At 36.7% G+C, this 121,896-nt stretch overlaps 8 protein-coding genes and 1 long non-coding RNA gene across 14 annotated transcripts; 7 read left to right on the top strand and 2 right to left on the bottom strand.

Annotated features, from left to right (window-relative positions):
* The first annotated feature begins 257 nt into the window (after positions 1 to 257).
* Positions 258 to 11,196, top strand: nr1h4 (nuclear receptor subfamily 1, group H, member 4). Of its 3 annotated transcripts, XM_059506667.1 has the most exons (10): positions 258 to 458; positions 2,414 to 2,585; positions 3,833 to 4,210; positions 6,170 to 6,310; positions 6,525 to 6,661; positions 7,103 to 7,201; positions 7,440 to 7,539; positions 7,706 to 7,852; positions 10,028 to 10,141; positions 10,628 to 11,196. In XM_059506667.1, the coding sequence occupies exons 2-10, from the start codon at positions 2,489 to 2,491 to the stop codon at positions 10,864 to 10,866; spliced, it is 1,452 nt and encodes a 483-aa protein (XP_059362650.1). In that variant the 5' UTR covers positions 258 to 458; positions 2,414 to 2,488; the 3' UTR covers positions 10,867 to 11,196. The 3 variants fall into 3 exon arrangements, with proteins under 3 accessions (XP_059362650.1, XP_059362651.1, XP_059362652.1); XM_059506668.1 differs by lacking the exon at positions 258 to 458 and having other exon boundaries at positions 2,378 to 2,585; XM_059506669.1 differs by lacking the exons at positions 258 to 458; positions 2,414 to 2,585 and adding an exon at positions 2,884 to 3,059.
* A 3,405-nt stretch (positions 11,197 to 14,601) lies between these two features.
* Positions 14,602 to 15,419, top strand: LOC132101964 (uncharacterized). The gene is made up of 3 exons (XR_009423253.1): positions 14,602 to 14,648; positions 15,004 to 15,139; positions 15,255 to 15,419. It is a non-coding gene; the product is annotated as an uncharacterized LOC132101964 (long non-coding RNA).
* Positions 15,420 to 15,680: 261 nt separating this feature from the next.
* LOC132101963 (chitin synthase chs-1-like) lies at positions 15,681 to 31,931 on the top strand. The gene is made up of 16 exons (XM_059507172.1): positions 15,681 to 16,688; positions 17,524 to 17,613; positions 17,693 to 17,851; positions 17,937 to 18,111; positions 18,204 to 18,305; positions 18,398 to 18,539; positions 24,292 to 24,492; positions 24,576 to 24,860; positions 25,023 to 25,202; positions 29,984 to 30,368; positions 30,506 to 30,537; positions 30,631 to 30,695; positions 30,982 to 31,092; positions 31,222 to 31,439; positions 31,524 to 31,605; positions 31,701 to 31,931. The coding sequence occupies exons 1-16, from the start codon at positions 15,733 to 15,735 to the stop codon at positions 31,791 to 31,793; spliced, it is 3,276 nt and encodes a 1,091-aa protein (XP_059363155.1). The 5' UTR covers positions 15,681 to 15,732; the 3' UTR covers positions 31,794 to 31,931.
* Positions 31,932 to 35,341: 3,410 nt separating this feature from the next.
* c1qtnf13 (C1q and TNF related 13) lies at positions 35,342 to 38,667 on the bottom strand. Its single transcript, XM_059507171.1, has 2 exons — positions 38,503 to 38,667; positions 35,342 to 36,435 (listed from the first exon to the last, which is right to left on the bottom strand). Exons 1-2 carry the CDS (start codon positions 38,528 to 38,530, stop codon positions 35,354 to 35,356), a joined length of 1,110 nt encoding a protein of 369 aa, XP_059363154.1. The 5' UTR covers positions 38,531 to 38,667; the 3' UTR covers positions 35,342 to 35,353.
* A 480-nt stretch (positions 38,668 to 39,147) lies between these two features.
* On the top strand, positions 39,148 to 46,271 carry LOC132101600 (ubiquitin-conjugating enzyme E2 N). Its single transcript, XM_059506666.1, has 4 exons — positions 39,148 to 39,306; positions 43,386 to 43,632; positions 45,054 to 45,194; positions 46,198 to 46,271. Exons 1-4 carry the CDS (start codon positions 39,277 to 39,279, stop codon positions 46,242 to 46,244), a joined length of 465 nt encoding a protein of 154 aa, XP_059362649.1. The 5' UTR covers positions 39,148 to 39,276; the 3' UTR covers positions 46,245 to 46,271.
* Positions 46,272 to 48,275: 2,004 nt separating this feature from the next.
* nudt4a (nudix (nucleoside diphosphate linked moiety X)-type motif 4a) lies at positions 48,276 to 62,548 on the top strand. 3 transcript variants are annotated; one of them, XM_059506662.1, is made up of 5 exons: positions 48,276 to 48,803; positions 56,763 to 56,873; positions 59,760 to 59,804; positions 60,002 to 60,086; positions 62,221 to 62,548. In XM_059506662.1, the coding sequence occupies exons 1-5, from the start codon at positions 48,576 to 48,578 to the stop codon at positions 62,424 to 62,426; spliced, it is 675 nt and encodes a 224-aa protein (XP_059362645.1). In that variant the 5' UTR covers positions 48,276 to 48,575; the 3' UTR covers positions 62,427 to 62,548. The 3 variants fall into 3 exon arrangements, with proteins under 3 accessions (XP_059362645.1, XP_059362644.1, XP_059362648.1); XM_059506661.1 differs by having other exon boundaries at positions 48,277 to 48,803; positions 59,999 to 60,086; XM_059506665.1 differs by lacking the exon at positions 48,276 to 48,803 and adding an exon at positions 56,226 to 56,660 and having other exon boundaries at positions 59,999 to 60,086.
* A 4,159-nt stretch (positions 62,549 to 66,707) lies between these two features.
* eea1 (early endosome antigen 1) lies at positions 66,708 to 86,178 on the top strand. Its single transcript, XM_059506660.1, has 29 exons — positions 66,708 to 66,889; positions 69,377 to 69,451; positions 69,812 to 69,924; positions 70,290 to 70,344; positions 70,507 to 70,578; positions 70,725 to 70,758; positions 71,025 to 71,129; positions 71,295 to 71,416; positions 71,555 to 71,710; positions 73,569 to 73,685; positions 74,718 to 75,056; positions 76,298 to 76,447; positions 76,710 to 76,829; positions 77,156 to 77,359; positions 77,451 to 77,651; positions 78,393 to 78,506; positions 78,632 to 78,787; positions 79,059 to 79,198; positions 79,860 to 80,190; positions 80,372 to 80,473; positions 81,167 to 81,361; positions 81,868 to 82,050; positions 82,132 to 82,317; positions 82,614 to 82,745; positions 83,115 to 83,300; positions 83,462 to 83,700; positions 83,781 to 83,901; positions 84,027 to 84,125; positions 85,116 to 86,178. The coding sequence occupies exons 1-29, from the start codon at positions 66,866 to 66,868 to the stop codon at positions 85,236 to 85,238; spliced, it is 4,194 nt and encodes a 1,397-aa protein (XP_059362643.1). The 5' UTR covers positions 66,708 to 66,865; the 3' UTR covers positions 85,239 to 86,178.
* Positions 86,179 to 88,292: 2,114 nt separating this feature from the next.
* LOC132101596 (pleckstrin homology domain-containing family G member 7-like) lies at positions 88,293 to 106,020 on the bottom strand. Of its 2 annotated transcripts, none has more exons than XM_059506658.1 (17): positions 105,636 to 106,020; positions 103,507 to 104,234; positions 102,211 to 102,233; positions 98,329 to 98,447; positions 98,095 to 98,135; positions 97,680 to 97,778; positions 96,743 to 96,889; positions 96,427 to 96,522; positions 95,766 to 95,867; positions 94,141 to 94,254; positions 93,631 to 93,805; positions 91,281 to 91,396; positions 91,087 to 91,174; positions 90,914 to 90,993; positions 89,740 to 89,893; positions 89,443 to 89,540; positions 88,293 to 88,843 (listed from the first exon to the last, which is right to left on the bottom strand). In XM_059506658.1, the coding sequence occupies exons 2-17, from the start codon at positions 104,113 to 104,115 to the stop codon at positions 88,739 to 88,741; spliced, it is 2,166 nt and encodes a 721-aa protein (XP_059362641.1). In that variant the 5' UTR covers positions 104,116 to 104,234; positions 105,636 to 106,020; the 3' UTR covers positions 88,293 to 88,738. The 2 variants fall into 2 exon arrangements, with proteins under 2 accessions (XP_059362641.1, XP_059362642.1); XM_059506659.1 differs by having other exon boundaries at positions 97,680 to 97,775.
* Positions 106,021 to 115,217: 9,197 nt separating this feature from the next.
* Positions 115,218 to 117,905, top strand: LOC132101140 (uncharacterized). Its single transcript, XM_059505855.1, has 2 exons — positions 115,218 to 115,269; positions 116,953 to 117,905. The coding sequence occupies exons 1-2, from the start codon at positions 115,218 to 115,220 to the stop codon at positions 117,774 to 117,776; spliced, it is 876 nt and encodes a 291-aa protein (XP_059361838.1). The 3' UTR covers positions 117,777 to 117,905.
* The last annotated feature ends 3,991 nt before the right edge of the window (positions 117,906 to 121,896 follow it).

Below are 121,896 nucleotides of genomic sequence, written 5' to 3'. Positions count from 1 at the left end.
CAATTCCTAATTCTTGAACCAACCTATCGAAGACAAGTATCAGATTTCAAAGTTTCCAGTGATGAGCTTAAACAGGTTTATTTCTAACCAAACGCTTTAATTAACATGAGAGACTAGCATCAGAGTAATAATTGTGTTTACATGAGTGTTAGGGGATGTGTGTGTGCATCTGTGGGGAATGTGTTGGGAAGAAGGGTGTGCTTTACTGGTTATCTCTCACTATTAAGGAGGTAATGCTGTATTTGTAGGCCTGTCAGCCAAAGTTTGAAGCTGATGGGAGAGGGAGGAACTTCTAGTACTCATGAAGAGAAACAGATAGATAGTTTAATTAATAACCACTGTCCCGTTTCCCCATGACCCCATCCACTCTGTCTAGCTGCTACACTTATTCCCAAATACTGATGGCTTCAAATATCAAGACACGACCCAGGAGCATGCAGCGTCTGTTAGAGTAATAGGTAAGGAAATGATATTTGTGATGCTTGTTACTAAAATAAATCATCTATTATAGCTTACTATTACTTGATGATTGGGGTGATTGGCGTGAGTGTGGAGATTTATAGATTGGAAATGGCATTATGTTATGGAGACCCTCTGTGTGTACTAGCATGTAAGCTCATGGGAAATTATGGGCTGGATTTATTATAGTTTTATGAGGGAAACTGGTTGTTGTGACTGATGTATTAATCAATATCTCTAACAGTTGAGGCCTGGTTTCATGGTAGTTTGCGACACCTCATTCACATAACCTAAATCACACCGCTGTGACTTTTCTTAAAAGAACCAGTGTTTCCTCTTGTATTATTTATGCTGGGAATGTAATAAAATGCCACTGTTGATAGAAAATTAGCATTGCTGCTGTCGCTAGAATTGCTTTGAACATAAGCACATATGCTAATACTGATAACAATATCAACTTTAAAAAAATAAATCTTCCTTGAATGCATAAACAACTGAAAATGAATAAATTATGTTTTTGTCATGACAATGTGAAAATGATTTATGTATAGCAACCTTTGTTCACACTAGCACTTATGTAGGAAGTATGAAGGTGTTCAGTAACAGAAAAAGAGAAACAAATCTTCTGTGAATGCATAATAACTTGAACTTTGTGAAAATGATTCATATATGTGGGTGATAAAACTGTGAGTCAGTAACTATGAAACAAACGGAGGCAAATTGCTGTTTTTAGCACGAGCAAAAAGTGTTAAACTGTGAAACACCTTTAATTTTACCACTACGCATCAGCATGTTTTGTCCTATAGTCAGATAATATTTCTAAAAATAGACTGATCGTACACCTATAATGAGACTTTTCTTAAAAGAACCAGTTTCCTCTCATATTATTTACACATAAGGTGGGAACATCATAAAACTGTACTGTTGAAAGAAAAAGAGCATTGCTGCTGTTTGCTGATATTTTTCCTTCAACAGAATACGGTTTCAAATGAACTAAAGTACACATGCTAATATCAAGAATAAAGAATTTTAAGAATAAATCTTCCACAAGTGCATAATGTGAAAATTAATTAATCATACCGTTTTTGTCATAAATTGTTGAACATTTTTCATTAATACACACCATTAATGAGGCTTTGCTAAATTTAAATAAAATGTGCATGAGTATTTTAATGAGGGAAAACAAGTTCACCTGCATCATGTTTTACTTCACTGTGTTCAGTTTATGGTTTCTTAAAGTAATAGTGCTGTGAAGTAAAGTAAAGTAATTAAAATCTTGTTTCATTGTGCTAAAAGTTAAAGTAATTAAAACCTCATTTAAATTTCCAGTGTAGTAAACTGCTGAACAGTAATCTACAGTAATATTAGATTTCATTTTACCACATACACATACTGTAGGTGAACACAAAATGATGTAGACGTGCTCCCTCCATACCTGTCAGGAAGTTTTTGAAACTTAAACAAAGGAGAGACCTGGCCTTAAAGGAAAATACATCTGAGATGAAATATTGTGGAATGTTACCATGATATTTTGAATGATCCTAAAGAAAAGGGTAGGTAGTTTAGCATTAAAAAAGCATGGGAAAAGCAGATTATAAAATCCAGTGCCAGACTGTACAGTCCAGAGTTGAAACTGGAGCAAAGGCCACTGCAATCAACTGTAGCATTTCCAGTTGAAAGAACTAAAAAAATCATGATATGACTTCTGTTACGACTTCATATGATATGATGAAATGACCTTGTCCTCCTAATCTCAAGGAAATCTAAATTAAATCTGAATGATGTAGTATAAAACTTTGCATGTTAACTTTATTTTTTTTTTCTTGAGAAGCAGTATCTAAATCAATTTAAGTGACGTGTTTTACTATATTGCGTCAATGCCTTAATTTGCAATAAAAACTGCCTCCATTTGTAAGTAAAGCAACCACTTCCTCCATTTGTCTTGAAGAAACAGGATTAACCCCATCATTCACTTCCATCCTGAACCGAGGGATCTTTGGACTCCAAGACTTAACACACAGACTTCTGAATGAATGAGTGGGTGGGCCATGACGTCAATGTGGTGGGACCTTTACAGATCCCACCCAGTGATGTGTTCCCCCTATCAGAAAGCTCACATTTTTTTGGTGAGTATATTGGAAATTCACATTCATTTCTTTCCTATGTTATGCTAATGTTATCTTCACCATGGTGGGTGATGAAATAAAACTATGAGTCAGAAACTAAGAAACAAACTGAAGCAAAATTCTGTTATTAGCAGAAGACAAAAGTAAAACTGTCACCTTTAATTTTACAAACACGAGTGAGCATGTTTTGTCCTAGATGACATTTATAAATCTAGATCGATCCTGGCTGTAATGAGACAGGGAATTGTGACTTGTCAGGTTAATGAGCAACTATAGCAACCTTTGTTCACACTAGCACTTATGTATGAAGTATGAAGGTGTTCAGGAACAGTAATACTTTGTGAAAAGGGATACATAGACACATGCTGAGGAGTAAAAGAAACAATTGGATGGTTAGGAATCAATACAGCTAATAACCATCTGTACCCTTACTGGGTCGCACTGAAATGGCCATGGTTCGGGATAAGGCTTCAGGTCAGTACCGTCTCATGATATTGTCGTCATATTTTGTGTTGTTGACAAAATGTAGTGCAGATATAGTACAAAAGTTTTAGATGTCTTGTTTACTTAAAAATTATTGGATTGCCAATGAGAATTCAATGAGTCTTTCACAGTTCTGAAAAAGTTGTCATTATTAGCAAGTGGACTGCATATTTTTTTCCATGATTGTTAATAATGAACACAAACATTGAAAAAAAAGCTGATGACCTGAAGGAGTTTAGCTCGAAATATGCAAATATATAACACGTTTAGGAATTCTAACTTTATTTCTAGCACTGTGTCCTGAAATAGGTCAGACCGTATAGTTTATAACGCAATACGTAACAGAAAGTGCATGTAAAGTTCTCAGTGTTGCCACAAGGGATGCTGTGGCCGTGTGTGTGTGTAATATTGTGTAAAATCCAGAGTAAATCCACTTTGGTTAATGATTGCTTGTTATTTCTGGGTGTGTTTGATTTCTGTATTATGTACATTTCACACAATCTACTGCTACTAGTTGGATAGAGGCTGATTATGTTCCTAGATGGTTTTTAATACATACATATGAGGTAGTGGAGATCTTAATGATTCTTATGGTGTCTGCAAGGAAACAGTACCTCAGCGTGTTGTAGTTTCACTAAACGTCATGTTGGCATAAGACCTATTAGCATTCTGTGCTGGGCTAACAGTAAGGTGAACTTAAGGTATGCATCTCCATGACACATGTAAACTGACAATCTTCACTCACTCCTGCATCTTCTCCTCAGATATTCTGGCAGAGCAGAACAGTCCATTGCTACAGGACCAGGAGGTCATGTCCTTCAATAGCTATCCCAGCATGCAGTACACCTCGGTGGAGTCCTCCATTTCATCACCATCATATTACTCCAGTCAGCACTGCTACCCACAGTACACTGGGGAGGAGTGGTACTCTCCATCCACCGTGTTTGAGATGAGGAAAGGACCGTTGGAGGGAGGCTTTGATAATATACTGGACGAGTCTTGCTCTGTCGTCCCGACTGTGTGTAAAAGATCCAGACACGCAGCCCACTCCGGAAGGAGCAAAGGCGAGGAATTGTGTGTGGTCTGTGGAGATAAAGCATCAGGATATCACTACAATGCACTTACATGTGAAGGATGTAAAGGTGAAAGCCAGTATTTTTGCTGATGTTTTCAGTCACAAAACATGTATTTCTGTACAAAGTTTTCATAGTGTTGGAAACCTTATTCTTATTCCTTATTCACAATCAATGCTATTAAAAAAAATAGCAGGATTTAAAGTTTTCACACATTTCGGAACAACATACTAAAATACTATTTTCAGTGAATCCAGCACAACTTACTGAATCAACAATGTGAAGCATACAGTGTGTGCAGTCCAATTCCTGAAAGACTCAATCTTATTATCTGATTCTTCTAGTGAATCAAACCATACACCAAAAACATAGTGTGAGTGTAGTCCAATTCCTGAACAAATGAATCTTATATGATGGTTCTTTGTAGAGAATCATATCCATACAGTGCAACCAGTGTAACCCAATTCCCAAATGATTGACTCTAATGAGTCAGTTCTTTTTAGTGAATCAAACAAATTGACATATCTTTTCAAGAAATATCTGTTTTAGGCTTACAGTCAGGGTTAGGTGCTTCTACACCCTTATTAATCAGCTGTCATTTCCCACTGATTTTAGGAATAAATTATGGGTAGGGTTAGGTTTAGGGATTGAGTTAAGTCTATATTTTTGGACAATAATGTTGATCCAGGATCATCAAAAGATGTTGATCCAGGAACATGTCTTTGCAAAATCACATATGTGAGATCGGTATAGTTACTGACAGGTTGTTTATGTAACACCATGTAGTTAAAGAGATTTTTGTCAGTAATATTTCATTTCTAAAAAAATTAAATCAATTGAATGTTGAACTATGTTATTATGAGCCCTCTAATAAGGCATTAAACGTCATTTAAATATTTTTCAAGAATTGTTGTACATTTATTTTTTATTAGTATTCATTATTCTCATAATTTTGAATTTTTTTTTTTACATTGGCTCAACCGGTGGAATGTAGTTCAGGGCTAGTTGTTGATAGAGGCCAAGAAATTGCATATTTCACTTTAAATGCCAAATATAGCTTTTTATATTTATTTGATATACAGTGTAATAATGTACAGTTGCACCTTTGTTCTGTGACCTCATTGTTCACCCTTAAGCCTCCATAGTGCAAAGTTAATGTGTGTTATTGTGCTTATGGGCTCATGCTGGAATAATTACCTGTTCCAAGAACAACTGCACATGTTTGTCTCCTGCCTAGAACTGAAAATTGAGCATCCAAAAGTATCTGTATTACAGTACTGAACGTAATGTCTTGAACATTACACCATACCTACTATGGGCTGCAATGAACCTATTCCTTGATCTGTGTTTCAAAGTTGCCTTCTTGTTTCCACTGTTGCTTCTTGTTTTTTTTCATTATGGTTTTCAAAATTAGAGAATAGTTAAATTCCTATAATGCTTGTAATACTTTGGCAATACGTACAAAAGAATGTCATGCAAATAAGGCAATTTAAATTTGAAGCAATGTAATGTACTCCTGAATGCTTTTGTATGTCTATTTTCGCCATTTGATCTGTCATCCACTGTGTCGAAGTGTACAGTACAAACAACTGATAATATGATAGGGGAAAAAATGACTTATTTACCATAACAGTGGATGTCAGGGAATTAATTTATGACACAAAATTTGAATTCAGATCTATTGATAGAGGTGCAGTGTTAAATGCTAAAAAAGCTAAATGCCAATAATTAAATGCAATTTCTGTCCTTGTAAAACCATGAAAAATGGTGAAAAAAATTAATAAAATAAAAAATACAGACAAATGCAAACCAAAAATTTTCTAGCCTATTTTAGAACTGCATATCATTTGGGCTTTACAGGTCATGGTAATGTTAATACATTTCGATGTTTTGTAACATTTAGCTTTCTCTGTTTTTTCTGTGTTGAGTCACTGCATGATGGTCTATGAAAAATTTGGTTCTGATTCCCAATATTAATTTATACTATAAATGAGTGGCATATTTAACATGCTGTGCTATTTCTTCCAGGTTTCTTCAGGAGGAGTATTACAAAGAATGCTGTATATAAATGTAAGAGTGGAGGAAACTGTGAGATGGACATGTACATGCGCAGGAAATGCCAAGAGTGTCGACTCAGAAAGTGCAAAGAGATGGGCATGCTGGCAGAATGTGAGTAAGAGCACTGTAAACATTATAAAACATGTTCCTGCTCAACTAATACATGAGCACAATACATTGATTTACTTGAGATAAAATATTAGTTTGTGGAAGTTGTATTTTCTAAGCTTATTTTTAAAATATAAATATTGATGAGGAATGAAACATATATATTAAAAGTCAATCTGAACTAATCTGTATCTATTTTTTGGTTTTGCATCCTCAGGCTTATTAACTGAAATCCAGTGCAAATCCAAAAGGCTGAGGAAAAACACAAAAGCCTCATCTGACGAAAGTATAGGGGATGATGTTGGTGATAGTAGAGATGCTAAACAAATTGTATCTACCACTAAACCCTCTAAGGTAAGAACAACACAGGTGCTGTCTGATTGGGTTATTATTATAATATGTGGTGAAAACTTCCACAAAACTAGCTAAAATACTGTCCCTTTTTGATCTGTGCAACTTTAAGTATTTAAGATACAGTTTACTTGATGCCATGCTTGTTACAATGTAACTTTTCAAGTATAACTGCAAACTAAGGGTGTTCTATGGAAACTTTATTGAAGTGCTATAAAAGGTTAAAGGGCAACATCAATGATTCTCTTTACCATCATTCTGCTCAGTTTTGCTCACATATACGGTTACTTCTGAAAGATTATATTAAAATCAAGGGCTGTAAAATGGCTGTGCAGGATCAAACATTGGCTAGTTGACACCCACCTTTATTTATTGCTTCACATAGCTGGATTCTCCATGATCCAATCTTATAAACAGGAATTTTGCCACATTTTCTAATTTCAGGAGAATATAGAACTGAGCCAAGACCAACAGGCTTTAATAAGTTATATAGTCGATGCTTACAACAAACATCGCATTCCTCAGGATATGGCGAAAAAACTGGTATGTCTTCTCGAAAATCAACCCTAACATTTTATCTCTTTTTAGATCAGCTTTTTAAGTCTTTAAATCTTTTTATGATTCTTTAATGCACAAGGCAGCCAAATGCTACTGTTAAAATCAGTAAACAGCATCGCCTGTTCTTATCACTGTTATTATGTAACCAAGGTTAACACCACCCCAATGTCGTAAAACAGTGGCTTATTTGCATGCTTTTTTCCTCCTTCCAATCTGTCCATAGCTACAAGAGCAATTTAATGCAGAAGAAAACTTCCTTCTACTGACCGAAATGGCAACTAGTCACGTTCAAGTGCTGGTTGAGTTCACAAAAAATATACCAGGTACTGTTTTTCAAATTCTAGATCAGCTATTTCGCTAGCAGGATACCACTTCTATGAAAATAAAATAAATTCACATAGTTCTAGAAAACATTTTATATGACAGCAATGTCCTATGAGGAGGATGCAATAATTCCGGCAGTTCTAAGCAAACATATTTTCTGAGCAGGTTTTCAGTCTCTGGATCATGAAGATCAGATCGCTTTATTAAAAGGTTCCGCTGTAGAGGCAATGTTCCTGCGATCAGCCCAGGTTTTCTCCAAGAAACTGCCCAATGGACACACAGAGGTGCTGGAGGACAGGATCAGAAGGAGTGGTGAGCTCATTATTTGGATTGCAGTATAATTTACAGCATGACTCATGACCTTTAACTGTTTTTATGGACGTTCAAAGGAGGCATGAATGGGATTGGGTTTCAAACTAGTATGCCACGTACTTGTTGAGCCCCAGAACAAAGTCCATAAAGTTCAGTAGGCACGTTACATTAATAATGTATCTGTCCACCCTAAATAACGATAGGGAATTTGCCATCTTGATAATCCCGTGGTGTACATTTCATGTGTAAAAGGACCCTAAAGTCCGACTGGTTTCAGTTTCACAGAAGTCTAAGCACTGGATGACTGCCAGGACAGCAAAAAGAGGAAAGCCCTCATATAGATAGTCAGTATCATATGCCTTATAACATGTAATCAGATTCTGTAGAGGAGCTGTGGTTAAAGAAGGATGCATGATCAATTCATTCTCTTAAAGCATCTTAAGTCCTCCAACATTGCACATTGAATTAGCTTTATTTCAAAGATAGTTGCTTTCAGCCTCTCAATATTTGAAAAGCCGTGACGGACGTTCATTTGGTGATATTTCTAAACAGGCAGATGAATGCAGAGTGGCATCAACTGTTTGAATCCATCACTCTTTTTCCCTGCAACACAGGCTCAGGAATATTCACGCAAAAGGCCAGCGGGGGAGAAATAGACTTACTGTCTAAAGAGACTATTGTTCTCTGTCTAAACATCGAGAGGCCTATTGTCCCACTCTCTGGCTCTCAGCGCCTCTGACATTTCTCTGGCATGAAGTCTTTTTTTTGCTCCCTCGTTTTTTTTTTTGGAAAGTTATTACAAAGGTTATCCTTTCATCTTTTTGAAATTAATGAAACTGTGAAAGGAGTCTGCGTACTGCGATCATTTCATCTCTTGGGGGTGGTGACTGTTTATATATATTGAGTTTGTGAAGAGTTTGTTACACTCCAGCACTGTTTTTCTTTTTGATAAACTGAATTAAGTCAGCTGTCTTCAGTGTGGCAGCTCCCACCGAGGGTTTCCCTGATTGGTCGGTCTGTAAACCAAACCCTTATGGCTCTTCACACTGAATGCATAACATCAGAAAAGAGCGCTCGGCTCACATAGCCAGTGAAGTATGATAATTATATCAATGATAATGATGAAGACAAAGACCTCGCACAAAACAGGAAAGCCTTTCATAGACAGGCTTTAAATGAACTGCTGTTACTGAGGATCCCACTGAATGTGGAAACGCACAGCTGTGGAGATCCGAGGCCAGATTCAGATCAGCTCTGACCTAACAGACAATAGAAAGCAATAAGGTCAGGACCCCTGATGATCTCCCATTGCACACTGAGGGAGTTTCAGAAAATCTCTTCCAAAGCAGACAGTGAACACACTGCAAAAATCATCTTCTTAAGGTATAATTGGTATAATTTCTCATTTTTGTCTAGTCAGAATATATACGCTTTCCTTAAACAAGATCAACTTACTTGCACAAGATATGAATAGTTCTTTTTAATAGTTTATTTTCAAATAAATTTTCTTACTTCACTAGCAAATTCATGATACAATCCTTGGGGGGGGGGGGGGTCTGATTTTACAAAAAAAAAATTGTTGATCTAGTTTTAAACAACAGTTTCAATATTTTTTTTCGGAGAAAGAAAGACAAAAGTACATTACAAAGATCATAAGATGAAATGTAATAGGCCTACGTTTTATATTATTGATGGATGGATACTTTCTAAGAGGAAATTGTGTGATTTATTGTAGTAAATGCATAGGACACTCGCTGTTACTTTTAAATATAGCTAACACTGCCACCCTGAGGCCTCAGAATAAAACTTTTCATACACTTGTACATTCAACAAAGACAGTTTCACTACTGAATACTGAAAATGTGTCCCATTAGAAGCTCACACAAATACATATTTTATGGGGGTAAGATAACAGAGCCACGGCTGAGTGTAGTGTGTACTATTGTGATCTTAAGTCCAGTAAAGAAACCATGGCCTTTATTCAACTTTAAATCATAGCTGGTATGTAAATATGTGCCTTGGTTGATTAGCTTCAAAGAAACATGTTTTTGAGTGGTTACTGTCATTTTTACATTGTCAGTACTAGATATTCAATACTACGTAGAGTGATTTATAAAAGACAGAAAAGCCAAAGCTTGGTGTATATCTTCATAAATATCCCTATTTCCTCCATAGGCATATCTGAGGAGTTTATCACACCCATGTTTAACTTCTATAAAAGCATCGGGGAGCTGCAGATGATGCAAGAGGAACATGCTCTCCTCACTGCTATCACAATCCTCTCACCAGGTCAGCTGATATCGGTCACTTAATGTTTTAAATCAAACGTTTCAGAATGCAACGTTAGTTCAGTTAGGGTTAGGGTTGTTAAAAACAGTGTTCTTGTGTTGCCAAAGCTTAGTGCTGATTTGGTGCTCAAAACACATTTCTTATCATTACTTGAAAACAGTTAAATAAATAGGAAGTTCAAAAGAACAGCATTCATTTAATAAAGAAATCTTCTGTATCATTATAAAAATATATAAGGCTGACATGTTCCAAGTAACCATCAGTGTAAATGCATTAGCATCATATGATGGAAATGTTTTAACCCATTTAAAAGCCACGTTTGGTTCTTATGTAATCAGTTTGCACTGTTGTTCCAATAAGTTAAAAAGTTAATGATTAATAGGGTCACAATAGAAAAGGACATGTTTGCCATTGTTTTATGCTTCAGAAGTCCAAAAATGAAATAAATTAGTTTCATATGACTGAAATTGTTCTATCTATCCGTAGACAGACCATATGTTAAGGACCAGCAGGCAGTGGAGCGCCTGCAGGAGCCTATGTTGGAGGTGCTGAGGAAGGTCTGTAAACTACAGCACCCCCACGAGCCCCAGCACTTTGCACGGCTTCTCGGTCGTCTGACTGAGCTTCGCACCCTCAACCACCACCACGCAGAAATGCTGGAGTCATGGCGCATGAGCGACCACAAGTTCACCCCCCTCCTCTGTGAGATCTGGGACGTTCAGTGACTTAAGTGACTCTTCCACATTCAGAGAAAGAGAAAATTTACAAAAATTGGCACTTGAAAGAGAAATGCTATAGACTTTAACTAAGCTGCCAAAGAGAGGAGTTTACACACTTTTCAGTGAAGTGGACTGTTAAAGTATGTAATATAAATGTAATATTTTGTCAAACTTCAAGTAAAACAGGAAAAAAGAAGATTTTAAGACATTATCAGCTCTTCAAGAAAAGATTGATATTGTAATGCCTTTGTAAATGTTTACCTGGCCTTTGCAACTTGGCACCTTGGTTTGTTTTAAAATCTGATTTAATTTATCAGAGGACTTTGTGGCTTTTTACATTTTATGTCTGTTTGTGTTTTGTGTAATTCATCTAAATATTTTACTGTTCTGCTTGACCTGTGGTCGCTCTTTTCACTTTTCGAGAATTATGTAACCATTCTTTTTCTGTGCCCAAGTATATGTGTTTATCTGAAAATTGGTGTTAACCATTGTGAAGTATATAAACAGTATATTTAGAATACCTGACCAAAAATTAGCCCATATGTGTAAAGCACAAAACCATGGGCATTAAATTAATAGTTCACCCAAAACTGAAAATATGCTGAAAATGCATTCAACTTCAGGTAATGTTGATGAGTTTGTTTCATCATCTGAACAGATTTGAAGAAATTTAGCATTATATCACTTGTTCACCCCTGCAGTGATTGAATTCAGCAAATATAAAACCTAACAATAATACACAAGGAATCCACACAACTCCAGTCTGTTACAACACACACATTGGGAACACAGGAACGAGCGAGGAGAATAGAAATAAAGTAAATTTCAAAGTATCTAATAAACAAAAACTGGGATTACAAGAACATGGGAAACACTGAGGACATGAAATGACATTTGACAGTGGACAGGAAACGAGGGGCAGAACACACTTTATATAAACAGAAACTAATGGGACACACCTGCGATCAACAGAACTAAATGGGAATAGAAACAGGAAAAACCAAAAATTGGGAATAAACATAAACTTGAGCACATGGGGGAGGAAAACACAAGGCAAGGAATAAAGTCTGACACAGTCCATCAACATCCTGTCAAGTAAAAAAAAGGCATGTTTGTGAGAAATGTAAAAAGTAACGCAGTGTTAGCTGTAACACACGTGTTTTGAATATTTCCACACATGCTAGCATTACAAAATTCACAGTATTTATTAGTTACCATATCAACATTATATAGAAAAAAATGTGCGCCAAAATTCTGAAATATTTTGAAGATATCGCTGAACATTTATTTTACCATAGTAAAATTAAAATTCTGGCTTAAGTAAATTTTTCATCTCAGTTTTTTTTCATTAATTTAAAATGAGACAAATCTGCTATTATTTTAATCTCCAATCTGTCATTTATCAGTTCAGATCGTTTTTTAATGCTTTGATAACAAGCAGAAGGCACTAACCAGTTTTAAATTCAACTTGCGCAGATTGGGCACGTTTAACATTGTGTTACAATCTGCTATTCTATGACATTAGCGATGTAATTTACAGTATTTACTTTCATGAATTTTAATGAGTAACAGCGAGAAACAGGTGAATAACGACCGACAGTCAATGTGTAATGTTTAGAAATTAGTATTTAACAACATTGTTTGCTCGTTTACGTTTGTCGTCGCAAGCGGTTGCAATGTGTTCATTATCAAACTCTAAAATCAGATTATTTTTAAATCTTAAAAAACGCCATTAGACCTATTTTATTTGAAAAAAAAAAATATATATATATATATATATATATATATATTTTTTTTACAAAATATTTTAGTTTGTCATGTGTATATATGTTTTTTTCATTTGATCAGATAACATTTTAATCTGCCATGTGGTCATGTTACAACGTGCCCCTCAGATGTTACAATGTTCCCCACCTATGGGGCATGTTGTCACATTTCACTTCCATTTTTTGAGGATAAATAAAGAAAAACTTATACACTGTAATTATGAAACAAAGCAACATATTTATAATAGACAAGTATAAAATTACTGTGGATAAAAAAAAAAAATATTCTAAACCCCATACACAAACTGAGAAAATCAAAAAGTGTTACTTTGTGCCCCTCTATCCCCTACATCTATAAGATGAGATTGAATATGAGATTGAGTACATTTAAAGCAAATTTTAATTTTTCATCATAAATTCATGAACAAATGAAAAAAAGTAAGATGTAAGTGTTGATCATGAAATTATCCACTATGTGACCAAAAGTATGTGGAGACTTGAATGCACCGCATATATGCTTTTTCAACACTGCTTTCAATGCCTTGATAAAAGGGGTTAGTCTTCCATACCAATTTCATTCTTCTGGGTAGGCTTTTTAGACAATGGAACATTAAGGGATCAGCTCACCAGGATATTGTGCATCCTAAACGGTTCTCTAGAATGCCATGGCATAAGGGATTTGTCACTGGATATCACTGGAAGTTCACCCAAAACCGAAAATTATGCCACCATATACTCACCTCTCGAATAGACCAAAGTTGTTAATCACTGATTTGAGCAAATGATGAGAAGCTGATCAGTCTGAATCTGATCAAATACTATTGTTACTCACGTAACTGATTCATTCATTTGATTCGGGTATTCACAAATCTTAAAAAATAATCACTTTTTGTGTTTTACAGAAGAAAGAGTCATACAGGTTTTTCCTATATGCAAATGATTTTCCATTTACTGTATGTGCAAGATTAAAAGTTATTTTAGTATTAATTAGATTTAGCATGATTAAGCTGCAGAACATATTATTCTGTTGCCTGACTTCATCGACATAAATTGAACATTATCCAAATTTATTGCTTGTATACTGTAATGGTTTTTTTAATGTTTGTTTGTATTCAAATTAGACATTAACCTACAGTAGGATGTAAATGGATCATAGTGTATATGAGTGACTATTTTAGACTCAAATTCATGAACAAAAACACTCACAAATTTGAGTTACCCATTTTAATCATACTGATAAATTCTTCAGCAAAAAAAAAAAATGGAAAAATTTTTTTCATTGTTTTGGAACCATGGTCTAACATGCAGTTATGCAAAATGACAGAATCATAGTCGTCCTGATCTAACTGTCCAAAAAATAAATCTTTTCTTGATCTTCAAAATATCAATTTCCTTGTTGTCTAGTGAATGTTTTACTTAATGGAAACCCAAAATCATGAAGGGGTTTCTCCTTAAAAATGTATTTCCTTCTTCCTTGTATGCCTTGCATATTCAGTTACATTTATATTTTTTGCATGTACTGGGTTTAGGACTGGACTTTGTGTAGGTCAGCTTTTTTTCTCTCCATACACCATTTTATTTATGCATGTGCAAGTGCACTGCACTGTCACGCTACTACACAAAAGAGCCAAAACTACTTTTTTAAGATAAAAGAACAGAATTCCCTAGAATGTCACTTTATAGCGTATAGATTTTTTCTTCTCTGGAATTATGTCCATTATTAGTTTAATCCGTTAATTACAAGGGATTGCCCCATTTGTTTGACCACGTAGTGTATCTGGTGAGTCCATTATATTTGAGGAAACCCTTTTCATTATTACATTTCATTACATTGCTATGTAAAGATAAAGAACTGATCAGTATCACTTCACATTACATCATTTTTCAAACCATTTTGAATAATAGCGTAGTGCTCCCTCCCATCTGGTTATAAGGCTCTCGTCCATTTTACAGATGATTAATCAAACGCTTCTGCTGCTCTGCATGCATCACTATGGAACAGCAACAGAGACATGAATTCAGGTACTTAAACACTTTTTTTTTATAATAGCCAAATTTAAAGATTAATTGTTTTATTTACATAGTTGTACTTATTTCTGTTAACATTTAATAAGAATATATGTAAAATTGATGTGTTTATATGTTATTATGTTATCTTCACACATCACTTAATTGTACATATACACACACACACATATATATATATATAAAATATTTTCCCCAAATTTTATTTGTTTTTGAAAAATAATGATTGACTTTCTGCTCAAATTTATTTATCATATATATGTGTGTATGTGTATATATTTGTGTGTGCATATAATATTTTATGCTACAATAATATGTTAATGTATTTTTTTTTCCAAAACTGCAAAAATAGGCCGTCTTGGGATTTGTGCAGAGAAGTACCATACATTCAAGATGAGCAGATGCCAAAGAAACGAGTGCGGTGTTTGAAATGGTTTTCTTGTGCCATCGTTGGCATACTTGTCTTCGTCCTTGCACTTCTCAGTAAAGTGAGTTGCTTTGCTAATCATTGGCTAATCATTTTATGGATGATGGGATAACATTTAACTTATCCATTGAATATTACACAAAATGTTAGACTGAAGACCTTTTTTGTCTTTACAGACATCATTTCTGCTATTGATTACATTTGGGAACAATCACACGGAGATTATATGTTCAGATCAAAAACCGACCGCCCTACTTGGCATTGGCTTCGTTCTGGTTGTACCAAGTGTTCTCCTTCTGCTAAAAAGCACATGGAAGTTTATTTTCAAGAGTGCAACCATGCCCTCGAAAAAAACTCTTTTTTGGGTAAGAAAACAAATTTTTCTTGATTTAAAAAAAAAGTTGTAAATAAAAATTATTATAATATGTTTTTCTGCTTCTTAATTCAGTGTTACTTGCCATTTATTTAAAAATGTTTGTGTTATCTACAACAATTTTGTGAAGTTAAAAAAGTTTTTACACCCATTTTTTTCAGTCTAGTAGGCACCGGATTATGAAGGCTGTAACCATTCTGACTTTGATTTGACCTTTCTTCTAGGTTCTGTTTGTTGAGTTCCTGGTAGCACTGGGAGCAGCAGTTCTAACAATAGTAGCGATGCCACATTTTGACATTGTCACCAATGTGATGATCTTAAACAGCGTGAGCATCCTGTCCGCAGTGTTCCAGGTGGTTGCTGAGTGCCTTGCCAAAGAGAAAAAGAGGCTTATAATGCTCCCCGTATGCTCCATTTTCTTAATCGTCACAGGTTATGTGCTTTTTGCTATTAATTATTTGGTATTCGAAAGTTCCTTAGAGATAAATATATCAATTGGCCTTGCCATCGTTGGGACCATTTGTGTTTCTGTGAACTGGTGGGAGAACTACAGCACACTCTTTGCTGTATCATTTCTAGAGGGCATTTCCAGAGACATCTCTCAGTCCCGTAACGTGGTCTGCATCATCTCCAGTCTGGTGAGAATCCTGGTTACGTCAGCTGTGGTTGGAGCTTATGTTCCTCTGTCAGGTCGAGAATGGAAATCGGTCAAACTCGTCTTCGAAACAGTTGTGGTTTCATTGGTGGCCATCCAGATTGCATCCTCTGCCTTGTGCCGCTGGTTTGTGGTTGTGGCTTGTAAAATGCATGCCCTGCGCCGCAGCTTCGTCCTGCCCATGTACCTGGCCTCGATCACAGTTATGGCAGTGTTTTTGATTCCAACATCAGTCAGGCTCCCAAACTCAAATCAAACTTCCACCTGTTTTGAGACCTTTCAGCCAAAATCCAGTGACGAATGGTTGTATTTGATGTTGACTGATGCTATGATAACTCTGAACACCAGGGACATTGTGGTACACAAGAAGACAGGAGGACTTGTTTGTTTGGGCTGCTCTGCTCTGAGCTGGTGGATGGGACTCATGCTCAGTACAGTTTATATCTGGTACCTTAAGATCAATCGAATAGAAAGAACCCAAGATCTGTTTGTGAGACGCATGTATGAAGGAGCATTTCTGGAACAATCCATGTTGCTAAATACCCGTTTTGAAATTAGAAAGAGAATCAAGGAGAAGAAGCAGTAAGTGTTTTTACTTCATAATTATGGTTAAATCAAGATACACAGTAAATGTGTTCCCATGAAAAATTACAAATGAGATCTGTTTAATGTTATAGTTATTTCTCTAAGGCGTTACTAGGGCTGCACAATTATGACAAAAATCATAATTGTCGATTATTGAAATTATAATTGCGATTATTAATTAAGATTACCACGATTTACATTGAATGATGTTTATACCATTATTTGATGCAACCGCATGCCATATTTTTATATGAAAATAAACAAGCTGAACCCTCTAACTGAAATCTTTTAGTGCTTTTCTATGGTATTAAGTCTCAAATGTGAACTATTCGTTGGACTGGTTTCTTCTTTAAAATATTAGGTTTTTTTTTAAATGAATGGCATCATAATGTTATACTGAAACTAAAATTAAAATAATGGAAAAACCCTTAAGATAAAATGAAGAAAGAAAAAAAGCATCTTAAGCATGCAGAATAACATAAGTTGACTTTGAATGATTAATTGCCGCTTTGAACGATTACATAACTGTCGCGATTAGAAATTCAATTAATTGTGCAGCCCTAGGCATTAGTACAATTAGAAGGAGAGCAAAATGAGATGTTTCATCTGAGAAAGAGACCCCTGTACCTTCAAATGTATCTGCTCCAGAGTTCAAAAAGCAATATATCAAACTGTAGTCACGTTTACCAAAATACCGGTCTGTAATAAAAAAGAATTTGAACTCAAACCTATCTCATCAAATTCTTCCAAAACCAAAAACTGAGGAACATCAACTTCTCTTTTGGATTTCTTAACATGAAATGACTTCATAAATATATAATGTACTCCTCAGTGAAGAAGAACCCATCAGAGTGTTTCTGTGTGCAACGATGTGGCATGAGACCTACGATGAAATGATGAAGATAATCATCTCTATGTTCAGGTAAACTCAGACTACACTTACTCAACTTGTAAATAATTAAATTGAATTTTAATTGCAGTATTATTTCTTTTACTACCAGGCTCGATAAATACAGGCCCAAGACCAAGGAACAGGAACAGTGTGATGTTCAGTTTGAATTCCATATTTATTTTGATGATGCTTTCAAGGATGTTGATAATGGAAGACATTCAAATGAATATGCTGAAATTATTGTGGATGTAATTAAAGAAGTTTACACGTAAGAATCCTCGTTAGTTATATTGGTTTATATGTTCTGAGAACTTATGTGCAAGACTACTCTACTAATACTTTACATACCTTAGCATTTTCAGTGAAGAGGATCCATGTATTTTCAAGCAGAGGCCAGCACTACCACACCAGAAGATCATCAACACCCCTTATGGGGGTCGACTGGAATACATCCTCCCTAAAGGCAATTTGATGATGGTTCACCTCAAAGACAAGACTCTTATCCGTCACAAAAAAAGATGGTCGCAGGTAAGATTCATTAAAGATCCAGTTAAAACACAGATAGAGATTTAAGATTTTTTTTTTTTACCCAGAATTTCACCAATCATCTGTGTTCACAGATAATGTACTTGTATTACATTCTTGGCTGGAGACTTAACAGACAGTACTTCAATAAGCTTAAGGCAGGTGAAGAACTGGGTTCCCTTAAGGAGAATTTGAAGGTTAGTAGCTTATTATTAGGCTTTCTACAGATTAATAAAATATCACCCAGAATATCTGACAACATTATGATTTTTTTTTCAATGCTCCTTAGAAAGACAGGGAGAACACATACATCTTGGCCCTGGATGGGGACACTGATTTCCAGCCGTCAGCAGTTATGCTGTTAATCGACAGACTGAAGCTCTACCCAGAGGTTGGAGCTGCCTGTGGCAGGATTCATCCCACAGGCACAGGTTGGATATATTTAAGCTACATATTGTGACTTTTGGTCCTCAATCTTGCGGAATAACATTGTTTTGGTTGTACGTTGGCTCTGCCTCAAATAAATGTGGTTGCTTGTGGAAACAAAGTACACATGGAAATCTAAAAAGATGTCATGCAATTGTGTTTTGATTTATTGGAAACATTGATGTTTTTAAATCAAAACACAATGATTGTTGATTCAACAACTGATGGACCATTGTGATGTGCTCTTACTCTATGCAGAATGCGAACCACTTAGTCGGTGTTACCACTTTCCAAGGTTCAGATACAACCGCAATAAGAATATTATTCCTTTTGCTACAAGATTGTTCAACTCAAATGTGAAAGACAATTTCTGTCGTACCATAAGCTGAATAACTATTTATCATTTCAATTAATTATCTTACCTGTTAAGCAAGAAAAATACATTTCTGGGTTGATTTTGAATCCTTACAAATCTCGGAGTTCTGGCCACACCTGAAAAGTCAATCCAGTGTTGATTCAGGTTTTATTATGGACTGCACTTTTTTATATGTTCTACATTTCTACATATTCTACATTAAAAATACATTTAGAATTAACAATGATGGCTGTACAGAGAGTAAAAAAATATATATCTAATGCAGAAAAGCCATCTCTTTTTCCAAGTTAAGTAGATGACATCTGAATCTCTTCTGAAACATTTTCAACCAAATCGTTCTCTGTGTGCAGTAGAGAAAGAGCTGAGAATCTGTCCTGTGCCATTGAAGATTGTAACCTTCCTTTTAGAGGATAGAAGAAGTACATTTTGTAAATTAATTTCAGTTATATTTTAACCCCATATGCTTGTGATTCTCAATTCTCAGTTGTCCCAATATATATTTTCTTAGTTTAATTTATTATTCTCCTTATAAAAGGTCAAAAGGAAATTCTATCATTTAACATTTTCCAAGATGTCTTACTGCATCTTTAAGTCACAGCTGAAGAACGTTGTTTGGCACAATGCTAAGCCGAGTGTCTGTGTTGTGCCGTGAATTTTTCACAATAGAGAATGGGAATGTGTCATCACAGCTGCTATATGCTATAGCCCGTATCAATGTCTGCATTAAATAGGCTATCTCTGCTTTTGATTAAGGCTATGTTGATACATGAATCATTCCAATGCAATCTTAAGTTGATTCATATAAATATAAAATAATATCAAACGTGTGTATGGTGTACAACTCAAATGTGATGTGTCTCAATATAATATAATATATCTATATATAAAGTGGTTTGCATTAAACTGTAAGCCCTAACACTACAAATAGAAGAAAATCATATATGGAAACGTTATCTTGCGGCAACTCCTTGATACCCAACTACTTGTTTGTATGTAAGTTTCATTCATTCATGTTCGGCATCTCTAATTGTAAGAATCTTCAGCTTGGCTGAAGTCAAGGTATTTATTTGCATAGCATTCACAATACACATAGTTTTAAAGCAGCATTAAGCTCTGTTACATCTATAGTGGCTTACCGTTAATTCTTTAACGTACACGAAGCAGTTTTACTGGGCTATTTGACGATATACTGCATATAATAATAATAAATGTTTAAGATCTAGCTTTGTATTCTCCCCTTTAAAAAATAGCAGTGGTTTTGCTACTCTAAACAGTGTTTTAGCAGTTAGCCTATTCAGTACCTCTGTAGTGAAGGAGACTGAATAATGAATATCTGCAGCCTTTCAGACAAACCACAGAGCGATTATTTTATTTAAAGAGATTTACATATTAGTCTGTTTTATTGTAAGAATATGTAAGATGGTTTTCAAAAAATATTAATAGTAAACAGTCGGCTTTTTCTGTGGTGATTTACGTGTATTTACACTGTGTGCTCCTGAGCGTGAACGAAAACATGGCCCAATCCTACGCGCCGTTACGTAAATTCTGATTCTCTATTGAGAGTGAGGAGTCACGTGCCGATTTGGGTTGATTAGGGAAGGGTCTGAGCCGGTCGGCCATACATACAGTCGGCATCTAGCAGGCGGGAAGGAAGTAGAACGGAAGTTGAAGTCGGCCGCGTGCCGCCATCTTGTAGCAGAATTTCACCTGCGTTAGCATCCCATTGACTCCCATTCATTTTGGCGTCACTTTGACAGCGAATAACTTTACATCTGAGGCGTTTAAAGACTCAATTTTTTTGTCCATTATTTATTTCTAAAGATACACGACAATGTATTAAAGGCTCCATTACCTTCTATGTTACATTATGGCCCCGTAGAAACAGTTTTTGTAAAAATAGGCTAACGATTGCGTCATAACTACTCAACTCTCTGTCGCACAGTAGAGAAATTACCGTACAGACAGGAGGAGAAGCTCGCAGGCAATCGGGGAGACGTCAAGAGAGAAGCCCATAGATACAAGCCCCTGGCGTTACATTTTAAAATACTATACAAAATAATTTATCAGAATACTTACTCCTGCTCACTCACGTCTCTTCAAGATTAACGATGGCAGTTTGCACGCACAGCTACTAGAAGATTTACATCTGTCAGACAGGTTGCTGACGTCATCAAGCTTAGTTTGAGTCTGCGCGTCAGAAACGGAAGTGCTAAAAATCGCTAAAAATGGGCTTGACTTGTCTCAATTGAGTTCCAATGGGGTCGCTGAGTCCATTTCTTTTACTGTCTATGGCATCTAGTCATAGCTGGGGGCGTGGCGAGGGCGGAGTTGGCGTGGGGGAAAACACTGCGAACATCGTGTGTATCTGAATGACAAAAATGCACATATTGAGCGCTCATTCCCAGAGACGCGTAAAACAATTTTAGTCTCTTTTAACTTTAATATTCATATACACAAGTCCATATCGATATTTGATTCATTTTACATCCCTAATATAGATGTATTCATTCAAAAATAGCCAAATTCCGTGACGTTCTGCTTTATACAGCAGGTACTATTTTGACTGGATTCCGTGATTCATTCGTTTCGCAAACACAGACGGGGTGAATTTATGAATGTAAGTGTAAAAGTTCTGACACAAAACTAAGTTGTTGTTACGTGTCCACACGCTTTTTTAAGTGGGTAAACGGGTTTATGTTCGACACTAGGCTAACGTTACATAGTTTTGCTTAAGGTAGAATGATAAGGCTAATTATATATACATGCCACTTTCTGAAGCAACCTTACAGTTTTGATAGCGTTAATAATGAACACAATGTTAACGTAGCCTGCCTGTGATGAATGCCGACTGCACACATACTCATGCTTAGTCTTGGGATTTCCACAACTTCCCTTGATCATCCTAACAACTTATTGCTTGTAGCCATTTTGTCTTCCTTTCCGGTTTTGTATGTTTATTAGGAAGGATGTAGAACTTCATTTCATAATTTGTCAGTTTACTGGAGTTACAGAAAACGACACAACAACTCTTCGGCATGATAGTCCTGTGTCTTTCAATTGGTGCCAAAGCAATGTTTTCCCCCACGGGCTAAATTCACATCACGTGACGGGGCGTTCACGGGGGCGTTCCCAGACCAACCGTCTGTATCTATGATGGTAGGAAACGCTATCGGTTGCCAGGGGCAACGCCTTCAGAACTTCACAGAGGCGCGACTAAACATTCCAGAGCTCTTTAATTTTTGCGCATTTATTATGTCGGCGGAACCAACACGGATCAACAAATACGAGAAAGAAATGAAGAAAGTAAAGCAATGCAGAATGATAAAGCGAAAGAAAGGGGACCTTACAGGAACAAGCTCACAACAAGCGCAAAACAGCGGTGTTTGGAGAAGCTCTCAGGCATCCAAAATATCGACCCATACGAGCTCGCTGCAACGGGCCAGCGGCACAGAGACCTGGACCATTTACCCCCGTGCACACATATGGACATTGTGAATTATTTTGTTTACGATGTAAGTCACCTTGCATTCATGCTGTTAATGGCTTTAATCTAACCAGGACATTTACAAAACTGCCCTAGCTAACCCAGAACTGGTTTGTCCACTTTGCAGCCCCCAACACAAAAACCTGGTACAGTATGTGTCATTGGGCTAAAATCAAATTATAACTAAACATACACAGCTTTAGCCTACATCAAATCATGTTGGAAACGTTTGTGTACATTGAACATCTGGTTACAATCTAGTCTTTACGAAACAGTGGCAGTTATTTAAGTTACTTTGTCATTTTGGTCAAGAAGTGTCTGCTAAATGCAATGTGTAATTACAACACGCTAAAACGCATGTGAATAAACTTACTTTGGCCAGTACAACGCTGTTTTCACCACCTGGAGGCTTGTAGATGGACCCAGCCACAACAGAAAGCCTCATAACTTTCCAAAGACTTGTGGCTTTTAAACTCCTGCATTGTGTAGTAACTTACACCAAAAACAAGATAATTTATAAAATCCGTATATGTGCGTGGAGGTAAAGGGTTCAGGTCTCTGTGCCATTCCGCTGCAGGGAGCTCGTATGGGTCGATATTTTGGATGCCTTAGAGCTTCTCCAAATACTGCTGTTTTGCGCCTGGTGTAACCTAAAAAAAACGTATTCCATTGTTCCTATGTTTTCCATATCTATCGTTTGAGGTCCTGGAGCAGTTTTTAACGCAGCAGTAACTTCCAGGTATGGTAAAACAGTGCGGAATTGCAAAAACCTCCTCTACTACCGAGTTAACAACACATGTAAACAATCCTGTTTCGCTGCCGGTGTCCTGCCAACATGGCGGAGACTGTGATATCGAGGGGAGGGGCTCTGTGCTATGACGACAACTCCTCACTCTCAATAGAACATGCCTCGAGCATCTTATTGCTTTTAAGAAGCGGTTACCACAAAACACAAATATTAAAACAAAACAAAAGAATGTATTGATATGTTACTTAAGTAAATAACCTTCCGCTAACAATAATTCCTGGCAGACATGACAATATTGACTGACAATAAATGGCAAGAGAATGGTGTAACATTACAAATCTCATGGAGCTCAAATAAAAACAGTCAATAGGAGCTGTTCTTATCCACTGTGTCATTTAACATACTGTCTCACATATACACATCTGCTTATCTCTCAGCATGAGAAAACGTCTTTTTTTAGTCTTTTAAAACATTTACAATTTGCGGCACAGTGCGAGTTAGCAAGCGTCAATACAATGCAGATTGATGGACATAAAGATAAAATACCATACCTGAAACAGAAACCTACATACATGTTTTTTGGTGGGGTTCCCCAGATAAAAGTTGCACTCTAGAGGCTAAATATCACAATATAGTGGTAGCTTCAACCCGTGCACATGAAAAAAATCCCACTTAAAAAGTGATGAAGTAGCCCAATTACGTGGGAAAACCGCAGACTTGGCAACACTTAGTGGAAGGGCGTGGCCTCAGAATTAAAGATGAATCATAAAACATAATGCCAGCAGGGGGCATTCTTTACTTATTACATAAAATAAATAATAAAGTCAAATAAAAAAAGTTAAATTTAGCTGAAATACATAATACATGGAATAGTTTTGTCTCTATACTTATTGTTGTGCAGCCAGTGACACACAGGACTCTTGGTTGTTAGCGGTCACAGCAGTGCTTTATCGTGAATAAAACAAAAGTGCTGACAACATTAAGATTCAAAATTTAACAATTCACTGCTAGATGTTCATTGTAAAATCTGGTACCCACTCTTAGATGAGAAGCAGACAAAAGAACATTCCTAAAATGCACTAGAGAGTACTTGTTTATAGATTATAAGGGGGGTGAAGTCACTAATCATCTCTTCACTTGTGCTTGAAGGGCCCATGGTGTGGTATCAGAAATTTGAGTATGCGGTAGGCCACTGGCTGCAGAAGACTGCAGAGCATGTGTTCGGTTGCGTTCTGTGCAGCCCTGGATGTTTCAGTCTTTTCAGAGGAGCTGCACTAATGGACGACAACGTCATGAAGAGATACACAACCAAAGCCAGTGAAGCCAGCCACTACGTCCAGTATGATCAAGGTCTGCTTGAAGCTATCCACTAACAAATTATATCAGTTCAGCTGAGATTTAAGTAATTAGCCCTCTGTTTGGTGTAATGTCAGGTGAGGACCGCTGGTTGTGCACACTGCTGCTGCAGCAGGGCTGGAGGGTGGAGTATAACGCAGCGTCTGATGCCTACACAAATGCTCCACAGGATTTTAAGGAGTTCTACAACCAGCGCAGACGCTGGGGACCCTCTACCATGGCCAACACCATCGACCTCTTGGGCTCAGGACGACTTACCTCTCAGAGGAACAGCTCTATCTCAAAACTTTACATCTTGTACCAGATTATCAGCATGGCAGCTTCTATCCTGGGCCCTGCCACTATTTGTCTCATGATATCAGGTAAAGTAAGCAGTTAATAAATATTTATTTGAATTAAATCTTATCTATCTTTTTTATAGAATCTTATTGCATTTATTATTCTGTTTAAGCTGTATGGGATAATATGTTTTTACAGTTACATTTGTCCAAAATATCTATTAAAGTGCTTTGTTTATCTTGCAGGAAGCTTTGTGTTCATCTTGAATATGGATGAAAATTTAGCTCTAGCTTTGGCCATAGTGCCCCCTACTGTCTACCTCATCCTGTGCTTCAAACTGAAATCTGACACACAGATTAAAATTGCAGCTATCATGAGTGTACTCTATGCATTTCTCATGGCAGGAACAATTCTCTCAATCATAGGTAACTTTTTTTTTTTAAGTATCTTTTAGTTTGATCAGCAGTTTTCTTTACAGTGTCATTTTCTTTTACAGTTGGCACAATGAGATTTTTAAAAAATAAGTTAATACTTTTCTTTTGTAGGGATGCATTAAACTGATAAAAAAGTTACAGTAAAGACTTTACATTATTAAAATACAATTATCACTGGAGTAAATTATATTTTGAAACATTAGAAGACTTGAAATTATAAATTGTAAAAATGTCTTAAAATGTTACATTTTTTTACTATCTATATATATATATATATATATATATATATATATATATATATATATATATATATATACATACAGGCGCATCTCAATAAATTAGAATGTCGTGGAAAAGTTAATTTCAGTAATTCAATTCAAATTGTGAAATTTGTTTATTAAATAAATTAAATGCACACATACTGAAGTAGTTTAAGGGGGCTTTCACACGGTCAGTTTAGTGCGGAACGGGGCACGGTTCGCATGAAAAATCAAGTATAGGTCTCTGCAGGAAAGTAATGGGAGTTACCGGATCAGGGTATTTTTACACCATGATGCCTGATTGGTTGACGTCATAGTGACGTTAGGTTTAGGGGTGGGGTTGGACAAGGGGGATCATTTAGATTGCATGATTTAGAAACACCCAGCAGTTTGAAAACACCCACAAGGTGATAAATGCCCACTTTTGCTCTGCAGAGACCTAAGTCTCTGAAAAATTGGTAATGTAAACGCTGTCATTGGTCCCTGGTGCACACTGGGGTACCGAACCCGAGACTACCTGGAGAAGGTGGTCTGAGTTTGGTTGCTCCCGAACTGTGGCGCAGTTCATGTGAATGTGCAAGCAACACAGACTCGGCTGCGCACTTGTTCAGGAAGTAAAGTATCCCGCGCATGTGTAACACTGTCGATATCATTGTTTCCTCAACACACGAGAGAGCCGAGGTTGATTCCACACACTCCTAAAAGTCAAAATTAAATTAATTAAAATTAAATAATTAAAATAATTAAAATATTATTATATTATAATAATATTATACTGTGCATAATAGCACCAAAATAACAAAAACAAAATTACAACTATGCTCAGTCGCGTTGTGTTCTCCACGCGTTTTCTGTGTGCGATTGCGATGACGTAAGGTGACTGCAAACGTACCTGGGTTCGATACAACTATTGAGTGTGAAAGCAGACCAACGCTGCGGGCGGCACCGGGAACAATCGCGCTCGGGCTCTGACAGCAGTAAACGAGCCCAGTGTAAAAGCCCTCTAATCTTTGGTTCTTTTAATTGTGATGATCTCAACAGATTAGAATATGGTGACATGCCAATCAGCTAATTTGGTAATCTGGTTTCCTGAGCCTTCAAAATGGTCTTTCAGTTTGGTTCACTAGGCTACACAATCATGGGGAAGACTGCTGATCTTACAGTTGTCCAGAAGACAATCATTGACACCCTTCACAAGGAGGGTAAGCCACAAACATTCATTGCCAAAGAAGCTGGCTGTTCACAGAGTGCTGTATCCAAGCATTTTAACAGAAAGTTGAGTGGAAAGAAAAAGTGTTGAAGAAAAAGATGCACAACCAACCGAGATAACATAACGCAGCCTTATGAGGATTGTCAAGCAAAATCGATTTAAGAATTTGAGTGAACTTCACAAGGAATGGACTGAGGCTGGGTCCAGGAATCAAGAGCCACCACACAACTGGCTAAAGTTGGTGTTTTCCTGGCGTATGTTAAGCCACTCCTGAACCACAGACAATGTCAGAGACGTCTTACCTGGGCTAAGGAGAAGAAGAACTGGGCTGTAGCCCAGTGGTCCAAAGTCCTTTTTTCAGATGAGAGCAAGTTTTGTATTTCATTTGGAAACCAAGGTCCTAGAGTCTGGAGGAAGGGTGGAGAAGCCCATAACCCAAGTTGCTTGATGTCCAGTGTTAAGTTTCCATGGTCTGTGATGATTTGGGGTGCAATGTCATCGGCTGGTGTTGGTCCATTGTGTTAATTGAAAATCAAAGTCACTGCAACCGTTTACCAAGAAATTTTGGAGCACTTAATGCTTCCTTCTGCTGACCAGCTTTTTCAGCTGGTCAGCAGATGGTTTGTTATACTTCCTCTGCATTCCCTGTGGGTATCTACTCCTGGTTATTTACTCCATAGTCAACATGAACTATGTGGTATTGTCAAGAGGAAAATTCGAAACAAGAGACCAAAAAATGCAGATGAGCTGAAGGTCACTGTCAAAGAAACCTGGGCTTCCATACCACCTCAGCAGTGCCACAAACTGATCACCTCCATGCCACGCTGAATTGAGGCAGTAATTAAAGCAAAAGGAGCCCCTACCAAGTATTGAGTACATGTACATTAACATACTTTCCATATTTATTTATTTGTATTGGTCTTATGCGAGTGGCAACCTCCCGCTCTCTCTTGTGAAACCCAAACGGAAGTGACTTAAACTGCAATTCATTGACTGACAGCTTGAGGCTGGCTGCAAAAGGGAGTCAATCCCATAGACTCCCCATGTTAAAATGGCCAACTTTACAGCAGAAAAAACATGTTTACAGCCTGGTGCAAAAAATGATTTTGGTCTATATAAATAATTTTAGCCTTCGTGACAACTGTGATGTGGGGTGAATTTTTCTATAACTCATTCGTTTAAATTATATTAAGCCTTAATGTTCTGCATAATTAAGGGCGTGGCCACTAGAGTGACAGGTGGATTGTTGCTGCTGTCACCCCTGTTGTGCTAGGTGGGCGTGGCTTCAGCAACCAACTCCCGCCTTTTTGCCTATTTTTGATTACCCCAGAATGACGCACGTTGACGCTCTGCCCCAGCTAGAAATTTTTCATGTTCTGGGAATGTTTTCAGCGGCAAGTTTTATTTTAGTTCCCAGAATGTTCTTTTAAAAGTTAGGATAACATTCTCTAAAAACATTCTAAAATGTCTATTGATAACATTGTTAGAACATTATCCTCTAATATTCTTATAAAGCTTCCCATCACACTAGATGCGGCTCAGACGTCAAATGTTGGTTGAAAGTGAAAACCCAACCTTTGTTTGATGTCAAACTCCAGCTTAAATAACTCCAAAAACAGTATTACCAACTTCACTTATTATAACAAGATTGACTTTATTTCTGTCATAAATGTAAAAAAGTTCTTATAGAGATTAACAGAGGTGTTGATTGTTTATTGAAAATAATAGTTTATTTTGACGTCACCATTATGGTGATCAGTACTTAGGCAGTATGTCTCTCTTCAATGATACTTTTTGTTTAACTGCTGTAACTATTTGTAAAGGTGAAAACAGTGAGCATTAAAAAAAAATCATCAGTTGACATGGGTTATTTGCTGATGTAAAAAATTTCATTGTCTAATGATCTGATCAGCTGGTTGTATCTGCAGACTAGTGTTTGCTATTAATTTACTGTTAGTTACTATAGCAAATGTGTTGCAACGCATAGAATCCTGCCGATTAATATCACATATTTTTGTCTATTCTTTTTAAATTACTTTATGAACCTCTTTGTAACGCAGAATGCTTAGCCACACAGAGACCTTAAGAATTAATGTATGAATCTTAACAATGGTGACATGCTTCATGCCACAATGCATTCTGGGTGACATGGATGAGTTTTGTATGATGTACCTAAAATACATTGCTGCATGAAGCATGTCACCATTGTTGAGAGTAATACACTGAATCTTTATGTTTGTGTGACAAAGGTTTTTTTTTTTTTTTTTCTAATTCTTGAAATTATATGCTTCATATTCAGCTTATCCTCAGGCTGTTGACCCATTGAGTCACTTTAACAAATAATACACAACTAACACCATACATTAGGTTGGGTGTAACCATGTAACATATGTGGTGATGTCTTATTCATCAGCAAGCTACCAGCATCATGCACATGTCCACTTGCGGTTTTTGCCATAATAAAGATAAAAAACAACACTGATAAGTCAAGTGTCAAATTGCACAACTAAATCCAACACTTACCACCATTATGGTGACATCAAATCAAACTATTAATTTGAAACAGACATCAACATCTAAACCTCTGCTTAAATCTTAATTAGAATGTTAGGGGATAATGTTCTTATAATGTTATTAATAAACATTTTTAGAATGTTTTTAGAAAACGTTATCCTATCTTTTGAGATAACATTCTGGGAACAAAAATAAAACTCCCCGCTAAAAACATTGTTAGAACAATGGTAATGTTCTTAGAACATTTTTAAAACAAAAAAAATCTAGCTGGGGCCAAGTTTGCAACGGCCCGCTCCGCCCACTTTTGGTTTTAAAAACTCTCTTCGGAAACCAATGGGTGACGTCACAGACACTATGTCCATGTTTTTATACAGTCTATACAGTTTATGACGTATTCTAATTTGTTGAGGTAGTGAATTGGTGGGTTTTTGTTAAATGTGAGCCAAAATCATCACAATTAAAGGAACCAAAGACTTAAACTATTTCAGTCTGTTTTAATTCAGTTTATTCAATACACAAGTTTCACAATTTGAGTTGAATTACTGAAATAAATTAACTTTTCCACGACATTCTAATTTATTGAGATGCACCTGTATCTACTAAAACTTATGAATGGTATTGTACATTAGACTTAGATGCATTAGAAAATCTTACCTTTCCCTACCTTTTGAAAGCACAGTAGTGTATTCTTTAGTCCATCAATATGTTTAGACTGCACATATTTTCTAAAAGCAATACGATCTAACCTAGATCTATAATACTTTCTCTTCTCTTGTCAACTCTTATAGGTGATTTAGTGAAGCAAAAGACTTTTCTGACCCCCAGTGGTCTGTTTCTCATTGGCATGGTAGTTTTGTACATCATCACAGCAGCTTTACACCCTCAGGAATTCTCACAGGTCATCTATGGATTGTTATACTTCCTCTGCATTCCCAGTGGGTATCTACTCCTGGTTATTTACTCCATAGTCAACATGAACAATGTCACGTGGGGCACTCGTGAAACCGGCAGCCAGGCTAAAACTACGGCAGTCGATACAATCAAGAAGAAGTTCATGAATGCCACATGCTGCAAATGTCCATGCTTGGAATCTGAAGATCTGAGTGAGAAGATATTACCAGCAGAAACCATAACAAAAACTGAAAAAACACATATTCCCTTGGAAACACAAAGGTAAAAACATGCCCACAAAATACGACAATTTCACACAGACTCTTCAGTCCAGTCTTGTGTAGCATTTTATTTTGTAACTATTATAGGCTTGGTTTTAATACCACTACTAAAACTAATACTATATTCCTACAATGTAGGGATCATGAGTTCCAGCTAAGTCCTCATCAAAGTAAGTGTGGCTTCCATAAATAATATCATAATATTCTGGGTAGATTTATTGAATCTGACTACCATTGAAACTAATATATGTTTAATCCAAAAGCTTGGATTGAACATCTGCAGATGAAATCTTACGAATTTCCTTTGGATGAATATCCACTGCCTTTAGTAAGTCTAACTAACAAAATATTCAAAATTAATATTTTATTTTATTTTATACTTGAATTGAAATGAAATATTATTTAGTTCAATTCAAAAGCAGCCATGTATTTTTGTGCCATAATGCTTTCATGCAGTCATTTTTTTTGCAGCCTTTTGTCACTGCTCAAATTTCCGCTGTATACTTTTAATGTTTTTGACCATATCATGCTTAAATGAGTTGCTGATTAGATATTAGCAAAGCATATTTTACGCTGAGATGTTTTAATTCTGCATTTCAATGCACAAATTGCAGGATGAAATCAATTTCTGGATAGAACTGCAGAAGAAATATCTGGAACCTCTAAAAGAGAATAAAGAACAACAGGAAAAGGTTGCTGATGATCTGAGAGAACTTCGAAATAAGGTAAGCAAAATATTAAATAAACTATGTCAGTATACAAAAAGTTCTTATTTATGTGGTTTTGTCTAAAGTATTTGCTCTGGAACAGTAATGATTTGTTTTCATGCTGTTTTACTTTTCTTTTCCTTACAGGTTACATTTGCCTTTTTCTTCTGCAATGCACTTTGGCTGGTGGCAACTTTCTTCCTTCAGGCGATTGGTGACTCAATCTCTATAAAGATCCCCAAAATTTATCCCAATGGGACTTACGACCCAATAGAAGTGTTTTCCCTAGATCCAATCGCACTGATGTTTCTACTGAGCTTCACAGTACTGCTGTTAATGCAGTTTGTTGGAATGCTCTACCACAGGTAACTGAGCATGCAAAAAAGAATTGAATGACAATTCCTGATAAAGAGACATTTTCTTCAATGGAATATGTTCTTTTGTTTCAGAATCTACACATTAATCCATTTTGTGGCATATGCTGACACAGAAACTAAATCTTATAGAAAGCAGTCACATCAATCACATCAGGTGAGCCAATGGATCACACACAAAAAGATGACATTTTAAAAGTTATAGTTTTTTATTTATTTATTATTATTAACCATTTTGATCATGTTGCACAGATGCTGGACTCAAACCACCAGCCCAAGATGTATGGTTCAGACACAGCTTTATGTTTCCAGAACCCATCTGCTAGGTCTATAACTTTAGTGTAATGTTTTGCATTTAATAATTAATATTTGTAGTCCAGTGGATAATAACATAGTGCAAATAGATTGTTCTGAATATTTATTTAGTATTAAAAACCTGTATTTAGAGTAAACATCAGGCCTGCCAATTAATTAATTAATATGCAAATTTATAATTAAATCACAATCAGTTATGTAGTTCTGAATATTATCATTGAATATTATTGACATTACAAGAAATGGCCAATAATGTGTAGTTTGTTAGTCAATATATTATTTATTTCCACTTTATCATTTACATTCCATATACCATACCACTAAAAATCTTTCTTTCTTTTTTTTTAAAAATCCACACTAAATTAACGTTAAATTCACAGTTATGTAAAAATATTTGAAATCTATTTCGTTGAACACATTATCTTGTGGTTTTAAATAAAATAAAGTGATACATGCTCTTTTGAAATTCTCTCATTGTGACATGAAGTTTTAATGTTGTTGAACAGAAGTTTAGCTTGTGTGAAAACTTTTATCCTTTTTTCTTAATGCTAGAAATAATTATTTCATTGTTTTAGGTGTTACAAGCATTATTCTATAAATCCTTTAACACTTATATATCACTAATGCTAAAATAAAAATAATAATAATAATTGTACAACTTGATAGCATTTTACCTTTACGTGAACGTCATGTGCTGAATTCCTCTAATCAATGACACTGCAAATATACAATCAAGAACGTTAACCCAGGATTTAGATAGAGTTAAATGTTAGCTTATCAATACCCACAATTAACTGATAACGCAGTATTACATTTTGATTATCCCAGGGTTAACTATTTCAAGTGTGAAAAGTCCAAATGCTTGTTAAGTCATAAATGAAGTTTTCCCCCCTAAAATTATACAATAATCAAACCTAACATATCAATACTTCTCTAAAGTTACCAATATTGCTATAATTGAATTGGTAAGCTCATTCCCTTCTCTCTTCTCTGATGTCCTGAGCTCATGTCATTGAGCGAGGCAGTGACATTGTGTGACCCAACTTCCGCCTACAGTACGTCAAGCATGACCTTTTCAACTCACTCAGTGTCCTCTGCTATTTTTCAAGTGCATTTGTGCCACACTACTGTATATTGATATAAACAGTCCCTTACAAAAATAAACCATGGTTTTTGGTTTATTGATTACAATTTGTATAACCACAATTTTACTGCAAATACCATGGTTAAACTATGGTTTGTGTAGAAATCCATGGTTAATTTGTGGTGACCATGGTTTAACTACATTAACCATGTTTTTTTTATTATTATTATTTGTATTAAAACCATGGATAATTTTTATAAGGGTATTGCTTCATTGTATATCATTTAAAAATTATATATCAACTTGATATACCACCCAACCCTACCGGAAAGTCGAAAACAATTGGACTTTAAATGGTTAGTTCACCCAAAAATTTTAATTAGCCCATAAATTACATACCCCCAAGTCATCCTAGGTGTATATTACTTTCTTCTTTCAGACCAATCCAGTCAGAGTTATTGTGCCTCTTTGATATGGCACAATAATGTGTCGTTGACTTGCATAACTCAAGCTTCTAGGGGTCACATAACTCTGAATAATGAATTTAGGTAAAGGGGTGCAGATCCAGTGGTGGTTCTGTAGGCAAACATTAATGCTGTGAATTTTATACTTGCAGCTACTTGGTGGAGACTGGTGAACAGAGGTGTGACTTGCGTTCTTTTTGGTTCATTAAAAATGTATCTTGCAGCTGCATTTTGGATTAATTGTAGAGGTTTGATATTAGTGGCTGGAAGACCTGCCAAGAGAACAAGAACTTTACTTCCTTTGCTCCTGTTAACAAATGTTGGTTTTCACAAGACTCACCGGTGCATCATCAGCCTGGAGCTGTTTCCGTGTACAACAGTGAGTGCAAGCTACATAAACTGATTATTAAGTTTTGAAAATGGATATTTTTCATACAAAAATGCATCGATTCAATACAGGAGGCCTTTGTTCACCCCCAGAGCCATGTGGGACACCTTTTTTATGGATGGGGGCTTATTATATAACTTTGTTTGGACTGATGCCTGCTGAGTGGCATTAAACAGCTTGAAAGATCAAAGACAATTTTTTATATAACTCTGACTGGATTGGTCTGAAAGAAGAAAGTAATATACACCTAGGATGACTTGGGGGTATGTAATTTATGGGCTAATTTAAATTTTTGGGTGAACAGGACAGAACAAAGGCTATATCGCAACTTTTCGTAAGCACCACCTGCTGTCAAAGAGTAAACTTGCATATTCATTCAGCCTGTTTTTGTTTTGTGCAAATGTCTTATGTAACATTTGAACAAATCTGAATCAGACAACTCTATTTTTGATTTAAATCTTGAAATTATACAATCTAATTTGAGTCAAAACTGCATATGCTCGTGTGTAGCATCTTTGGTTGGATCATGAATAAAATACTGTGATTGCCTCTTATTTCAAATGATGAGCAGAAAAAAGGCTTCTCATGGCAGGAACAATTCTCACAATCATAGGTATTAGTTGTTTTTATGTCTAAAACACGCTATCTATCTATCTATCTATCTATCTATCTATCTATATATATATATATATATAATTTTTTTTTTCCTGTTGACACATATAGGTCTACTTTTCTAAAATGAATCGAACTTCTCAAGAATTAGGGTTATTACAGTTAACAAAAAGAAAACTGATAATAAAATTAAACCATTAAAAATCGTTTTAAATTTTTTTTTTCACTAAATTAACATGTTAAATTTACAGTCATTTAAATGTATAATGTAAATATATGAAAAAGATACATGCTCTTTTTAAATGTTCTCTCATTGTGACTCAGGAAGTTTTCATATTTTTGAACAGCAGTTTTGTGTAAATACTTGTTTACTTGTCCTTCTGAGAAGACAGACAAAGCTCCATCTAGAAATAATTATTTTATTGTTTTATGTGATGTAAAATAAATTAAAAAAGGATAAACATAAGCATGAATACTATGAACCAAAAAAAAAAACCTAAAAAAATAATAATAATAAAAAATAAACCATTAGAAAGATATCTGACATTTTTAATATTTAAGTACTAGGCTACTATGTTAACAATAGTAATTACAATGGAACAATAAAATCAGCATCAACTGTGCCTGTGTACATTTTACTTTCTAACCATATGAGACTGTTACACTAACATAACATGCTAAACAATTATAGCTTACAAGAAATAGTACATTTATAGTAACATTCACTAATAATATATAGATATATAGGCTAATGCTTAACAGATCAGTAGATCATTTACATTTCAATACGAATATATGTTAAAGTTCCAATTTAATGTACAATAACAAATGATCTGCTAACCATAAGGGCTTTTCACATTGTTCCAAACTCCATTCTAAACTAAACTAAAGCGTAGGTATACTTTTTACACTTGTAATTTAGTGTATGTTATGTGTGTGTGTGTGTTAGGCAATAACGTTACAGCTAGGCGTAGCAAAAGACACCCAACTGCATGCCTCATAAGCTCATAGTATAAATGTAATTGGTTGCTGGCTTTGGTTCTCAAGGGAAAGTTCTGTCTATGTTCATGGATTCGCCGTCAGGGTAGACCAGGAAACCAGAGAAGGTCGTATATCTTCCCTGGTTGCTGTAAACGGCATATCCGTCATCCTGCTGACTGTACAGCCAGACACTGTCTCCTCTTTTCAGTGACAGCAGCAAACTCTGACTCTGCATCTCTCTCCGCCGCGACATGTCCTCGTCGAACACCATGGCCCGCACCTCCCCTTTGCCCGTCATCAGCTTCACTGAAACCGCACGACGAGGGTGCTTTCCCACGGTAAATGCAAAGTAGTACGCACCAGGGAAGTGGCAGGTAAAATGTCCGGATGTTTTGTTAAAATGGCCACCAATGTTCACATACTCTACGTCAAACGTGAGAGCCTCTCTTTCACGATGCCCTATACTTTCTCCCAGCGCTGATCTAGTTCTTGCCACTGAAAATGCAGAACGTGGTTCCTCAATGGTTGTTCTTCTTCTCCAATCATAATAGGCATCCACAGGGGGAGGACAACCCGGAAGATGGAGGCCTGGAGGAGATAGGTGGTTATTGAGATATCCAACAGAAGATGTAGAGTCTGGGTAGATGAGATAACCACTAAATGTAATGTATGGTCCGACATTGCTGTAGATGGCATAGTGGGGATTCTCCTGAAGCAGCAGGTAGACTGTATCCATAGGTTTTAGACTGATCATCACGCTCTGGCTTTGAACCTTGCGGCCCTGGTTCTGGTATCCATCATATGCCATGGCCTGCACCTCCATCCCGTTCTTCACCAGCATGACCGACAGCATCTTTTTTGGGAACTTTCCCACTGTGAATGAGAAGTAGTACGCACCAGGCAGGCGGCAACGGAAAGTGCCCATCTCTGGATTGAAATCTTCTCCGATGTTGACTAGAAGGCGGTCAAAGGTCACAACTCGTTGAGTGCCACCCAATATGCTGCTGCTACGTGTGGCGGAAAAGGCAGAGCGCAGGCCTGTTGTCATTGGGCTGATGTTGAAGGATGCAGCACAGCCCAGATAGATGATCAGCCCAAGTAGACAGGAAACACATCTGTTTGGTCTCCATAATGCCACACAAGCTGTAGTAAAAAGACATTATCCTCATCAGAGGTATTTCATGTCACTTTTTTGGCACTGTTGAAAAATAGTTCTCAGAAAACCCAACTAGTTATTCAAAAATGTATCAGACTGTAGTTTTATATTCTGCATCACACATACAAAAATAATCACTTTTATTTCTGTGTAAAACAGTCACATCGGTGATCTTCATGGTCAGAAATGACCACCAAAGGACGTGAGAAATATAAAGATACAGAGCAGTTTTCTGGGGTACAATCTACAAATCAGCTATGATTATCTTTGACAATGTATAAATATAAATCTGAATGGAATAAACTTCATAAAAGTAAGTAATTAAGTAACAAGGGAACATGATGGCATTACATTTTTCTTTATTTCTACCCATAGATGTCTTTGCACTGGATTTTAAATAATTTGCTCTATTTTTAATTTAAACAATATTAATAAGAAAAGAAAGGAATATTATCTTTGTAGTTTTTTACACATAAATAAATGGTGTGTAATTTAGAGGTAAATATTGTCTAATTGTTGCATCTGAACTCTCTCTCTCTCTCTCACACACACACACACACGTTTGTTTTTGTGAAAAGTGGGGACATCCCATGGGAGTAATGGTTTTTATACTGTACAAACTGTATATTCTATGGCCCTGCACCAACCCTACACCTATCCCTAACCCTCACAGGAAACTTTGTGCATTTTTACTTTCCCAAAAAAACTCATTCTGTATGATTTATAGCGTTTTGAAAAATGGGGACATGGGTTATGTCCTCATAAGTCACCCTCTCCTTGTAATACCTGTGTCATACCCATGTCATTATACAGAGTTGTGTCCTGATATGTCACACACACACACACACACACACACACACACACACACATATATATAAAAATTACACTTCAATCTGTTTTGGATCACAAGAGTGACCTGTACGTAAGGAATAACTAGGGGTTAATTAAAAATTGTTTATCTCTTCTTTTTTTTTCATTTTCACCTTTAATCACTCAAAAAACAACTTCAAAGCGGTGCCCTGCCATTCTGGCATATGGAAATGTGTAATGAACTGGCTTAAATGCCATATAACCATGCTAGGAAGTTAGGTTTAGTCCTGTCAGAATGGATCCTGCCATTCATGTCAAGTGCTCAGTGGAAGCAGTAGTCCATCTAATTCAGCTGGCATTGTCTGTTCACAATGTGCAACGGGAAAAAGGCAATAGATTAGACACCGGTTCATCTGCTGCTATGTGATGGAACAAAGGAATATTTGGGAGGGAGGATTGAAAAATGTCATGGGTGCAGATCCATGGGAGACTTCATGGTCAAGTGAAGGCTCAGTCAGTTATTAACTGATGAAGAGCACATTGAAGACCATAATAAGACACATTAAGGATCAAGTAGTGAACAAGAGGTCACTGGTAGTATTTCCTCTCCTTTTGACTTAATAAAATAATTCAGGTTGATTATCAGGAAAAGTTTAACAAGAATTCCAACAACTACCTTATTATCATCATGTAATGTTTCTCTCTATCTATACTTTTTTATAAGGCCTACTACTTTTACTATTTATACTTGTATTATGAATAATTATATAACTGTTTAATATTTTCCTTAAATGTTTTAGTGTGTCCTCCAAACATAATTAACTTAAGTATATATATATATATATATATATATATATATATATATATATGTGTGTGTGTGTGTGTGTGTGTGTGTGTGTGTGTGTGTGTGTGTGTGTATAACATTAGTATTAGTTTGATACATCATAATATTTAAGGACTCTCTTAGTCTTCACTATTTCAATTTTAAGATCTATTTATCCATCATTACTTTTGAATATGCTGTACTGTGATGTGTAAATGCCAGAATAATATAATATGAACATAAATGTCATAAATATAGTGTAAATTTTGACCATATCATAAAAAATATCAATCGTATTTAATGCTATTTGATTTTACAAAAGTTATATTGACTACAAATATGACATAATATTTTAGGATAAATCATTCTGATTAAAAATAAAAAGAAATGTTGTCCTTTGACAGAAGAAAATATTTCATACCTGGTGTTAGTATCTTAAGAGACTTCATTTCTGTGATGAGCTGCTCCCCTGTGTCTGTAAGCCTTTGAAAGACTCAGTTTGTACACCGCTGTGAAGAGGTCTAAATGTTATTTCTGTGTGGCATCTACTCCAAAAACTTCAGTCCCCATGTTCAAATAAAAGAGGTATTGAGAGAGAGAGAGAGAGAGAGAGAGAGAGAGAGAGTGAGTGGGGGGGGGGGGGGTGCTTCACGATTAACTTACACTTTATCAACCATCAACCTACAGTAAAATCAAATTCATATACAGTTTATTTGATTACGTTTATAGTTTTGTTTTATGTCAGAATAGACTATTTCCATACTACCAATAACAGCTGTCCTGACAGTGCCATTATAATAGTTTTAAAGACTGCAGATGTAGAAATGTAGTGTTAAATCAGCTTCTCTGGAGTCATTTATGTGCATATTTATCAAAAATGCTAATTTCTAACAACGATCACGCCAAATACAGAAGACCTCATCAGTAAAAACAGCACGGGAAAAAGAGTGTAAAAAAATACTGCACAGAAAGAATAACATAAAACACTTTAATCACTTGTTTTCTCGGAACGCGTGAAAGCAACAGCTTTAATTAAATACAAACTACAACTTCCATTTCATCCTCAAATTCGTCCGTTTCCGCGTTCGTCTGGACGCAACGCGCCGGAAGGCGTGTGTGCACTGCGTCTCCGCCGTCGATGCAAACGAAGTAAGAGGCACCGAGAGTCAAAGCTAAAATCCGCATTCAAGACAAGATGGCAGGGTTGCCCCGCAGGATCATTAAGGTAACCGTGAATTGAGACACACTACGCATTTTTAGTCAGTCTTTTTTAATCATAATACCACGAAATCCTCAAATAGCATTGAAACTATCAGCCAAAGAGAAGCGACAGCTGGCTTAGCGTTCGGCACTCTGTTTGTTAGCCACTTCCGTTTCGGTACATTCACTCGTCTCCCGAATATGGGTGGGTTAAAAATACATCCACCGCTGTGAAAAACGGCGAAGAGCCTGTGTCTTATTCATTACAATTTGCAACCCAAAATTAAAAACCCAACTGATTTCACAATAACTGAAGTGTAAATGGTCAGAGAGGCACGCTCGCGGTCATTCATTGCTTGCGCTCGAGCTGTTGTGTGTGATTTTGCGAGCTAACAGCTCCTGGGACGCTAGCTAGGCGTTAAACTTGGTAAAATGATCGAATTTAAGAAGTCACACAATTATTTCCCCTAACGATTTCACTTATAGACACTCGTATATATGTTTTCCTACATGCAGGATGATTATCTGGAAATTAAGGATACGATTATAAGCAAAACAGTTCGGCTCGGTCGCTTCCTTCAGGCTAGGGAAGCTGTTGCGTTGCTTCTGCTGCTAAATGAGCTAATGACTGCAGGCCCCAAAACAGCTGTAATGCCAAATAAAATACAAGAAGAGATAATTAAATAATACATTAATTGAAGAACGGAACATCCGCATGTTTATTCTCCCGGAATAATTAAACGTCTAACGCTGAATTAAAGGGACCGTTCACCAATAAATCAGATTTAACTCGTCATCGTCACCCTTGTGCATTTTCAAACCAAAAACAAAAGTTGTATGTCATTCTGGAACACTAAAGGAAATATTAGACAAAATGAAAGGCTCAGTCTCCATTCACTTTCATTTTATAGAAAAAATGCAGTTAAGGTAAATGGGGACTTGAGCTGTCAGTGTCTGATAATCCTAATTATCTCCTTATGTGTTCCACAAAAGAATGTGATAATTTTTGGAACAACATAAAAGCAAATAACAACAGGGTATTTTTTTTCTTTTAATTTAATATTTTTAAATAACTTTACAGTGAACAGATTTGCGGTTAGGGAAATAACACAAGTGGCTTCCTCCTGATAATATCTCAACTCTGAATGCATGTTTCCTCATATTAAAGATAGAAATTAGAGCTGTCTCTAGTGCATCCCTGTGCCTCTGTACTTTTTGGGCATATGTGGGTACTTCTGCTAATATGTAGTACAGTGGTTCCCAAACCTGTTCTGGAGGACCCCCTGCCCTGCACATTGTGTATGTCTCCCTTATCAGACACACCCAGTTTAGTTCTCTAGTTCGAGTTGATGAGTGAAATCAGGTGAGATAAGGGAGACATACACAATGTGCGTGGGGTCATCCAGGACTGGTTTGGAAACCACTGATATAGTAATTTGCACCCATACATTTTTTGGTCTCAGGGAGGATACTGTTAATAAAAAAAAAATTGCATCTATAAATGTATACTTCCTCAGTTTGGAAGGGAAATTAACTGACTAATGTGCGTTGGAGGGCTGTTAATGCACCCTTAATGTCGCCCAAGCATGAGACCATGACAGGCAGCCCCTCTCTTGTCTGTTTGCTCTGCATGGTTTTGTCTGTGGGTTAGCTGAAAAAATGTGAGGAATTTCATTCTGAATACAATGGATATGTTAAGTTAACTGAGATAACAGTAAAAACATGGGGATAACATGTATATGGCTGTGTTTGGAGTTAGAATTAAATATTGTTTATTCAGCACAGTCTAGACATGTGCCGGCATTTGATAATGCAATATATTATGGTAATGAATATGCACAATATTGTTATCGTGGGCACTTCTAAATACAGTGAATAATTATATATTACAAATTATTCCAAATTTGGAATGCATTTTAAGAATACAAACCCATTGGAAACCCCATTAATACAGCAGTTGCACTACTTTCTAAAATATACTTAAATATCCATTCAGATTTGTGTATTCGCTATGATGTTACATTTCAATACTGTGATAAAAGCATGAGCAATTAATCGCAACAGGAAAATTTGATACCGGCATATCCCTAGCACAGACACATTAAACTAAACTGATCAAAAGTAACCAAATCAAAAATGTTTATAATATTGCTATAGAGCGGTTTTTTTTTTTCAGGGTTATAAAAATATCTCTTGCTAGTTTTGTCCAGTTAAACAACTGGAAATTCTTGTAGAAGATTCTTGTTTTACAGGTTCATCATTACTTAGCCCTTTGGACTTGGTTACAGGACAGGTGTGGTAGCTTTTGGGTATAGGATTGTGACACTGAGATTGTAATATCCACGTTTTGGCACAAGTTCTCAGATGCCAAGTAGACAATCTTTCAGGTGTAGTAGAGTACAGCAGTTCTCGGATGAACGACGTCTCCTGACTCCACGCATTCCAAGGGTCATATCAGATTCTCATTAGTCATATATGGGTGAGAGTTTCCACAGGGCTTTAAGGTTCAGCCCCGTGTCTCTCTCATAGGATGCAAAGTGTCTGGATCTGGTTTTAGTGACTGTCAGTTTAACCCTTGAAGACTTGAAGATGCCAGGTACTATATACAATGACTACATTATTCTAGGTCCAATTTTTACATGCTGAGAGTGTTCTAGAGGTAGCCACAAAAGCCCAAACTCTGTAAAAGTATGAATTATCAAATTAGTTTTCAGCTTTGCCATCACATAAATATTTTTTAACACGTCTTCAAATAGAAAATAGTTTTTTCTTTTTATTGTAGTAATATTTTCAACATTATTACAGTACTTTTGGGCAAATAAATGCAGTCTTAATGAATTCCAGGTGACTTTGAAAATCAAAATTACCCGGCATTACTTGGGTTAAATTCATGTGCACACCTTTGAGATATAATACCATGATAGTATTATGCTAATTTTCATCAAGCAGTGCGAGCTACAGGATGGTGTAAAGGCTGATTATGTAATAAGAACTGTGATTTGATATTGAAATTGCCAGGCACTGTATTTTTTTTATGTCGTGCAAAGAGAGTGTTTACTGAAAACATTGTGAGTGCCTAACCAGCAGTTTTTTTGGTGATGTTTGTGACTTGGATGATATTTACATTAAACCACTTTTCTTATTTAAGATACATTGACTTTCAGGAAACCTTTCATGGTTCAATTATTTGTGCCTCGTAGCATACAAAACTCTGGGGTCAGTAAGTTTGTTTTAAAATGTTTTTGAAAGAAGTCTCTTATGCTTACCATGGCTGATTTTATTTGATAAAAAATACAGGAAAAAAATAAAATTGTGGATATGTTTTAAGTTTTATATTACTTTTTCTAATTTAATTTATTTTAAAATGGAATTTATTTCTGTGATGTCAGAGCTGAATTTTTAGATGCAAGTTTTAGATAAATAGAAAGTTCAAAAGAACAGCATTTATTTAAAAAATAATTATGTAACATTAGCAACAGTAACTTTACAGTCTTTACTGTCCCTTTTCATCATTATATTGCACCTTTGCTGAATAAAAGTATTAATTTCTAGCAAAAAAATAAATATATATATAAATATAAATAATATATATCAAAAATAAAATGCAGAAGAATTCCACAGGGATGGAACAAGTATTCACAAAGTTTATATGTTCAAATAATTTGATAAATACTTTTGTCTACCAATAAGAATTTAGGGATTTCATCTCCAGTTTTCACATTTTGCCATCTTTAAATTAATTCTGCAATCTGTGCGGGAAGTCTGTCTAGTCTTGGTCATACTGAGCTCTAATTTAAAAAATCTCAGATTTTAAGATTATTAATGGCCTATCAGTCCTGTATCACCTAGCCATACAGGTTTGTTTGCCATTGTTATGTGCTGTTGATGTAGGACAGTTAGTCTTCGTTACATGAACATTCATTTCAGTAACACAAAACTGTTGTCACTGTGCACATTAAATGTTTCTTTCTGCTGATTTGTTTACTCCGATGTATTCGACTGTCTCAGTACCAGTGCTTTGGCTAATTGCTAATTTACCGAGTGTGTAAATTCTGGATGTTCCAGTCTAATTGATCCTGTTTCCATTTGTCTGTGTGTGTGTAGGAAACACAGCGTTTGTTGGCAGAGCCGGTGCCAGGTATTAAGGCAGAGCCAGATGAGGGGAACGCTCGCTACTTCCATGTGGTCATCGCCGGACCTCAAGACTCCCCCTTCGAGGGAGGAACTTTTAAACTTGAACTCTTTCTTCCTGAAGAATATCCCATGGCAGCTCCGAAAGTACGCTTCATGACCAAAATATATCACCCCAATGTAGACAAGCTGGGAAGAATATGTCTAGATATTTTGAAAGGTGAGAGAGTGTTTTATTTCATCTTCTAAAACTAAACACATCATGCTGATTTTAGTCATCTTGACCTAAGCACTAATGTCATTAGTGCTTAATGCTTAAATTCTGCTATTATGGAACACATGCTTTCTTCAGACATGGAACAAAACGTGATTCATCATTTTATCTGCCATTAAAATGGCAACATTTCTCTTTTGAGGTTAATCAGATGATCACTAGAAGTTTCATTATTTAGGTATCACATCTTAAAGGATCTGTTTTTTATATTTCACCTGCTGTGACTTCAAACACATCATGTATTTTTACATACATTACCGTTTAAAAGGTGGTGTTAGTAAGACTTTTCTTTTATTTAGAAATATATTACTTGCTGCATTTATTCAGCTAGGATGTGTGGCATAGTGACTGTAAAGAAATTTTATGAAGAGATATTTCTTGGTCACCAAATTCGATTTTCAAATAATTTCTAAAAGATCATGTGACACTGAAGACTGGAGTAATGACTGATAAAATCTGCTTTTCCATCCCAGGAATAAATGACATTTAAAAATGTAAATTTGAATTTAAATTACATTTCATAAGATTACTGAAATTTTTTACTTTTGAAAAATGTGTGTGTGTGTAAGATATGGAAGATATGATTTGGTTGTGAGTTTCTGTGTGATGGTGAAAATTCAATAGATGAAGCTAAAAATGAGCTCGAAATAACCTTTGTTCTCAGTTCATTCATTCCTCAGTGTGAATGCTAGACTATATATATTTACAGTAATTATATTATAAATTATATTATACAGTAATATAAATTATATTATGTTTGTGTTTGTATCTGACAGTGTTTGCTCATATTGAGAGAAAACAGAAAATGGGAGAAGCAAAAGTTTTCTGAAGCAAAACACGTACTAGAAACACATTTAACATTTTTATCCAAATAATTCCTTGCTACATAATATTTTATTATTTATATCTTTTTCATTTCTGTAGCCTGTCACAGTATTAACATAACAGTAGACAGTAAAAATGATAAATAATATCTTTTTTTCCCCCTTCACCCGTGGTTGAAATAGGCAATAAAATGTGCTTATAAAATGGAGAAATTAGGATTTTGTCCCTTGAGTAGTCTGTGGGAGAAAAATGAATATGAGTTATGATTTCTGGGAAAAGACTCATTTTATCTTTACCTTAGAGGAATGGCAGTTTGAGTCTATGAAACTTTATAGCTCACTTACCTAACATGCATATAGTGTGAAAGATTTGCCCATTTAATCTTTTTTGGAAGATTGAGGATCTCAGATCACACTTTTGACCCCACAGAGAATGATCTCTCTGCTCGACTGTCCAGGGGTGCACATATGGAAGCTAGCAGCTACTTTTCTGCTAATGCTCTTTCTCTTGTTTATCTCTCTTAATGGCATGATGTCTCACAGATAAGTGGTCTCCAGCCTTGCAGATCCGCACAGTGCTGCTATCAATCCAGGCATTACTAAGCGCTCCCAACCCTGATGATCCTCTAGCAAACGACGTCGCAGAGCAGTGGAAGTCTAATGAAGCTCAAGCCATAGAGACAGGTGGGGGCTGGTGAAAAAATAAAGATCATTCTTGAGTTTGTCTTATGATTCTGCCTTCTCTCAGTTCTGAGAAAATATCGCAAAATATAATCTTGCAATTCTGGGAAAAACTTGTGTAATGAGTGTAACTCAAAATTCTGAGAAAAGTCAATGACGGGTTATAAACTCAGACTTGCAAGATGTATACTTGGAATTACAAGATAGAAAGTTATAATTGCAAGATATATATTAGAATTCTAAATACATCTCGCAACTTTTTTTTTTTTGACAACAGAATAAAAAATAAAAAGGTTAACTTTTTTAATGTTCCATGCAAGTTCCATTCCCCAGGAACACACATACTGGTAAAAAAAAAAATGTGTAGCCTGAATGCACTGTAAGTCACTTTGGATAAAAGCGTCTGCTAAATGCATAAATGAAAATGTAAACATGTAACTATTCTGAGTTTTTTTTAAATCTTTTTTTTAATATATTGTGAGAAAAGCCCGAATTCTGCATTACCTTTTAATTTTTTTTATTCCATGGTGGAAAGGGGCTTCCATACAATTCTAAACCTTAATGACTTGACTTCTGCAGAACACACAATATTTTAAATATTTGTCAAAATATGGAATGAATAATGGATATTGCTAATATTTATTTGTTTGTTTGTTCTAAATTCCCTTAAATCTGAGGTTTTTCAGAGGGTGTTCAATAAGCTTTAAGAGCTTTAAGAGGCCAGTGGTAGTCTCTGTGTCCCAGAGGCTTTAATCCATAATAATACTCTTGCGAAATCATTCTTATCTCATGTAGCTGCCTTCAAAGTACATTGTTTTGCTGTTGCTAATTGCTTTTTACTGTTAGTCATAATGAATTGGAAAAATCAACACCCTTTCTGTTTATACAGCTGGAGCTGAAGTCAGCTTTGTGCTGAAGATACCATGTCATTTATCTGTACATGGATTTAAGTATAAGAGAAAACACTTCCGGGTATATTAACTCTGCATTTGTTTGTCTTTTTCAGCCCGAACATGGACCAGGCTTTATGCCGGAAACAATATTGAAGTCTAAAAATGTAGGTGGGGAGACAAAAAGAGAGAGAGAGAGAAAAAGAGGAAGTCAAGATTGAAAACAACTCCATGTTCTGCCAAGACCTATTCATTTTCATTTAAAGGACACAGTCTTAGGAAACAAAAAATCATGATAAACTGTAAAGAATATATTAAGACAAAAGTAAAAAAAACTTCAGGCGATTTGTGATTTAAATGCACATTAGTATAAAAGTCTTTGTCCTGATTCACTGCTGTTGAAATGCATGGGCAGATGATCTACTCATACGGCTTTTTTCACAGTGGTTGAGGAGGTAGCCGCAGACTTCTGCTATGAAGCGTGCATTAAAACTGTCCGTTTTTTTTTTTTTTTTTTTGGAAAGGGGTTAACTCTTTATTTCTTTTAAACTATTTTCTTCTCATTGCTTTATTTTATTTTATTATTATTGTTAATGAGGAGCAGCAGACTAGCCCCCATTTAGAGCGCCCTTCTTTCAAACTGCAGACGTACCCTGATAGAAAACCTAGCAAAAAAGTGTAAGTTCAGTACAACAGAAAAGAGACGCCAGATTTTACATCACATGCAAACAGTAATTTCACCAGGGAAATGGTTCAACTGGAAAGTCCTTCCACCATCACAGAAACCGATAAAGATGTAAACCCTAATGTAGACTTAATTTATGTTTTGGACTACGGGCAAGATATAGCTATAGAGTGAACGGAGATTTTGCGTAATATTTCTTTTAGTATAACAATTCTGTTAATGTATCCGGTTTTAGTGTTTTGTTTTATCCGTCTTGCCATCGCTGTACTAATTGCACTCTTGAAACTCCATCATTGCGTGCTTTTTTTTTTGTGTCCATCACAGTCCAGTGCATCAAGATTCATTTGTCTGTTTCTTCCCTTAAGCATTTATTTTGAAACGCCATTGTTGCAGGGGAGGGCTGGAGACGAATGATGAATAGTGAGGTTTTAGTAAAGGGGCGAGGGGTGGGAATGTTTGCAGAAACATTGCAAAAGATCAATAAAGCCTTTGTCTCAATTCCCACGATTGGTCTTTTGTTAAAACATCTATTTCAACTGTGTTTGTAAGTTCCTGCTTTCTATAGAAAGGGGAAAAAGATCCTGCTTTTTAAAATGTGATGAGAACAGTCCACACACATATTTCTGTTCTTTTTGTAAATAAAAATCTGTTGATTAATAAGAAATATTTATGGTGGTGGTTTTATTACATTTTCAAGAATGACTAACACGTTAAATGCCCTTTTGTTTTTCCATGTCTGCTGTTTTCCTGCCTTTCAGAAACCATTCATATGCTGGAGAAAATATTAGTCACAGCATAATGTTTACCATTACTCTAAAACAACCTGTGGTCAGTTTTAAAGATTTATTTCACTTAAACAAGTACCCTATTAAGTTATGAAGATTGCTGTTGTGTCTGTATAGGTGATGTCTGCGTCATTAAACTTTATCAACTGTTTTACGATTTGTGGCTAAGTCAGTGTTTTCCATTTTGTGATTATTTCGTGAATCGGTTCTTTTAAGTGATTCGGTTCTTTGACTCGCCGGAACTAGTTAAAACAGTTCGACGATTATTAATCTTGCACGTTTTAGTAATCTGATTTGTGTTGTTAAATTAATAAACGATCAAATGGTAAACGTTTTCAGTACGTTTTATTTGTATCATTCTTCCTCCTTCGACTATTAAAGCAACTTTTTCACTAGTTTGGTCAAATCGTTGATTCACTCTTCGAGTCGAATCTGTCAGGGAAAAAAAAACTGGTTTGCAGACAATAAGTCGGTGAGGTATTGATTCGAGAACATCAACCTCAAAGACTTAAAATAATGAAGAAGACTTGAAATAATTTTTTTTTTTAATCTCTTTTTGCACTCAAATAATTGCATTTATTCAGGGTACCAGCAGATGGCGCCAGTACAACACCACAATCTCTGTTATAACTCGGCAGCGTGGCTTTGGTCTCTAGTGTTACTTTGAGTCAATAACTGTTGACATTTGTATATAAAGTATAGCGATGCAGACTTGTTTAATTCTACCCTCTTCTAACGCTCGTGAATCAATTTCCTCTTTTGTCTGGCGGCTGGGATGATGTCTCATTCATATTATCAAAAAGGGAAACGCCTATCTGTTGATAGCATCTTGGGTTTATAACGCAGATCCTCTTGCAGCTGATTTAAAGCGACTGCGCAGAGCTGGAGAGCCGCAGCAGAGGAGTGTTCACACAGCACCAACCAGCCACCATGCTCAAGACGAGAACACCACAACTCCCAGTTTCCGCTGTCAAGAGAGGAATTATGTCTTCAACGTGAGGCGCTTCTTATAAATGCAAACTGCATGATCAGCCTGGAAAATCTAGGACGACTTTCAGCTCTTGGCCTGAAAGGCAGTTGCGTTGCGCTTAGGATCCAAAAACTAGGCAACCGAGAACACTTGTATTCTTGTTTTGTTCGGAGAAAACCCCACATGATGAAATTTAAGCCAAATCAGACAAGGACATATGACGGAGAGGGCTTCAAAAAACGAGCAGCCTGTCTGTGTTTCAAGAACGATCGGGAGGACGAGGTAAAGCTGAGATAAGTGCAGATGTGGTTGGTGCTTTACGTGTAGTAGCCTACTACTACTACCACCGTCGCCTTCAGAGACGTCAGAAATAGATATTGCAAGCCATTTTTTAATTGTATTTCTTGTTACTAACTATATATTTTACAATACAATGACTATTCCTTTAATTAATGTTAGCCAACCAGTAATGACTACTCATTGGATGCTTATCTGGTGACACTTTACAATAAGGTCCCGTTAATTAAACGTAGTTAGCCTAATAACTTCTTTGTTAGTTGACTGAAGTTAACATTTGGAACCATCCAACAGTGACAACAAGTCAACTCAATTAAGTTAATAGTCCCTAAGTAGTGACTTGTAACTATTCCAATGCAACATTGCCATTGATTGTTATATGTATCTGTGGCAGGTATTATACTGTCTTCTGACCTAATCCAGTTTAATAATAACTATTCAATATGCTATTGCTATTTATTAGTTACTGATATATTTAAATCGTATCCATTCCTGTTTTACTCGTACTTATACTATACTTATTTAATTTCCTATTAAATTAAATTCTATTAAAAAAATGAATACATGCTTGTAGTACTATAAAAGCGGAGTATGTTAAAGTAACTAATGATATAAAAAATAAAGTTAATGTTAATTTCAAGACTTACTAATACAATTTTCAAAATCAAAAGTTGTATCTGCTCATATTTAATTGATGTGAGCTTTCATAAGCTATCATTTACTTACCTAATAGAAAATTATTGTAAAGTGTATAAGTATACCTAAATAAGTAATGATAACATAAATGCTATTCATTTTTAAGGACAGAATGTTAAAATGGCTTGCCATATTTAATCCTTTTTAACTCCCTAAAGTAAATACGTACTGTACACCCAAGTAAAATCACAATGATAAGACTCTTATGGGTGGTTCTCACGACCGCTAATTCATGATTCATGTCTAGAATTGTATGACTCTGCATGGAGGACTGATGGGAGGTGTTATAATTGTGATCAATGAGATCAGCTCACTAAAATCCAGCAGTGAGCTTTACTCCTAAATAATGACAGCTGTTCTCAACAGGAAGCAACTGACCTTCTGCTTAAGACATAATTTCTCATCCAGATCATATCTCACAGACTAGTTGTTACCCATTCTCCAATTGAATGTTTTCATGGTTTTTGCGGTTTAAGGTATTTGTATACTGTTTTGTAGTCTATATGAGAGAGAGAATAAACACAATGTTCTTTATTTATTTATTTTGCCTAATTTTTAAAAAAATGTACTGCATCAGCCAATGCTCGTGTGAGATTTAGTTTTCAGCTAGTTTGATTGGTCTGCCACAGGTTTGGTAAGTATTTATTAAAACACATATTCAGTTGAAACTGTATGTAGTTTATAGAGGCTCTATTTAGTGCGTACTAACTAAGGGTTTTGTGATTGTTTGACAGTCAATTTATATAACTTCATGCATTGGGTGTTCAAAATATCAAGAGGATAGTTACAAAGGAGAAAAAGTAATTTCCCAAAATGTAATTGCTTATAGAATTTACTCACCCTCATGTAGTTCTAAACCATGATTTTAGAATGGAACACAAAATAAAATACAATTTCTTTTCGACCTAATTTAAAGTCTCCCGTTGAGAATTCTTAAAGAGCATTTACTATGAAATTGATCACCCGTAACATTTTGCGACCTCCTTGAAAGTAGGTTCTGCTAAGACTAAAAATACTGTTTATTATGAAATGTGTCAGTCACAGCCGAGGTGTTCTTGACTTCTGAGATGAGGGCTTGACTTGATGTGGGTAGTGCACTCAGAAATTACAGGAAAATGCTGTTATATACACAAACACTCCCCCACAGATGTCTTCTTTTCCTTAAATGAACTTAAACTTGATCAAACTACCAAGTCAGTGTATTTTTAATTAAGAAGTACCACTAGAGCTTTTGAAGTCTGATTACATAAGACATGCTGAGGCATGGGTGCTTCGGACTCTGAATATTCCGCATTGCAACAGGACCTGGTCTCCCAGGTCTCTCCTCCATGTGATTAGCACTGAGAGGGGGAGGAGAGGAGGTAAGTTACACTGTGTTCTGAGGCTCCAAGTGACCTATCAGCAGCAATTTATAGAACCAGAATGACAGAACTCACTGTCCCCTGATGGACTCCTTTTCCCACTTTTTATCTTTTTCTGTCTTATTGATTCAGTCGGTTGCAGTTTTGCAGTTTTTTTTTTATCCATCTGTTTGGGGAGAATTGTACTTCTTTTGTGTGTATTTCTATTGACTCATTCTAATGATGAATGATCATTTTAATAGTTGAGTAAAGGAGCTCAGTCTACTGTGGACGTCAGTACATTCCTGTCATAGCGACAGCTAGGCCGAGTACAGGCGACAACATTGCACATCCTCGAGAAGTGCACTAACTGTGGTCCGTCAGCTCGTCTGCTGTTTGTGCTCCTGTCCTACAGCAAGACCTCACAAAGACATAATAATAGCTGAATCTTCAAATTTTTCTAAGAAAGTGAAGAGGGTACTTTGCTTTTCTCAAGCTCACTGCTATTATGTTCTGGTTGGTGTTTTGGGTGGTTGTGAGGGCATTTGCACATTTTCTGAAGAAAGTGCAAAACAAAATGGTAAGATGTTGATATACAGTTGTTAATTTGTTTTAATTGGTTTGTGAATCAGTATCTGCATATCTGCAACATATGAGTGTATATATATATATATATATATATATATATATATATATATATATATATATATATATATATATATATATATATATATATATATATATACACACACACACAAATCCATATAGAAGCCATCAAAACTAATAAAGAGCAATAATATGTGACCCTGGACCGCAAAACCAGTTTATAATCGAAATTTTGATTTATACAACATCTGAAAGCTGGATACATAAGCTTTCCATTGATGTATGGTTTATTAGGATCGGTCAATATTTGGCCGAGATACAACTATTTGAAAACCTGGAATCTGAGGGTGCAAAAAAATCTAAATACTGAGAAGATCGCCTTTGAAGTAGTCCAAATGAATTCTTAGCAAAGCATATTACTGATCAAAAATTATGTTTTGATATATTTACAGTAGGGAATTTACAAAATATCTTCTTGGAACATTATCTTTACTTAATATCCTAATGATTTTTTGCATTAAAAGAAAAATCAATAATTTGGACCCATACAATGTTTTTTTTTTTTTTTTTGGCTATTGCTAAAAATATACCCCAGCAACTTAAGACAAGTCTAATGACAAGTCTCGGTTAGCCTAGCAAGGTTTTTATACACATACACACGCACATACTATATACAAGATTGTATCTACATACAATATGTTTGTGTGTGTGTGTGTGTGTGTGTATATATATATAATTGCATAATGTGCTGCAGCAATAGAACACTACAAGAATACACTATTTCAAACACAGCCGATGATAAATCTGTGGGATTTTTCATTGAAACAATGTAACATAAACATGGCTGGTTGATTTTTTTTTTTATGTGGTTCTCTTGAGAGTGTGGTTTACATATTTATTTACAATCAGAAAGAATATTTCTGGTACGGTGCTTCTGAAAAATGTGTTGGGTGTGCTTTTGGTTTGAGCCACTGTCATTCTCTCGCCCACTTATGACTTGTATTGAATGTGGTGGCTTTGCTTGTTTTAGTCTTCGGATGGAGTTGTCCTAAACAAAAGTAGATTTTATAACTCTAGCTATTGTTTAAGTGTACAAACATTTATGTTAGCGATAAGCTGTAACTTCAGGTCTACCACAAGGACCACATTCGCCTCAGGGACTTTATTGCAGTTTTTGAATTGTCAAGCTGGTTTGATAACAATAATGCCAGAGTAGTGCTGGAGTAGTCATAGCAACGATGATCCTGTTAAATGTGAACATGATACAGTGGAATGAACCTGAACAATGACCCTTAAAACAAACCAGAACGAAGCGGCACTCAGTTGCGTGCTGTACGTGACTGATTTTAAGCCATAAGCGTTTCCTCCTTTGGCTTGTGAGCTTTAACTTTCAAACTTGCAAATGAAGTGAAAGGTTGAATCTTCTGACTACATGCTGTTATGCTCGTTAAGTTATTTTAGCCTGGCATTAGCTTCTCTGGTACACTAGCAACTGGAAGGTCACAGGTTCGATTCCCAGGAACACACGTGTCAATCCACTGTAAGAAGTTTCACAGTATTTGTGAACTAATCTATAAATAGTTTCACAGACTCTCCTGATACCTCAAAAACAGCTCTGACCCTGATGCCTATTGTGACTGGAAGACAGCCACTGTTTGCTGGGGCGAAAAGATTTGCGCTCTCTTCAGTCGTGTTTATGAAGATGGGGCCACACGTGCCCCACAGACTCATGCTGGGATTTAACATGTACTTCATCTTGAGTGTCAGTGGGACGCTGAACTGGGTCAGTGTGTCAGCAGATGCTCAGGACTGTGAAGGATTGGAGTAATAAAGCTTATTAATCCTTGTTTAATGGAGAAAAAGTGTGATTAATATATTAGACCATTGTTTAGGGAATGTTATTCAAAAGAATGTGCTGAGTTTTTTATGGTATAAGACATAAAAACGGTTATCTATTTGTTTTGGCTTTCAGACAGTCCTTGAGTCAGAATGTTTTCTTTATCTTTGATTTTGAACGTCATTAGCTGGAAGACTGATCTATGAACAGTAGGGTTGTGTAACGTTTTAGAACGGGATTAAAAATGCTTTTAAATTTAATTCAGATTAAATCAGGAATATTAAAGTTTAATAAAACTAAAAAACTTTATTAAACATTTCAGTTATTTTTTCAGTCATTTTATTAAGCATTTTATTTCAGTTAAACTTGATGTAATAAAATAACTTAAACTGAAATAATGTAGAATTTTTTTAAAAACAAATTATAATAAAAATAACAAAAACAAAATTAATAGACTTGAATACAAATAAAATATAATTAAATGTATTAATGGAAACTATACATTGACATTTTAAATTAAACGTTTAATTTATCATTTTTGAATTTACCCATAAATGTTGTCACATAACTTTTTAGTAAATTAAATATTTATATATATTTATATTTGAAATGCCGACTGTAGGAATGCAAGCTGTGGTCATTTAATTTATGAATTTCATTATTTGTTTAATTTATATACATATTCTCTAAAATGTACATACATTTATGAATTTATCTTTTTTTAATACCATAACTCATAACTATATATATATATAATTTGATGTCACTTAATATTTGTATAACAGTATTGAACTTTATTTAATATAACAAACACACATCTTATAATGTAGACAACTCTTTCAAAACAGTAGTGCTGCCAGAAGTGTTATCCTTGTGGTTTATTAATTTATCAGTTCCAAGGACAACTGTATCAAAATAATTATTGAAATGGCCATATTACTTTCCATATCACATTGCCAAATATTGACTGCTTACTGGAATGAAAGTGCACTAAATTGCTAAAAATAAAGGTGAACAACCTTAATGCAACCTTAATTTTTAAAAAACCTTAATGCTCTATATTATGTTGGTGTATTTTTATGTTTGTATTCTTTAACAACTCACTTGAACCTGCATTAGTAGGCATATTAGGTTTTCCCAAATTAATGCAATGACTGAGCACTGTGAAGGCTGAACCTGTGAGATTTCTCCACATCTCATGGTCACCTGGTCCAGCCGCAGCTGTTTTTGCTCCCACAACTCATATTCCAAAGCAGCGCTTGACTCTCAGCAGACAGAATCTGTCACTATGGCTGAGGCAGCTGTTGCCGGTAGTTTATTTATAAGAAGTGATTCCACAGATATACGATTGCCTTCTAAAAGAGTGACCGCATTCACTAAGAGGAATGCAATGGAATCGCAGTAGCTACTAGCTCATTATAGAAGTAGAAATGCAGTCATAATTAATATAGAATTCAGTAAAATATTGCATTTGCTCTATTAACATTTCTGTAAGTGATCAAGCTTGTAATTATCTGTCAGAACTACCACCTAACAACCGCCCAGAAAAACCTAGGTGCATTGTGGTTTATTTGCAAAGAGAAGAATGCACATGCATGTGTTGTGGTATTGTTATGAAATTGTAGAATGAAGTTGTTATTTTTGTTTTCGTTGCACACAAAAAATATTTTCGTAGCTTTATAAAGTTAAGGTTGAGCCATTAATGTTACATGGATTATTTTAACGATGTCCTAACTGCTTCTGGGCCTTGAACGTGGTAGTTACATTGCTGTCTTTGCAGGGTTAGAAAGCTTTCGGATTTCATCAAAAATATCTTAATTTGTGTTTTGAAGATGAACGAAGGTCTTGCGGGTTTGAAACGACATGGTGGTGAGCAATTAATGACAGAATTAAAATTTTTGGGTGAATTATCCTTTTGATATACCAGTGGCTCCTGATGATATATTGACGTCTTATCAATAAAATAGTTGGTCTGTGCAAGAAACTGAACATTGTTTACAACATTGTTTCCCGTAAACTATAGCCTTACCAAGAATTATCAATCCAAGAAGTCTGATTCTTTTCAGTGAACTGGTTCGAATAAACATATAAAACAGATCGTTCCAGCCCTTGATTCTGATTGATTGAGGTGCGTTCGAAGCTGTAAATTATACCACAAATATACATCTTTGTTTACCTCTTTGTGTTGCTCGGCAACCACTTTGTTGGAACCACAACTCTTTCTGAGGAACTACATTGTTTGGTGAAAGAATACTGTTAAACCGTTAGATCTTCAGAATGTTGTTTTTGTGTGTGTGTGTGTGTGTTCCACAGAAATAAAATCATACAGTAAACGATGTCAGAAATGGTTTTGGTGGGATCACTTTAAAGGGGCCATATGATACTTTTATTTAAAGATCATTATTTTGTGTATTTGGTGTAACAGAATATGTTGACATGCTTTAATGTTTTAATGTTGCAGTCTGCTCTGATTGGCCAACTGACCCAGTGCATTGCGATTGAGCGAACACCGCAAACACTCGTTGGAAATGTAACGCCCCTTTCCATAATTGCGAGCTTCGTCTTTTAAAATAAATTTAAAGACAGTTAATAATGTTATTAGTTTTGCTATCAGTTCAAGGCCTAAAGGGGAACAGAGTGGCGTGACAGACACCGTGATGAAGCCCGTATGTGTTTGCAGTACACAAGCCACGGACGGTTAAAACAGCTGACTCCACTGTGTGACCCTGTCTCTCTCATTCTCTCTGACACACACACACGCAATGCGCAAAACTCCACATTTGAACATTCAATAGCAAATACTTAAACTAATAACAAATCATACTTTCAGTAGAAGTGCCAGATTGTCCCAGCAAAGTCAGAATAACCTCCTCTCCTAGGTTCACGAAACGGTTGTTCATAAAATGCGTTGCTGTTTTACTGTAAGTAATCTTAAGGATTCCTAAATGCATCTACTTTCAGAAGTCCCAATAAAGTGCTTTTGCTTTTGCCTTGATGCACATAGCATCTCCCTGACATGGCTGCGGTTACTGAAACCACACCTTCTTTCTTTGCGAGAATGGGCAGCATTACGCAAATATTTACATAGTGATGTAGACATGTGGGGGCGTGTTTGAACGACACATTTTAGAAGGACATGGCAGAGTCTTAACTTTGATAAAGAATATCTCTTTGGATTTGAGACTTTAGTCTTTGCAACTCTACAGATCTTCTTCATACACCAAGAGCTTGTAACACTCCAAAGAGAAAGGAAAAATTGAAATTGCATCATATGAAATGAGTTCAACATTTCTTCAAGAATGCCAGGAAAGTTTATCAGATGGAGGGTACTTTTGCAGATTGATGTACTGTGAGCAGTATCAGGTTAGACTCAGTTACATAATCAAGATGTTCTGACAAAGTGTTGATGAGCATTTGGATTTGGTCTATCTGAATAGGCTCTGTTTGTGAATATGTGTGTGGCAGGTGTTGCTTGTTAGCAGCAGTCGACATCCAGATCAGTGGATCGTTCCAGGAGGAGGGATGGAGCCGGAAGAGGAACCTGGAGGAGCCGCGGTTCGAGAGGTCTATGAGGAGGTAAGCTCTTTTTTTTTTTTTTTTTTGGCTTCTACCTGTTCCTAAGAAACAAGGCTGAATGAACCTCTAAGACCTCAACACTGTTGCAACATCATTTATAATAATAAGAAATGTGTCTTGAAAACCAAATCACCATATTAGAATGACTTATGAAGGATCTTGTGATACACTGAAGACATAAAAAAATGGTACCAACTCCAAACTCTTGAATGGTAATGTATATTTAACATTAGCAAGGAATACTGTGTAATGTAATATGAGAACAACATTCATTAATATAAGAATTATTATTTTAGTAATTTTGCACGAATCAGGTTTAATTAATACATGTAGGAATCACAAGAGGTTTATCATGGAGTATTAGTAAAATTACATTTTTTCTTATCTTCACTGGTTTACTGGTTGCATCATCAGGTGGTCTGTTGGGTAATGCTGGTTCCTCTGGCTTTTGAGGGGCTGTTGACCTTGAGACCTTGCTCATGTTTAAGTGAGTTATGGGTTGCAGCTGTCCCATATCTTGTCACCAGGATTTTCTTGCTTTGCACCATGCATACTGCTTATTGCATACTTAACAGTATATTTTACTACTGTATGTGCTGTGTACTATTTTTAAAAAAGAAATATGTAACACTGTATAGCAAGCTGCAAACAGTCATCATCTCTGTAAGCCAATTTTCAATTCAGTTGTAGAAAAATGTCTAAAAGAAAAATATGGTGTAATATTAGAGGAATAGTGTAGTGAGTTCGTAGGAGGAAAGGAAGATGACAAGGGGTCGGATGGACTGCTGACAACGTTTTTAATAAAATAAATAAAGTAATTGTTACAAACACCAGTTGTTGATCGTTTCCGCCCAAACCACTCACTTACCGTTCCCTTATTCTCTCTCCCGCTGCAGACTTCGCTAAACCACGCCCCCCCTGCCACAAATAGTTGTCCCAAAAATGACAATCCTGTCAAATTCCTAATGCTGTTCCAAACGTGCATTGCTTTCTTTCTTATGTGTATTATAAAAGAAGGTAATTTACGGACAAAAACTATAATATTTGGATGAACTATCTATTTAATATTAAAAAACTAACGAGTAAGCTCAATTATCTATGTTTATCTTTTAAAATGTGTTTTATGCAATTAAATTATCCATACAAAGGCCGTTAAATCCTCTCATCCACACTGCATTCCATTCCGTTTTGCCAACACTTTTGACTCAACTGTTACAGATACCGGTATGAGAACTATGGTTATGTGATACCACCACCACCACCACCCTATAGATTCGTTGTCATTCACAATATGCGCTTGGTCCCGTTTTCTGTCATCTTCAATTTAAGCGGCTTCGCTAAATGAATCTTTTCATGTCTATCTCAGCTAATGGTTATGTTGTTGGTTTCAAGGATGGGCTGTGTCATGACATTGAAGGGCCGTTGTAGAGGTTGCCAAGAGGGTAATTTGTTGACAGCTGTGAAGCATTGCAGCGACATTTAGAAACCGTGTCCTGTTACCGTTGGCCTCGTTTGTCTGAAATGTACATGTCCCAGAGGTTCAAGAGTCACGGTGTTTGGACGCTTGCGGTTGCCCATTTTAAATGCATTTAATTACTGCAGTCAGTGTTGTTTTTTATTTAGTTTTTTCAAGTAAAATTAATTCTGGTACCCAAAACCAATTTACAGTAGAGCTGTACTGTACTGCATCTGACTGTATAATAAAATTAAACAGCCAGGTTGTGAGGTTTTCTTTTAATAACATGTTGAATTCTACTCAATCATTTCAAATCGAATGGTCCAGGTTTTAAATTTCAGTTGCATAATGGCATAACACAAAAAAAAAACCCTGCACATCTAAGCCATATTTGGCCCATTTTTCCATTTTATCCTTCATGCACTAGACTTTATTTTTACTTCGAGGGATTTATTTGTTACATAATGGTTTAAAAGGTGTAACTCAAGCTATTCAAGTGTTAGGGAGACCCTGGAGGAGACCATAAACCTGTCTGTGAATTACGGCATGCACTCATGGGACCCAAACTACTACCCCTAGGGGCTTTGCCAGGGGTGGGATGTCCCAAAGAGCTCGCCGTTTTTTTTAAAACAGGCCACTTATGAGAAGAACCCTGCCATTTTTTTTATGTTTGTTTAAAGGATAACCTAAAAAATGTATTGTGTCAAGTTAAATTAATGTAGACTGGCCATAAAAATGACATTTGACCTCATAAAATGTTTAAATTTGGTCCTTTTCCGGGTGACAGAATGAAAGTAGCTTTTTGTTTTTAGGGTTTGTCTAGGGCCATGCACATGTCATCTGACTGTGTCAGATGAGGATACCCAGAGATGACAGAAACACGCTCAGGGTGTTGTAAATAGACAAAATCTCTCATACTCCCTGAAATCGCCCCCTGTTGTTTGTCAGTTCCAATTGTGAGCCGTTGTATCAACCCAGTTTGCGGGGTAAGCTCGGGCTGGTTGTGGCATTATGCAGTGTCTGAATGAAGACATGATGTTCCCTTGTGAGCATCATGTTGTCCGGGAATCTCCTGTGTTATGGAAACATGCAGCTCTGGTCTCCCGGATCAGTGAGCAGGGGCTAATGTGTCAGCACCGGCTGGTACGCTTCCAGAAATTCGGTGTGTTCATCTTCTTGTTAAGCTGCTGTTAACACTGATAGACTCATACTGCAGCTTATGTCATAGCCGAAGTAATTTCCTTTTTAAAGTGCCTTAACCCCAACAAGCATCATGTATAAATTTTGATGTTAGTGTGGCCTGTTAGAAGGAACGGAATTTGAGTGCTTGTTAAGTTGTTGTTTTTGTAAAAAATATATTTCTGTATGACCATATTTAAAACTGAAAGGTCTCTCTAATGCTTTTTCTGTGTCTGTTCCTGCTTAAACAGGCTGGTGTGAGGGGCACCCTTGGTAGGCTACTGGGGGTGTTTGAGGTAAGACTGCCAAACTGCCTTATATAAAGTAAGACGTTACTTCAGCACGTCACTGATACTGTACTTCAATAAACAAGACTTTATTTCATAAACATTTATAAATATCTTATCTTCACACCTTCTCAGTGCATGTTTTACTGTGTTTCACACATTGTGTGGCTGTGTGATAACTTTATATCTCTCATTCTGTACAGCAGAATCAGGACAGCAAGCATCGGACCTACGTGTATGTGCTTACTGTTACAGAGACACTGGAAGACTGGGAGGACTCGGTCAACATTGGTAAGTTGAGTAAGTTATGTGTATAAACAGTTCAGTTAGTCAATTGGGTTTACTTCGTAACTCCTCCAAGTGATTCAGATTTACTAAAAAGAGCCAGACTGAAAGAGTCATTCGCTTGTGAATCGGATCAGACCGGTTGCACTGTATGATTTTGATTCACTAAATAGAAAGTACTCCAAAAAATCATCCATTCAGGAATGTGCTGTGTTTCAATTTGATCAAGGTATAACAACAGTGTGACTTTTTTGAAAGCCATTTTTAATAATTAAGTGGGATCTCAGCCATTGACTTTTTTATGGTAATTGAGTCCTCTAGAGAAGCTCACTTGTAACTTTACCAAAGCGACCTCTTCCCATGTCTGCAGTAAATCAACAGGGGACTTGTGTGCAAACAGCTTAGTCTGCTAACGGGACAGAATTTAAATAGTTTTAGAAGAGCTTATCATAACCAGCTGATTTCTTTTCCTAAGACACAACTGCTGATCTGTAAGCAGCTGTAAATATGGGGATTTATATAACAATTTTACTAAGCTATTACGGATAAAGAGCTGGCATGTGGATTAGCCCCTTAAAACCTTTTACTTACTGAACTTTTGTTGTCAGGAAGGATACACAATAATAACATTTGCCCACAGACAGCGCAATTCAAAACTTGCACTATTTGTAGATGGCCAGGAAAGAAAAAAAACAGGTAATCCTTCACTCCCAGCAGCCGTATAAATAGATCGAAGTTTGTTCACAGGGAGGCGTGCTGTTAGCAGGGGCACAGTTGTTTTCCAGTTAGCGTCACTACACTCCCCTATCGCTGGCCTCGCTCCGCCTGTACCATAGTTTCAGCTGCCAAATAGGGCATCATAACCTCAATACACAGAGAGGAAATGGGTTTACTCCACACAGAGCTGAGCAGCAAATGCAAAAAAAGGTCAATAGAGGGATTGTCAAAGTAATGACCTTTAACCTTCCTGCATATGACATATTTAAAAGTGCTTAAAGTGAATGTTTAAGTTTCAGCACTTTGTGAGGGACTGTTTTCAGGACTATAAATACAGTGGAATGTTGTCAGCCAGATGGTTGGGCAGCCAAACGTCTGACAAGTTCACAGTAAAGTTGACCTTGTGTACTGTATTTAAAATAAAGCTATACATTTTTTAAACCCAAGCAGCAATTGTAGTTAATAACAGTATGTTAGAAGTAAATGAAACTCTTGTGAGAACAAAATACATTTTCAGTCACCTCAGGCAATGGACAAAATGTAACAATACTCTTCGAAATAAAGGGGGATTTGTAGTAGTGCAAAAGACAAACCAGTTTGGCTTCTCTCAAGAATCTTTCTTTCTTAAAGGAATAGTTCACCCCAAAATTTGTATTTGTTGAAAGTGTACTCACCCTCAGGCCATCCAAGACATACACGGGTTTGTTTATTCATCAGGACTGATTTGGAGAATGGTATATGTTATGTTATGTTATGTTATGTTATGTTATCTTATGTCAATGGGTGCCATCAGAATGAGAGTCCAAACAGATGATAAAAGCATAATCCACAAGTAATCCACAGTCCATCAATTAAAGTCTTGTAAAGAGAAAAGCTGCATGTTTGTAAGAAACAAATCCATCAAGGCATTTTAACTTGAAACTTTTGCTACTAGCCAAAAAACATTAAAAAAAAAAAATAATCCATAATAATGCTTCCTCCAGTGAAAAGGAGGAAGTTTGCATCAAAATACACTGACTTGTTCTGTGCATAAATCTCTCCTTATTCAGACAAGATGACTTTTTCACTGGAGAAGGCAATTTTATAGATAAAGGACATAATCAGGAAGCAACGGTTTGAAGTTAAAATGTCTTGATGGATGGAGCTTTTCACCTCACAAGGTGTTAATTGATGGACTGGAGTCGTGTGGATTACTTGTGGTTTATTGTGTTGTTTTTAATCCGCTGTTTGAACTCTCATTCTGACGGCACCCATTCACTACAGAGGATCCAATGTGGAACAAAGGCATTCAATGGATGTTAAAAGTTTCCTTATGGAACCAATAAGGAAACTTTTTTTTTTTTAAGTGTACTATTGTTAATGCAAATGTTTTGTATTGGTTTTCAGTGTTGCAAGATGCTTAAATATATAACATTTTTTTCAGGTCGGAAGCGGAAATGGTTCAAAATCGACGAGGCGATCCATGTGCTACAATGCCACAAACCTGTCCACGCGGAGTATCTCCGCAAACTCACTCCTCGCTGCGGCCCCACGAATGGCAATGCTCAGGAGCCAGCGGACACGGACGATAACGCCCCCCTCCGCCAAACAGCCCCACATGACTGTGGACTACCCCATTTTCACAGATAGAACTGCCACCAGAGGGCATCGATGCAAGGGAAACTATCCTTGGACTGGAAAAGACAGTTTTGCATGTATAATTTCAATGTTTACTATTTGAACCTCTTTTTTAAGTGTAGAAATCAAAGGCTTGTTGAACACTTTTCATTTGTAAACATGCATTTCAGCCTAAACAAGGAAGTTATTTGAAGATTGTGATGTTAAGTATTAAGCACAGATTAACGGAGATGCTTGCCATGATGTACATTTGGAAATATTATTTTACAGATGGCTTTAGGTGGAGGAACACACATGAGGGATGTGCCAAGGTTTGATTGTTTTTTAGAATGGATAACTAGGATGCTCTTTTGAAATGCTGTCTATATTTATATCTAATAGATAACTAGGCATATTTGTTAGACATTGGGTATATACAAATTCTTGTTAAAGAACCAAATAATAATAATAATAATAATAAAAAACATCAAATCATGAATTATAGAATATGTAAATAGTCTAAAAGAAGATTTGGGCTGCTTTTGATTATATTAGATGCCTTCATCACAGATATCTACCTGTAATATAGGTTTAACATGCTGTGAAGTTGAAGGTATATTCAAAGTTTGGTCTTAAATGTGAATTTGCTACATTAAACGGTGCAATCTGATTGGCCTTCTTTCTTTTTGCACATAAAGGTTTAATTTTCCATCTCCTGTAAGGCAGAAGAACTACTTTTGAGCCACTGGCTCTTTAATTTGGTAAAACATTAGAAAAAATATGCTCCTGGTGTCATTGGTCCATGAAAGACTATGGAATGCAATGCGGTTTATATTGCCTGAAGTGATATTCTGAATATTTCAGAAAAAGAGAAGGCAAAATGCCCAATGTTAACCCTAATCTATCTTGTCAAAACAGTGTTTTCTAAAGGCCACAGAAATGCAATACAATTGCATTGTCATTATATTAATAATTCTCCCAGCAATAACTGAAATAGCTGAAGAGGAATTTTATTTAATGTTGCATACTACTTTATTCAACTGGGGACTGTTCCATAATGAACTTTATGTGGAATTTACTGAATGGGATGGAATATGTTGCCAAACTGTTTTATTAAGACTGTAAATGGTAAACAAGCATACTTATCTTTCCTCAGAGGAAAGATTGCATGCTAGGTTGTAAATATGTTTTAATATTAAAAATGTCAGCTCTGCTTCAGTAGTTTATTTAGTCCCAAAGTTTGTTTTAGTCAGGATAAAAGAAATGCACTGCTAAACACAGGCACCTCAGCTCTTTACTTGTTTATCAGTGAGGCTTATCGAACACTGTTTAATATGTAAAAGATTACGGTTCAAAATGTCCCCTATGTGATTTAACAGAAATGACAAAAATGTGTTTTGCCTGTCTTCGGAAAATCAGAAACACCCTGACAACTTTTAAACTAAATAAACTCATCTCTGTGTTTAAGTTGGAATGATTTCTGATGAATGGTAAACATGTTTGAACAAGCAATATGGCAGTAAAGGATAACCTATAATCAGAAAACATCCTTAAAAACATTTCTTGGAAAGTCATGTTGCAAGTCCTCTCCTGGAGGCATATAGTTTACAAGACAGTATGAGTTTATTATGAGGCTGCAAAAACATGCAAGTATGTTTGTCTTCTATTCAAAAGCCACAGGCTAATTTTTCTTTTTTTTTCTTTCTTTTTTCTCTTTCCAGATGTAAACATCTTTATCCTTACTATAAATCTGCTGACCAGGCTAATATGGTTTGGTGTTCTTCCCTGAGTGGAGAAATTTCAAAATTTAAAAAACAATGCATTTCCTTCTCCATATATCTTTCTAAAAAGTTTTTAAGGGTCTCAAGATTGATTATACCTCTCTAGTCAGGTGAAAGAGCTTGTAAGTGTTTGGGAAACCCTATCAAAATGCATCAACAGAACAGCAAACTTTTTGTATACATCAGTATACAAAAATATACAAATATCTAAATTAAATCAAGTCAGTCGACCTATATTATCAAAAAACTTGTATACCAGTTTAACAATTTCTTATCTACTTATAGCCTATTTCTATCACTTAAATGCTTTATATATATATATATATATATATATATATATATATATATATACAGGTCCTTCTCAAAAAATTAGCATATTGTGATAAAGTTCATTATTTTCCAGAGTGTAATGATAAAAATTAAACTTTCATATATTTTAGATTCATTGCACACCAACTGAAATATTTCAGGTCTTTTATTGTTTTAATACTGATGATTTTGGCATACAGCTCATGAAAACCCAAAATTCCTCTCAAAAAATTAGCATATCATGAAAAGGTTCTCTAAACGAGCTATTAACCTAATCATCTGAATCAACTAATTAACTCTAAACATCTGCAAAAGATTCCTGAGGCTTTTAAAAACTCCCAGCCTGGTTCATTACTCAAAACCGCAATCATGGGTAAGACTGCCAACCTGACTGCTGTCCAGAAGGCCATCATTGACACCCTCAAGCGAGAGGGTAAGACACAGAAAGAAATTTCTGAACGAATAGGCTGTTCCCAGAGTGCTGTATCAAGGCACCTCAGTGGGAAGTCTGTGGGAAGGAAAAAGTGTGGCAAAAAACGCTGCACAACGAGAAGAGGTGACCGGACCCTGAGGAAGACTGTGGAGAAGGACCGATTCCAGACCTTGGTTTACCTGCGGAATCAGTGGACTGAGTCTGGAGTAGAAACATCCAGAGCCACCGTGCACAGGCGTGTGCAGGAAATGGGCTACAGAGAAGCAGCACTGGACTGTTGCTCAGTGGTCCAAAGTACTTTTTTCGGATGAAAGCAAATTTTGCATGTCATTCGGAAATCAAGGTGTCAGAGTCTGGAGGAAGACTGGGGAGAAGGAAATGCCAAAATGCCTGAAGTCCAGTGTCAAGTACCCACAGTCAGTGATGGTCTGGGGTGCCATGTCAGCTGCTGGTGTTGGTCCACTGTGTTTTATCAAGGGCAGGGTCAATGCAGCTAGCTATCAGGAGATTTTGGAGCACTTCATGCTTCCATCTGCTGAAAAGCTTTATGGAGATGAAGATTTCGTTTTTCAGCACGACCTGGCACCTGCGCACAGTGCCAAAACCACTGGTAAATGGTTTACTGACCATGGTATTACTGTGCTCAATTGGCCTGCCAACTCTCCTGACCTGAACCCCATAGAGAATCTGTGGGATATTGTGAAGAGAAAGTTGAGAGATGCAAGACCCAACACTCTGGATGAGCTTAAGGCCGCTATCGAAGCATCCTGGGCCTCCATAACACCTCAGCAGTGCCACAGGCTGATTGCCTCCATGCCACGCCGCATTGAAGCAGTCATTTCTGCAAAAGGATTCCCGACCAAGTATTTTTGTATTAAAAACACTTTTCTTTTATTGGTCGGATGAAATGTGCTAATTTTTTGAGATAGGAATTTGGGGTTTTCATGAGCTGTATGCCAAAATCAGTATTAAAACAATAAAAGACCTGAAATATTTCAGTTGGTGTGCAATGAATCTAAAATATATGAAAGTTTAATTTTTATTTTTATTAACTTTATCACAATATGCAAATTTTTTTGAGAAGGACCTGTGTATATATATATTATAGAACATGTAAACAACATTACAAAAAAAAAACAGGCAAAAATGTTTTTTTTTTTATAATAAAAAAAATAAAAAGAGACATTCACAAGACGCCAAATACAGAATCATAATATCTTACAATAGACGTAGCTTTTGAATTTTTTACAGTGAGTTCGTTAGAGAAAACCTTGTATAAAGGAGAAGATTTTGACAATCTACATGTATGAATAAAAAAATTGCCATTCAGGATGATAAACTTTACAAAATTGTGAATATTTTTTATCATCATTCTCAAAGTTTCTGCACTTAAATGCTTTAAAAAAAGAAGTTATATTTCGTCATTCGCAATGCTTCATGGGATGCGTAGTTCATACATTCTAAAACCTTACATCGGGTAATCTGGTTTTTAAATGCATGTTTGCTTCAAAATAATATTTATAAACCATTTCTGAGCTGGATGGCTTTGTTAATGATACTGAACATTTTATTGTGGCTTTTTAAATACATTTCTTTTTCTAAATAATGGGAAAATACTTCCGGAATCACAGCCACGGAAAATGTGGGCGTTCACTGTTGGGCTCCATGCCGACAAGTCCCGCCTTTGACCTAATCTCTCTTTCTAATGATTGGTGGACGTCCCTTACATACAGCCTACGATTGGGCATTTTAGAAGCCCCTCACATAAGCCGTCCAATCATGGCGAACAATGCTTCGGCGAAGGACGGGAGTCGGAAAACGGGTGGGCTTGTACAGAAGCAGCAGTGTGTGTCTGCAGGTGTCAACAACAAAATATTAAAACACACCCTCATTAGCACAAAACTTTTAAGATTAGATTTTTCCTAGTTCTAGCCATAGAAAGGACCAAAATGTTAAGAAGGATATTACAGATGGTGAGTGAAATCATCGCAGACACTCATTCAGTTGCATGTGATTTGTAGCTCATCGGGCCTGACACTGAATGATGGCCTTTTGCAAGATTGATTAATAATGACTTTTCGCTTGTGGTTTCTTGAGGACAGTCTCAGATCGCGAGTGAAGAAGATCTGTCCTGTTCTTTAGGAACAGTAAAGATCCTGATAATGCCATTCTCCGTAAATGTTGACATGGAGACCGAGCTGTTAGCTTGTTAGCGGGCTACATAGCTTTGCACCATCACTTATTAATAAGTAGTTTTATGATTAACAACAAACAACGACACGGTGTCAGCTTTGTTAATTTTGTCCAAAAGATGTGTTCTGTATGTATTTTGTAGTGATCTGTCACTCACACTAGATTATGTCTCCATTAATTGTAATGTCTGATGTGTGGATCCTCTGACAGCCCAGGAATCCATAAATTATTTCTGCTTAATAATCCGAGTATCCTGTAAGCTCTGATCTTAATGATTGTCAGTTGTCATGCATGAGAGATGATGTGCAGTTATGTCCATTTAGCACTGAGTGCTGGCAGCATTCTGCAGTTGATTGAATCATTGAATATTTATCATCTTCTTCTCCATAACAAGAAAAACATGTTCAATTATGTCATGAAAAATTTGCTAAAATATTTACAATAGTTTTTTGGTCCATTTTGTGCAATCCACCATGGTAATATAACTGTTCATAATTCATATTTTGGACTAATTATACAAATAAAAGCATGTGCTGTATTGTGTATACAGTACAGGGTTTTAATAATGTCTCTTATGCTGCATTTATTTAATAAAAAAAAAACCTTATTAGAATTTAAAATAACTTTTTTATTCAGTAATTTTAAAATGTAATTTATCATTGTGATGTCAGAGCTGAATTTTGGTGCTCAAAAAAATATTATTATCATCAATGTTGTTAACAGTGCTGCTTATTATTTTCTGCAAACAAATTTTTGATGCTGTTAAATATACATTTCTTGTAACATTATCAATGTCTTTGTAATTTTAATAAGTTTAATGCAGCCTTGCAATCTTGAAAGTATTAACAAACATATATAGTGTCTTTTATTTTTATTGCAAAATCAACAAATATATATTTTAAACACTGTATTTATACATCTGAGATCTTAGTATATTTGCTGCAATGCCTTTATTTCAAAGTTGGTTAACTTTAAACCAGCGTAAAACAGTATTTGTTCTGTTATATACATACTGTATTACAATAACGAGAATTGGGGGATAAAATGTTACAAATTATTATCCTGAAAATAATCAAACAAATTAAACCCAAAATTCCAATGTTCCCAATAATAGGTTATATCAAAATAAAATTACGCAAAATAAATGTTCTTTTTCCTTTTTGTTTTGAGGTGTGATGTGAATATATATAAACATACATATATATATATATACATACATACATATATATATATATATATATATATATATATATACACATATATATATATATACATACATACATATATATATATATATATATATACAGTACAGACCAAAAGTTTGGAAACATTACTATTTTTAATGTTTTTGAAAGAAGTTTCTTCTGTTTCCAAATTTTTAATACATCTATATATACAATACTTTATATATATATATATATATATATATATATATATTATTTTCTCTGTCTCTCTCTCTCTCTCTCTCTCTCTCTCTCTCTCTCTCTCTCTCTCTCTCTCTCTCTCTCTCTCTCTCTCTCTCTCTCTCTGTGATTTGAATATATATATATATATATTCAAATCACACACACAAAAACTATATTTATTTATTTATTTTTATTTATTTTTTGCCAGGTTTTCATGAGATTCACAGTCACCCAACTCCTGTCTTTAATAACAAGTCAGTCTTCCTGCTTTTTTTACCATGATGCTTTTTTGCATAGGGAAGGCTGCATATTTGGACATAGAACTTTTTATCACAGAATAATGATTTTTTTAATCAGGCCAATGTTGTGTTGTGAGGTGTCAAAGTTATTCTCTTTCACAAGTGACAGGGAAGCTGAGAGGGAGATCTAATACTGATTAAAGAGCAGTTTCCAACCACTGTGACATCTTGTGATGAGACAGTAGACACACATGAAATGTCAAGGGCATATCAATGTCAGAAAGCAGTATTGTTTGACATCATACCGCTCTCATTGCCAAGACCGAGGGAAACGCTAAACGCCCCTGTTGCTGAGTATTTTGTTCCAGCCCGATGCATGTCCTCGTATGAATGACAGCAGTGCTGAGCACATCCCAAGAAGCGAACAAAGCGATCTTTGCTTTTACACCTTGTGAATGACATGCAGTGAGCAGGCCAAGCCAGCACTCAGTCTTGATCGGCTTTCCAGATACCTGATCAGCTGAGCCAGACCTGAATAGTGTGATGTAATGAGATGAATTCTATCACCGCTGACATCTGACTCAAATTCTTCCTTTCTCTGTCTGTCTTTTTGTGGAAATAGACTCCCGGGAAAGGAGGCTCCCAGAGTTCGGAGTCTGAGCAGCCATCTGCTGATATGAATAATGAGTCCTCAGAGGTAAGCCGCATTAAATGTATAGCCCTACCATATTACTGGCTAAATCCCTCATTGCCTTTCTCTTTCCTTTGCTGAAATGATATCAGTGTGTTGGATTCAAGCCTGTTTTAGGGATAGTTCACCCAGAATTGAAAGTTCTGCCATCATTTACTCACTCTTTTTTTTTCTTTAAGCATAGATTTGCTTTTAAATTCAGAAGAAATGAGTTTGGAATAAAATGAGGGTGATTTAAATAATCAAAGAATATCAATTTTTGCATGAACTCTCCCTTTAACTGATGTAGATTGATGTCAAGTTACATGTTCTTTGCTGTTTCGTAACTTCACCTGATTTGTGGTGTTAATTTGTTTTTGTCAACAGGGCTTCATTTGTCCCCAGTGTATGAAATCACATAACTCTGCTGAAGAGCTCTTCAAACATTATGAGGTGTTCCATGAGCCAGGAGACCAGCCGTCCCCCTTCAGCCCCAGCAGGTGGGCTCCTGTAATATTAAACCCTTTTAGCTCCCTTTCCTGTCAGAGAAACTCAGTCAGATTAAATTAAATTAAAATTAAATTCATGCATTTAGCAGACGCTTTTATCCAAAGCGACTTACAGTGCATTTAGGCGAACATTTTTTACCTAACATGTATTCCCTGGGAATCGAACCGACAACCTTGCACTGCTAACACAATGCTCTACCACTTGAGCCACAGGAACACTCAAATAATCTAGCAATCTATTTAATCTTAAAAGGAAATATAATAAGACTTAAGCAATACAGAAAGAATGAAATAGTCATATTGTTAGTCATTAATATGAAATATATATAATGAAGGCTTGTGTTTTTCTTGTTAAGGGAGGATCTAGCCCTTCTTCGACAGGAGGTCCAAGATTTACAAGCTTCACTGAAGGTATCCTGCCTTTGACCTCCACCCTTCTTTTATCTAATCAGCCTTAGTATGCATGAAATGTGCATTACTACTCCTAGCACCATTACTCAATAATGTCATTTCCACTGGATATGTGTATTGGGTTTAAAACTGATGATGTGCAATTTTGGTGTGCATTTTCAGGAGGAACGTTGGTTTTCTGAGGAACTGAAAAAAGAGTTAGACAAAGTACAAGGACAGCTAGCAACTAACAAAGTAAATCCTTTGAAATACTTGGTTGTTCAAAAACAGAGATCAAAGATAAATGAAGAAAAGTTCACATTTTTTATGATGTCTATTGGTTACTGAAGGAATGTTTGCTGTGTTCACTAATTGAATTGTGGCATGTGTATTGATTTTAGGGCCCACAGAGTGATGGTACTAGTGAAAAATCAGGTTAGTTTAAAGGAATGTACTGGGTTCAATACAAGTTATGCTCAATCAATAGCTCAGTGGCATTACATTGATTGCATATACTGTAACTTTAAAATTTCTAAAAAAAAATAATAATAATAATTAAGGGATATATCAAAATAGTTTGCTGCGCAAATGCTGTCAACAGAGTGCATCTTGTATTGAATCTTGCACATAGTTTAAATGTTTTGTTTTTAAGCAAAATCATTCTTTTTGTGATTTTGCAGTCAGTATTTTGTTCTTCTCAGAGCTCGAGATGAGGCTTAATGAATCCGAGACCGAGAATTTCAACATCAAACAGATGAAAGACTTGTTTGAACAGAAAGCTGCTCAGCTCGCAACTGAGATAGTTGGTAAGTTTTGCAGGAAAGTTCTTGCATTTTATATGTATTCGATCTTTAGAGTGTTAAAACATTTGTTTCTATACTTATAATTATAATAAAAAAAAGATTTGATTGAAACCAGTTGAAAAAAAAATTAAAAAGTAGCTTTAAATGAGCATGCTTTTCATATCCCAGACTTCAAATCTCGTTATGATGAGGAGAAAAGCATGAGAGAAGCGCTGGAGCAAAGGCTGGCCAGTCTAAACCAAGATCTGCAGAAAGAGAAACTGGAGAAGGAGAAACTGGCGGCAGAGCTGGTAATGTCACACTTATTGTCTCATGATAATCAGTTGGTTTGCATGCATCCTCTCATCTGCTGCTGCCCATACCTCATCAACCTCTTACCCCATCAATCTCTCCCGGCTTAATCCTGTCTGTCACTGGCTCTCCTCCAGCACCAGAGGCCTGGCGTGGAAGACGTGGAGGTGTTGAAGAAAGAGCTGGTGCAGGTGCAGACGCTCATGGACAACATGACCCGTGAGAGGGAGGAGGAGTCCGAGCGCCTCAAGAGCCAATACGAGCAGCTGCAGGCCAACTTCACTACCTCAGAGGTGAGCTCAAACCTGCTGGGACCTCTTCTGCACTGTATAACTAACATAAGGACTGGGTTACCATGATGCTTTGTTTCATAAAAAGTCGATCTCTTCTGTTTATTCGGAAAATGTAAGTATTGATAGAAGCTGACAAATATGGAGACTCATGCCAGAATCAATAGCTCGTGGAGGCAGAGATACTGAAAGGTCATTTTGAGACAACGACAAGCAGCTGACCTTTGAATGGGTGCAATAGTGACGTCACATTGCCTATTGAAGTGAACCGAGATTATGAACGACTACAAATGGCTGGTTTGGTGATTTACTCAAAAAAATTATGTCATTAAAACTCGCAAGCTATTTCGTAGTGTAAGTTCCAATCGTAATGTCGTATCCGAACACGTTTGCTAAACATCTAAAGGTCACACTGACTGTCCTCTCGAACAGATTCCTGAGGTTAACCATTAACTCCCTGGCAGGTCTGCCACCTCTGAGAGTTTCCTGTAAACATGCCTGTAATCGCCCGCACTTCTGACCTTAAAATTGCTTTTCATTATATAAGGTCCCACAAATGCAGAATAGTTCTGGTTCATAGATCATTACAAACAGGTCACTTGAGTGGACTTTTTTTTTTGATATTTTGATTTGACTTTAGTGGGTGTACCTAATACAAAGCCTGCCATCTAGTGACAGTATATGAAAATTTTTAGGTTGCTGTCATCATTCTTTAAATATGCCTCCATAGATCCATTAGATTACAGTGTGTCTGTTTATAGTGTGTGTACTTAAGCAATAATAGGCAGCCTAATAAACTGACACAAAGTGTGTTAACTACTTTATTCTGAACTAGATATTTTCTTTCAATAATTTTTAGCTTTAAATACTTACACTACTTTTCAGCAATCTCCTTTACTCACCAAGGATGCATTCATTTGATCAAAAATACAGTAAAACATTAATATTGTGAAATATCATTTTTTTATCAAAACAAAAATAAAATATTTGTAAATGCATTTTAAACTGTATTTTTTTATGTGATGGTAAAGCTGAATTTTTTAAACAATGTATATTGACTATTTTTATCATTAGAAGCATACTTAAAAGTGCCTTCTAGGTAGACAGCTTAGCAGTGTTTGAAACACAGCCAGTGTTTTGCCCTAAAGTACTTGTCATAACCTGTAGACCCAGTGTATTGGCACCTCTGTCTCTGTATTTTGTGTGCTGTCTCACCTCACTGTGTCCTTCTCCCTCGTTCACCCTTCATTTAACTCTGCGCCTGCTTTGCTTGCTCTTGGAGATTCGTAAACTGGAGGTAACAATTTCTCCTCTTGAATGCCTCAGTGTTGTTTTTCATAATTCTGCCTGAATTCCCTTTTTATCTTTAGAAATGTATTAGATGTTGTGCAACATTTAAGTAGTCTTTCCTAATGTCTGTGTTTTATGTTTTTCATGTCATCAGCTTGTCATAAGAATTTTTTACCACTATTGTGTAATATTCCTTTCATTTGCATCCAGTGAAAAATGTAGTATGCAATGAAATGATTCTTTTCTTGCTCTCTTATTTTGCCATGTGCAAAAATATCATACTTTGGTCAGAGTTGATGATATATTAAAATCAATGTGGACATAAATGACACGGTGAAGGCTGAAAGTAAAGTCACAGTCCTAGGTCATTTCCAGACGAACAAAGTTTCTGTGCCAACAAAACAGCAGAACATTTTCACAGAATTTAAAAGACCATCCAGGGTTCTACAATATGAACATTTCAGTAGCATTTTTGAGTCAAATTTACAGTAAAATGAACAACAGTACTAGGTCTTGCTTTGCCTTGCCTTGCCTTGTTCTGGCGATCTCACATTTCCATGCTTTTTTGTAGACAACAATTGCTCAGTTGAAGGCAGAACTGGAGAAGGGTCCTCAGGAGGCAGCAGTCTACACCCAACAAATCCACCAATTACAGAGCAGCCTCAACAACTACCAGCAGCAGACCCAGGTAACACTCACATACAAACAGATGGAGATATGTTGTGTCTAGAGTTACTAGACCACCCTAAGCTACAAGGCATGTGCTGTATGCTTGCAGCAAATCCAGCTGTATATTTTAATGGCCTACTTTACAGCTTCACAGAACACACGCCAGTGCCAGCTATGTTAAGACCCACTTCCAAATATAAGTTTACTGTACCACCGTTTACAAGCGTCACCAGCTGGCTTTCAGGAAATGGCCCAACACATTTCATAGGAGGCTTCTCGGGCTGCTGGCCCCGTGTGTCCAGTCCAAAGTCACCCCACTGACCTGTCAGCACTCCGTGTGTTTTGATTGGCCATTAAAGAGTGTTGACAGAAACATCACAGATGCTGTGTAATTAAAGCAGCAGGGAGTGATTCGTCTCGTGCCTGTTGTGGTGGTCAGAGCGATATACAGCCACAGGTAATGACCCACAACTCTCAGGACTGGATTGTCAGGACTGGATTAGGAGATCAGACTCCAAAGGCAGGCTGGCTTCTGAAAAATGTAGAGCATGTTACTGATGGGAAGTGAAACAGGAGCGATTAAGGGGTCGTTAATAGAAGCATCCCTGTGAAGTGTCCATTGGGATAAACATAAACTATAATTTTAAGTTCAAAAGGAAGATGCATGCAAGGACAGAAATAAGAAAGAGGGCAAACTAAAACTTGAAAATGATCGTGTCTCGACTTGCTTACACTTTTGTTCATTGTTAATTACTATTGTTTCATTATACAACTTTTTTTGTTAAGTTATACAACTAAAATGTTATATAACTTTTCCTTTTTAATAGCTGTCACAGTCAATTGCCCTGCCCTCATAAGAGAGATACCTAAGCTATCCCAGAATTCCCAGATATTTGTCAGCATGCCACAACACTGTTATTTGGCATCTTATTGAATATTGTTGCTCTTTACTGTGTGCATAGGCCGGTCTGAAGAATGCATTATAATTAATTGTTATAGGACAGTAAGTTTTGTATGAGTGAGTTGGTTTAATTATTCTGCCACTCCTCAGCTTTTGTCAGAGAAGTTGTCTCGTAAGGGGAAGGAGAGTGAGGAACTCGAGGAGCGTCTGGGTCAGGAGCAGGCCTCTAAGAAGAGTCTTCAGTCTAGTCTGCACCAGAAAGACCTGGAGCTCCAGGAGAGCCAAGCCCGAGTGTCATCGGGAGAGGCAGCTCTGAGTCGGGCCCAGGCTGAATTGACCGAACGTGGGGAGGAGGCTGCACGATTAAGACGGGAACTCAGTGAACTGGAGAAGAACCACCAGGAGTTGAAGGCAGAGAGGAAGCAACTTCAACAGCAGAGAGAAGAGAAAGAAAACCAGGGCCTGCAGCAGCAAAGTGAGATCAGCCAAGTTAGTAAATAACTGGACAATATTATAACAACCAACCATCCAGTTAGAATCAGAATTAATTTCATCCATCTTTTAGTTCAGAATCAAAATCATCCACCATTTAGTTCAGAATCAAATTCATCAGGTGAGAATCAGAATCAAATCCGACCATCCTTTAGTTCACAATCAGTTCCAGCCATCCGTTAGTTCAGAATGAAATTCATCAGGTGAGAATCAGAATCAAATCCGACCATCCTTTAGTTCAGCAATCAGTTCCAGCCATCCGTTAGTTCAGAATGAAATTCATCAGGTGAGAATCAGAATCAAATTCATCAGGATAGAATCAGAATAAAATCTGACCATCCCTAAGTTAAGAATCAAATTAATCAGGTTAGAATCAGAATCAAATTCATCAGGTTTGAATCAGAATCAAATCTGACCATCCTTTAGTTCAGAATCAAATTCATCAGGTTAGAATCAGAATCAAATTCATCAGGTTCGAATCAGAATCGAATCTGACCATTCTTTAGTTCAGAATCAAATTCATCAGGTTTGAATCAGAATCAAATCTGACCATCCTTTAGTTCAGAATCAAATTCATCAGGTTAGAATCAGAATCAAATTCATCAGGTTCGAATCAGAATCGAATCTGACCATTCTTTAGTTCAGAATCAAATTCATCAGGATAGAATCAGAATCAAATCTGACCATCCTTTACTTTGTAATCAATCTCATCAAGATAGAATCAGAATCAAATCTAACAATCACTTAGTTCAGAATCAAATTAATCAGGTTAGAAACAGAATCAAATTCATCAGTTTAGAATCAGAATCAAATCTGACCATCCTTAAATTCAGATTCAGAATCACATTCATCAAGTTAGCATCAAAATCAAATCTATCCATCCTTTAGTTCAGAATCAAATTCGTCAGGTTAGAATCAGAAACAAATCTGTTCAGAATCAAATTCCTCAAGCTAGAATCAAATATTTTGGTCTTTTAGTGCAGAATCAAATCCATCCACCCTTTTGTTCAAAATCAAATTCATCCAGTTGGAATCAAAATCAAATCCAAACATCCAGAATTGATCTGTTTATAGTCAATCAAACCCATCCATCCAATCATCCATTTGCAATAGTAATTAAATTAATCCAGAATCAAAATTTTCTGAATCAAATCCACTCATCCTGAATCAAACTCATTGATCCATGACACATTTGTACTTGTACTGTAATCAGGCTCTCATACTTTCATCCTCTCTAGCTGCACGCAAAGCTGCTGGAAACCGAGCGTCAGCTGGGGGAGCTGCAGGGCCGGCTGAAAGAGCAGAGACAGCTGTCAGGAGACAAACTCAAAGATCGGGAGCAGCAGGTGGCAGACCTGCAGCTTAAACTCTCCCGCTTGGAGGAACAGGTAAAGACAAAAAAATGAAATAAAAAATTCAGCTGATTAGTACACATTTTTTTCAGTACTGCACATACAAACAGGAAGACTAAGACCATGTGAAAGCAGTAAAGAACACAGAATAATTACTTCAGTAGTCAGCATGTTAATTGATAATGTGTTTACATGCAAAACCCAGACTAAATAATTATTACCATGATGGGCTTGCGTATTTGTTTTCACTCTCAACCACTGCACTTGTCTGTGCATCTGTGTGATTATGTGTGTGTAGTTAAAGGAGTGCTCTACCAAGTCTACTGATCTGCAACATCAGCTGGACAAATCCAAACAGCAGCACCAAGAACTACAAACACTTCAACAGAGCACTAATGGCAAACTTAGAGAAGCACAGGTAACCATAACTGTCACATCTCCTTAAGAGGTCCATCAGTGGATGTTTCTATAAAAAACTATATTTGATTTTACCATGCAGAAAAACTTATCGCAAAAATATGATAACAATTTAAAGAAACTGTTTTCTATTTTATTTATCCCTGTAATGGCAAAGCTGTATTTTCAGCAGCCGTTAGAATGGACTCCAGAGAATGGACTTCAGAAGTCATTCTAATATGCTGATTTGGTTTTCAAGAATCTTTTCAGATTATTTTCAGTGTTTAAAACCATTGTGCTGCCTAATATTTTTGTGGAAAAACATATATGTTCCTTTGATCTATGCAGAATGACCTGGAGCAGGTGTTGCGTCAGATCGGGGACAAGGACCAGAAGATCCAGAATCTTGAAGCTCTGCTGCAGAAGAGCAAGGACAGTGTGAGCCAGCTGGAGGCAGAGAGAGAGGATCTGTGTGCTAAGATCCAGGCCGGTGAAGGAGAGACAGCTGTGCTGAACCAACTGAAAGAGAAAAATAGCTCATTACAGGAACAGGTACTGGACACTGCACTAGTGTGACTACACAGTCCTACACTTTGAACAGGGCAGATGCTCATTCCAATTTTCCACCCATGTGTAAATTCAGATAAGGCAGCTTACCGACAAGCTCAAGAACCAGTCTGAAAGCCACAAACAGGCTCAGGACAACCTTCACGAGCAGGTGCAGGAGCAGAAGACCCACCTGCGCTCAGCACAAGACCGCTGCCAGAGCCTAGAGACCACCATCTCTGAGTTTACCACACAGCTTACAGAGAGCAAAGAGAAGATTGCCCAGCTAGACACACAGGTACTTGTGCTGTGATTGTTCAGAATTATTTCAAATAATAATTAATGCAATCAAAACTGTCCCTTTCTGACTAGAAAATAGTTTTCATTTTGTAATAAAGTTGAAATTAAATGATCTTAATAATAGATGATAAACCTAATATATATAATACTAATATTATAACTAATAACAACGACAATGACAAAAGCACAGAGCAAAATGACTAAAACGTTTAAAAAAAAAAAATGGAAATTGAAAATATAGAATTAAGAGCTGAGAATTAAGAGCTCTAAGAGAATTAGAGCTGTCAAATTGATATAAATCGCATCCAAAATAAGTCATGCAAATATTTACATGTGCAGATGTACTCATTTTTATATATGATTTATATTATACAAAAATATAAATGTATATTACAGATACATATATGTATATATACATGCATGTGTGTGTGTATTTATATATACATATAAATACACAGCACACACACATATATTATGTAAACACAAACTTTTATTTTGGATGTGATTCATCGATTTTACAGTACTATAGTATATACACGACAATAAAAATATTGCCCGCCCAATCTCATTCTAAACCAGTTAGAAAAGTGACATTATAGTGCTTTAAAATTGTATTTATTCCAGCCTAATGATTATAGATGTTAAAATATTATTAAACTTTATTCATTTTTAATTAGTCACCAAATTAAGTATTAAAAAAATACCAGTTAAGTTTATATATAACTTTTTTGTATTTTAGCTAAAAGCCAAGACTGAGATGCTGTTGTCTGCTGAAGCAGCAAAAAATGCCCAGAGAGCCGACTTGGAGAACCACCTAGAGACTGCCCAGAATGCATTGCAAGATAAACAGCAAGTATGTACCATTGCTTTGACACCATTTGAACCTAGTGTATTTTATATCAGTCCAATACAAGAATGTAATTTTGTCCATAGATGTAGTTTTATTTTATTTTGTTGTGTGTGTGTGTGTTTTTGCAGGAGTTGAGTAAAGTGCAGGCTCAGCTGGAGGAGCAGGGCCGCAGGCTGCAGGAGAAGCAGGAGCAGTGCTCTCAGCTGGAGAGCAGTCTGAAGGACAGCAGAGACAAACTGCTGACTACAGAGCAGAGGATGGAGACACTGGAGACCCAGAGCAAGGTCAGCGTCACTGCAACACATTTCTGCTTCGTCATCGTGTCTCTTTTTTTAAATGTTACAGGCCTGTTGTGATTGTTACAGATATCAAACGACTATATCGATAAGAAAGGGGTCTTGAATTATTTTATAACTATTTACACAGAAATAATTGCAATGTTTATTTGATTGAGAAATACTTGAAAGCTACATGCCATTGTGTTAATTTCATCTATCCATATGCATTGTATTATGCATTGAAATTTCTGTAATCTGATGTTTTTGCCTTGTATAGAAAGTAGAAGTAGAGTTAACTGAACTCCGCTCTGGAAGAGAACAGGCTCAGAAGGAGCAGCAGATGCTGACGAAGCAGATCAGTGAGCTGGAGATGAAGACAAAGGAGCTGAACCGTCTTTTAGACTCCGAGAAACAAGGGTGGGGAACTCATATGGGAAAATGTACAATGTTGAAGGCAGAAATATTTGAATGAGCCGTTTTCTTTCCAGTCTTGGCTTATTTCCTTGATCTGTTTTTAAGTAAAATACATCTTAGTTTATTCATTCCTCTGAAGAAAAAGATTGTAGATATTGTATGTGTACATGCTTAATTTTAGGAGTATACTAATGTAACGGTTTAATGTCAGTATTTTTTTATAAATGGATACTTTTTATACAGGATGGATTAAATTGATCAATTGATAAATTGTTTTTCACAAAAATATTAAGCAGCTGTTTTCAACACTGATAATAACAGTAAATGTTTCTTGATCACCAAATCAGCATATTAAATGGATTTCTGAAGAACCATGTGACACTGAAGACTTGAATAAAATGTAGCTTATTTTCAAATATTATTACAATTGTAAAATATTTTAAAATACATGAAAATGAAAAACCATGATTTAAAATCGTAGTAACCTTTCACAAAATAATTTTTAGTGTCTATTTTTAGTGTCTTATTTACTCACTATTTTTAGCCTTTGTGAGCTTGGCGACTTTCAAAAACATTAAAAATGTAACCAACCCCACACTTGAGTAACTAATGAGTATAGATCCAAGGCATGACTTGTCGATCTTCCCTTTCCTTTCTGTCTCAGAGCTGCCACCCGGCAAGAGGAGTTGAAGAAGAAAACCTCAGCCCTCTCAGAAACAAAACAACAGCTGGAGAAGGCAGAGCAGGAGCGTGTGACCCTGAAGGCCAGCCTGGATAAACTGTCTCAGGAGGGTCAGAAGCGGCAAGCAGAGCTGGACAAGAAAGCTCAGGGTCTGAGTGCAGATCTTAAGAAAGCTCTGGAGGAGAAAGATGCTCTGACTAAAGAAATGGCAACAGTGAAAGAGGCTCTGAGCAAAGCTTCTACAGCTCTCAAAGAAAGCCAGACTCAATTGGAGGCAGAGAAGAAGAGCAGCAAGGCCACATTGGAGGAGAAGGTGAGATGTTTGGCCCCAAAAATATTTGGATACTTGTGTATGTACAAAAAAAAAAAACATTGTACAATATAAAAATTTTCAAATCATTTGCTATTTATTTAAAAGTAGTACAATACAAACACACTTTTTCATGCAAACCTTTTCACAGAAATTTAAATATCAAGCTTTCTCCAATTTGTAGGAGAAGTTTTATCAGAAAGCACAGCAAGAGCTTCAGAAAAACACAGAGAGCACTTCTAAAGAGCTCAGCCGTGTCAAAGGTCAGCTGGAAAAAGCAATAGAGGTAAGCTTGTGCATTTATATTCAAGAAAGCATTGATTATGACTAGGGTTTGGTATTGTTTGAATTTTATCGATTCCAATTCTGCTTATCGATTCTGATTCTTACCGATTCCTATTTCGATTCCAATAAGAAAAAAAAAAAAAAAAAAAAAGTCAAACATTTAGATGTCAAATAAAGACAAGTAAACAATCAGTTATAAAATAGGAACAAACAAATCAGTTAGCAATAGCATCAATAAATACAACTGAACCAAAATAGAAACTAATTAAAAGTTTAAAAACACTGCATAGTTTTCTTTTCATTAATTAAATATTGATTAAAGTTATTAAATATATTCAATCAAGATCAGTGAATGATTTCCTTTTGTTATTTGATGAACATTTAACGTTAATGCCAGGCAACGCGTTTATTAGAACGCATGCAGATCTATAAAATACCGTACTTGTGCATTTTCTTTTTCATCTGTTTAAATTCACTTAAGAAAAAACGGCTGTGTATGATGAAATACTGACATTAATCACATTAAAAATGTGAACGCAGGAATCCTTAAGCAGAATCTAAATGCATACATCTTATGGTATTGGAACCGGTTCTAAAATTGAACTGGTTTTCGCTGCCCAAACCTAATTTTGACCTTTATGTAACCTCATGTTAGGGGAATCTTGATATTTTGCTATTATGTTGAATCTTTTAGGCAGAAAAGGGGCTTCAATTTCAGCTGACTGCACTGAATACTCAACTGAAACAGTCTCAAGATACACTGAAAGAGAAAGAAAATGGTGTACAGCAGCTACAGGCAGAGCTGAAGACCACACAGGGGTCCTTAAGCCAGGAAGTGAAGAAATTTAAGGTGCAAGTGTCCGAGCTGCAGACTTCCCTCACTAAAAAGGCATGTCGAGTTTCCTTACACACGTATGCGTCATAAAATGCATTTAAATGTATTTATAGCATAACCAAAATTACTTATTTATTTGCTGTTGTTAAAGGGATAGTCCACCCAAAAATGAGCGTTCTATCATTATTTACTCTCCCTCGTGTTGTTTCAGACCTGTATGATTTTCTTTGTTCTGTAACACATCACAGAAGATATTTTAAAGAATGTTGGTAACCAGATGGTTTTGATTTGCATTGTATTTTATACTGTGGAACATAAAATAATATATTTTGAAGAATATTTGATAACAAAGCTGTTTTGGTTCCCACCTGTTTTTTTGTCCATACGTTGAAAGTCAATGTGAACCAACATTCTTCAAAATATCTTCTTTTGTGTTCTACAGAAGAAGGTCGTACGGATTTGGAAGGAGGATAAGGATGAGTCCCTGCAATCATAATTGTCCCAAGTTTTTGGACATTATGATTGAATTTTACGTGTAAGTCAATTGAATTGTGTTTCAGACTGAAGAGGAGGCAAAGCTGAAGGAGCAGGTGACAACATTGTCTAAAGATCTCAACTCTGAGAAGAATCGCTGTGCAGAGCTGCAGAAGACCAGTGACGGCACCAAAGAAAGTCTCGCCACGCTTCAGTCTGATTACTACGGCAAAGAGTCTGAACTCTCTGCTGTACGCCAGGACCTCAAGGTCTGTTTTATAAAGTACGAGCACATCTTAATAAATGATTCCATGCAGTATCTGATTATTGTCTTATTATTTGTCATTTAGGTATGTGAGGAGAAGCTGGTTCTAGCTCAGGAAGAGCTGGTGGCCAACAGAAACCAGCTTAGTTCTCACGAAACCCAGATCCAGGAGCTAAAGACGGCCCGCACGAAGCTGGAGAAAGACCTCAGCAAGAGAGACGAGAAGATCAAACAGCAGGTGGAGGCTCTACAGAAGCTCCAGAAACAACAGGTGACAAAATATGCTGCACATTTTTTAGATATATTGCCGTTGTGCCCTCAAGCAAGTCTTTGAACCACAGATTTTCCTGTGGTGTGAAGGTTGCGGAAGCAAATGCCACTAGGCTCGATTGTGTGGCGATAAATAAAGAGTCTGTTCCAGACACAGTGAGACTACAATACAACCTTCTGTTGTGACCAGGAATTGCTATAACTTTAATTTGCTTACCAACACAGACATGGAGAATGTTATTTCAGAATATTTATGGAAATAACGAGTTGTTCAGCTGACTGTGTCTTTTGTTTCAGGAACAAATTGAGGAGCAGCTGAAGAAGGAGAAGGCTCAATGGGAGGAGCTCAAAGAGTGCCAGAGCGCTCTGGAAAAAGACAAAAACAAACTGTCCGCTGATCTTAAAGCTCTGGTCGAGAAGAATGAGAAGGTCAGACTGATCACCTCTGACCCCAAATCACTTTTGTGAATCACAGCAGCCTTAACCCTCCGGTGCTCTTTGGTCACTTTTGAGATAATTTTTGTGTTTGTAAAAAAGTGAAACTCTAAAACATCAAGAGTGCAAACACATCCACTCACACACACATACACCTATGAACTGGTGTGACTATAACAGAAAATATATAACGTGAAAGCAATAATTCAACTACAATGCAGACTCTAAATACACTCTAAAACATCAAGAGTTTCCTATGAATTGTGTTGCATGGTTTGCTGATCCGGGCTTGTATCCACAGTGTTACGTGTTAACATCCAACTATGTTTATAACTGACAGAATTGTCTCTGTGTCTCTTGCAGGAGCTGAAGGAGCTCCAGGCAGCAAAGCAACTGTTGATCCAACAGAAGGTGGAGCTGCAGGGGAAGGTGGAGGCAGCTCAAGCATCTCTGGAGCAGGAACAGAGAGAGCATCAGAAGACCAAAGACTCCATCAAACAAAAACAGCAGCAGCTCAAAGCTGAGACAGACAAACTACAACAGCAACTGGTACTTATAATACCAACTTCATTGATTTGATTTTTAATGAATACTATAATATTATTATTATTATTAATCATTAGCAAGTAACCTGTATTGCTGACTTGTATACTGTAGCAAAAATGCTTTCTAAATTTTCCACAGAAAAGCGATATTATCTTCTTTCTCAGGCATCAGAAGTGAAGGTTAAAGAGGAGGTGGAGAAGCAGAGGGAAGAGGCGGAGGTGAAGATGTCTTTGCAGGTGGCCGCACTGAACGAGAACGTAGCGACGCTGAAGCGAGAGTGGCAGAGCAGCCAGAGACGGGTGGGTGAGCTGGAGAAACAGACGGATGAGCTGAGAGGGGAGATCGCTGTGTTGGAGGCCACCGTCCAGAACAACCAGGATGAGAGGCGTGCACTGCTGGAGAGGTTTGACTGCGCTAGATACTTTTTCAGCATAAATACACAGAGAAAAATCGATGATCGCTTTCAATTCGATCCTTTTCCAGGTGTGTCCAGGGTGAGGGTGAGATCGAGAAGCTTCAGGCGAAGTTGGTGGAGATGCGCAGGAAGTTGGATGACACTACAGCCGCCATGCAGGAGCTTGGCCGGGAGAACCAGTCCTTACAGGTCAGACTGACGCCAACCCTAGACTGAAATTACTGGCCTTGCAATTCAGTTTCGGTGTTGTTTTGCATCTCTAGCTAAGGAAACTTCAGTTTTTAGTCAAATGTTGCTTCTTTTTCCTGTTCTAGATAAAACAGTCGCAGTCTCTCACGCGAAAGTGGGCGGAAGATCACGAGGTGCAGAACTGTATGGCTTGTGGGAAAGGCTTCTCTGTCACTGTCAGAAAGGTCTGCATCACACATACACACATGCTCACATTTTTATTTGATGAAGCAGCCGCTCGAATGGATCAAAGTATGAGATCAATACATCAATGTTAATGATCAACCTATTGATCCTCACTCCTGTGTTCAAAGGACTGTGATCACATGACACGGTGCATCAAAGCACGTTCCACAACAAAAGCGTCTGTTTGATGTTCTAAGGAAGTCATTGGCAATGAATCATTCTTACATCCACATCAGACTCCGTCATATTTATATTAGCCAAAAAAACAAGGATTCTCAGTGTAACATTGTAAAGGTTTTATTTTTATTTATTTTTTTCTTATGATTTATCTGATACTAGTTCTTAAGACATCGGTATTTTAGTCTACGCCATTTTACAATGAATGCATATGATTATTATTTTTATTATTTATTCACATAAATGGCTGACCTGCAGGACAGAAGGCACACTACAAATAATACTTTGTATTATTATTATAATTGTAAATATTATTATTATTATCAATATATTTTTGAATAAATGCTAAACCTGCAAGGCAGGTGATGAGCTACAAGTATAATATAATATATAAAAAACATTTGTTTTTGAAAAAATGTTTTATTATTTTTTTCATTATTTGTAGTGTGCTCCCATCCTGCCTAGTCATTTATGTTAGACATTTCTAGCTACATTATGTCAATTTTATTCACATTTTGACATTTACATAAAAATACATGAATGGAAACACTTAAGATGTATAAATAAAGTTTCAAAAATGTACATAAAATGTTAACCATATTTTGAGCCAGAAATATCGAAATAACCGGAATTTCTCCAGATGAACCAAATGGAAGTGTGAATCAAATCTTCAGAATCGAATCAGTGCCAATACCCAGCCCTAAAAAAACCCAGCATCTAACTTTGTCATGTCCATTCCATTTTTGATCAGTGTCGCATTAACCTACCCACCTGACCTGAATCATGACCCTTGTGTCTCTCTTTTCCCCCAGCACCACTGTCGACACTGTGGCAACATCTTCTGTGCAGAGTGCTCTGCCCGCAATGCCATGACACCCTCCTCCAAGAAGCCTGTCCGAGTGTGTGACAGTTGCTATGAGGAGCTCCAGGGCTGATCTCCCTCCCTGTTAACCCCGTCCCCTGCAGCCCTCTGCGCCCCGCTCACCCTGACCTCTCCCCAGGGAACATGAGCAACCAGGAGAGGCCAGACGAGGGCGGACGCAGAAGCTGCAGGAACCACTGAGGAACAGCATGTCATGGTGGTCACTCAATGCTGCCAATCACATAGAGGGAACACTAAATTAACCCTGCCAGAATGGCTGTCCTCATCTGTCCAGTGCCTTTGCCACTTATCGGGCCACTTTCAGACCCAGAGGAATCAAAAGGGAGGAACCGCTTAAGCAGATGTATAATTTGTAATATAAAAACCAGTTCCTTACAGAAGTTTTGTGTTAAAATACAGCAGCTTTGGCACTCAGGATTGAGTTTTACATTGATATCGTCTTTTAAAAGATTTAAGTGTTAGAGGCCTGGTTCGGAGCGAATCGGAGTAGAACCAAAGCTGTACGCAGGGTCCTTATTTAATATATCATATTTGTAAGTAAATGCACAGGCAAAAGAGGCACATGTGAATAATTCAGATATAACTGTCACTCTATGGAAACTGTATCATTGTTCATTCAGTGTGGGCATGTTAGCAAGGTATGTGGGTGTAACGTACATGCTTGCTTTGCTGCTCTTATGTCTGTTGAAATGAAATACTTGATGTTTGTTTTGCATTCATAATCTCACCAGAAGAAGTTGGTGATTCTTTTAAAGATTTACGCACACAAATGTCTTTTTTTGTTTTCTTTTATCAATTTGTATGTTGGATGTACGAGCCCTGCTTTTAAGCAGTAACTGTGCATTGGCTGTGATTGTTTGTGTGATAGTATATTGAAAATGAATGACAGACTGCTGATTGTGTTTAAAATATCAGCTGCTATGTTTCTCTTCAACTTGAGCGGATTCTCTCATTCATGGCATTTACGCAATTGAGCGAATGCATCGCCACAAGCCATCACTTTAGTTTAGGCTAAAATGGATAGTTCAAGTTCACCTAAAAATTTTAAAAAAATTTACCAACATTTATATATATATATATATATATATAATTTGTCATCTTCTCTTTATTTGTTAAGCAGAACACGAAGATATTACGAAGAAAGTCATTGGGAACCAAAACTATTTACCAGCATTCTTCAAAGTATTTTATTTTAAAATACTTCAAAGTATTTTAAAACGGTTGAATTCAAATGGAACCCAAACTCTTTATTTACCAACATAATATTTTATATGCCTTGTTTTCTTTGTGTGTTTTGTGGATTTCAAAAGGAAGATATTTTGAAAAATGTTGAAGACCAAACCGTTTCAGTTCCCATTGACTTCCATTTTATTTTTGTCCAAACGGTGAATGTCAGTGGGGTCCAAAAGAGATAGTTTTGGACCACATTGACTTCCATTGTATAGACAAAAAAAAAAAAAAGATATTTTTTTTTTATATCTCCCCATCATAGAGGTTTGAAATCACATGAGGCTGAGTAAATGACAGAATTAAATTTCTTTGGTGAGCTATTCCTTTATTAGAAGCTAGCGTCATTGTAAGCGCTTGATATAAAACTAAATGTGAGCGAGTGCACTGCAACTAACTGCTGTAAAGTATGCTTCACTGTATGTGGTTTATGCAATAGCCATGATGTTTTCACTCCGCTTAATAGATTGTATGCGGCTTGCAGCGTCGATGGCACTGTTTGCTGTCAGTGTGATTCTGAGGTATTGATTACTTCCTGTTTGTGTCACTAGATGGATTCAGGAACGTAATGCATAGTGATTCATATGTATCCCAGGATGAATCAAAAGTGTCTCAGGATGTTTTGCGCTCATCACCAGCTCAGTCATGTGACATGATTTCAGAAAATTGTATAGTATATGAATAACAGCCCTTTAACTTGATTTTGGATGAAATGTGTGCTGCCGTCAACAACAGTGCGATAGAAGCTACTCAGTGCCATAAACTGGTCAAAACCCTCCATCTGACATCACTTCCTGTTTTCTCTAACCATTAACAATGCTGTAATTATTAGCAAAGTGTTTGAAGAAAAACAGGTTGTGCAGCTTGCAAATAAAGCAAAACTTTTGACCGGATATGCAAAATGCATCACTTGTAGGTTTTTGGAGCAGCACTACTCACTAACAACAGTATCTGTTATTTGGTTATCATGCATTATTATTATAGATTGATTCATATTCTGTGATGTGCTGAACAGCAGGGTGTTCACATGCATGTTGTGGTAATGTGTTTGTGTGCCTTATATCAAGGTTTGTTTCTGTCACGTTTGTACATTTTTGAATGCAAGACACATCAGATACATGTTCTTTTGTTTAGCAGGTTCCTACATATTTGTGATTGTGATTTGTGATGAAAAAATCTATCAGAATATACAAAATGAGTTAAAAAAAAATTAAAAGTGTAAAATATCACATACTGAAGGTGATTTCAGGTTAATTGGTTTGTTTGCCTGAAGGTCCTGATTCAAATGAGGGACAGATGAACTTCTTCACCACCCAAGATTTTTTTGTTGAGAACGGTATTATGTTTTCTAATTGTTCATCATGTTTAAAAATAAATAAAAAACTAGCCGTTTCTATTTTCTTTCAGTGTCCCGCAGTGGTATTTAGTATTTTATATATATATATATATATATATATATATATATATATATATACACACACAAATACACACACACACACACACACTTCTGTAACATTTATTAAGGTTAGAATTCGTTTTTATTGTTAATATGATCGGTTTAATTTTTTTAACATACAAACATATTTTATTTAAGCTTCATTTCAAATTACCAAAAATTAGTTTTACTGATGTCCTGTTTATACTTTTAAATAAAATACTTTCTTCATTATGTATAAAAACGTTATATTTTATTTTTCATGGTCAAACAAGTGAATTATTCACAAAACAATGTTATGTGATGCATAACATTATTTTAAAGAAGATCTTAATTTATACAAATTAGCATTTTGTCTATTGCACAAAGTATTACAACACAAACAGTCCATTCTTTACTATATCTAAGCATTTAACTTTCCGCACAACACATAATGTCCCTCTCTGTGACACAGATTCATCATTATTTATTTGCATTATAGAAATGTGCAACATTCCAAAAATTGAAAAGCTGTTCCTTTTGTGGAACTTTAAACTGTTCTGTGTTACTACTTTTACACAGTGGTGATGTATTTAAATTTTTAGCAACAACAAAAAAAAAGTTTCAAACCCTTATGGTTTCTTTTTAGGACATAAAAAGATGTTTTGCAGTCAATTTGAGTCATACAGAAAACATGAATACTTTCATGGTGATTTCTGTCCTTTTAAGAGCTTGACAGCTTCAGTCCTGCTTTACTGTATGAAAAAAAGAACAGACATTCTCTCGTAAAAAGCCTGACATGTTTGGAATAAAATGAAGGTGAGTAAATGATGACAGAATTTTAATTTTTGGACCACTAAAGTGGTTCACTGGCACGCTTGGGGAAGATTTCTACAAAGTCTCTGTATAAATTAGATCTGTAAAGACTCCAGAAAAGAGTTCTTGACCCGCGGCTGCTGACAGTCCTGCTTCAGCAGAGAACTGGTGGCATCCTCAATCTCCGTCACCCACGCTTTCTGGAACATACACAACATACATTTTTGTGATTTGAGCTAAAAGCTACGTTAATAATACCACTGTTAGATTATATTGCCAATTTGTACATGTAACCTTGACAAACTTAAGATTTCAGATTTTTTTTTCTTCCTCCATTCAAGTACACTTCCATTCAAATAGTCTCTAATGCTTAAAAAGACTGTAGTTATTGAAGTAAAAATACAGAAATATTACAAATTAAAATAACTGTTTTCTGTTTTAATATATTTTAAAATGTTTTTATTCCTGCGATGGCAAAGCTGAAATTTTATCATCATTACTCCAGTCCTCAGTTTCATATGTTCCTTTGGAAATGATTAAAATATGCTGATTTGGTGCTTAAGAAACATTTCTTATTGTTATTAATGTTGAAATATTTTTGAGTAAACCATAACTTTTTCCAAAAAGAATAGAAAGAGAAAGCATCTGCCATTAACATACAAAGTAATGTCATGCCCAATTTACATGTAATTGATACTGAATAATCTAATGATGTTTGACATGCCAGCACTGGTTAAGTTTATGAATTATGGGTGTTGGATGGAAATCAAAGCCTTAAATTCAAAGCCAAAATATTCACCTTCACAGATTCAGTCTGGGCTTGCAGAATGAAGACTCCGATGCACTGCTGGTAACGATTCTGGTGCATTATTATGAAGGAATTGGGCAGACCAGATGCTGAAACATTCAGAGATAAAATATCAGTCCATCAGAGTGAACTTCAGTGTTTGTATCTACACTATCATCAGTGCTGATCACACATGGGCTGGTCCATCCTCGATGGAAATTTCTGGATTACGAAATAATTACGTAACAACTGCAACATGATCTTAATCCAAAGAGTGCGTCATGCTATGTTTGTGCGTGCTGTCGGCACCTGTGGCGTTGAGCTGGTCTATGTTCTTTAACTGCAGGCGGTCCAGAGAGATGGGCTGGTCCAGGACAATGAAGCTACAGCCCTCCTGTAATAACAGATCAAGCTCTTGGCCCGCGACCGAACGCAGGGGGTTCAACTCCACCACTCCAGACCTCTACAATACATAAACACAAGACTATGATATTAGCTGTTTAAAAGTTTTGCCTTACTTATACTGAAGTAAGCATTAAACAGCACAGGAAACCTATTTTACTTTTGTATTGAGCTGTATTTCCAAGTGAAAGAAAGTGTTTCAGCATTTAATAAATATAGGATGAGATTGGACTGAATTTTCAGCAGCCATTACTCTTCAGTGTCCTTCAGAAATCTTCCTAATTTGCTGATTTGGTGCTCAAGCTTTTCTTAGAATCAATGTTGAAAACAGTTTTGCTGCTCAAGGTTTTTGTGGAGACCTTTTTTTTTTCAGGACACTTTGGTGAATAGAAAGTTAAAAAGAACTGCCAAAATAAACTTAGGTGACCTAAACTTTACAACAGCAGTGTAAATATGGGGCCTTTTTTATTTCATGTTGACTTAAGCATTTTATCAATCATTATCTAGCAAAATTATCTTCAATTGTGAATTTAATAGCATCTCATATAAGATCAAATATATCAATATATTTAACTTTTAATCTCCATTTACAGTAGTCAGTACAGTATTATCATCTGACACAATCCACTGATCTCTATTTAACCTTAGCGTGTAAAAGGGAGTAATGCCTCGAAGCAATAAGCACTCCCAGACAAAATCAACAAATCTATTTTCACATCACCGTCACACGCTCTGATGCATCGCCCATGCTTTGATTTCTGTCAACAGAGACAGGGCTGCTAAGCCTTTCACAGTAATAACACCAAACAATCATCCCTTTCCTTCAAGCTTTATAAACACTCTTCATACTGATCGCATGTTCTCCATGTGTCAGCCTGGGTTTACGCTGGGTACTCTGCTTTCCTCCCACAGTGTAAAGATGTGCAGGTTAGGTGAATTAAAGATTTGTGTATGTGTATAACAGACTTGTATATAGATTGACTTGAGTACAGATTAACTAGTTCTTGCTATGAATACAGCCATAGATGCTGGAATAGCGTTTAGAAGAAACGAATGTACTAATACTGATCAATAACCGCACCTTTTTGCTTCGCTTGATCTTCGTGATTAGAAGAAATTCATCGAACAAAAACAGGTAGACCTCATGCATCTTTGCATTTTCTGTGTGCAAAAGAAAATAATGTAAGCATACAAAACACTATGGTCCTAAAAGCATAAATGGACCAATGAGAAAAACGGACTTATTTCTCTGACCTGTGAGAACAAGCTTCCCATCGTGCAGTAGACTTCGATGAGACACCAGGTTCTCAAGGGTTACAGCTTTCAGCAAGTGCTTCAGATTCTGTTAGGAATCAAATACACACAGCTTTGGAATCTCTATAAATGCAGTTCAAATCGAACTAAAATTAACATATAGCATGCTTGAAGATACAGATTTTGACATAAACCTCAGGAACATGTGCCCTTTTGTCTTGCTCCCAAACAGGAAGCCACACCAGAGCTTCCTTCAGCTGCTTCACCTTCTGATAGTTGTCCAACCACTTCACTTTTCCTTCAAGATCATCTGTACAGAGACACAGAGAGAAAGAGAGAGAGATTTGGGTGGGAACTCTATTGTATCATCAGCCTACACAAAGGCGGTTGGCTATGAAAGGTTAGCGTGTTCATCCACACCTGCCCAAAACAAACATTACTGCTTCTGTAAAACAGATCCTGTTTTTGGCTGTTCAGTTGGAGACAATCAACTGAATTTAATTGTAGATTCTTCCTACTGCGTTCCAAGTACAGGATCTTTCATCAGCAATGACACAATTGTGTTGTTTGAACCCCACACCCATCTGACGACTCCTCATGCGCTTTTTTAATTGCATGAAAGTCACCAAGAAGAGATGTGCACACACACACACACACCCTTATATTGGGTATGGGAACGTTGTCACAAAGTGGGCTGAAATGAGCAGCTGCCATCCTGGAATGTTTTGAATTTAAAAAAAATAATTGCTTTTGTATAGAAGATTAACCTAATAATCATTTCAAGCCTGTCTAGCCATAAATCAGCCCCGGAGCAGGTCAACAAGTCAAGACAGGATAACAAGTGTGATTATTACCATCACCTCAAGCACCGCAGAGAATATTATTGAATTTATAACAACCAACTTCAGTTTATTTTGGGTTAAAAGTTAAATTAATGCCAGCTAGCTTGGCTTGTAAAATAATATAAAAATATTTTGCCAAAATCTATGAGCAAAATCTTGTATCACTACAACAACGTACACAGTCATTACCATCATGGAGCGTTTTCTTTTACATTCTTGTTAAAATTATACAATTAAACTATTTTATAAAAAGATTAAAATATATATATAAAAAAAACACATACACATACATATGTATATATATATATATATATATATATATATATATATATAACATACACAGTCATTACCATCATGGGGCTTTTTCGATTACTATTTTTTCATAGTAAATTCTACATTTTAGTAAAACTTTTATAAAAACAGCATTTAATAAATATATTTTATAGGATCTTATAAACAACAAATGTTAATGTATATAAAAATATTGTAAACAAAAATTTCAACATGATATATTCATCTCTTTTCCTTATCAAAACAGGGCACTTGATAAACACATAATGGATTTATGACAAGTTGTGTAATGCTTCATAAAAAGATTACTGGGCTTGGACATGTAAATTCAAAAGTCACATTTTCATAGCTTACAAAAACATGGCGTACTTTCAGCTGTTTTGTCTTTGACAGAGTCACTGCGTGTCATATCGCACAGTGGCTGTCACTACACGCCTCAAAAACAGCTTTCCTATGATGGCAGTCAGAGAACAGGAAAAGTCACATGTCACCTGCTTTGACTTGAGTGTTTTACCCAAACCAGATCAAAGTGTCCTCATCTGAGAAGCCAAGATTATCTATCACAATTACTGTAGAAAATGAAAACCAATTTTACCAACTATTGTAAAAAAAAAAAAAAAAAAAACACTCACAAGCTGACACTAGAGATATATATATATAAAAAAAGTTTTACTATATTGGCAAATACTGGATATTTACTTACCTTATTCAATTAGTCTACCTTTGCCATCATATAATGCTCATTGAAAGTTGGTCTTTAAAAGTGTTAATCATTTAATAACACTGTTAAATGTTATCTCAAAATGAACATTCATTTTCGTAGTGTACATGTAATGTTTTGATGTCTAAATTAATTTGATCATTTTTTTTTACATTTCCATATGGAGCCAACTGGACAAATATTGGCCAATATTGGATATTTATTTACCCTGTTTTTGCAATTAGTCTACCTTTGCCATCATATAATGCACACTAAAAGTTAATTATAGTATATTAAAAGTTAAATATTAAAAGTTAATTAATAAGGTATTTTTATCTCACAAGTCTGAATTTTTTTCCTGAGAATTGAGAGTTTACATCTCTCTAAACTCACAGTTGAGAGTTTACATATTGCATTTTTTCCCCACCACGGAATAAAAAGAAATTCTCACAATTCAGACTTTTTTTTCAGAACTGCAGGTTTATATCCTGCAATTCTAAGATTAAAGAGTAAAATAAGTCTTGAATATATATGTTTATTTATTTATTTATTTAAATTTTTTTTAAATAGAAATTTTATCCTGTGGCGGAAACAACCTTCCAAAGTTATCAGCTACAATAACAGGAAATAAATTATCTGCTTATCGATATGGGCTAGAATTATGTCAGTGCACCTGTACCTTCATCTGTCACAAAAATGCCACCAACTTACAGATGGCTCTGTCAATGTGATCCACGATGGTCTGTATGGTGTTCTCCTCGTCCTCCGAGCAACTCTTTTTCCCTATGTTCTTCAACAGCAGAGGGTACCGTGTAAACCTCTGCAGAGGAACCACCAGCAGATCCTTCAACTGAAGCCTGCGGCACTGTTCGTTTCGTTCACACCACTGGATGACACAAAGAGTGAAGGATGGGAGGAGATTTGGAATGTTAAGTGTCTAATGAGACTTAAATAAAAATCAGCTGACAAACAAAATCCCTTGTGGGCAACTGAGTGCAAAAGCTAGAAGTGACAGGGCAAACTTGATGTGAAGCTGATGATGTAAGAAAGGGAAAGTAGCGGAGTAAACACACTTTCACCCACGAGCCTGTCACCTGTTTCTGACAACCACCCAACAGGGGCCTGAACCTCACGTGGTAATGTTTGCCCTGTTCTCTAGATCTTGTCAGTATTGAGACCAAGCCCTGATTTACCATGTCAAATCACGCTTGCCACGGTTACCTTCACGAAACAGCCAAAGTCCTCCCTGAGCTTCAGGCTGTCCAGATAAAGGATGGCTGTACTGTAATTCAGGCAGTATTTCTGTAGACAATGGCAAATACTGTCACCAAACGCCTGCAAAGCAAACAGTCAAAATGCAAGAGCAATCAGAAGAGAACAATAGAGATAAAACATTGTTATCTTTCAGCAAATAAGGAACAAATGCTTAATGGTGTTCAGTTTTTTTTCTAGAACAATCATTTGCTAACTGCCTAATATAATAGTTTACATTTGGGAAGTTATACATTATGTTTAAAGGTCACTGAACCATGACTTTCTTTTTCTATAAGCATTTTTTTCAGAAATTTTTTTCATTCGTTTCAAAATTTATAATATTATAAAAGCACTGGATCGGCATATCAGAATGATTTCTGAAGAATCATGTGACATTGAAGATTGGAGTAATGGATGCAGAAAATGCTTTTTACTGTATTTTTTGTTAAGCATAAGTGACCTTTGTCAAAAACATTTAAAAAAATCTTACACACACAACACACACACACACACACATATATACACATATACATATATACACACACACACACACACATATATATATATATATATATATATATATATATATATATATATATATACAGTACAGACTAAAAGTTTGGAAACATTACTATTTTTAATGTTTTTGAAAGAAGTTTCTTCTGCTCATCAAGCCTGCATTTATTTGATCAAAAATACAGAAAAAACAGTAATATTGTGAAATATTATTACAACTTAAAATAACAGTTTTCTATTTGAATATACTTTAAAAAAATAATTTATTCCTGTGATGCAAAGCTGAATTTTCAGCATCATTACTCCAGCCTTCAGTGTCACATGTAACATCCAGTCTATCACATGATCATTTAGAAATCATTCTAATATTCTGGTTTATTATGAGTGTTGGAAACAGTTCTGCTGTCTAATATATTTGATGAATAAAAGGTTAAAAAGAACTGCATTTATTCAAAATAAAAAAAAATTCTAATAATAAATATTCTAATAATATATTTTCTTTACTATCACTTTTTATCAATTTAACATCCTTGCTGAATAAAAGGATTGATTTTATTAAAAAAAAGAAAGAAAAAAAAATTACTGACCCCAAATTACTGACCAGTAGTGTATATTGTTATTACAAAATATTTATATTTTAAAAACATAGCTTCTTTTTTTTTTTTTTTACTTTTTATTCATCAAAGTATCCTAAAAAAGTATCACATGTTCTGAAAAAATATTAAGCAGCAGAACTGTTTCCAACTTTAATAATGAATCATCATATTAGAATGATTTCTAAAGGATCATGTGATAATGATCCTAAAAATTCAGCTTTGCATCACAGAAATAAATGATAATTTAAAGTATAATAAATTTAAAAACAATTAATTTTTTTTCTATTTTTTAAATTTTATTTTTGATCAAATAAATGCAGGCTTGATGAGCAGAAGAAACTTCTTTTAAAAACATTAAAAATAGTAATGTTTCCAAACTTTTGGTCTGTACTGTATATATATATATATATATATATATATATATATATATATATATATATATATATATATAATTAAAAATATCAAACTATGCTATCTTACCTTTTTTAGGAGTTCAAGAAGAGATTGAGTACTGTAGTTGTCTGGATTTGTCCAAATCTCCTTAATGACACGCAAGAAGCTAGTAAGCAAGCCAAAGCTAACCTGCAATACAGTAAGAAACAAATTGAGACATTATAAGATTTAATTTTATAAACTGGAACAAAGCCGAAAAAAAACTGCATCCAACAAAGTTTAAACAAGCAGGTAATTTCCAGTCACATATGTGATCCTGGACAACAAAACTAGTCAAAAAGGTCAATTTTTTTTTTTAATTGAGATTCATACATCATCTGAATAATCTGAATAAACAAGCTTTCCATTGATGTATGGCTTGTTAGTATTGGACAATATTTGACCGAGATACAACTATTTGAAAATCTGGAATCTGCAACTATTTGAAAGTCGCCTTGTCAAAATTAAGTTCTTAGAGAAGCATACAACTAAGCAACAATTTTACTGATACAATTACGGTAGGAAATTGACAAAATATCATTATGGAACATCTTACTAAATATCCTAGTGATTTTTGGCATAAAAGAAAATGTAATAATTTTGACCCATACAATGTATTGTTGGCTATTGCTACAAATATACCCATGCTATTATGACTGGTTTTGTGCTCCAGGGCCACACATTTCCACCTAATTCATTAAAGTCTTACCAGACAGAGCTCATTGAGATTTGCAAAGAGCCTCCAGGAGTCAATGTCGTGAAGACACTCTCTCATCTGAAGGTCTGTTAGTGTGGTCAAAAACACCTACATGCAGAACAAAAGCAAACACGTGTAAGTTCTATTCCTACAAAAGTGATTCAATGGTCTGTTTGCCCCAGAACATTTGTGCTAGCTAATGGTTCGCTAGTAAATTTCAGCTACAGTAAATATGCGACATACAGTAGCTAAAACTCTATTTTTGTCAATTTGTCTCTTTCACTGGAGGACATGTCATTCCGTAATTCTGATGGCATGGTGTTCACACCTCTTTTAAAACCATGAGCTGATCAAGGAAGTAGACACATTCACTGGTGAAAAGCTCCCAAATGGCTTCTTGTTTACGGTAGTCTTCTGGATTCTCCGCTGCTCCCAGTTCAGAGTGACCTCTCAAAAAGTCCTCTAAAGACATATCCTGAAAAGCGATAGAAAATTGACTCCTTTAGGCAAGACGTTACAGGCCAAAACATAGATTTCTCATTGATTTCAGACTAGTGAAAAACATTAAATACACTTAAAAGGTGCTGTATGTAGGATTGACACCGAGTGGTTGAACTAGGTATTGCAGTCCAAATTCAAAATATTGAGAGGGTTTTGTTTCACCCGGCCCCTCCCCCTCAGACTTGATGCACACACAGGTTGCCAGACTGATGACACCATCAGGAACGAGTACACTTGACGATGAATGAAATTTAATACGCTGTGTTTTCCATGAACAGGCAACCCAGGGTGCCAAGACACAATTAGGTAAACTGGCAGTGGGCGTTAAACAACAGACATTCCGGCCCAGAACGCACATTTTCAAAAGAGAATAATTGACTGTAGCATTGTTTTACAGATAAACAAGTATGTTAACTTAATATGTTTGCAGATATTTAAGAAACATGCTATGGAAATTTTATGCTTTTGTTGAGTCAAAAACTTACATACAGCACCTTTAAATTATTTATTTACATCTGTTGATTTCAATTATAATGCATACATATGATAATATGCATATTATCGAGTGATAAAAAAAAAAAAAATCTAAATCCCCTCAGTAAAAAAAACAAACAAAAAAAGTTAAGTATAGTTAAACCTATTTGTGATTTTCTTTTAACCAAGTAACTTCGGGTGTGGCCATGGCCATGCATAAATACTAATGTGCTTACCTCAGGGAGTTTTCAACTCACAGCAGTTTTGAGGCATCAGTTTTGAACACTTACCTTATATGTCTGAAAGTCTGTGTCTCGCCATTCCTGGATCTGAATGCCAGCCAGACACTTTTCAATGTCAGCTACGCTGCAAGTCTTCCCTTTTGTCTGCTGGAAAACACCACTCACATTTATTCAACATCACAGCGCCCTGCCCTCAACAGGTCTCTGTTTGTGTTTGAGCACAAACTGTGGAGCAGATTGCATAGCACGACATGTTTGAGCTCTGTTAGACGTCTCCATTTTGTTGTTGTTTACTGTTAATGGAATTGATTGGGGGAAAGGGGTGCATGCATTCAAATCTAATTAAGCTCAAAGTGGGTCAGTGAACACTATGTGCTAGATATCAAACAAGATCAAAACGTCACAAAACAGATATCTGCATGATGGAACTGAAACGTTAAAATATGCGAATCTTTACACTTACTGTGTTACGCCTTGAGAAAGGCCACTTTGATTTCTTAGTGTCTGTAAAAGAGTGCAATAAAACTAAGTGCTCTGCATAAAGTCATGCATTTTATTAAGCATTGCTAGTTGGAGATGGGCTATAAAACGGAATTATATACTTTTGTTCATTTATTATTTAATTCTACAGGTATACAGTAGCACATGTTGGCAAATCATATTAAATAAAGATTCATGACATTGAGGCATGACTAACCTGAATAGGCTGATTTATTTAAAATATCAGCAACGCCATTGGACACGAACAAATCTCCAGGGGAAACGTCCAATCCAGGAAGACTCACAACCACAGAGCTCCGCCTCCTCTCCTGCAGCCTGGGAAAAAGCAAACCGGAAGAGAGCAGGTGAGTTCGGAGGACATTCCGGTCCCTGAGGCAGCCAGCCTTTCAAAGTTATGCATGATGGATGCTCACTGAAATAATGTTGGTTAACCACAGAGCATCATATTTAAGATTTATTTGCTATGTATTTGTATAACGACACTTTCTACAAGTTCGCCACAAACTGAACGAGTTTAGAGAGTAGATCTACATGTGAATTGCAATTATGCCTAATGATTTCTACTTTTACTCGTCCACACAATAGCTCTTTAGACCACGGAAAACAATTATTCCACTAAATTAATCAGAGAAGGTTCGATTAACTTTGGCCAATGCACTGTTGTAATCTCTTTATGCAGAGCCAAGCCATGCTAAACTTGAAAATTTAAGACAGATTTGCTTTAGCAGGAAATCAAAGAATTCCATGTTCACATTTCTAACATGCTTTGTTAGTATTAGGTGGCTGAAACTGCGTTTGCAAAGATGATAAACAACACCATACCATGTATCAGCTGTACATGCACATCATTGCATAGTGGATCTACAGACCTGTCAGCTGATACCTGAACAGTTGGATATATTGAAAGATTGAAATTTGATTATATCCACTGGTTAAGAACAAAGAGCAGCAGGGGTGGAAAGCATCCTGATTTTCTGCCTGCAGCCATAGGAGTGAAGTCATTGTTAATCAAGTCAAATGTTTGTTTGGTTTTTTTCCTAGTGCTTTTCTGTATTTACCAGGGTTAAATACACAGGAAAGGTAGAATTATGACAAACACTATTTGTTTAAAACATTTCTGTTAACCGCAAAGTAAATGCAAAACTTTTTTTTAGATTTTGCTGAATAAAGGTAAAAAGGTACCAATAATTCTGAAAACGAATAATGAACTCAAATTGAAACTAAAATGGTATTAAAATTTAAATGGTTTACATGTAATGTTAATATCAAGATTATAATCATGAGCTGCTCACTTATGGATTGGAAACAATATAGAAAACCCTACAGTTTGGTCTTGTGCTCTTGTGCAGTTCCTAGTCATTATAGTTTATCACCAATACATTAGATTAAACAAGATTATAGTTCCGTATAGTGATTTTGTGTTCTGTTCTGCTATGCTTCAGTTCCTCTGTTACATTTTGACATAAAATCCTAAGAGCTTTTAGGCAGAGCTATGACCGTTTTCACAGACAACTAGACAGTCTGGTTTTTGTTTGAGTTACTCTCAGCGTTGTGCCCATCCAGCTGTACAGAGACTCAATGATGTGCCACTATGTGATGTGTGTCAATAAACATTTAAAAGGGGTTTTCCTCTTCAGATGCAGGTATGGGAGAGCAATAAGAGCTTGGAAGTAAGAGTTAATCATACCTCGCATCTATGTAATAAATACAATTCTGTTTTTGCTACAAATAAAAAAACTAAAGTTGATCAAGACAAACGTTGACTTGACAAATCTTTATCTGAAAATTATTAAGCCTAGAAATCTGAAAGTCATAAACAGTATGGGACTGATAAATGTATATATATATATATATATATATATTTATCAGTCCCATATATAATATAATATATATATACGCCTTCAAATTAAGTCAATTATATTGCAAAATTCAAACAATAAATGTCACTTCAATGTGGCGTGACGGATCGATCATCTTTTCCTCTTTACTACTAGCTATAGCACACTATACACATGAATGAACATCAAAAGATGTGTTGAAAAAACTTACTTACTGAAATGTATCACATCTTATGCTATCGCAATGTTTCAAAGGCAGAAAGATGTCAATAAAACAGTTCGTAAAGAATGTAATTTCACATGTTACATTTACCTCAGAAAAACCATTTAATGTGCACACCTCATTATTTAGCTAGACCAGGGGCTTTCAACCTGTGGTTAAGACTTTATCAAGGGGGCCGTGAGTATCGGTTGATTCAGAGACGTCCCCCTGTGGATTTATGAATATGAGTTAGCAGATCTTTAGCCATCCATAGGGAGAAATCTGACTCCCACTACTAGTCAACGGTTATAGCTGACTTGGCTCAAGTATCGGTCACACTTGTTGACAGTGGAAGATGATTTACGGTTAGCCGTGTCGGAAATTCAACCACGGATTGGCATGTTGCTATCTCAGAAACAGGCTCAGCAATCAAACCGAATCAGGTGAATTGGTTATATATTTTTAGGTGGGTTTCAGCACCCTATCTATCTCCTTAGCCCCCAAAAACTTAACGATCAGGCAAGTGCTGCTTCCTCAAGAAAGTTTTTCACTCTCACATTTTAAGCCTTGTGATAGAGCGCTCTATGTGCAACGTGCACACACTTTAAGTGCACAAATAAATAGCCTTCTCAGACAGCAGGTGAATACCAATACTAATGGCTGTCTTGACGAGTATCCTTGTAAGCACAGTCGGTTGTTTTAAGTGAACGTAAACAGTAAAGAAAACATCAAATAAACATCAGTATAACGGATCTGCCTGAGCTAGACCAATAACTCTCGAGATGAGGATTTTAATAAATATGTGCTATATATCATATTCATTCATTTTTATTTATCCTGTTTTATTCATTATTTAATGTATTTTTGAATAAATCTTTTAGTTAATTATTACAGCCACCATTTAAAAGTTAGAAATTAAGTAGAAATTAACAAAAAACTGCAGTAGAAACATATTGATATGATTAACAAGTTAAAAACTGAATTATGTTTATATACAATTCAGTTGATTATTAAAAAAAATATTAATTGATTAACTGGCTAATTGTTTTTGGTTTTAGGCTTAATTAAAACTTTAATTTAATTTTTGGTGAATAATTATTTCGTTGCATCACAGGTGGATGGATGGATGAGACTCAAGGTCGCTAACAAGATTGGTTTACATAGCATGAGTTTGTCAAGCCAACATAAGTTCACTAACTGAAGAACTAAATATAATAACAACTGTAGATAGATTATCAGTCTTTCTGGGTTCATCACAGTAAATATGGGATCATATACCAATAAATACTTGAGTCATATACAGTTGCTATGAGACATAAATTCTTCAGAATTATAAAGTGAACACCCATTCCCACGGCACCTGGCACAATGAACCCATCAAATACTTCCTTATAAACATTTTACTTTATCATTTGCATCCTTTTGGACTTTTTCAGAGATACAGAGGCTAATAAAAAGCCTCATGTGTTCGCTATTTACACTTCTAACTTCTCTTTTGCAAGTGCAAACAGAAACACAGATGCCAGTACATTAGGTTTTAAAACCCTACAAGTAAAAGTCACTCAGCGCATCTCCTTTTTACTGACATTAAAAACAGGTCACTGCTAATGGCTTGTTATCTAGAGGCACACCCACAATGCAGTCCTAGAATGAAGCAGCCCTCTATGCTGACTATCCCAACCCTGGCACAATCACAAAGAAGGGAGCTTTGTGCTTGCACCTCCAAGGAATAATGAATAACTGTCCCATCCAATCGCTGTCCAGGGATGAGCACTGCAATCAGACGGTGCCATACTTGGCCTCATTACCACAAAGAGTGTGTTTCCACACAAACAAATTCCTGGATTAATGAAACAACACTACAAATTAGAGATGTTGAGCAACAAGTACAGGACAAATAGTTTAAGTGAACAAGCAAATGCTGATTTGAGACAGAACAAGTGACTAGGACATTAAGGGAAGAATTATGGTTCACATGCAAATATGACTGATGTGGGGACGGTTTATGCAAAACATTAGAAAGAGACAGATCACATACCTTTCATGACAGGGATCATTGGTCTGTAATCAAAAGAAGACACAGCAAAATGTAAATAATGTACTTTATGAGGAAAAACTCTGGTCAGCAGTTGCAAAGTATAAATTTCAGTGGATATCATCATAAAATGTGACCCCTATAGTTCTCACAACTGATATCTCACTCTATTGTGGCAAGGCTTGGATCATTGGGTGAAAGGAGTGAATGGGGATTCTCTTTTATACTTTTGATCCTTCACTGACCCTGTCACCCTTCCATTATTTGGTGATTGCTGACTGTGGTGAAAGGAGTCTCATCAAAGGTTTTCTCAAAGCTGTCAGTGCATGAATCAACTGATTCAATTGCAGTCAAAAGCTTTTATTGTGAACTACTACTTGGAGAGTTCGAAGAAGAATAAGACAGGCTTTCTTTGCTAAGAGCGGAAAGACTCTAGCCATTTGAATAAAAGATCGTATTATCACATGATAACAGAGGACTGATATCAACTTGGAAAATTATAATATCAAGCCATCAGATCAAATTAACATTGAAAGTGTGATCAGGACAAGGGTTAATATTGTTAACAGAAATTACAAATTTTAAAGCACGTTTGTTAGTTGAAATAAATCTCAAATATATAAAATATAAATACTATATGAAAAAAAAAATATTTTAAAATGAGAAATGTTGTCTTGGCAGCTAAATGAAATAAGCTTAATCTGAAGCCCTAAAACTACTGAATGGAAATGAATAAAATTTTAATTTGAACTATAATTAAAACTGAAATAAAAAATAAACTTAAATGGCAAAAAAAGAATACAATTTAAAATGAAAACTAAAATAAATATATATATATATATATATATATATATATATATATATATATATAAGCACATTTTATGCAACCAGTAAATAAAAAAATATGTAAGTGGACATTAAATATATTATTTGAGTTTAAATAGATTAATTTTAAATTTAAGTACATTTATTTATTTATTATTTTACTTGTATACCTTCAACCTTCTGCTAAAATAAAATAGATTATACCATAATACAGAGAATGGTGCCAGTTGCATTTGCCATGGACAGCATGGTATATATATTAAAAAAAAAAAAATCAGTAATAATGCATTTTACTGACTTCAGAATCAAGTATCCGGAGCGCTACTTAATAAATTTCAGCGAAGTATCATAATTAATGTTCATATATATTTAGGGTTGGGAATGCAAAACCTATATTAGAAAAGACATTTTTAATTTTGAAACTTTTTTTTTAATGACATAAAAAAAATTAAGACATCTTGAACTCATTTATACCTGGTCATTGTCGTCGGTTGTGCTCTCATTATCATCAGAAACTGACTCTTTTGAATCATGTGACTCTTTGCTTTTGCAAATGACTCCATTGTCAAGGGTCTTTGATCTGTGTGATCTTATTGTCCCATGAATCACTGAAGATTCAATGTTCCCATTCTCTCCATCCGACTGAGCCGCCAGTGGAGATCTCTGCCGGAATAATGGAGAAAGGGGACTCGTGGGAGTGGGAGACTCCTCTCCTAGAGGACCGTCTGACTTGCTTGGATCTCGGTAGGAGATTCTCATGCTCCTCATTCTCCTCAGAGTGGGAGATGTGGAGATGCGGGCTGGAGCTTGTCTGTCAAACTGAAATAAGTGTGGAGGCATACCGTCAGACTCCGTAAGGGAACCGTACCTCAGTCTGGAGGGCACTCTTCCTAAATCTATTCGCATTATGAAAGGACTAGCAGTTTGTGTGTCTTTGTCCTCACTTTGTAGGCATTGGGTTTGGGTGTGTGCATCTGTCCCTCTGACTGTTTTCTTTTCATGCCAGTCTATGTAACTCCAGTCCAAAGTTGTATCCACTTCCTTCCCGTTTTCACTTATGAAAGCATAATTCAACTCAGTCATCTTGAGTAATCCGGCATTATATATCTAACAGAGGACTGATAAAGAATCAGATGCAAGTTTGGCTTGAGTCATTCCCACAAAAAATGTGTCCAATCCCAAAATCCATTTCTCTAGAGCTTCTGAAAAGCAAGAAAGGATTAGAAAAGCCACCCACTATGTTTATTTCAACTCTTGTAGAACTAGCCATGTACAGTATGCCCATTTTAGACCCTTTGCGTCTAAAGAAAGTTACTCAATAAGACCTCTGTATAATGCACCAACAACTCTTTTAAGGCCCTTCGAACTCCAACATAAATTTTGTTCACAAATTGGATTAAAAGGGTTAATCTGCTTTTACCAATACTTATGACGTTAAGCACCCAGACATTGAAAGCCCCTATAAACGTTATGCAATTTTCAACAATTCAGGAGGATTATTTACCACATTCTCAAAAGGCAGTTTGTAGTTTATCATTCATTCAGCATTCTTAAGTGATATTCTTGAGTCCATATTATAGAAATACTAATTATATCACTAGAATGTGGATACTGTATGTGTGTTTATATGTTGTATGTTCAGTTTCTAACTTTTGACTTTTTTTTAACTAGCCTGTCTGTTTCTGGGGAGCTTGCAGAAACTTGGTCATTACATGAAACTGGGTCCCTTTTCCATTGAAAAATGTGATTTTAAAAAGCATATTCCATTTATATACAATTTATCTTAAAATAATGCCTTCTTGTTACTAAATTGATTGTGCCATCAGGTAATAGTTTTACAGTTAATTTAATCACTGCAAGCCTGGTGCTGAAGGTCATGAATCTACAAGGTATTTATTAGAAAGGGAATTTAATGCTGATATTTCTACAAAAATCGACTTTCGACTTTTGTTTATGATACAAAATCATGATTTTAAGAGTTGAATATATCAGATCAGCTTAAAAGTTAGAAGTTTGCGGTAATAATTTTAGGAATATCAAATTTACAATAATTTTTGTTTACAGATTATGGTAAAATGGTTAACATTTTAAGGTCTGGTAAGATCTACAGTGCTAAATCTAAATACTATATTAATTAAGCAAATCATCTTTCATACAGAAAGTCAACAATAATGTGCCTATAATTCTATATTCAAAACCATTTATTGTCATTGTTTACAAATGTTCATAGGAAACACAGAGGGCACCTTTTATAAAGGCATGACCCAACTACAGTACATTTTCAGTCTTTGCCTATATTTGTTTACCACATGCTCTGTTGTTGCGCATTATAAAGAAACTTTGACTCGCACCATCACTGTGCAGCGTGGGAAACAAAGGCACCTGATCCTGCTCTAACAGACATGGGCAACTAATGTAGGCTTACGGTCTAAATCTTTTTTTTTTTTTTAATCCACAGTCAAAGCCATGCTGATGTAATAAAACATCCTGTAAATACCTTAGCTTACTTCTTTGTTTCTATTAAGCAAAATCGTGCGATCACAGATGTTTCCAGACAAGCCAGTTATTTCTGACTGACGATTCGACACGTCTGTGCCACTTACCGCTTTTGTCGTTCCCGGGTGATCTGAGAATCGGGCTGCTGGAAGGGAAAATAATTGAACCAAATGTACAATGCCTCTGCTATAGTTTCACACAGGATGTTTATCCGAAAAATATTACACGTAACAACAGAATCCAGCTCCGTTTAAAGTGAACTAAGCACGCTCTGGCTGTGTGGCTCAGTCTGGTGCCTTGTCTCCTCAGGTCAATGGAGGTGGAGCATATCTGTATTGTGTTGATATGTACAGTATATGCGTGTGAAAGGTGTGCAGCGAGCAGTACTGCGTGATGACCTCGTGTTTCTTTAGAGAGATTCAGGTAAGAAAGTCAGTAGATATCGTAGTCTCGCATGAGCTGTAACCTCATGGAAACTCTGAGCAAATGTCAAGCATCTTAGCTTTCCTTTCTGTGACCACGTGATAAGTTGATTACTGGGCTGCTATTCACATTTAGCTAGTTAGTTTAGTTATAGTGCCAGTCAGTTAGTTTACTTAGTTATAGTTGATTATTAGACGTTGTTTATAACAGAATCAGGTATAAATCAGGATGACTGATTTTGTAAAATTTATTTAAAAAATAGACGAAGAAACGTCCTTTTTATTCATGATGATTTAGGTTTTGAAAGCCATTTTAACTAGTATCTACAAGCAGGGGCGTCATGCATTCATGATTTTTGAGGGGGCACATTTTTTTTGAGGGGGGGGGGGGGGGGGGGGTCGGGGGTATAAGTCATTCTACGAAAGCACTGTATAACTGATATAGGCTTATTTTATTATTTTTTTTTCCTTTTTATTCAAAACAATTCCAAACATGCTTAATGTATCAGATCTCGTTTCTCAAATATGTGTAGGTAAACGCGTTTTGCACCTTTATACATTGCTATTTGATCAATATATGGAAATGTAGTGTAATCTATTAACTACACATAAAAACCTGACTTTTTACTTAAGTGCCATATCATGCCATAAAATATTTTTAATACGACTGAATTTGCATTTAATGTAAATTTTAATAACAATATTGTAAGATACTTATTTTAACACTTTCATTTTACAGAGAGTAAAGAAAATTTACATTATCAAAAAACATTTTCATTCAGTCTAGCCAGAGTTCAGGCACTCTCAAAAACTCCCATTAAAATCACTGAAGCACTTTACATTATGAAACGAATATCTTACTTACATTCGTACGCACATCTGCACTTTTTGTTGTTTCTGATGAGAGAATTCGCTAAATAATTCAGTCAGCGAGCAAGTGAACAAAACACTGCGTTTCAGTGATGACTCTTCTGGACGTCTCTGATTGGCCATTGCATCCATAAGCGCAACAGAATAGTTTCTGATTGGTTATCATGAAGCGTTGTATGAACGCGTCTGTCTCTGGCTCAGCGCCAGCCAGCGAACGCACATTTGAATTTAGCAGCTGATGCTGTGCACTGAACGATCTAATCACACCGCTGTGATTGTATCAAATATATAAAAAATATTATTCTGCAATTTTTTTTGTTTGTAAGCTGCATTTAAAATCCACTTGGCTCAGAAATCTTTCGAATGGGCACGACGCCTCCGTCTACAAGTGAATTCGTTAATCATGTAACAGGGTGATGTACGAATCTGGGACTACACTTCCCATAAATCAGTGGGGTAGCGTAAGGATTACGTCTGTAGCGTGCTCTCATCTCATTCATCCGTTGATGTTACATAGGAAAGTTGCATTCAAGTCATTATTTGTATAAATAGCTTTTTTTTCTTCTTCTTTACCTTAACTTCTAGAAAAAAAGTATTGAAGTTAAAGGAAGAGAGAAATTTGTCTGTGAAGAACCCAATAGTATAATTTATGTATTATAACCTACATTTAGCAATTTCAACATGTAAAATTTTAATAATTAAAGTAATTGCATAATGAAAATAAAAATAAGTAGCCTAACAATTGAGAGAATAAAACATCCATACGACCTTGACTTTATTTATTTTATTTCATTCTAATGACACTAGATGGCAGTGCAGGCGAGTTTAACCAAACCTAAGCTTGGCAGAATCCATGCTGGAAACCTATCCCTCAAATCTGATGATTTGATTGGAATGTTGTTTCTGGATCAACATGGAAGAATGTTTTGTGAAAAAAAGCTGCATTAAAATTAAAATTTTAAAAATCAACAATGTACATAATTACAAAACAAAAAATGTACAAGAAGTACTCATTTAAAAGTAAATTACACTACAAAAATGAATAATGTATACAACTTACATCAAAAAATACACTATAGAAATTAGGTTGTTTTGTTGACAATTACCCATTTTTCCCACTGCTTTCTCTTGCTTGATAGAGAATGGCTTATAATTTATTTATTTGTTAAGCATTATTTCAAGAAGATAAGCGTCTCAGTTTTCAAGTCACCTTTATTTATATAGCACTTTAAACAAACTAGATTGTGTCAAAGCAACTGAACAACATTCATTAGGAAAAACAGTGTGTCAATAATGCAAAATGACAGTTAAAGGCAGTTCATCATTGAATTCAGTGATGACATCATCCATCTCAGTTCAGTTTAAATAGTATCTGTGCAATCAAGTCAACAATATCACTGTAACTGAAGTGTCCACAACTAAGCAAGCCAGAGGCCACAATGGCAAGGAACCAAAACTCCATCAGTGACAGAATGTAAAAAAAACCATGGGAGTGTTATGGAAATTTGTAGTTTTGTTAATTTGGCATTGATTGCATTAATCTCATTTAAGTATCTTTTTTAACATACAATGAATAAGGTAGTATATATAGTCCATAAGGACATTGAATTATTTTATGTAACTTGTGCACAATAACTGCTTTAGATTGAAAAACAACATTTGAGGGGAAACTGTGTAGCAGAGACGGACAGTTTTTGAGAGTAACCAGCCATCTACGATGTAATGTGCATGAGATGTGCATGTGTTATGAGCTGATGTGCACTGAGCAACATGATTGGCTCAAAGGTCCTAGTCTGTCCTTCAATTTATCTTTTTACATTCTATAAAAAGTGGGTTGTAAGTCTGTGTGTTATCTCTTTGCACACAGACTCAGAAGCTGTGTGTAAACCAGATCACTCTCTGCAGAGAATTAAAGCAATACAAAGACATAACTCTGTTTGGTTTTTCATTCTCAGTCTCTACAAATTGTTATTGAATTAGAATTTCCACAACAGGAGAAACCAGGCTCAGTCAGGGGGCCAGTTCTCCTAAGTTTTGTAATGTGAAAGTTGATGTGTGCAAAAGTCTTATTTGTAGTAGTTTACATCAATATCCAATGTCCATTATGGGGAATTTGGAGGCCAAGGCAACACTTTGAACTCTTCATCATGTTCCTCAAACCATTCCCAATTTATATTAGCAGTTCTGACACGTTCATGCCCATTGTAGGCACTTTCAGCAGTGGACGGGTCATCATAGACATTCTGGCTGGTCTGTGGCTACGCAGCCCCATATGCAGCAGAGTGTGATGCACTGTGTGTTGTGATACGATTCCTCTCATATAGCATTACAATGTGAATATAATGGATCAGAAAGACTTTTAGATATTGGAATATATTTTGTTTGAATTAGTTTGATTGCCGAATTTATTAAAGCAAGGCAACTTTCAATAGATGAACAACTCGGTGAGTTTTTTACTCATAAATGAAATTAAGGGCTCTCTAAACAGACTCTACATCTGTATGAATATGCAGAATATAAAAAGGTAAGAAAGAGATGGTTCTTTAAAGAACTTTGACTGAATGGAACCAAAAATGGTTCTATGGCATCGCTATGAAGAACCTTTTAAAAACCTTTATTTTTAAGAGTGCTGCCCAAAAGGGGGCAAAACCTGCTCTTTATAGTCATAAAATGAAATGAACAATGACCTTCTTATAGAGTAAAATTTGTTGTATTATAGGGTACAGTTATTACAGATTTAGATATATGTAACAGTTTTTCTCTGTTAGATTCATCAGTATTAATTGTATTCATCACTCATTCTTTTGTTCACGTTTCCCATTATTCATCAGTTTCTATTGACAGTCATTAATCATCACAGCTGTAATTGTCTATTATAATTGTAATTTCATAGATTTAAATACAAATACTTTATTTTGGCTTTATTGTGAGTGCTGAAAATACTGTGAGTTTTAGCATACAGTCACATGACTTATTTGGAGATGAATATGAACATCAGTCAAAAATCCTACTAAAAAGTTTTAAAACATGTTTATTATTATCCAGCAGGACACCTAATTCATTAATTACTTCTTATTTACATTTATTGGTTGTTGTTTTTTTACAAAACAATTGTGAAAATGATAACAACATACAAATCATTCTAATTTATAGTCTTGTTTATAGTACACTAATAAACTGAGGAAATTACTGCCTGTTCTTTCAGTTTTGTTGGGTCCCATCAGGTCAAACCAGATTAGTTTCTCCACACTGAACCTAGACAGCTCACAAATTCAAGAAGTCCCTTGACGGGTTGGTTGGCTATGGAAATAAAGATAATTGAAGTGAGCTAGTTAGAGTTGTGCAGGTTTGAAACATGACCAAAGGGTCTGCTCAGATGCATATCTTATCAAATGCAAAAGGGCCTTCTCAGTGAATGGTTTTCTTGTCAGACTTGAACTTACATCTATATTCATTTACCTGTCTATGGACGCAGTAAAACAGTACAGTATTTGAATGTTGTCTGTGGTTGAGTACTTTCTAGTATCTGTCTGTTAGAAATTTGCATGCAAGTTGTGAGTTTTTTTTACGTTTCTTCTTTGGAGTTAGGTTCAGTGTAATAAAGCATTTGATGCACATATAAAACTTGAATATCATCAAAACAGATGAAATTTATAGTGTGCAGGAAAACTTGCTTTGACACCTGCAGCATCTCATGCTGTTATTTTCTCACTTCTGCCAAAAACTGCAAAAACATTTTGTTCTTTATTTCACATTAGAAACAACACAGTTTCTAATATGCTGCATGAATGCATGAATTCGTTTTCTTAAATATTACAGCAATGAAGGCTTATAGAAACTGGATTATGAGAACACTAAGAAAAGCAGAAACATTGTGGAGCACTATGTTCAATGCTGTGATAAGTTATTTTCCTCAGTAATGACAATTTTGTCATTTTAAGTTTAGACGTACATGAGTCCACTGAAGTTGCTTGTCTACTTTTGCCTCCTTCATTTGTGTTTTTTAGGCATTAAGGGGATTGAGAGACTTGGCTCTGCTGCACGGAAACTTTCTTTAATTTGATCAACATTTGTACTGTTTATTATAAATAGTAAAATCACGTTTTTAGCTCAGTTTTAAATAATTAAAATATATTTAATAAAGTTAAACTGAACATATAAAGACAAGGAAAAGTTGTTTTTCCTATACTTATAAGCTAGATATATTTTCTCAGTAGAAGCAAAAATATATAGGTGTTCTTTTAAAATGGAAATAACCTTGTGATATTTAATGTTTTACAATCCCTAGTCAAAGCCTTATGCTTGGTATTGTGACGACTGGGTGAAGGAGGAGCTGGAAACAAGTGCGAGTATGAACAATTTAATGAAAACCAAACAAAACAAACAAGAATACAAATAACGCTGGGAAGACGACAATCCAAGATGGTGGAGAGACGGTGAGCAATCCAGATGGTGATGGTGAGTTGGCAGCAGGAGAGGATGGCACAGGAACTGCGGGGAATCGAGCCGAACGTAAGTGGTGATGCTTGTGAAGGTGCGATGAGTGGATGAGGTTCCGGGGGAAGACACGGACATCCAACGCAGAACAACAAACACAGAAGCATAGAACAATTACCAGACAAGAAACAAAGCTCTCAAAAACACAAGACGTGAGACAAGCCAAAATATAGGGAATAGAGTAATGAGTGACAGCAGCTGCTGATGACAATTAACGGAGACGCCCACAAACTAATCAGTGCACACGCGAAACACACAGACTTCACCACAAAGTGCAAAACCCAGAGATCACGGTTTACCAACCGTAACAGTACCCCCCCCCCCCCCCCCCATATCTAAGAACGCCTCTTGGAGTTCCCAGAAGGGCCTACCTGCTGATTGTAATCATCAATAAGGGAGTGATCCAATATGTCCCTAGCAGGTACCCAACTCCTCTCCTCCGGACTGTAACCTTCCCAGTCCACCAGGTACTGGAATCCTCGCCCCCTCCGTCTCGAGTCCAGAATGCGATTAACCGAATAAGTCGGTTCCCGATCTACGAGACGTGGCGGCGGGGGAACCGGAGTAGGCGGATTAATGCGTGCATAAAACACGGGTTTAATTTTGGACACATGAAAGGTGGAGTGTATCCTCCTGTACGCTGGTGATCGTAAATGGGCCAATAAATTTGGGAGCTAACTTGTTAGATACAGATCGCAGAGGAATGTTATTGGTAGAAAGCCACACTTTTTGACCCACGACGTAAACGGGAGGCTTTGACTGGTGGCAATCGGCCGTGGCCTTAGTGCGCTCCCTCATCCGGAGCAGAGTCTCGCGGGCTCTGGTCCAGGTGCGGTGGCACCTCTGGACAAACGCGTGAGCGGAGGGGACCGCGACTTCAGATTCCAGACTGGGAAAAACTGGTGGCTGGTAACCTAAACAGCACTGGAATGGAGAAAGGCCCGTGGCTGACACTGGTAACGAATTGTGAGCGTACTCCACCATAGAGAGTTGTTGACTCCAGGAAGAAGGATTCTTGGAGACCAAACATCGCAACGTTCTCTCTAAATCATGGTTGGCTCGCTCAGACTGCCCGTTACTTTGGGGATGATAACCCGAAGACAAGCTAACTGATGCTCCTAGCAATTTACAAAACTCCTTCCAAAATTTGAATATAAATTGAGATCCCCTGTCAGAGACCACGTCTACCGGGAGGCCATGAAGCTGAAAGACATGATCTAGGACAGTGACCGCTGTCTCCTTGGCTGTCGGTGATTTGGGCAAGGGGATGAAATGTGCCGCCTTCGAGAACCAGTCCACTACGGTCAAAACGACCGTCATGCCATTAGAGGGCGGGAGGGCGGTAACAAAATCTAGTGCGATGTGGGACCATGGTCTCGAAGGGACAGACAGCGGTTGGAGGAGCCCATCAGGAGGTCGGTTAGATGATTTACCACTGGCGCAACTGAGCAAGCTAAAACAAAATCGCGGACGTCACGAGCCATATGTGGCCACCAGAATCATTGTTTAACTAACCCATTGGTTCAACTTATCCCTGGATGACAAGCAATGTTAGAGCAGTGACCCCACTGAATGACTTCGGACCTTAACTCCTCCGGCACAAATAAACGGTTCGGTGGACAACCGGGCGGAGGCGTTACCCCTTCTAAGGTCGTCTTGACCTTCGACTCGACCTCCCATACGAGTGCTGAGACCACTACTTTCTCAGGTAAAATACACTCGGGAGTCACCGGGCGGGCGGAGGGATCAAAAAGACGTGATAAAGAATCGGATTTGACATTTTTGGAACCCGGGCGGTACGATAAAGTAAAATCAAAGCGCCCGAAAAAAAAGTGCCCACTGAGCCTGCCTGGAATTGAGTCTTTTGGCAGTTCTAATGTATTCTAAATTCTTATGATCGGTCCAAGCAATGAAAGGTACCCCTGAACCTTCCAGCCAGTGACGCCACTCCTCTAAAGCTAATTTGACGGCCAACAACTCTCGGTTACCAATGTCATAATTGTGTTCAGCAGGAGATAACCGATGGGAAAAAAACGCGCAAGGATGTACCTTATCGTCCGAGGCAGCACGTTGGGACAACACTGCTCCTACCCCCACCTCTGATGCGTCGACCTCCACCACGAAATGCCGTGTGGGATCAGGGGCCACAAGGATGGGAGCCGAAACGAAACTGCTTCTGAGGTTAGTGAACGCAGTCTCAGCTGCGTCCGACCACCTGAACGGAGTACTGGGAGAGGGTCAAGGCTGTCAGAGGTGAGGCTAGTTGGCTGAAATTGCGAATAAAACGACGATTGAAATTGGCAAACCCCAGAAACCACTTTAGGGCCTTACGGGAATCTGGAGATGGCCAATCTATCACAGCCTTAACCTTGTCAGGGTCCATACGTATTCCCTCGGATGAGACGATATACCCTAGGAAAGGAACAGACTGTGCATGGAATACGCATTTCTCCGCCTTGACAAAAAGACCATTCTCAAGTAACCTCTGGAGCACTCGTCTGACGTGTTGGACGTGTTCCTGGAGAGATGAAGAAAAAATCAGTATGTCATCCAGGTAAACATATATAAACTGATCTACCATATCTCTCAACACGTCATTAACGAGTGCTTGGAAAACCCCTGGCGAATTGGAGAGCCCGTATTCCCTCGGATGAGACGATATACCCTAGGAAAGGAACAGACTGTGCATGGAATACGCATTTCTCCGCCTTGACAAAAAGACCATTCTCAAGTAACCTCTGGAGCACTCGTCTGACGTGTTGGACGTGTTCCTGGAGAGATGAAGAAAAAATCAGTATGTCATCCAGGTTAACATATATAAACTGATCTACCATATCTCTCAACACGTCATTAACGAGTGCTTGGAAAACCCCTGGCGAATTGGAGAGCCCGAACAGCATCACCAAGTATTCAAAGTGCTCCCTAGGGGTATTAAAGGCGGTTTTCCATTCATCCCCCTTCCTGATGCGGACCAAATGATAAGCATTACGTAAATCCAATTTTGTGAATACGGATGCTCCCTGTAACCTCTCAAAAGCTGAAGACATGAGTGGTAATGGATAGGTGTTCTTTATCGTAATGTTGTTCAGCTCTTGGTAATCAATACAAGGTCGCAGAGAACCATCCTTCTTACCCACAGATCCCTCTTTACCCTCTGGAGAAGAGGAAGGGTGGATGAACCCAGATGCCAAGGAATCAGAAATGTAGGATCGTAGGGACGAAGCGGAGGAAGAGAAGCAGCACGGGACTTACTGAACACCTCCTTCAGGTCCAGATACTCAGCGGGCACGTTTGATAATACCATGTTCTCCTTCTGAAAGAAAGAGACAGGGACAACAGGACAAGCAGAAACCAGACAAGACTCATGACAACTTTCACTCCACAATGTGACTGTGTTGGAACCCCAATCCACTCGTGGATTATGTTTCATTAACCAGGGGTGACCTAAAACAATGGGAGCTATGGAGGAGACCATGAGAAAAAAGGATATGGTTTCGCAATGATTGCCTGAAGTGGTCTGTCGACCCAGACGATTAATCCGGGCATCAACTCGTAGGGTTAGGTCGATGAGACCGTTGAGTGTGGGGGGCAGTTCGAGGAGATAGATCTCCTTTTGAACACGGTCGGCCAGCCCATGAGGGAATCGATCCCACGGCGCCGCCTCATTCCACTGGCACGCGGCCGCCAGGGTGCGGAACTGAATGGAGTAGTCCGTGACAGAGGAGGTCCCTTGATGTAGGTCTGAGAGCTGGTGAGCGGCTTCCCTGCCGGCCGCGGCTCTATCGAAGACCCTCCTCATCTCCTCCGAGAGGGTGTGGAACGAGGCACATGTTGGATATAACATGCGGATGTTGGTTCTCCCACACTGCCGTCCCCCATAGGGCGGCCTTGCTGGAAAGTATGGTCAGAGTGAACGCAACCTTTGATTCCTCGATAACGAAGGTGCGGGGCTGTAAGGCAAAGTGCATGGAACACTTATTTAGAAAAGTTCTGCAGAAAGCTGGCTCACCGGAGTAGTTTTCTGGCGCCGGTAGTCGCGGCTCTGGCAGGAAGTGATCCTGGGGGGTCTCCCGGGGGACGGGCGGCGCAGGCGGTGCGATGGGCACAGTGGGAGAGGTGAGCTGATAGCGCTTGGATAGCGCGTCCGGTGTTAGAGATGTTCTCCTGCTGCTGATCCATGCGGTTGATGCTGTGGTGAATAAAGTCAGTTAAAGATGTGGTGCTCGCTGCTTCCTTTTTTGGGTGAGAGCGTTCTGTGACGACTGGGTGAAGGAGGAGCTGGAAACAAGTGTGAGTATGAACAATTTAATGAAAACCAAACAAAACAAACAAAAATACAAATAACGCTGGGAAGACGACAATCCAAGATGGTGGAGAGACGGTGAGTAATCCAGATGGTGATGGTGAGTTGGCAGCAGGAGAGGATGGCACAGGAACTGCGGGGAATCGAGCCGAAGGTAAGTGGTGATGCTTGTGAAGGTGCGATGAGTGGATGAGGTTCAGGGGGAAGGCACGGACATCCAACGCAGAACAACACAGAAGCATAGAACAATTACCAGACATGAAACAACGCTCTCACAAACACAAGACGTGAGACAAGCCAAAATATAGGGAGAGAGTAATGAGTGACAGCTGCTGCTGATGACAATTAACGGAGATGCCCACAAGCTAATCAGTGCAGACGCGAAACACACAGACTTCACCACAAAGTGCAAAACCCAGAGATCACGGTTTACCAACCGTGACAGGTATTCTGAAGACAATGAAGTAGTATCTGCAGTAAATAGAAATAAATGACCTGAATTTATTTGAACTTATACAGTCTTCGCTGATGAAAGCATGTGTACTCTGCACAAGGTTCCACAACTGTTGACCATATCTTACCAAAATGATTTTCAATGCATATATTGTGCTTTAATAAAACACATTTTAAAATCATTCAGCTTTGGTTTCTCAGAAGACACATCTTGCCACACGCTGCCTATAGAAGTTTCTTAATCCAGGCTGCTGGTTCCAGGCTTACAATGTATTTCAGGTGCTTTACAAAGGTACTTACTCACAGTAGTAAGTTAAGAACTACAGGTGCGGGTCATATAATTATAATATCATCAAAAAGTTGATTTATTTCACTAATTCCATTCAAAAAGTGAAACATACAACAAACATTACACACATACTGATATATTTCAAATGTTTATATCTTTTAATTTGATGATTATAACTGACAACTAAGGAAAATCCCAAATTCAGTATCTCAGAAAATTAGAACAAACTTAAGACCAATACGAAGAAAGGATTTTTAGAAATCTTAGCCAACTAAAAAGTATGAACATGAAAAGTATAAGCATGTACAGCACTCTATAAACAATACTTATTTGGGGCTCCTTTTGCCTTAATTATTGCAGCAATGCGGTGTGGCATGGAGTCGATCAGTCTGTGGCACTGCTCAGGCAAAGCGTTAGCACTTGTTAGCTTGTCATTAGCGTCTTCATTCGAACCTATCGCTGTTTTCTTTTCTCCTCTCCCTCGCTCCAGTTTTTCACAAGTTCATCAAACAACCGCAGTAAGAATTTTCATCAAGCACGGTGAGTAATGGCTTCTCCTATCATTGTTTCTTGCACCTCTTGCCACATGTACAGTTTATCTATCTCTGTCGCTGATGAGGGATTCACATGTAATAAATGCAGGGAAATAGTTAGGCTGACAGAGAAGATTTCAGAATTAGAGACACGCATCCAAACTTTAATTGAGGACAGTAAGAATGTTAGGGCTCTAGATACGGCTTTGGATGCGTCTAGCTCAGGGATTCCTATACATTGTTCGGTTCCGGAAACAGAGCCCCAGCAGCAGGGCAACTGGGTGACGGTGAGGCAGCGTAGTCGTGGGTCAAAACACCGCTCTTCTGTTCCGATCAAAACATTAAACAGGTTCTCCCCACTCAGTGATGCACCCACTGAGAAACCTGATGAAAGTGCTCTAGTTATTGGTGATTCTATTGTACGGAACGTGAATATAGAGACACCAGCCACCATAGTCAAATGTTTACCGGGAGCCAGAGCGCCTGACATCTTGGCAAATTTAAAAGTGCTGGCTAATGCTAAACGTAAATACAGTAAGATTGTTATTCATGCCGGCGCTAATGATGTTCGACTTCGCCAGTCGGAGATCACTAAAAAGAACATTAAAGAGGTGTGTGAACTTGCAAGCACGATGTCAGACACTGTAATATGCTCTGGTCCCCTCCCTGCTTACCGTGGTGATGAGATGCATAGCAGATTGTCATCACTCAATGGCTGGATGTCTAAGTGGTGCCCACAGAATAACATAGGTTTCATAGACAATTGGACGAGCTTTTGGGGCAGACCTGACCTGTTTAAAAGAGATGGTCTTCATCCCTCCTGGGGTGGCGCCACTCTTCTCTCTAGAAATATGGCAAATAGTCTTAGTGTTTATACTTGACTAACTGGGGCCCAGGTCAGGAAGCAGACAGACTGGCTAAACCGACCGTCTGCTAGCTGCCTCCCGTCACAGAGGTCAGTTAATTCTCAGCACATAGAGACTCTTTCACCTAGATATCACTCTATAGAGACTGTGTCTGTTCCCCGAACTAGAAAAAACAAAAAACGTCCAAACCAGGTTAAGATTAACAATTTAATTGAGGTTCAACAAATAAAAAACAGAAGCAATATGGATAAACAAATGATAAAGCTTGGCTTATTGAATATCAGATCCCTTTCTACGAAAACACTTTTTGTAAATAATATGATCACTGATCATAATATAGATGTACTCTGTTTGACAGAAACCTGGCTAAAACCTGATGATTACATTATTTTAAATGAGTCCACCCCCCAAGATTACTGTTATAAACATGAGCCACGTCTAAAAGGCAAAGGTGGAGGTGTTGCTTCAATTTATAACAACGTTTTCAGGATTTCTCAGAGGGTAGGCTACAAGTATAACTCGTTTGAAGTAATGGTACTTCATATAACATTATCCAAAGAAACAAATGTTAATGATAAATCCCCTGTTATGTTTGTACTGGCTACTGTATACAGGCCACCAGGGCACCATACAGACTTTATTAAAGAGTTTGGTGATTTTACATCTGAGTTAGTTATGGCTGCAGATAAAGTTTTAATAGTTGGTGATTTTAATATCCATGTTGATAATGAAAACGATGCATTGGGATCAGCATTTATAGACATTCTGAACTCTATTGGTGTTAGACAACACGTTTCAGGACCTACTCATTGTCGAAATCATACTCTAGATTTAATACTGTCACATGGAATTGATGTTGATGGTGTTGAAATTATTCAGCCAAGTGATGATATCTCAGATCATTATTTAGTTCTTTGCAAAATTCATATAGCCAAAATTGTAAATTCTACTTCTTGTTACAAGTATGGAAGAACCATCACTTCTAACACAAAAGACTGCTTTTAAAGTTATCTTCCTGATGTATCCAAATTCCTTAGCATATCCAAAACCTCAGAACAACTTGATGATGTAACAGAAACTATGGACTCTCTCTTTTCTAGCACTTTAAATAAAGTTGCTCCTTTACGCTTAAGGAAGGTTAAGGAAAACAGTTTGACACCATGGTATAATGAGCATACTCGCACCCTAAAGAGAGCAGCCCGAAAAATGGAGCGCAGCTGGAGGAAAACAAAACTAGAGGTATTTCGTATTGCTTGGCGGGAAAGTAACATATCCTACAGAAAAGCATTAAAAACTGCTAGATCCGATTACTTTTCTTCTCTTTTAGAAGAAAACAAACATAACCCCAGGTATTTATTCAATACAGTGGCTAAATTAACGAAAAATAAAGCATCAACAAGTGTTGACATTTCCCAACACCACAGCAGTAATGAGTTTATGAACTACTTTACTTCTAAAATCGATACTATTAGAGATAAAATTGCAACCATTCAGCCGTCAGCTACAGTATCACACCAGACAGTGCACTATAGACCCCCTGAGGAACAGTTCCACTCATTCTCTACCATAGGAGAGGAAGAATTGTATAAACTTGTTAAATCATCTAAACCAACAACATGTATGTTAGACCCTATACCATCTAAGCTCCTGAAAGAGTTGCTTCCAGAAGTCATAGATCCTCTTCTGACTATTATTAATTCCTCATTGTCATTAGGACATGTCCCCAAAACCTTCAAACTGGCTGTTATTAAGCCTCTCATCAAAAAACCACAACTTGACCCCAAAGAACTAGTTAATTATAGACCAATCTCGAATCTCCCTTTTCTGTCCAAGATACTAGAAAAGGTGGTATCCACACAATTATATTCCTTCTTAGAGAAAAATGGTATATGTGAGGATTTCCAGTCAGGATTTAGACCGTATCATAGTACTGAGACTGCTCTTCTTAGAGTTACAAATGATCTGCTCTTATCATCTGATCGTGGGTGTATCTCTCTATTAGTTTTATTGGATCTTAGTGCTGCGTTTGACACAATTGACCACAACATTCTTTTGCATAGACTTGAATACTTTGTTGGCATCAGTGGAAGTGCATTAGCATGGTTTAAATCGTACTTATATGACCGCCATCAGTTCGTAGCAGTGAATGAAGATGTATCCTATCGATCACAAGTGCAGTATGGAGTACCTCAAGGCTCAGTACTAGGGCCGCTACTCTTCACGCTTTATATGTTACCCTTGGGAGATATCATCAGGAAACATGGTGTTAGCTTTCACTGTTATGCTGATGATACTCAGCTCTATATTTCTTCGCAGCCCGGTGAAACACACCAATTTGAAAAACTAATGGATTGCATAGTCGATATAAAAAACTGGATGACGAGTAATTTCTTACTGCTAAATTCTGAAAAAACAGAGGTGTTAATTATAGGACCTAAAAACTCTGCTTGTAATAACCTAGAACACTGTCTAAGACTTGATGGTTGCTCTGTCAATTCTTCGTCATCAGTTAGGAACCTAGGTGTGCTACTTGATCGCAATCTTTCCTTAGAAAGCCACGTTTCTAGCATTTGTAAAACTGCATTTTTCCATCTCAAAAATATATCTAAATTACGGCCTATGCTCTCAATGTCAAATGCAGAAATGTTAATCCATGCATTTATGACCTCAAGGTTAGATTATTGTAATGCTTTATTGGGTGGTTGTTCTGCACGCTTAGTAAACAAACTACAGCTAGTCCAAAATGCAGCAGCAAGAGTTCTTACTAGAACCAGGAAGTATGACCATATTAGCCCGGTCCTGTCAACACTGCACTGGCTCCCTATCAAGCATCGCATAGATTTTAAAATATTGCTTATTACTTATAAAGCCCTGAATGGTTTAGCACCTCAGTATTTGAATGAGCTCCTTTTACATTATAATCCTCTACGTCCGCTACGTTCTCAAAACTCAGGCAATTTGATAATACCTAGAATATCAAAATCAACTGCAGGCGGCAGATCCTTTTCCTATTTGGCGCCCAAACTCTGGAATAACCTACCTAACATTGTTCGGGAGGCAGACACACTCTTGCAGTTTAAATCTAGATTAAAGACCCATCTCTTTAACCTGGCATACACATAACATACTAATATGCTTTTATTATCCAAATCCGTTAAAGGATTTTTAGGCTGCATTAATTAGGTAAACCGGAACCGGAAACACTTCCCATAACAACCTATGTACTTGCTACATCATTAGAAGAATGGCATCTACGCTAATATTTGTCTGTTTCTCTCTTGTTCCGAGGTCACCGTGGCCACCAGATCCAGTCTGTGTCCAGATCAGAGGGTCACTGCAGTCACCCGGATCCAGTACGTATCCAGACCAGATGCTGGATCAGCACCTAGAAAGGACCTCTACATCCCTGAAAGACAGCGGAGACCAGGACAACTAGAGCCCCAGATACAGATCCCCTGTAAAGACCTTGTCTCAGAGGAGCACCAGGACAAGACCACAGTAAACAGATGATTCTTCTGCACAATCTGACTTTGCTGCAGCCTGGAATTGAACTGCTGGTTTCGTCTGGTCAGAGGAGAACTGGCCCCCCAACTGAGCCTGGTTTCTCCCAAGGTTTTTTTCTCCATTCTGTCACCGATGGAGTTTCGGTTCCTTGCCGCTGTCGCCTCTGGCTTGCTTAGTTGGGGACACTTCATCTACAGCGATATCGTTGACTTGATTGCAAATAAATGCACAGACACTATTTAACTGAACAGAGATGACATAACTGAATCCAATGATGAACTGCCTTTAACTATCATTTTTGCATTATTGACACTGTTGTCCTAATGAATGTTGTTCAGTTGCTTTGACGCAATGTATTTTGTTTAAAGCGCTATATAAATAAAGGTGACATGACATGACATGACATGACATGACATGTTATGAGAGCCCAGGTTGCTCAGATAGTTGCCTTCAGCTCTTCTCCATCCTTGGGTTTGGCATATCGCATCTTCCTTTTCCCAATACGCCATAGATTTTCAATGGGGTTAAGGTCAGGCGAGTAAGAACAGGGATAAGAACAGAGAACAGGGATACCATGGTCCTTAAACCAGGTACTGGAAACTTTGGCACTGTGTGCAGGAGCCAAGTCCTG

Source organism: Carassius carassius, chromosome 23 (genome assembly GCF_963082965.1).
Source record: "Carassius carassius chromosome 23, fCarCar2.1, whole genome shotgun sequence".
Lineage (NCBI taxonomy): Eukaryota > Metazoa > Chordata > Actinopteri > Cypriniformes > Cyprinidae > Carassius > Carassius carassius.
This window is presented reverse-complemented; position numbering and strand designations above follow the sequence as displayed.

Coding starts and splice junctions, on each gene's coding strand:
- nr1h4 (XM_059506667.1), top strand. CDS start 2,489: ATGAATGAGTGGGTGGGCCATGACGTCAATGTGGTGGGACCTTTACAG. Junction 2,586..3,832: donor AGAAAGCTCACATTTTTTTG/GTGAGTATATTG, acceptor TCTTCTCCTCAG/ATATTCTGGCAGAGCAGAAC. Junction 6,662..7,102: donor CTACCACTAAACCCTCTAAG/GTAAGAACAACA, acceptor TTCTAATTTCAG/GAGAATATAGAACTGAGCCA.
- nudt4a (XM_059506661.1), top strand. CDS start 48,576: ATGATCAGCCTGGAAAATCTAGGACGACTTTCAGCTCTTGGCCTGAAA. Junction 59,805..59,998: donor GGCTACTGGGGGTGTTTGAG/GTAAGACTGCCA, acceptor CATTCTGTACAG/CAGAATCAGGACAGCAAGCA. Junction 60,087..62,220: donor GGAGGACTCGGTCAACATTG/GTAAGTTGAGTA, acceptor CATTTTTTTCAG/GTCGGAAGCGGAAATGGTTC.
- c1qtnf13 (XM_059507171.1), bottom strand. CDS start 38,530: ATGAAGTCTCTTAAGATACTAACACCAG. Junction 36,436..38,502: donor TCTTAAGATACTAACACCAG/GTATGAAATATT, acceptor TTTTTACTACAG/CTTGTGTGGCATTATGGAGA.
- LOC132101596 (XM_059506658.1), bottom strand. CDS start 104,115: ATGACTGAGTTGAATTATGCTTTCATAAGTGAAAACGGGAAGGAAGTG. Junction 96,523..96,742: donor AGCTCATGGTTTTAAAAGAG/GTGTGAACACCA, acceptor TTCTGCATGTAG/GTGTTTTTGACCACACTAAC. Junction 91,175..91,280: donor AAAGGGCACATGTTCCTGAG/GTTTATGTCAAA, acceptor GATTCCTAACAG/AATCTGAAGCACTTGCTGAA.
- LOC132101600 (XM_059506666.1), top strand. CDS start 39,277: ATGGCAGGGTTGCCCCGCAGGATCATTAAG. Junction 39,307..43,385: donor TGCCCCGCAGGATCATTAAG/GTAACCGTGAAT, acceptor GTGTGTGTGTAG/GAAACACAGCGTTTGTTGGC. Junction 43,633..45,053: donor ATGTCTAGATATTTTGAAAG/GTGAGAGAGTGT, acceptor GATGTCTCACAG/ATAAGTGGTCTCCAGCCTTG.
- LOC132101963 (XM_059507172.1), top strand. CDS start 15,733: ATGCCACATTTTGACATTGTCACCAATGTGATGATCTTAAACAGCGTG. Junction 18,540..24,291: donor GATTCATCCCACAGGCACAG/GTTGGATATATT, acceptor TTGTGCTTGAAG/GGCCCATGGTGTGGTATCAG. Junction 31,606..31,700: donor AGTCACATCAATCACATCAG/GTGAGCCAATGG, acceptor CATGTTGCACAG/ATGCTGGACTCAAACCACCA.
- LOC132101140 (XM_059505855.1), top strand. CDS start 115,218: ATGGTCAGAGTGAACGCAACCTTTGATTCCTCGATAACGAAGGTGCGG. Junction 115,270..116,952: donor GATAACGAAGGTGCGGGGCT/GTAAGGCAAAGT, acceptor CTTGCCACATGT/ACAGTTTATCTATCTCTGTC.
- eea1 (XM_059506660.1), top strand. CDS start 66,866: ATGTTAAGAAGGATATTACAGATG. Junction 69,925..70,289: donor TCCCCCTTCAGCCCCAGCAG/GTGGGCTCCTGT, acceptor TTTCTTGTTAAG/GGAGGATCTAGCCCTTCTTC. Junction 76,830..77,155: donor GCAAACTTAGAGAAGCACAG/GTAACCATAACT, acceptor TGATCTATGCAG/AATGACCTGGAGCAGGTGTT.